This window comes from Dromiciops gliroides, chromosome 3, assembly GCF_019393635.1.
Source record: "Dromiciops gliroides isolate mDroGli1 chromosome 3, mDroGli1.pri, whole genome shotgun sequence".
NCBI classification, from domain to species: Eukaryota; Metazoa; Chordata; class Mammalia; order Microbiotheria; family Microbiotheriidae; genus Dromiciops; species Dromiciops gliroides.
Genome location: NC_057863.1, coordinates 10,752,308 through 10,895,042, shown reverse-complemented (window position 1 = coordinate 10,895,042; position 142,735 = coordinate 10,752,308). Strand labels below are relative to the sequence as shown.

The 142,735-nt window shown below is 46.7% G+C and overlaps 3 protein-coding genes across 4 annotated transcripts in view; 1 reads left to right on the top strand and 2 right to left on the bottom strand.

The window, feature by feature from the left end:
- Nucleotides 1-51,980, bottom strand: part of THAP4 (THAP domain containing 4) — a 62,572-nt gene extending 10,592 nt beyond the window's left edge. The window contains exons 1-5 of one of the 2 annotated variants that reach the window (XM_043996318.1): nt 51,715-51,980; nt 44,982-46,123; nt 6,976-7,135; nt 4,120-4,229; nt 2,831-2,934 (exon numbers count right to left, since the gene is read on the bottom strand). In XM_043996318.1, coding sequence (XP_043852253.1) covers nt 2,831-2,934; nt 4,120-4,229; nt 6,976-7,135; nt 44,982-46,123; nt 51,715-51,791 — 1,593 coding nt within the window. In that variant the 5' untranslated portion in view covers nt 51,792-51,980. Of the gene's footprint in view, nt 1-2,830; nt 2,935-4,119; nt 4,230-6,975; nt 7,136-20,002; nt 20,157-44,981; nt 46,124-51,714 lie in introns of those variants that run through there. The other variant, XM_043996319.1, reaches the window with a different exon arrangement.
- Nucleotides 51,981-55,439: 3,459 nt separating this feature from the next.
- ATG4B (autophagy related 4B cysteine peptidase) lies at nt 55,440-93,363 on the top strand. Its single transcript, XM_043996694.1, has 13 exons — nt 55,440-55,554; nt 66,213-66,314; nt 66,588-66,659; nt 70,913-71,011; nt 72,665-72,766; nt 73,972-74,044; nt 78,030-78,109; nt 80,342-80,535; nt 82,515-82,593; nt 83,145-83,290; nt 89,246-89,302; nt 89,706-89,799; nt 91,744-93,363. Exons 1-13 carry the CDS (start codon nt 55,545-55,547, stop codon nt 91,815-91,817), a joined length of 1,182 nt encoding a protein of 393 aa, XP_043852629.1. The 5' UTR covers nt 55,440-55,544; the 3' UTR covers nt 91,818-93,363.
- A 16,757-nt stretch (nt 93,364-110,120) lies between these two features.
- On the bottom strand, nt 110,121-117,725 carry DTYMK (deoxythymidylate kinase). The gene is made up of 5 exons (XM_043995244.1): nt 117,378-117,725; nt 114,744-114,852; nt 113,657-113,747; nt 111,894-112,091; nt 110,121-110,669 (listed from the first exon to the last, which is right to left on the bottom strand). Exons 1-5 carry the CDS (start codon nt 117,505-117,507, stop codon nt 110,559-110,561), a joined length of 639 nt encoding a protein of 212 aa, XP_043851179.1. The 5' UTR covers nt 117,508-117,725; the 3' UTR covers nt 110,121-110,558.
- Nucleotides 117,726-142,735: the final 25,010 nt, after the last annotated feature.

The window sequence follows — 142,735 nt, the reverse complement described above, 5'->3', positions numbered from 1 at the left end:
TGAAGTAGATCAGCTGGGGTAGAACCATGCAGGGGAAGGAGTCCTTGGGGCAGGGGAGGCCTCAGTGGAGCTGGGGCTGGGAAACAATGGAATAGAGGTGCTGAGTCACTCCCAAGGAGGGTGAGACCAAAGATGGCTGGTGCCCCAATCAAGAAGCCTGAAGAGGCCCGAGTGGCCAGGGAAGAGCAGAACCAAGGGAGACGGGAGCCGGAGCAGGCAAGAGAAGGAGAGCGTGGGCGGGGGCGGGGGGCAGAAAGCCCCAGAACAAGACCAGGGAGGAGTGTGACAATGTCCAACCACAACTGGGTGCTCCAGGCAGCGCCATTTTGGTCAAGTGGCGAGAGTGGGCAGGGGTGGACGGGGCTGAGGAGGGGGCCAGTGGTGAAAAAGACAGTCCATGGAAAAGTTCTTTCTAACGACTCGATAGCGTTAGACAGCACGCTCCGTGGGTGTTTGCAGGTGGCAGAGGACCCAGGAGGGAAGGAGAGAAATCAAGAGTGACCCCTGGGGAGGCAGCAGGGCCTCCGGAGCAGGCTGGCCTCCTCGGGGAGAAGCACAGGGAGGCCAGATGGGAGGATGGGAGGGACCCTGGGGGTGCATGGTGGGCCCACTGTTTTTTCCTGGATACACCATTCATTTCATCTTTTAGAGTCTCGGGTTCTCCATCAATAAAACAGAGACGAGGGGGCAGCTAGGTGGCACAGTGGATAGAGCACCGGCCCTGGATTCAGGAGGACCTGAGTTCAAATCCGGCCTCAGACACTTAACACTAGCTATGTGACCCTGGGCAAGTCACTTAACCCCAATTGCCTCACCAAAAATAAAACAAACAAACAAACAAACAAACAAAAAATAAAACAGAGACATTCACATTCACATTTCTCTGTATGGAGAAAACCAAAGGCGAGAAAGAGGCATCATTTCTAACTACAAATGAGATGTCCATGGGACTGTCTGAGCTGTGACCTCGGCTGCTTCTGTGCCACTGTCTGTGTGACCCCTTCCGGACGCAGAACAAAAGTGGGAGGCACCTGCAATGAGGAGGACACTGGCCCTGTGGGGAAGGGCCCAAAGAAATGGAGAGAACGACCCTTTACTGGCCAAACATGGAGCTGGGCCAATGACCCAAGGGGACGGCTAAGGAATCTCAGAGAGCTTGTCAGAGATGAACCCCATGGCCGGTGGTTCTGGGGCCAGGTCCATACCGAGAGCCGGGGGGACACAGGCCCAAAGGCAAGAACAGAACGACCTCGTGGTCTGACCGGAATCCGGGAAGGCAGGGACGGCGAGGGAGCGCTGCAGACCCGCCCGGTCCACACCACTCCCTGGCTCCTGCGGCTTCCCAGGGGACTCCCACAGAGCAGAGCCTCATCCCAGAAGCAGCAGTGCTCCCTCTGCGGCTCTGCCTTGAAGAGCCCAGGAGAGAATGCCTTGTATGGGCTCGGTCACCGGGGCCTGCCCCCCCCAGACACCCACAGAAATGCTGAGCTCGGCTGAGTCACTGGGAGCGAGCCTGCTGGGGCTGCCCCTCTTCTCACAGGGAGGCAGGGCTGTTTATTCTTCCTGTCACTCCCAGAAGCCATGGGAGGTAGAAATGGAGAGCAGGCCCCAAAGGAGAGGTCCTAGCCAGCAGGGAGGCCCCCTTCACGGCAGAGGCGACCTGCCGCTCCGCTCAGCTCCCTCTGACAAAGAGGCGGGACGCAGAGGATGCGAAAAGACAAAGCTGTTGACATGAGGTGTTCTAGCAAGTGAAGATGACGGATCTGGGAGAGCCCGATAGAATTCCTCATGTTCCCCCGGGAGCTTTATAGGAACTTACAAACAAAGGGGCCGCCACCCTGTCTGTGGTCCCATCCACACATCGCACCTTAGGGAAGAAGCCCGGAGCCTTGGCCGCGGGCTGGCTTTCAGACGCCTTCCACATCCCAGCACAGTCACAAACTCAAGGTCTCTAGCATCTCCATCGTCCTGGGGACTCTTGGGAGCATGAGAGCCCCAGGCTCCAGGAAGCACTCTGGGCCGTCTAGAGCCATGGAGGCCCCATGGTTGTCTCAGGCCCGGCCCAGCGGCTCTTCTACACTGGCTGCCACGACTGGGTGGGTCACAACCTCAGTCCCTGCAGAGAGTGTCTACACTAATGCTATCACTCCTCAAAATGTGCAAGTCCTAAAGATGGCACCTGCTCTCCAGAGACTGGGGGCCAAATCGACTCTGCCCAGATAGCACTGGTCGTTTGGAAATTAAGTGGAAAACATATATTAAGACTTTCAGGGAGGGGATGGTCCTGGAATGGGAAAGAGAAGAGGAAGGTCATCACCGCCGAAGTGGCCTCACTCCACCTCCCTTCTGAGCTGGGCGAAGTCTCCAAGCAAATCTTTTTTTTTTTTTTTTTTTTTGCGGGGCAGTGGGGGTTAAGTGACTTGCCCAAGGTCACACAATAAGTGTCAAGTTTCAGACTGAATTTGAACTCAGGTCCTCCTGAATCCAGAGCCGGTGCTCTATCCACTGCGCCCCCAGCTGCCCCCATCCAAGTAAATCTTGATAAAACATGACTCCTGTTTCTGGGCACTCATGCAGCCCTGGCTGCTGCCTGTTTGTAACAGCTCAGTAACTGTTAATGTCAGATATATTCAGAATCTTGGGGCAGGTTTGGTGTGAGGACAGAGAGAACCTCCTGGAGGAGAAGAGAAGGAACGTTACCCCTGGTATACAGAAAGAGGAGGCCCCAGCTCTGAGCCAAGGCTTAGGAAGGTGACCGCCTCTGGCCCAGTGCAGTGTGGGGGGGTGCAGTGCCAGAAAGGCTTCCCCAAAGGGACAGGTGGGCTCTCACCTGCTCCACGCGGGGCTCAGCAGCAAAGGAGATCCGGGCGATCGAGTGAGACGCTATACACAGCTCCTGCCCATTCACTTCACCCTCCTCCACTTCAACGATACCTAAAAGAACAAGAAGTCCCCTCCTTTAGTCTGGCACAGGAGTCTCTTGGCATGGCTGCCCTGCCTCGACTGTAGGCAATCCAAGCTGGGCACTCGACCGGCCTGTGCACACCCACTAAAGCTTGAGCTGTGGAGCCACCCACTTTCCCTCCTTTTCTGATACTGATATTCACGCCTTAGGTCAGTCACCCAGAGTCCATCCTCCATCCCACGCCCTGATGGCTGGTGACAGGTGGGTACAGGGGAAGGTGGTGGGGCAGACACTGCTTGGAGACGTTACCCTGAACAAGTCACTTTGTGTCTTGGGCAGTGAATGGGCAGGGTGGGCCCGGGAGCCTCCCCCAGATGTTTCCACGTAAGCATCACGGGGGCTGCACCCCTCCTTCCAGTTCTCCCTGAGGGTGCTAGGTTAGGCAGGAATGCTAGAAGGTTCGTGACTCTGTCCAACCGTTTGCCCCAGGCCTGCACACCCCGATAGGGCCTGTTCTTTACCCTCCTGAGCCTGAAGCTCCTGCCTGACCTGAGGGAAAGGGGCTACACCAGAACACGGCCCACTGGGTTCATTTCTGAGATTCTTTTGGCTGGGATGAGCGTTTCAGGCTAACCTGATCAATGATCAAAACTGCTCCAGGAAGCAGTTTTCTACCATCGGCAGAACGGGGAGATGCTGACCGAGGCACGGCCCTTTCCCTCCCGGGGATGTGGCCTGCAGACACGGTCACCCTCAGCCCCCTCCCAGAGGCATGAGAGAAGCTGCTGCCAGAGACTGCGCTGCCTGAAGTCTCTGCAGTCTGTTCCTGGGGACCCCCCACCCCCACCCCAATATACTGGAGGAGGGGAAGGGATTCCCTGAACACCGTCTGCCTGGAGGGCCCCACGGCTGAGCACCTGGATCCGGCCTTTCTCCCATGCTGGCGTCCATGGCAACCTTGGGTCACCCTGACCCATCTCCCTCCCCTCTGCGCCCCCTTCTCCTCCAGCAGCCTGGAAGGGACCCTCTCCCCAAGAGCCTCCCACCAAGCCCAGCAGGGTGGCAGCTTGGCCCGGCTAGCCCCCTGCACTGCCCACTCTCCAGCAGCGGCACAGCGCAGGAGTGAGCGGCAACGATGTAGGGGCCACGCTGAGGCCCGAGTTACCGCACTGAGGCCCGAGTTCCCGCGCTGGGTCCCGCACTGGGTCCTGTACCTGTGTTCTGGGCGCTAACAAAGGCCACCTTGTTAGAATTAGGTTTGAGACGGATGAACCCACACTCTCTGTGCATTGGCTTCTTAGTGTCTGGATGGAAGGCGTTGAACCTAGGCAAGGAAAAGCAGCGATCGTCAAAGTGAACATGCAGCCTGAGGGACTTGGCTGGGCACTGCGGAGACTACGTGTCGTTATAACCAAGCACATTCCCTTCCCCGGTAGGGAGAGAAGTGTGCTCAGCTCAGCGATGGCTGCCTGACGTGTCTGACTTTACTATCCCAAGCTTGACCACGCTCAGTGCCCCACACGAAGCCTCATTAAGGCAGCACGTGCCCTGTGACAGCCCGGACCCAGCCCACATCCTGGTGACATACTCAGGCCACAAGGAAGTCCCAATGGAACTGCTGTCCCCCAATAAGGTTTACTGATTGGCTGATTAATCAATGGAAGGTAACACAGCAAAGCTGGGTGATCGATCGGGGCAAATCCTGCAGCCTTTCTGAAGCCCCAAAGCCTCCTGGGTAATAAAGGGTAACAGTGTAGACCTGCCTGGCCATGAAGGGCTGCAGGGACCAAGTGGGAATATTCACAGAGGGTCTGAGCGAGGTTTTAAAACCAAAGTGCCCCATAAACACTCACAGCCATTAGCAGCTCTGGTCACCTCGGCGGGACTGAGCGGGAGGGAGCAGCCTACACTGCCCGCCGTGCTTGGCATGTTGTCTCCGTCGGCCGCACGAGGCACGACAGGGAGACCGAGCTCAGAGGAGTGAGTCGCTAGCCGCCCCGAGCAAAGATGGATGTCAGAGACCTTCTAGGATTTCTCTAGCAGTGGCCATCACCAGGCCACGCTTTACAACCTGTAATTGTAGTGCCCGTTGGCTTAAAGAACAACAAACCATATTGAACTCAAAATCAGGAGCTGGGGTACAAAGGCTGGAGGTGAGACTAACTAGAGGAAGAACAGAGGCCTCTAGGGACAGACAATTCAATTTCCAAGCCCAAACACCTATGAGAAGCTGACTTTCTTCCCCCCTTGCCTTTCATCCCTTTTCATGATCCTTGCCCACCCACTGACTCATCTACGTGCAGAGTACAAAACCTTTTCACTACCCAACTGCTAATTCTTTCCGGCCCCAGAGAGCTTCATGGGAAGGTCGCTCTGTGACCTTTCTGCTTGACATTTATCCCAATCCAGGCATGATCCTATTTGGTTAAATGAAAGCTGCCCCGTGTGGTGCTCATACCCCTTCCTGTCACGAGTCCAGTTCTAGTCACTGTGCCTGCGAAGGATCGCAAAGATCAAAGAGGGGCAGAATCGTGCCCTTCAGTTGGTCACAGAAACGGCCCAGCCACCAACAAATGGCTAAAGACAGCGGAGATAAGCCCTGCTTGAATGTCTATCCGCTTCCCTGGTATAGCTCGCAAGGCCAGTGCTTGGGTCAGTGGCCCAGAGTGAGGCTCTGGCTTCTCCCTGCTGCTCCCGGCACATGAGGAGCTGGCGGGGGAGGCAGCTCAGAGTTGGCCCCTGGAGGCACAGGGCACAGGGGGAGGGGTGGGGGAGAATGGCCACTAAGACCAGTGTGGAAAGGGGTCTGTGACCACGAGAATATGGAGTCATCAGTGACTCCTACACTCACTAGTCCTTAAAGACCCTGGAGGTCAAGACTCAAAAGGGGTCCTTCTACATCAGCGGTGGTGCTGCCCTCGAGGAGGGTCACTGGCTTCCAGCTCCAGGTCCAAAGGCTTTCTGGGCCTGGACCTCCTGGCAGACGCCTCTTCCGATGGGCCTGAGCAGACTTTTCAATGCACCGATTGGTTCTGCTCATTTTCCCCTCTTTGTCTATTCTATAAAACTCTCATTTGTTATATGGGCAGCTCTCTGGGAGAAGTGAGGCACAAAGATTCTATAAAAAGCAGCTTTATTCTAAGGCACTGCTCAGGGGACCTCTTCATGCTCAAAGAACCAACAAGCATTCATTAAGTGCTGGGCTGGGAACACTGCGATACCCAGGCTGCAGTCTCTGACCTAAGGGAACTTCTGTTCTAGCCACGGGCCTCTGGCCTTAGTGAACAGGCCCCTAGGCCTCCGGGTAGGCCAATCAGCTCCTGTTGGGGGGATGCAGGGCTCAGGCTCAGGAGATACCAAACCCCTGGCTCTCTGGGGACCAATGTATGCCACTGGGTAAGTTTCATCTGCATTAACACTGCCTCCATCACTTGCTTAAGTCTGGACCATCCACGAACAATCACTCAAGCCCTGACTCACAGGCTGACCCACTTCTGAGGCTCAAGTGCAGCCCTGGTTAGAGGCCTGGTTAAGCTAACTATGCCTATGGAATATTGGTTGGAGAAGGGGCTATAGCCCGAGCACTCCCATGGAGTTCTATGTTGACAAAATAGTCAATATATTTTTTTTTTGCAGGGCCATGGGGGTTAAGTGACTTGCCCAGGGTCACACAGCTAGTAGGTGTTAAGTATCTGAGGCCGGATGTGAACTCAGGTACTCCTGACTCCAGGGCTGGTGCTCTATCCACTGCGCCACCTAGCTGCCCCCCTGAGGCCAGATTTGAACTAAGGTACTCCTGAATCCAGGGCCGGTGCTTTATCCACTGCACCACCTAGCTGCCCCAATAGTCAATAATTTTGACCAGAGGTGACATCTATGTTGGCACTTGATAGACACACGTGGACCATTCTGTGAACATCTCAATCAGCCTCCTGCCTGAGAAGGGCATGAAAGAGGTGTTTCTCGCTCACATCACCATCCAGTTGGACTGCATTGTTCATTGTTAATGAGATACCACCAAGGGCTGCAGCATTCCTGAGAAGAAAAGACAAAGTGAATTCTCAACTTACGAAAAGTTCAGCATTGGCTGGCCCACGTGGGTGATGTGCACCTCCTCCAGGTAATTAAAAGGCTGCAGGGTCGGGTAGATGCCATCTCCCGGGGGTTCAGAGAGCCAGGTGCCCAGCATCCAGGAGAGAGGCTCGATGATGGGGTTCATCTTAGGGGTCTCTGGGGGACAAGGAAGGCAGGGTCAGAATGCGGCCGCGTCACCAGCTCGAACCCAGTCGTTTAACAGGAGGAAGTGAGGGTGAAGCCGGTGGCAAAGGGGCTCCAGGTCAGAGGGCTAGTCAATGGTGGAGCTGGGCCCAGGCCCAGATCTCCCCAGCACTAGCTGGGCTCTCCTGGAGTGTCAGTCGTGTACTAGCTTCCTCTTGTCCTAGAGAATCTGAACACCTGTTGCTTCCCAATTGTTTTGTGGTAGCCCACACCACTGGGAAGCTAAGGGAAACCCCAGGCCACCAGCCAAGGTCAGTCTCCTGGATCCAGCTCCTGCCCATGGCTGGGCAGACCCAGCCCCTTCCCACTGACAGCCTTTGAGGATGGCTGCAGTAAGACCAGCAGGAGTTCACTGTCAGGGCTAGACTTGGTCAGAATTGGACGGTGTGTGGGGACACAGGGATTGACAACAAAAGGGCCTTTAGGAGGGAGAGATTCAGATCCAGACTCCTGGGAAACTTTCACAAAGTAACAGGTCAAAGCTGGGGCCCACAGCACGACTCTTATCTTAGCTCCACTGCCCACCCAGAGGACTGTGGGGAAAGGGGCATGGGTGGGGAGAGAGAGTAAGGATTAGGGAACGGGCAGGGGGAAAGGCCGCCTATCATTCGCATGATTCTAAACAGTTCCCCAAGACCCCACCCCCAATCAGAGCGGCACCCAAAACTATTTTGGCACATCAAAAACCAATACGCTCCACTGTCCAGATTCAGCTGAAAACCTTGTGAGAAACCTCGTCTGCCGTCCATTCGATATTACAAAACACAATATCATTTTTGAATGTGAACATTTAAGGTATAAACTGATGAAAGGAAATCTCACCGAAAGGGGAAAACCAACGGAAAACGAATCCATTTAAAAGGCTGGATCTACTTGATGAGATAGAGGGTCCCTGACACCAACTCTTGCCAAGGGACTGGATCTCATCAAAGGAGCAATGAGCAAGCCTTTGGTGGTGAAGCACCATTGTGTTTATCTAAGTTTACTGTGACAAGCACACGGGAGCAAGCCGAATGAGTGCCTGGCCTCATTTCATAGTTCCAGGAGCTTCACAACAAGGCTTTGGCTGGAAATGAAATGCGGATTCAGGCAAGGCCAGTCTCTACTGCACAACGTATGGGACAGAAGATGCCCAGTTAAGATGCTGAATGGGCAGCATCCACGCCCACACCAAATAAGCCAAGATTCAGAGGAGCTCGAGTGAGAACTTCTAGAACCCTTATAATTGAGGACACGTATGTTAGCAGAAAGGCTGAGGCCCAAGAACATCCATGCGGCTTAGATAAACACTGGACAAGAGAGACTAAGGCACCAACACTCAGCAAGAATGGCCAGTGGAATGTTGAGACTAACGATGGCTGCTCTCCACCCCGCACCCCCCACCTCAAGAACACTTAAGCTTACAGAGTATGAAAGTTGGAGTAGACTCTGGAGATCCCACTTCCTTGTCTCCAAATGAGGACCCTCAGGTAGCAGAAGGTTAAAGTCAAGATGGCAGAACATGAGTTGGGACCGGCTGGTATTTATAGAGTGCTTGCAGGTTGACGAAGTGCTTTACAGGCCTTTTCTCTGAGAGGTGGGTACCACTATGTCCATTTTATAGATGAGGAAACTGAGGCAGACAGAGGTTCCTCAGCTCTCTCCACTGCATCAGCTTTCTACTCCACAAACAGCCAGGATTCCCCTGGCATGTGCACACCCTTCGCTGATAAAGATTGCGACCCCTCTATGCCTTAGTATGGGGTCTTTGAGGGTTCATGTGGCCACTCTGTAGTTGGTCTGATAGTGAAGCCTTTCCACATTCTGCTCGGCATGTCCTTTGACATCCCCAAAGCCCTTCCAACATGGGAGGGCCTCACAGAGCCTACCTGGGGCTGTCTTGAAGAACTGGCTGTTGCATCGATTTCAGGATGAGGCAAGACTGTTAGAGGGACTGCCGCAGCAGGGGCCTGGCTAGTAGGCATCTGTGTCTCTCATTGCATCCCTCTAAAATAGCCAATGAGCAAAGAGTGGAGGAGTGATTCGAACTGAGTGAAGAAATTTCCACCAAAGTTCTACCAGATTCATATGGTTCCACTGCTGAAAATTCTCCTTAAAATAATGCCGCTTATTATCTTTCAGCCTACCTGAGTCAGGCCATGATCTAAAGAGGTTTGCATGTGGCGCTCGCTAAGGTCTCTGCCTAAAAAGCCCACAGTGTGTGTGTCACCCCCGGATTCTCTAATGGACACCAGTGGGCTGGTGTTTCATTAATGGAAGAGAAAAGCATTTATTGAGTGCTTGCTGTGTACAGAGCCTGTACTAAATGCTGGGGATACCAATAGGGAACCAAGGGAGTCCCTGCTCCCCAGGGGCTCCTGCTCTGAATGGGCTTGGCTGATGGAAAGGCCAGGCAGTTCTTGGGCAGAGTCTGGGGGAGCGAGGGCAGGAGAGAGGGACATCTTCAAATTCTGACCCCGGGAGAGTTTTCAAGCTATCTGTTCCTATTATAACACAGGAGAGGGAAGGGGGCAGGGAGAAGCCTCATTGGGGGAGTCTGCCCCAGGGCAGCCAGTGCTACTGATTCCTAAGAAATGACCAGCAGCCGGGCAGAAGCAGGTCAGCAGAGCCCCAGGAAGCCCAAGGGTTCTGCCCCATCCCAAGGCCGCCTGCGGGCCCCAGGAGTCTGGCCCTGCTCTGGTCAGGCTTCTGCTGCACTGACCAAGGGTTCCCGAGCAGGCTCCAGATTTCGGGGCCACTGGGGAAGGCCACGTCATCGGGGCCGGGAGGGGAGAGAACAGTGGCACTTGGATGCTTCTTTAAGAGGGATCCCGTTTGATTTCCTTCAAAACCTTTTATTTACCCTTTGACACAAACCAAAATGTTCATGTGGAAAACAGATACTCCCTTAGTGACCCTGGTGAATCGCTCCCCCCTTGGGCCTTGGGGGAGGCCTTTCCAGCTCCCCAGCCAGGATGCTCTGCCCCCGCCGCCCCAGGCTCAGGACCAGCCTCTCTCTTCTCCACTAGCAGCTACATCCATGCAAGGATGCCTGGACCTCGCTTGCCCCCTAGTGGACATAGGGTGCCACAGCTAGACTCATCCATGGGCTCAGCCTCTCTGATCCCGCATCTCACCCAGGGCATTTACACAGGATTGCCCGTCCAAGTTGTTCACTTCTTTCAAGGCCCAGCTAAGGTACTGGAGCTTGCACCTCCCCCTACTCTGATCTCTCATGAAGAAGGAGCTCCAATCCTCCTCCTCTTCCTCCTTCCTGGCCATTTACCTCTTCCACAAGAACGGTCTGTGATTCTTCATGGTCAGAAGCTTGGATACGACTAGGCAAACAACACCTCTAGACAGGCAGCCCGGCTGCACAGCTGATAGAGCACCGAGCCTGGAGTCAGGAGGACCTGAGTTCAAATCCGGCTTACTTATTACCTGGGCAAGTCACTTTACTCTGTTTGCCTCAGTTTTCTCATCTGTAAAATGAGCTGGAGGACATGGGAAACCCCTTCGGTATCTTTGTCAAGAAAACCCTAGATGGGGCACAAAGAGTTGAACACAACTGAAAAACAACTGAACATTAAGGCACAATGGATAGGGCATTGGCTCTCAAGTCAGGAAGACATGAATTCCAATCCTGCGTCAGACACTGACTTACTAATTAACTGTGCCCCTGGGCAAGCTGGCTCACCTCTGCCTACTTTCTCCATGTGCCAGGGTTCTTGTGAGGATCAAATGAAGTGATATCTGCAAACTGCTTTGCAAACCTCAAGCGCTACAGAAATGTTAGCAATCGTTACCAGTCTCGGCATCACCCACGGCAGGCCTCCTTGCCTTTGCCCAGCACTTACTTAGAGCATTCATCAGATGCTCTGCTAACTCGGAGTTGTCCGGCTCTAGTAATCCTGCCTCCAAAGTCCACAAGGTTAGTCAGGCACAGCCCGTCGTTGAAGAGGCCGAGCCGGCTCCTCGGCAGCATCCCACCTTCCCCAGGCAGGATGAGCACCGGGCCAGGAGTGCAACTCCCCTTCCTCATGCTACTTCTGAGACTTCACCCTGGGGGACGATGGAGACACGTGCGTGCTCCTTCTCAGGCTTCGGCCGCTCCTGTCAATGACGGCACTGCCTATGTGCAGTTCTCATCAAGGTCATCTTGGTACTAACTATGGCCCTATTTATCTCAGGGAGAAAATGAACACCACGAGTTCCTCCTCTGTAAAATCAGGGGATTGGCTGGTGGTCTTTCAGTGCCCCTCTGGCTCTCCATTCACAGTCCAATGATACTGAACCTCTGGCCACCCACTGCCACAGGCCCAAGTGCAGCCTAGGACGTTCACTGGCTCCCATGTAGCTCTGCTGTCAGCTCTCATGCCTAAATGAGGGGAGCCTCGAAGGCTCTTCCAGCTCCCCACCTATAACCTACAGTCCTCACTCTCCAGAGGGTCAGAAGAGCAGCCAGGATGCCACACGGAGACCCGTGAAAGGAAAGGAGATCCTTTAGCTGGGAGATGGGACACAAAGACTGCCAAGCAGATGCAGACTCTTGGGCCACTGGGCCCCAGGGAGCAGAACAAGGGGCAAGGGGGGAAGCTGCACAAAGTCCAACTTAGACTCACCCCAAGGGCAAATGTCTCTGTCCAAGCGTGGGAAATGAGGTGGGCCCCTCTCCCAGGGGGTCTTCGGGACAGGAGGGCTGACCCCTTCGCCAGGTGTGTGGGAGAGGGAATTCAGTCCCTTCCAAGCTGGGGTTCTGCCAAATGATGTTCTCCACAGAAGGAGTGGAGTCGGATGAGTCCTGAATTTGAATCCGGGCCATCATTTGCTATCTGTGTGACCCCAGGCACTTCCCTTACTATCTCTGGGCCTACAGAATGAGGATGAGAACTCCTAACCTACACTTCCCCGGGCTGTTGTGAGAGGGGGCAACAGAGCATTTGGTAAACTTTAAAAGTGTCATATAAAACAGCCATTAGCTGTTAACATAGAACAGTTATTAACTGATATAACAGCTTCGAATGACTCAGGGTTTTCTGGGTTCACATCCTTTCTGAGATCAATATGAAGAGGACTCTGCTCACTGAGAAGGGAATCTCTGATCCCAAAGTCCTCTCCACTAGAAGATTAATTCCCCGTGATTGAACATTATCAACTGATCATGAAAAAAACATAGAAAATCAATTAAGTGTGTCTAATCGTAAACTCAAGAAGGAGTTGGCGAGGCCTGTCATGTACCAGCACAGTTAGGGTTACAAAGATCGAACAGTTTACATAATAAAGGCCATTTGTTGGAAGGGATTAAAGGAAATAAGAGACTTTAGACTGAATATCAGGAAAGATTAGCAAAGAGAAGCTCAGGAGCATCGAGTGACTAGGATGTCCAGTGTAAGAAAGGAGCTGGGAACCGAAATCCCATTTCTGAAACCCGTGATTAGGAACAATTCTACAGCTAAGTCAGAAACATTTAACTGAGTGGGGAATGACCAAGATGGGGGTGAGATCGTCTACCAACTCGATCAAGCTGAGCTTCCCCAAAATCCATTCACACCAAACCCTCTGAAGAGGTAATGTTTCCAGCAGAGACCTTGCCTGTCCCAAGGGCCTTTGATCTCCACAACCAACTTGCTCCAGACATCTATCACGCTACTGCGGCAAAGAAAGCAGGTGGAAGGAGGTCAAACTTTAAGGCTGTGGGAAATGTTTTACACATATATGTAGGTACACACATATGTATCGTATATAATATAGAATTCTGGAAAATATTATCTGTGTGTGTGTGTAATGCACATACATATGTGGAAGGGAAGGGAATAAGCATTTATATAGTGCCTACTGTGTGCCAGCCCCTGGGCTAATTACTCTACAATTATTATTTCATTTGGTCCTCATGAGAAGGAAACAGAGGCTATTATTATCCATATTTGGCAGATAAGGAAACTGAGGCAAACAAACGTGAAGTGACTTACCTAAAGTCACACGGTTAGTCAGTGTCTCGGGCTAGATTGAAACTCAGGTCTTCCTGACTTCAGGGCCAGAGTTCTATCCACTGTACCACCAGCTGCCTTCTATCTGTCTGCCTGTCGCTTTATCAAATAAATATGTATATATATATATATATATATATTGAGACAGGCAGCTAGGTGGCACAGTGGATAAAGCACCGGCCCTAGATTCAGGAGGACCTGAGTTCAAATATAGCCTCAGACACTTGACACTTACTAGCTGTATGACCCTGGGCAAGTCACTTAACCCTCATTTCCTGACCCCGCCAAAAAAGAAAAGAAAATCGTATATATAACATACATCTTTCTTTTTTGTGTGTGTATAACATACATCTTTAATTTTTAAATAGCCTTTTCTTTTTTTTTTTTTTTAGTGAGGCAATTGGGGTTAAGTGACTTGCCCAGGGTCACACAGCTAGTAAGTGTTAAGTGTCTGAGGCCAGATTTGAACTCAGGTACTCCTGACTCCAGGGCCGGTGCTCTATCCACTGCGCCACCTAGCTGCCCCCAGTACATCTTTAATTTTTAAGAATTGAAAGAAAAAAGTATGAGAAAATCCTAAAACTCTTTCAAAATACTGGAAATGACATTTTTTGAAAGAGAAGAGTTCTTGTGAAGAAAGACAGTTAATTTACTGAAAAGTAATGACCACGTGTTTAATTACTGTGACCTAAAACCTGTCTGATCGAGTCTCCCTGTTAAAGCAGAAAATGGCGGGTTTCACATATTTGTAAGTCCCAGCTTGAGAGCTGACTGTTCAGCGGGACCTTTGGAACAAACGCGTCACCTGCACATCTCCTTCAGAGGAGTCTCTTGGCTGCTTTGGCCAATGCTGCCCTCCTTTAACCTGGCTGCTGTCCTTTCCTCGGTGCAGTGACCCCTCACCTTTGCGGTCTTCTTACCTTCTTCCCTCGAGCTGCTCGCTCTCCGATCCAGTGACCCCCTGGCTGCTCCCCAAACGAGACCCTCCATCTCCCAACTGCAGGCGTTCCCTCTGGCCATGCCCAGGGCCTGGGACCCTCTCCCTCCTCATCCCAGCCTCCTTCAAGTCCCAGCCAAAATCCACCTTCTACCGGCCACCCTTCCTGACCCCTGACCCCTGCTGATCATCCCCAGGATATCCTCCACAAAGCTGGTTTACATGTTGTCTCCCCTGAGGGCAAGGGCTGCCTTTGTACCCCCCAGGGTCCACAGGATGCCTGGAGTGTGTGCAGTAAGTGCTCAATAAGTGCACTCTGATACCGAACACAGAAGAGGCTCCACAGGGTGACTGTGGTCCAGGTGAATCCATTCTGTTTTTGTCGTGTTCACCAGCCATTGCCTCCAAGGGATGGCTGATATTACCCAGAAGGCCCAGAGGCTCCCTTGGCTTGTGCGTCGTCTCCCCACCGCTTCTGGTTTAGAAGAGGATAGGGCTTCTGGGGTCTGCTGCCAACAGTCCAGAGCCAGCCGCTTCCCACCACTCTTCCCACTGCAGTACTGGGAGATGGGAAAAGCAGGCCTGAGTGACAGCCTTCTTTTTAAAAACAGTTGAGTGAAACACGGAGGCTCCTGACTACGGGCCGCTTGGAGGGCCCCCCAGGCACGAATGAGCGCGCCTTGTCATGGTGTCCCTTGGTGGAATCTCGCCCCGGTGCTGGAGGTAGAAATGGGCCACAGAACAGCACTCTCAGCTCTTGCAGAAGCTTTTGTCTGCGCTGCCTCAGAAAATGGTGGAGCCCGCCCAAGAAGGCAGAGGGAGGAAGAGGAGAGGGGGAAGAAAGCGAGGACGAAACACAACAAAACTTACGAGACGCGTCTGCCTGCCCGCTGCTGCCACTGCTGCTCCCAAGGTCAGGGCAGTAGCCCGCCCAGGTCCCTGCCACCTGCCTGGGATGGGGAGGGCTGCTGGCAAGAGGGAAAGCCTCCCTCCATGGGACCACGTGCTTCTTGGGAGAGGATGCCAGGAAGGAGGGGCAGCCATGGCTGCACAGGAGTGGAGGAAGAACAGAGAGAAGGCACTGAGTGCCTCTGCTCATGCCCAGGACCAGGGGGGAGAGGAAGGAAGAGAGCCAGGAGCAGCTTTGGCTGGCACTGCCCAGGACCAGGGGCTCAGAAGGGGGCGAGCCACCACTGCCACTGTGCCCCTCCAATGAGAGGGGAATGGATGGACACATTCCCCTGGGGGGGCTCCTCCAGCCACCCCTGGCCCCCGCCCCTGGTTCTCTCCCATGCTCCCACTCTGGGGTGGAGAGAGGCAGAGACAGAGCAGGAGTAAACACCGAGACTCCTGTCAAACAACGACCAAAACTGAGAGTCATCCAGCCCTTTGTGGGAGGCAAAGCTCTTTATGCACGGCAATCCTGGAGAACGTCACGGATGCTGACACCTCCACTTCACAGATGGGGACGCTGAGGCTAGCCTGCGGCCACAGACCTGGTACAAGAGCAGAACACGGGCCGGCCCCCAGAATCCAGCCCAGCTCTCAGCGTGCCGGGCCCAGCAACCTGGGCCCAAGGACCAAAGAGTGGAAGGAGTGACGTGAACAAGATGGAAACCTAGGGATTCCTTGAAACAACAGGCACTGGGGGTAGCAAGAAGCTCCCTGATCCCAAGCCTTAGACGTCTGGCAGTAACCACTAGAGACAACCAGATTTCTCTTCATTCTCCAACTCCCCTCCCCCAATCTTTCCTGCCCTCTCTCTTCTCTCTCTCCTGTCTCTCTCCCCCTTCTCTTTTCTTGTCTCTTCTCTCTCTCTGAGTCTCTGTGGCTCTCCCCCACCCATGTCTCTCTCTCGCTGTCTCTCATACACACAAACGTGTGCAAATAGGATAATACAGGACAGGCCCTTCTGTGTAGGAAGAGGAAGGAATCTTAACTCCAAGGTCATCTGACTTTTTAGATATGAAAGAAAAAGAAAGAAAAAGAATTTCTCTAGAAACAAGGGGGAGGGAAAGCTCATCTGAGAGATAATGGATGAGACAAAGAAAAATGCCGTGTTTTAAATCCTTCAGTATAAAAGAAACAGAAAAAAATCCATACAAAATTGCACACTGGGTCTGCACCAGAAGGAAAAGAAGAAAATGCCAAAAGATAAAAGAAATGCCTCAAGGGGCAGCTAGGTGGTGCAGTGGATAAAGCATTGGCCTAGATTCAGGAGGACTTGAGTTCAAATCCAACCTCAGACATTTAACACTTCCTAGCTGTGTGACCCTGGGCAAGTCACTTAACCCCAATTGCCTCACCAAAAAAAAAAAAAAAAAAGAAAGAAAGAAATGCCTCAAAGTGAATAAAGGTCCCAATTCAGCCAAAGTAAAACACAAAACAGCCCCAGATAAAAGAGGGCCAGCTCACTGAAATGGAAGGCAGCAGGGCAGGGGAAGGAACGTCAACAAAGAGCAGAAGCAAAAGTAGAGTAAGGAGGGAAGCAAAGACCACCAAAGGAAGACAGTAAAGTGGAGAGGAGGCTGGGAAGGCCAGGCTGGGAGAAGCCAGGCTGGCCAGAGGCCGGGCAGGCCCAGGCTAGACAGGCCTGCTTCTGGGCTGCTGCTTGTCCCCCCACCAGCAGGCTCCCGCCTCTCTCAGCCAGCTGTTTTCTGGCCTTGCTGCTGCAGAGCCTCCCAGTCTTTCTCTGAAGGCCTCCCCCATTTAGTTTCTCAAATGCAATTCTACAACTTTGCATTCCCATTAAGTTCAACCTAATGTTCTCAGATGTCAAGGTCTTGCATCCTGACTCCACCATCGATTTTGTTGGGGCCTCCTCCCAGCTCTGTGTCATCTGCAATTTGATAATGAAGCGTCTACACCTTTGTCCAAGGCCAAGCAGGGCTAACTGGGCACTCACTCACTGGAGCAGGGTCATCTCCCAGCGGCACACTGACCCTGAAGCAGGAGGCCTAAATCCTTCTCCTTGAAGTACTGCTGTGAGGCTCTCCTCTATGCAAGGCCTTGAAGCCCAGAGCGTTGGCCCAGCCACCTCATCAGCTTGTCTTGTGGGCTTTCTGAGACAGGCTGGGCCAGGCCACCCGGCAGCCCCTTCAGTCCCCCAGGATGGCTATATTACGGCTGGACCAGGGGAGGGCGCTCACCAGAGGCAGCCGGATGCTCTCCCAAAGCCTCCTGACTCGTCTTGGGCACCAGCCCCCACTGGCCATTTCGTCCTGTGCTTTCCGGGCCAAAGAGCCTTCTCCATAGCAGAAAGAAAAACCAAAAGACTCGGCAGCTCTGTCTGTCCCAGAAGGCAGGTCTGGTGCATCTGTGGCCCCCCACCTTGGACCCAATGCTGTTACAACACACCAGACCAACCTCAGACATCTGCCTTGATCACATACTCTGAGGTGCCACTCTTCCACTCACCTGTGCCCTGACCCGTCTGCCCCCCAAGTCTCCTAACAATCCTCAAGGCGGCCCCTCCTCCTCCCTGGGCCTCTTTCTTCTGACCTCTAACCTCTGGCTCTCCTGAGCTGACTGAATGACCCTCAGATGCACAGCTCTGGCCATGCCACCAAGGGGAGTCCCAACTCCTTGGAACTCACCAGTCTGGAGGTGCCCTGCCTTTCTTCCACAGCACTCGCCAAACCCGGGCACGCTCTACCTCTCCTCCAAAAGGCTCCTTTGCCCATCTCTGGGTCTTTGCTCCCCAGGCCAGGCAGACAAAATTACTACAAGAAGACACGAGCGAAGAGGAAATATGACAAGCTGAGGACTGACTCTTCAAAATCCATGGCTGGGTCAAAGAAATATGGTAAAAATGACAAAACTCCCAAATGAATTTACTTTTTTTAACATAATAGGACTTGATAAAATCATGACAAATTTATATGGAAAAATAAACTGGGAAAGATCACTTTAAGGGGTTAATTTAAAAACTAAAAAGCAGAAGGAAGATGACATGGAGGGAAAAAGGAAAAATGAAATACTGGAAAGGAATTCTATCAACAAGCACTCACTGAGCATCTCCAACATGCAGGGGCCAGAATACAAAACCAAATAAGTTAAAAAAAAAAACCCCTAAGCCAGGGTTTTGTTAACCTACAAGCAACAAAGACGGGGGAAATTATTCATTATCTAATAAATTTTGTTGGGAAAACTAGTCACAAATATGGCAAAACCACTTTACATTTTTACATCATACCATACCCAGAATAAATTCCAGCTCAATCACAAAGTTAAATTAAGGGGAAATAACTATTAAAATAATTAGATAAAAGGGAATAATATATTTCAGTTGTGTAGGACAGATCAATTCTTAACTAATAGAAGAAATTACTAGGCAAAAAGCTGAATGATTTGATCATAAGGAATAAAGTTCCTTGTACCAAAAACAATGTAATCAAGATAATAACCATAGACTGGGATAAGTATTTGCAATAAATAGCAAAAATATGAGTTTAGCATCTAGAATTTTAAAGAAATTGACACAAATATTCAACAGCAACATTCCTAAATAAAAAAATGCCCTAATACCCAAATGAATGGCAAATGGTCAAAGGCTAGTAACAATTTACAATGGAGGATACACATAACATAAAGAGTCTTACTGTGGGAAAAATGTTTGCCTCACTAATACAAAGCAATACAGATCAAAACAACTTAAAGGTCCCATTTCACACCCATCAAACTGGCAAAAAAGACAAAATTCTGTATTGGGAGGATTAGAGAAAAACAGGCTAATGCATACATTGCTGGTGGAATTGCGAATTGATAGAATAATTTTGGGAATTAATCTGGTGGTACACATCAACATTAACAGAAATGATTATGTCTTTGACCTAGAATGCCATAAAAAACCCATAATGAGACTATTATCATCAAGAAAAAATGAGATTTCTGTTAAATATGAGGGGGTGTATATGCCCATGGATGTGTAGAGAGGAAATGAGAAAGAGGCATGACTTACATTTTCAAGGAACCAGAAACAATTTAAATGTCCATCACCTAGTGAATAATTCAAACACTAAGAATATTTTTTTTGGTGAGTTTTCTGTCCATTCAGATCAGTTACTTTATTTTATTATTTTCCAGTTACATGTAGAAATAGTTTTCAACATTTGTTTTTCTAAGATTTCTAGTTTTAATTTTTTCTCTCTCCCCTCTCTCCCCCTCCCCAAGACAGTAAGCAATCTGATATAGGTTATATATGTACCATCACATTAAACATATTTCTGCATTAGTCATGCTGTGAAAGAAGAATCAGAGCAAAAAGGAAAAACCTCCAAAAAGAAAAACAACAACACAATAGAAATAGTATGGTTCAACCTGCATCTAGATTCCATAGTGAGTTTTTTTTTTTTCTGGACTTGGAGAGCATTTTCCATCATGAGTCCTTTGGAACTATCTTGGACCCTTGTATTGCTGAGAAGAGTCAAGTCCATCACAGTTGATCAACACACAATGTTGTTGATACTGCAAAGCCTAAGACTATTACAATAGTATGAGGAATAAAAAAAATATTGAGTTAAATGAAATAATGAAAGCCCAAAATAGCAACAAAAGTCAGAACCCAAAGAACAGCATGTGTGCACACACAATATACCACCCATGCATGCACGTACCACACCTGTGCGCACAGTTCTCTCTCTCACACACACACACACACACACACACACACACACACACCAGCATACGGAAGCACAAACACAGACACACACAAAAGAGGAGGCCGTCACACAGTAGGAGTCTCTAACATGCTCCTGGGGGTATCAGCGTGAAGAACTGCTGCTTCTTGTTATTGTTGCTTGTGTTGTTTCAAGTTAAAAAACCACAGTTGAATAAAACAGGCCCCTCCCTCTCCCTTTCTCCTTCCCTCTCTGTGCCTTCTAGGGAATGAGCACCTTCACCTGCCCCAGCGCTCACCTGTCCCCAAGCTCTCTGCGCTGCTCATCATCTCCCTCCCTGCCAAGGTTCTTCAAGGTTGTTTCTGAGCTTTCCCCGGGGACAAGCTTTGTACCTGGTGGTTAAGTGGTTGTACAGGAAGTGATTTCTAAGTCTGGAAAGTGCATCCTGGGAATTGTAGTGCCTTCTCTGAAAGCTCTTTCCCAAGGAGGGCCAACCACCAGAAAAGAAGGGGCGCCAGGGGAGGCCAGGGAGTGTGGAGAAGGGTCCTCCCAGCAGGCGCCTGGCATGAAGCCACTTCATGGGCCACAAGCTAGCCTGCCTTCTGCCCGGCCAGAGATTCGTGCAGGCTTTTCCCGTCTTTCCTTCCAAAAGCACCTGCACAGCCCTGCGAGCTGTGCCCAATAGCCCCGAGGAGAGATGGCGAGGAGGCTGGGGAGGGGTGGGCCGGGGAGTCCCCCAAGAATCTGCAGAGTTTCTCCATGCAGTCGTCAGTTCTTCTGGTTCTTCTATATGGTCGGATGATCGCTTGGTGCTATGTGACCAAATGAAGCAGCATGGAAAGCACTTTGTAAATCTTCAAACGCTGTCCAACTGCTGCTGCCGCCTTTTCTTTGGGGAGGGATGCATGGGACAATGTAGGCAAAAGCAGTTAAAACATTCGGAGGATTGCCTGGTTGTCTCAGCCTCCGAACAACGAGCCATTTTGTATTTAAAAAACACACGTCACTTAACACTTACTAGCTGTGTGACCCTGGGCAAGTCACTTAACCCCAATTGCCTCACTAAAAAACAAACCAAAAAAAAACACACGCCGGGGGCAGCTAGGTGGCGCAGTGGATAGAGCACGGGTCCTGGATTAAGAAGGACCTGAAGGGGCAGCTAGATGGCGCAGTGGATAGAGCACCGGCCCTGGAGTCAGGAGTACCTGAGTTCAAATCCGGCCTCAGACACTTAACTTACTAGCTGCGTGACCCTGCGCAAGTCACTTAACCCCAAGTGCCTCACTAAAAAAAAAAAAAAAAAGAAGGACCTGAGTTCAAATCCAGCCTCAGACACTTAACACTTAGTAGCTGTGTGACTCTGGGCAAGTCATTTAATCCCAATTGCCTCACCAAAAAAACCCCAAACCAACAAACAAAAAAACACGTGCACAAAACTGCCCTCCCCAGAAGGACACCAACAAGCCACACTTTCAGCTTCCTCTGCTGTTCGCTGATTTCTCAGCAGAACCCAGCGACCTCGGCTTCCTTTCGCATTCTGTTCCATCATCTCACTCTCTGGCCGTGGGGTTCTGACTGCCCAGGGGACATCCTGAGCCCAGTCAAGACACTGATAGCTGAGTGAGGTGTGGAGGGACAGACATGTGCACACTCCTCAGATCTCCAGGGGACCTGATTTCAGCCCTTCAGGCACTGGGGTTGGGACATGAGGGGGCAATGTCAGGGGAAGGGTCTGAACTGAGGCCCTCCAACTGGGCAGGACTGGCGCTTTTGCCCAGTTTCTTTGAGGGCTTTCCATCCCCCAAGAGAACCAAAGGAAATCTTCTAAGACAATTGCAAAGCCCCTTCCCATCAAGAATCTCTCCTCCTCCACAACCTCCTGCCCAATCACTATAAACAGGTTTACTCTACCCTGAAAAGGACAGGAGCTTGAACGTGCTCCCTACCCTCCCTCTTTAACATTCTCTTGCTCACCGTTCACTACCTGACTCCTTGAGCAAATAGCCCAGAGCTACTGCTCCCCCCACAAGCCCTTCCCGTGCCTCACAGGGGTCCTGCCACTCGAGCAGAAGCCCTGGAAGGCTCTAGATGCTGTAACAGATTGTTTCTGTTTCACAGTGGCCTGACAGTGCTGAGGCTTTGCACCCCTTTCCGGCCTCCAGTGATGGGGACAGAAAAGGCAGGAAAGGGAGGTGTTAAGAATCGACCCTAACACTAACCCAATTCCCTGCATGGAATCCTCCTGTGCTGACCAGGGAGTTGAACAACTGCTGAAGAACCTGAATCACATCGATATTGTCATTCTCACTAGAAGCTCAGCTGGGGGGAAGGAGGGGGGGGTCTCTCTGATCCCCCTGCCAGCGGCGCTCACAGCAAGAGGAGCCCAGGCTCTGGAACACACAGAAAAGATAAGTGGGGCCAGCTCCTTATCAGGAGACCCTGGCTCGTCTCTCATTGCCTGAACCCTCCTCACTTTCCCAGACTGTAATTCTGCATTGCCAGCTCTGGAGTTGACACCTCCACTTGTGTGACCCCCTGCATGGCAAACATCACTCCCTCCACTCACCCACCTCTTCCTGACTCCTCCTCCTTTTTGAAGGCACTGTCATCTTCCCAGCCCCCAGATCTGAAACCTTGGTATCATCCTTGGCTCCCAACCCAAACAGTCTCCAGTGCCTGCTGACTCTACCTCCACAACATCTCTGCCATTCTCACTGTCCTCATCTATCTCCTGGGCTAGTGCTTTTAACTGAGTGTTTTCTTGACGGACTTTTTCCTTTGTAACATTGCTTCCGCCTCCCAATGATCTGCCTCTCCCTAGGTCCCCACCCCTCAAAATCACTAAGTGTAACTACACAAGCCAACTCACTGATGATGGAGGACACACTGGACACCTTTAGTTCCCAGGTCTCGGCACGAAGCCTCCCCCACTATTCTGGGAAGTCCCAGCCAGTCAATGTTCCAATGCCTGTTGATGCTGCCTTCCTTGACATCACAGCCGTCACCACCCACAGCATTCTCTGCTGCCCTCAGTCAGGACCCATCATTTTGGTTTCCCTCAAGGTCTCTCCCACCTCCCTGCGTTCTTCCTGTCTGTCATTTCTCTATGGACATCCCATCCCATCCACGTACCACACTTTGTCCAACATTCCCTCACTCTCTTTCTAGATCTTAGGGACCATCAAAGATGCCATCGTCCATGTACATCTGGGACCTTTCCCGCTGTCTTTGATCCCCTTCAAATCTATCTATGTCTGGGCGGGGCATCACTGGTTCAAGGTGACCGGGACCATTCCAACAGCCTCCTGTATGGTCTTCCTGCCTCTCCCCTCTCCGAGAGCCTCAGAGTCACGTTCCTGGAGCACCTGGATCCACGTCATAGCCTTGGTCAGGAATTGTCAGCGGCACGCTGCTGCCTCTCAGAGAAAACATGTGCCGCTCTCTCCATCTGGCCTTCCCAATGCGCTTCTGACCGGCCTTGCCAGCTTCCCTTCACACTCCGGATGCTCCAGGCAGGATGCACCCTTCGGTGGCTGCCCCAACGTGTGACATTCCACCTCTTCTCAGGGCTCCCCCCAGATCCCTTCAAGCATCACCTCCACCTTCCAGGGCTGCTTTCCTCCCCCTACGATTACTTAGCACGACCCTTGGAGGCTTGGACTGCCTCAGCTGACTCCATGTCATCGTTAGAGTCTAAGCTCCTTGAGGACAGGTTCTGCTGGTTCACTCAGATTTCCAAGGAAGCAAAGTATCATGAGGATCAGGGGACCGAGGACCCAAAGTAAAGGGTTAGAAGGATGAGGAAACAATGCAGCGCCACAGAAGAGAAGTCAGGAGAGCCAGGATAGTTTAGTATCAAGAAAGCCAAGGAGGAGGGAGGAGGGGCCTTTTCCTTGGGGGAGGAGGGTTAAGTTTCACGGATTCCTTATGTTTTCACGGCACTGTCACTGCCAGTTATAGCGCCCTCTCCTGTCCCCACCTCTTCCCTCCTGGCACTGAACGTTCCCTTGTCATCAAGAAAAACAATTAAGCAAACACACCAATCTCCCCCTGCTCCCCTCTGCCAACAAGACAGGGTATATACAGTTCATCGCCTGTTCTCCCAAACCAAAATTGGTCACTATCATTACTCAGAATTTAGTATCGGTGAAGTATTTAGTATTCTCTGAAGTCGGTGTTCTTTTCCTTTCTATAGCTGTAGTTGTTGCACATATCGGACTAGTCTCGCTTCTCTGCATCAGCTCATACAAGTCTTCATGTTTCTATGAATTATCAGACTTCTCCTATTTTACTGGATGGGATGCATGGGACGACAGGATCATCTATTTAGGGCTGGAAGGGATCTCTGAATTCACTGGCCCAGCCCCTTTAGTTCACAGGAAACATGAGACCAGAGGCCTTGAATGACTGGCCCAGACTCACACAGCCAGGGAGTGTCTGGAGCAGGTTTCAAATCGACATCTTCTGCACTCCCAGTCCAGGGCTCTATCTGCCTCATATCTCTATACCTGAGTTGGTTCAGCCATTCTCCATCATTCCCCATTCCCCACCACCCCACCCCACCCCACTCCTGCTTTGTTTTTGGTTGCTGGGCTTAAAAGTGCTGCTGTGGATGATCTGCCACGCATTAGGGCTTTGATTTGATCCTTCACCTCCTTGGGATGCAAACCCACTGGGTCAGGGTTAGAGGGTATGAACAGTTTAGTTTCTCTTCCTACCTAATTCCAAGTTGTCTTCTACAATAGCTGGACCAACGAGGAGGAGATTTGAGGAAGAATGAGGTAGTTAAAAAGGATGAGCACAGGGGCAGCAGGTTGGCACAGTGGATAGAGCACTGGCCTCAGACACTTAACACTTACTAGCTGTGTGACCCTGGGCAAGTCACTTAACCCCAATTGCCTCACCCCCCCCTCAAAAAAAACCACCCTATCTTAAAAAGGATGAGCACAAGGGGCAGCTAGATGGCGCAGTGGATAGAACACCGGCCCTGGAGTCAGGAGTACCTGAGTTCAAATCCGGCCTCAGACACTTAACACTTACTAGCTGTGTGACCCTGGGCAAGTCACTTAACCCCAATTGCCTCACCAAAAAAAAAAAAAAAAAAAAAAAAAAGGATGAGCACAGAGGTGAAAAAAGCCAGTGAGTGGATTATCTGGGCTTTGGAAGTCCCAGTCCTTTTGAGACGGCAGGTTCAGTAACTTGGTGGGCAGAGAGCCCCAGTGGAAAGAGGTCCAGCCCTGAGTGGGTGAGTCCTTGCTCTTCTCCTCCCTCACTGTGAAATCCTGGATTTGCTCCATACATGGGAGCTCCCTTCAGAGGCTGCAGGCTGCTCAGCTTTCCAACATTTTTTGCCATTCTTTCCCCTTCCTACCTCAGCATTAAAGTCACCAGGTATGGTCTGAGCAAGTTTGCCCTAGAATTTCTCTGAAAGAGATGTTGGCACCTAATTCAATTCAGAAAACATTTGTGAAGTGCACCTACTTTGTGCTAGGCACTGAGCATACAAAACCCAAAATGGAAGGTCCCTGCCCTCATAGACCTTCCATTCTCTTTGGGGAAGCAATAACATTTATGAAGCGCCTGGAGAGTCAAAGAAACTATTACCTCCTTATGAATCCTTCTCAAATCAACACTTTCAGCTCCCTCCTAAGCTTCAGGTGCACAGCCCGTTCCCTGTTGGATATTTCCACTTTAATTTCATCCCATCATGTCAAAATCAACATGTCTAATACTAAAATCCTGATTTCCATCAGCACCCCACAAAACCAGTGCCTCCTCTTAATGACAATCCAGAGGTCTCTCACGAGCACCAGTGATGCCGCCATGCTCCTAGACACCTCGGCTCAAAACCGCAGTCATTTCCCGTTCCCTTATCCTCACCCTCCAGGTAGCCAGCCAGTAGGTCACAAGTCAGGCTGAGCTTTCTGTCACCAGCTTGTTGCATTGCCTTCCTTTCTGTTTGCACTGTCCCAACCCCAATTTATATTTTGATCTCTTTACTGCTGACTTCAAGAACTCAATTCAAACAAGCACCTATAACAGGGTACACAATGCTGTGCACTTTGTGGGCTCCAAGATCAGATAAGTAGTGCTAGCTTATCATCTGGGAATGGACTATGTCACATAAATAATATGTGGTACACAATACTCCAAGACAAAGCCACACCAGAGGTATTTCTAGGCTCTCACTCCATCCCTCAGTGACCCTACCTTTTTGGAGGTTCACTCAGTCTAGACCACCCAATCGAAATTCTGGTAGCTGTTGTCTACTAATCCCCAGGACACAACACTCCCCTTGCTTCCTCCCTGGGTTCAGTCTCAGTCATTCTCTCCTCCCCAACTCCCACCTTCATCCTAGGGGTTTTCTATATATACACGAATGCTTCTTCAAATACCCTAACCTACCAGTCCCTCAACTTGCTTGTTTCCCATGACCTATTCTTCCACCCACTTCAACTAGACACAGAGATGGTCACACCCCTGGATCTTACCATCACCCACAAGTGTTCCACTTCCATGTTCATGAACTCTGGAATTCCCTTATTTGATCACAGATCTGGTGTCATGCCATGTCTCCCTCTGCCTTGTAACCCCAAACCTTCTTCTTCCTCCTCAATGTTACTTCCTTCCACCCCTCAGTTCTCTCCCAGGTTATCACCACTGCACTGGTGAGATACTTCTTTCCCCATCTTCACCCTTTGGTGAACCAGTTCAATGCTGCACTGTCCACTTCTCTTGAGTACCTGCCACTTTATTCTGTCACTGACTTTGCCCTGTTGAACCTCAAACTTAGGTTTCTCCTACTTTCTGATGAACTCACACACTGATGAATGAAGCTGGGGAAAATCATGAAACCATGTTAACTGGATCCGCTACAAATTTGTCATCTAATCTCATCTGGGTCCTCACCACAGTAAGGCGACCTTTTTATAGCCCCCCCCCCCCATCCCACTCCCATGAGGTGAAGGGGAAAGAAGCAATAGGGGGTGTGGTAAAAAAGTGAAAATTTTTTAACAGTCAGTGATAACTGAAAGACACCAGTTTTTTGAAGGACCACCCTTTCGGGGAGGAGACCATGACAAACTGCTAGTGCGTCTGCTGTTAAGCACTCCGCTTCCAGGGTGCGAGCTTAAAGGCAAGGAGAGAACGGAAGTGATGTCTCTTTTTCGCTCTCCTGGCCCGCTGGCTTGCTCTGCACACACAGACGCTGACTCAGGTTCGACTCGGCCTGGTCCTCCGTAACAGCATGCACTTGACGTAGTTCTCAGCCTCAGAGGTGGCCTTGGGTTTTTGGTGAGTTCTATATGAAATATAGACTAAGCTTAGATCTAAGACTATTTGTATTTCTACTTTCCTATCTCTCTAATCAACATCACCTTGTAATTCCCAAACAATAAAAGCTCTAACTAAAGCTCAGAGGCTTTAACTTACTGGTCTGGAGGATATATTTAAGGGAAAGGTTAAAAGGGAATTTAATGCTCTTGTATCCAATTTTAAATCTCACAGGGGTTTGAGAAGGGATGAGAATGTCCAGAAAAGGTGCTGCTCCCCCCCCCAACTCCTTCAGCTCCTCGCCTTGCATTTCACTGAAAAATTGAGGTCATTCAAAAAGTCCCCTTTAATCCCTGTCTCCCAGTGTTCAGATGCTTTCCACAATCTCTTCCTTCTTCCTTCTCTTCCATAAGTAAGTGGCTCCTTTCCTTGTCAAGAGGAATCATTCCAAGTACACAAGTGATCCCATGCTGTTCCCCAGTGGATTGCCCCACTAGCCTTCCTACTTTCACTAAACTATTCAATCTTTGTCTACTAGCAGTTTCTCGACTGTGTAAAAATGTGTCCTTGTCTCCCCTTCTTCAAATAACTCTCACTGGCCATGCCCCCCTCCCCCCAAGTTAGGCTCTCCTACCTTTCTTTCCTCTTGTGGCTACATTCCTTGAGAAGGCCATTTATACCAACTGCCCTCCACTTCCTTTCTCAATTTCTTCATAACCGTCTGCACTTCTGGCTCAATGGAAACTGCTCTCTCCCAAAGTCCCCAGTCACCTCTCTCTGCAGCCTCCATCACCACCCTCTCCTCAATACTCCCTTTTAGGTTTTCGTGATGCTGCTCTTTCTTGGCTCTTTTCTTTTTCTTTTTTTTTTCCTGGCTCTTTTCTTACCTGTCTGACCTTTCCTTGGTTTCCTTTGCTGGAGCTCCATACAGCTAATCCTGGGTGTCCCATAGGCTCTTCCCTCATATTTTCTCCTTCTACATTATTTAACTTGCTGATCTCATCTGTTCCCATGGATTCCATTCTTATCCCAATGCAGATGATTCCTAGATCTACTCGCTGAGCCCTAACCTCCAGTCTCATCTCCAGCTACCCTTTTGTGTGTTTTGTTTTGTTTTGTTTTTTTTTTGCAGAGCAATGAGGGTTAAGTGACTTGCCCAGGGTCACACAGCTAGTAAGTGTCAAGTGTCTGAGGCCTGATTTGATCCTAGGTCCTCCTGAATCCAGGGCTGGTCCTTTATCTACTGCACCACCTAGCTGCCCCCTCCAACTACTTTTTCAACATTTCAAACTGGATGTCCCAAAGTCATATTAAATTCAACCTGCCAATAACTGAACTCATTCTCTTTCCCCCAAACACTCCCCTCTTCCTAACAACCCTAGTACTGTTGAGGTGGTCACCCAGGCTCATAATCTGGGCGTCATTCATTCTCAACTCACTCCCTCTGACTCCCCCCTCTAATAAGCTGCCAAGTCCTGTCAACCTTACTTTCATAATGTCTCCCACATATGCCTCATTCTCTCCTCAGGCCTTACCGTGATGCTGGTCCAGGGCCTCATCACCTGGGGTCTGAATTATAGCAATGGCCTGCTGGTGAGTGTCCCCACCTCCAGTACCTCCCCACTCCAACCATTCAGCATCAAAGGGATCCTCCTAAAGCGCAGGTCTGACCATGTCACCCCACTCCTCATTCGGTAAGCCAGCAGCTCCATGTCACACTCAGGCCTTTCTAATCTTCTTATACCTTACTCATCCCCATGGATTCTGGGATCCAAGGGCCTTGGCCTCCATTCTGCTCCTCCCATCTCCAGGCACCTCCAGGGGCTGCCCCCAGGTCTGGAGGGCTCTTCCTCCTTATCTCAATCTCTCCCAGTGCTAGCTAACATCGCAGCCCTCTCCATCTGTTTTGTATACACCTTGTCTGCACACTGTTGTCTGCGTGCTCTCTGCCCCTAGACCAAGAACTCCTTGACAGCAAGGACTTTCTTGGCCTTTCTTTCCATCCCCAGTGCCCAGCACAGTGCCTAGCCCAGAGCTGAGCTCTGGATTTCCTCAACTGTACCTCCAGCCTGAGAGCTCCAGTGACCCCTCTCTACACTTCCAACCCCAGCCCGCTTTGGCTTTCTTTTCTGAGTTGTTTCCCCACTTAGAACGTAAGCTCCTTAAGGGCAGGACCATCTTTCCATTTGTAGCTGTGTGCCTAGCAGAGTGCCTAGCACACGATAAGTGTTTAATAAAAGTTTGCCGACTGACCAATGAAATGCTAGATCAGGGCCAAGAGGAGGGGCCGGGGAAAGCTTCACAGAAGAGGCAGCATTTGGGTTGGGCTTTAAGGGATGGATAAGAATTCCACAGATTGGGGCAGCTAGGTGGTGCAGTGGATAGAGCACTGACCCTGAAGTCAGGAGGACCTGAGTTCAAATCAGGCCTCAGACACTTGACACTTACTAGCAGTGTGACCTTGGGCAAGTCACTTAACCCCAATTGCCTCACAAGGAAAGGGAAAAAAAAAAAAAGAATTCCACCAGTTAATAGGGAGAGAGCAATAGCTGAGGCAGAGGAAAAACATGAGTCAAAATGTGCTCGTGTTTGTGTGATGGGTACACATAAGGTCGGTATGGTATAGTCTGCTATGGCTGGGGCATGAGGTACATGGAGAGGAACAGAAGGGAATGAGGCTAGAGAAGGGAGGTAGTCCCAGGCTGTAGAGGGCCTGAAAGATCCATCAAAAGAGTGACACACGCAGATCTGCACGTGAAGATGACAACTCGGGCAGCAGCAAGAAAGAGGGACTTTGGGGGGGGGGGCTGGAGAGCTGCCGGGAAGCTCTTGAAACAGTTCACATGAAGGGCAATGATGGGCTACACTACAGTGGGGGTGGTGGAAACAGAAGGGCGGAGATGCCCAGACAGATCTCACAGAGGGAGAATCATTAGGACTCTCTAGGTGACCAGCTAAAGGAGGAGTCAGAGAAAATACGGAGGTCGCAGACATGGGAGATCATGTGACTTGAACTGCTCAGTCCGGAGGCAGATCACTATGACAGTCTGCTCAGAAGGTCTCCTTGCCTTTTAGGACCCCCAACAACCAGAATAATCTTTCTAAAAAATACCAATTTCACTCTGCTTCTCAAACTCCTTCAAGCCCTGCCCATACATAACATAATCAAGTCCACACCAGACATCCCCTGTACCAATCTAGCCTTATCTGCACCGCTATTCCATAGAGTTACTCTGCTCCAGTTAACTATCAGTCTACTCATAATCTTTTGTCCCCTTGTTTTATTTTTACCACAAGAAAATTATGGAGAAAATTAAGACTAAAGTTTAAAATGTTTCATACAATTTTTAAAAGAGCTGTTTGTTAAATGTTTTCCAACAGACTACTGCATATGTCCAACTATCTTTCTCTTCTCTATGGCATAAGGTCCTTGTGCTTAGTTCTAAAAATGAAGAAACTGGAGCCAAGAAATATGAAATGACTTGTCCAAAGCCAAGCCAATAATTCTAACCTTTCTACCACTACCTCCTAATATTTTCTTTCTTTTGTCATGCAAAACATCTCCATATTAGTCATGTTGTGAAAGAAAACAGACCCAAAAAATCAAGAAAAATCAAGAAAAAAGTGTACTGCAATCTGTATTCAGGCACCATTAGTTCTTTCTCTGGGGATCTTATCTATTCCTTAGTATTTTTTTTTTCCAAGGCTATGGGGGTTAAGTGACTTGCCCAGGGTCACACAGCTAGTAAGTGTCAAGTGTCTGAGGCCGGATTTGAACTCAGGTCCTCCTGAATCCAGGGCCGGTGCTCTATCCACTGCACCACCTAGCTTCCCCATAGCTGTGTGACCCTGGGCAAGTCACTTAACCCCATTGCCCTGCAAAAAACAAACAAAACAAACAAACAAAACCAAACAAACAAAAAAAGTGTTATTTTCTTCAGTATTTTTGTGTCTCCTTTACCAAGCTGTTGACTTTTTTTTTAAGTGAGGCAATTGGGGTTAAGTGACTTGCCCAGGGTCACAGAGCTAGTAAGTGTTAAGTGTCTGAGGCCAGATTTGAACTCAGGTACTCCTGACTCCAGGGCCGGTGCTCTATCCACTGTGCCACCTAGCTGCCCCACTGTTGACTTTTTAAACATGATTTTCCTGCATCACACTCATTTTTCTTCCCATTTTTTTCCTCTACCTCTCTTTATTTTCAAAGTGCTTTTTGAGCCTTTCTATGCCCTGGGACCAATTCATATTTTTCTTGGAAGCTTTGAATGTAGGAACTTTGACTTCTGTTATCTTCTTCTGAGCATGTATTTTGATCTTCCTTGTCACCACAGTAACTTTCTATTGTCAGAATTTTTTGTTACTCATTTTCTCAGCCTATTTCTTGACTTTTAACTCTTTCTTAAAGGAGGGCTCTGCTTCCTGGGTGGAGAGTGCACCATCCCAAGCTTCAGGGGATTTGCACAGCTGTTTTCAGAGATACTTCTAGAGACTTCTAAGTTTTCAGTTCTTCCAAGGTGATATGATCAAAGGAGAGGTGTGTTTACTACTCTCTTGGCCTGTGATGAGGCTCCCTGCTCCATTGTGGTCTCAAGCTCTGGTATGACAGTGCTCCTCCCCATCCTAGGACTGCCTCCCAAGCCTGCTACCTGGATCTGTATATGGGAAAAGCAACAGAATCCTGCCTTAGTGCTAGCAAACAGACCCCCTGTAATCTCCTTCTGACCAGTTGTTCGACCCTCTTACTGTCTGTGGACTGAGAGTTCCAGAAGTAGCTGCTGCCGCTACCGATTCAATAACTCCTGCTCCTGGTTTGCTGGGTCCAGTCTGCCCTGGTGTGGCTTCTGCTGGACTGCGCTACATTCTCATCCCAGTACCACAGACCTTTTAAGTTGTCACTGGCTGGAAAATTATTTCACCCTGTCCTTTTGTGGGTTCTGCTGCTCCAGGAATGATTTAAACATATCTGGAGGGGTTTGGGGGAGAGCTGAGGTGAGGCGCTGCCTTTCCTCTGCCATCTTGGTTCTGTCTCCCCATAATCTTTCTTTCAGAACATCCTCTCCTCCTCTTGGCCTCTCTGAATCCTGAGTTCCACAATGTGGACAATCCTTCTACTCATGTAAGTAGTAACCCCTCCAAATTTGGCTTCCTGAGCTTCCACCCTCCCCCCCAACCCCCGCCTTGACACACACATACCCCATCTAGTGGTCACTCTTTTGGACTAAATTTCTCTGTGCTTAGCTAAAACCATGGTCTTTGTACAACTGTCTATTTTGGGGACCATAATTGAAATCTTTCCAGTTTGGTAGGCCCTGCTAAAACTTAGATGACAGTAGCATAGTTTTTGAGAATACAGGAAAAGCTAAATGCTAGCCAGTGTTTACTCCAGAACAAACCAATGACTTCAGAGTTACAAATTAGGGCACAATATTACAGAACAAATATTGTGAAATAGCTAAGAAAAAGTAGAGAGTTAAAATATGTTCAAATGCATAAACATGATGTAATAAAGAATCAAGATGTGCTCACTTCTTCCTGAATGCACGTGAATCTAGAAACAAAGGCCAAATTAGAAGAAGTAACTCAGCCAGCATCCTTGTCTATTAGAGGGCTTTCAAGTAAAACTATACCATATTACCATAATTAGTAAAGCTATTGGTAATGAAGTTATTTTATGATAAAGTTAGCAAAGAAAAAACGTTTTTAAAAAACTGTAAGGGGCTAAAATTCTAGCTATACTGTCTAAAATATCTAATGAATGGTCACCTATAAATTATAAGCTTTAGCAAGAGTTTAGACTTTTAAGCATTTATTAAGGAGAATAAGAATTTGGTGAAGAGAGAGAAAGGCTGGATTCATCTATCTATCTTGGGGAGCTACTGTTCTCTTGCTCCACTCTCCACGAGAGTCCTGGAGAAAGAGAGAGAGCCAGTCTCGCCCTCTTTTCCTCCCACAAGCCTCCTGTGAAACTGGGAACATCCCATCTACACACACACACAGCTCCAAGCTAATTGACTGGTAGCTTTGATAGACAGTACCCACCAGCAAACATCACTTCCTGATGCCAAAGAAAAGCTGCATGGCCTTGCCCTCAGAGGACTTCTCCTCATGGTGGAACTTTCCTACAGCAAGTCTCCAGCACGTGGCGTCATTCCAATCGTTACAAAACCATTTTGACAAATCATTCAAAGAAACAGTAGCAAAAACTATGTAGTTCATTGAGGAAGGTCCATGGAACAAAAAAAAATCTATCTCCAACCACAGTAGGGGGAAGGAACAACAGGATCCCTAGCTCACATTATGTGGGTGTGGGTGGGTATGTGTGTGTGCCCATATATGTAGGCTTGCCATTTGCCGTCTAATATAGTCTTCTTTGGGAGTCTCAGAAGTAGGGGTGGGAAAAAAGGGTGCCTCTGAAGGGGTGGTCCTTGCTAGCTCTGTCCCAGGTATACTTCAGAGGCTGTCCTACCTTGGGTTTCTGAAGGCCCAAGATGGTCTGTCTTATTTTCAGATTTGCCCTCTTCCCCCAACTTTCCTGCCTAGGCATTAGCAAGATTTCTGTCCTTCCCTCCCTACTTTAATGTCTCTTCCTCTACCAAGACTTCTAAATGCCTATTTTATTTCCCACCATTCTTGATATTCTTTTAGTTACTATTTAGCAATGAATCTTGTATTAGTATCTATGGTATGTTCCGTCCCTGATTCCTGCTCTCGGCATCTGGTAACAATTTCTAATCCAGTATCAAGATAAAATATGTTTTCTTTATTATATCTAGAGTTGTACTTCTCACTGAGTTTTTAGGCTTGCACTTTTAAAAATATTTATCCAGTAGCCTTGAAACACTATCAGTAAAATGATAACATAGTATACAAAAATCTTTAAAAATACTGTTAACATTTTAAAACATTGTTTACCTTTTTCTTAGGACATTTCCTAATTTTATTTTGTATTATGTTCACTGTTAAATGCAGCCTTTAAAATATCCCTCCCCCAACTGTAGACATACATCAGAGCCTGTTGAGGCATTGGTTAGTTTTGCTGAACTTCTGTTTTTCCCTTTCTTTTCTGTTCTTTATTATAAGGAATGACTTGCTAGGTGGGAGAGGAACATGTTGGGAAGTGAAGCTGGAATGAAAATAAAAGATACCAATAAAAACTTAAACCACAGATCACTCATTATCACAAAAGCATTATCAACACAGCCCAAACTTTCATCCAGGTGAACATCACACTTTTTATCAGCTCTGGCATCCACATTTTGACCAACTCACCAAATTCATGAAAGACCTATAAAAGGCAGGTGACAAAAGGAAAATGGATAGTAAATACATTGAATAACAGACATTTAACAGCTATATACTACATGGGAAAATGAGTGTAGAGGGGTCTAGAAGCAAAGAACCCATTTTTCTTCTCCCAGGTGGTTCTATTTGGGTTGTTTTTTGTTTTGTTTTAGGGTTATGAGACTTCTAGGGAAAAGAGAAGAAAATACCCCACAAGAAAACCCCTCAATAAACACAGAAAATAGGTGAAGCTAGGGGGACTGCAGGTATAATAGAGCAAACGAGTCACCAAAGGTGCCAGAAGCACCAACAATGGAAACCAATCCAATCCAACATAGGTTATTTAGCATTTGTCACATGCAGGGCACTGAGTCAGGTGCTAGAGTTAGAAAGACAAAAGTCCCTGAGATAGCCAGATAAACAAATACAAGGTAATTTGAAAAAGGAGAGCAAGAACAACTAGGGGTAGAGGGGAGATGAAGAAAGGTTCAAAATCTAAGGGAACTCTTGGTTGAGTCTTGAAGAAAGCTTGGGATTCCAAGAGGCAAAGATGTGTGGTAAAAAGTTTTAACAGTCGGTTAGATAATGGAGAGACGCCAGTTTTTTTTTAGGACCACCCTTTTGGGGAGGAGACCAACAGATGAGCTATGCACACCAGTCCATCTGCAATGCACGCCAGATTGCCTGCTGAGCACTCGACTTCCGGGGTGCGAGCTTAAAAGGCAAGGAGAGAACAGAAGTGGGCCTTTTTTCCTGCTCTGCTGGTCTCCTGGCTGCACTGCACAGACAGACGGGGACTGGAGTTTGACTCTGTCCGGCTCTCGGTTAACAGCACGCGCTTGACTCGGTCTCTCGCCCCAAAGGTGGCCTTCCGCTTTTGGTGAGTTTTATATGGAATATAGACTAAGCCTAGACTTAAGATGATTTGTATTGTATTTCTACTTTCCTATCCTTCTAATCAACATCACCTTGTGACTACCATACAATAAAAGCTCTATCTAGAAAACCAGAAGCTTCTTCCATTTACTAGTCTGGGAGATAAATTAAGGGAAAGGTTAAGTAGGGTAGATTTATGATCTAATACCCAATTTTAATATCACAGATGAGAGAAGAGGGATCCCTATCAAAGGGACAGCCTTTTCAGAGACAAATTGGTAGGAAATGGGCTATGGAATTCAGGGCACAGTAAAGAGGTCAGCTGGGTTGGAATGGAGAGGCTGTGATGGGGAGTCATATGAAATTAGTCTTCAGAGGGACATGGGAGTCAGATTAGGAGAGTTTGCAGGCCAGCCTGAAGAATCTGTGTTTTATTCCATGGGCAAAAGGGAGCCTTAAGCAAGAGTGACACGATCAGACCTGTGTCTTTGAGGTATTGCTTAGTTTTGTTGAACTGCTGGAATATCACTTTGGCAGCTATGTGGAGAACGGATCAGAGAGCAAAGAGATTAGAGACAGAGAAAACAACTAGAAGGCTAGAGCAATGGTTCAAGCAAGAGGGAACTAGAGCCTGAATTAGGATAATGAACATGGGAGTGGAGAGGAGATGGATGGGGGACACAGTATGGCTGTAAAACCCCCGAGACTCGAGAGCTGAATAGACAGGGAAGGGGAAGAGAAGGAATAACCAAGTATGACTGGAAAGACGGCAGGCTTGGTTGACGGTGAGGCAGTGGCTTCCTTAATAGTATAAGGAGCTAAAATTCTAGCTAGTCTGTCTAAAATATCTAATGAGTGGTCGCCAATAAATTATAAGCTTTAGCAAGAGTTAGACTTTTGTTTGTTTGGTTTTTGGGGGGGGCAGTGAGGGTTAAGTGACTTGCCCAGGGTCACACAGCTAGTGTCAAGTGTCTGAAGAGTTAGACTTTTAAGCATTTATTAAGGAGAACAAGAATTTGGTGAAGAGAGAGAGAAAGGCCTAGATTCAGCTATCTCAGGGAGCCAATGTCTCCAGCTCTTCCCCCCCACCCCTACCCCCGCCGAGGTCCTCCAGAAAGAGACCAAGAAAGCAAGCATTGCCTCTTTTATAGACCGTACCCACGAACAAATGTCACTTCCTGATGCCAAAGAAAACCACATGGCTTGCCCTCAGACGCCTTCTCCTCAAGGCAGAGCTTTCCTACAGTAGCTCTCCAGCAGGTGGCATCATTCCAATCGTTACAACAGGAAGGGGGAGGTTTGGAGAAGGGACTGGTTTAGGAAAGAAAAGAATATGTTACATTTGTGACCTGTTGCACTTAAGACGCCCAGCTGGAGGTGGTCATCATATCCTGACCCTAACTTTGACTCTAATTCCAACTCTAACCCTAATGAGACCAGAGTTCACAAGAGATGAGGCCTGAAGAAAGAAATTTGGAAGTCATCAACATAGAGGTGATCACTGAATTTATAGGAGCAGATGAGAAGGGGGGAGAGAGGGGGGAGAGGGAAGGGAGAAAGAGAGCAAGAGAGTGAGAGTTGGGGGGAGGGGGGGGAGAACCCATAACAGAGCCTGGTGGGAAACACACTTGGAAGTCAGAGAGAAACAAGGCAATGTTTGCCTAGTGACATCTTCAAATGAATAAATGACACATTCATAGAAATTAGGGAAAAAATTAACACTGAAAAGAAATTATGGGAGAATTAAACTACAATTAAAATATGCAAAGAGCAAAGATTGATGGATCAATAGACTCGACCAACAAAAATCGATCCCGAGGAAGATGCTTCTACCCAGTACAAATCAACTAGAAGAAAAGGAGGTACCCAAACTCTGAATTATCCCCAAACTAAAAACAAGCAAACTCACAGGCTGTAGTTGAAAGAGAGTCCAGATGTCACAGTCTGAGGGTGGCTGACACTTCAGAAAATGTATTTTTTAAAAATGTGAATGCAATATTTCAGGAAACTATCAGATAAAACTTCCCAGAATAAGAAAAAAACAAGCTGCCAAATGAAAAGAATCTCCAGAGAAAACCCCAAGAATCAGGATTCCTAGACATGCTGTTGTTGTTATAATGTTTAAGGAAAAAATACTTCAATTTGTTGAGAATAAGGACAAGAATTACTTACCAGGAAACATTCATCAGGATCACAGTAGGCTTTATCAAAGAAGACAGTGGGTGAGGGGAGAATGTGAATTGTGATATATACAAAATTTAAAGAGCATGGATTATAACTTCAGAATGAGCTACACAGCAAAATGCCATATCCGATTTCAAAGGAAGAGATCACATCTGAAAGGCAATCGTACTTTTCAAAATGATCAAGACATCAGTTCTTCCAGGAAGTCTTAAAAGTACTTAAAACAATTCTCAAGGAAAGAGAAATCAATTGCCATCACCGTAAGAAGCCGCAGAGTATTGTATTATCAATGTTCCTAAGTGTTTTGGGAGGATGTCTGATAGAACTAGGAAGGAGAAGGGTGCGGAGCAGCATGAGAAGGAAGAGGGGATGAGAGCAAAGAAATCCCAGAGCAAAGCTCTGCAACCTCCAAGCCAAAGAAGCACCGAGCCCTGTTCATCTGAAACAATTTTGTTTAGAGGATCCTTTTAAACTTTTGAAATGGAAACAGAAATATGAAGAATAAGAAGTATGTATTCACTTCTAATAGGACAAGGGACAAAAAGGCAAACCTAGCAATTGTAAAGCTCAAAGTAAATAGGCCAGGGGGCAGCTACGTAGCACAGTGGATAGAGCACCGGCCCTGGAGTCAGGAGTACCTGAGTTCAAATCCGGCCTCACACACTTAACACTTACTAGCTGTGTGACCCTGGGTAAGTCACTTAATCCCAATTGCCTCACTAAAAAAAAAAAAGTAAATAGGCCAAAAGCTCTAATAAGCAACTGAAAGAAATAAAAGAAATAATCTGTCACAACTACAGAGAAGAGAAACATCTTTGTCAGTCAAGCAAATATATGAAATGATTACAGACAAATCATGGGTCTAATTACAAACAGAAAACAGGATTCTGCAAAGAAGCCATTCCCCTTGGATCACAAGAAATATGGGCTCCCCAATGAAACAATGGTCAAACAACAAGAACAACAAAAAGATCCATTTTCTTTTTCTTTTCTTTCTTTTTTTTTTTTGCGCAGCAATGGGGGTTAAGTGACTTGCCCAGGGTCACACAGCTAGTAAATGTCTGAGGCCGGATTTGAACCCGGGTACTCCAGAATCCAAGGCCGGTGCTTTATCCACTGCGCCACCTAGCTGCCCCAAGAAGATCCGTTTTCAAGGGAGAAAACCCTAACTAGCAATAAGCACATGAAGAAATGCTCAAATCCCCTAACAATCAGAGGAATACAAATGAAGGTGCACTCAAGATACCACATTGGGATGACTGGGATGGCAAGTGTCAAACATGATCCAAAGTAAAGTTATTGGTGGGAATGTAGGAGGAGGTCAACCTGGCAATTTCTTTACGACAAATTAATAAAACTCATTCCTTTCATACTCATTCATTCATTCATTCATAACCTTTTGACTGGGGCAGCTAGGTGGTGCACCCAGAGTTCAAATCTCACCTCAGACACTTACTAGCTATGTGACCCTGGGCAAGTTACTTAACCCCAAATGCCTTAAAGCATCCAGGGCCATCTCCAGTTGTCCTGGTGTATATCTTGCCACTGGACCAGATGGTTCTGGAGGAAAGAGTGAGGTTGGTGACCTGGCACAACCCTCCCTCACTTAAATGCAATTCACTGCAAGCTATGATATCACCCCAGTGTCACAGTCCTCTTCAAGAACGAAAGACAAAGAAGAACAAACTTCTGAATGACCGAATTACTGGGACTTTAACCTAAAGGTATTATGAAAATGAAAAAAGGCTCTGGTCGTACACAAACATTCAGAGTTGTTTAAAAATATTCATTTGCTAAATCTATCCATGATAAAAATTAATAGGTAAATAACCTATACATCATATGATTACAGAATGATTAAAGGAAATTAATTTACCAGCTCATGAAGCCATTAATGACCATAATGGCTGTAAAGAAACACGGTGGGACCTAAACAAAGTCACACAAAGCAAGACCGGCAGAATGAGAACTGATGCAGAAGTCCCAAAAGGCAACTTTAAGGAAGTAAAGAAGCCAAAGGGAGCCCAGCGTCAGCCTGACTTGCAAAGGGACGCAGAGCAAACACGTTTCTTGTTTGTTTTCTGTTGATCTGCTTGATTCCATTCTGTTAAATGCTAGTAATTTTATGTCAGATTTCAGGCTTTTTGTATGTTGGTTAGCTTGAGCACTGAAAACCCCCAGACTTTCTGAGTTGGAAGGCACCTCGGTAACTATCTTCTACAATCATTCCTGAAAAGGAATCCCTGATATCACATACCCAATGGGGGAGGGAAGGGAAGAACTGACTGCCTTCTCCCTAGGCACTCTATGCCACGTTGTTATATATTGTTAAGATATATTTTCTACACATTTAAATTGATCTTTTTTGCAACCTCGACCCAATCAATGCTCCTAGCTCTTCTCTCTGGGGACAAGCGGATTATTTGGTTTTATTGTTGGTGATTAAGTTCATAATTTTTAAAATTGTAAACATTAACAATTTTAAAATAGAAAAAACATCCTAATCATTATTGACTGAAAAGACAATTACCCAAGGGAAAGCTGGCATTAGGTTAAGTGATTGAAAAGAGCTGAAAATTAGTAGACTGTAAGTATACCAAGGAGGTTATATTTCTTTAAATCTTGACTTAACTGAGTGTCCTCTTTAAATTGATTAAAAACATCTAAGCAAAACTATTAAAGAATATGAAGAAAAAACAGTTAGGAGGTGGTTTTATTTGTTTGTTTGAGCAAAACTGAATAGGACTGCACTAATATCTCAGGAAATCGTGTTTAGAAGAATCTGGCTATTTGTCCCAGAAATACATCTTGGGGCAGTTACCTTTACTTATCAGTCAAGCATCCATGAAAAAGACAGTTTTCTTCATTTATATTCTCTTAGCTGTAATTACCAAACCTATAAAGGCAACAGCAAATCCTATGAAAACCAATTATTACATGGTTCTAAAGTTGTTTTTCCTCAACTTTTTCAACCACATTCTCTAAACATTCCAGACAAAGCCAAGACTTTTCAAGGCACAAGAATGAAGATGAGCCTTCTCAAATCTGATTATCCTCGGGAGAACAAAAACCACGTCATGCCACTTTCGTAACTAAAACGCCTATCAGAATGTCTTAAATATTGTATTAACTTAACGTCTATTTATGACAATGGTTAATTTCCTCATTTGTTTTTATTAGGGATCAAGAATACACATTTGTTTTGAATGCTGGCAGGTGTTAATTGGTAAATTTGTGAAAATCTCATCCTTGTCATAGTCTAAGAATTCATGAGGTACGTGAATTTTTACTCAAAAATTGGGTTACCATCTTCCTCTGTTAGTATTCTAGCATTGTAAATCTGACCTGATTGGTCTTTCAGCATCTGTGCTTGGAACATTCTACTATGTAGACCAAAATCAGTCAGTCCAACAGCATTTATCAGCCTAGAAAACCAAGTGTAAGGAAAATGTATAGTCTCCAGATACCGGCAGCTTGTTGAGTTTGTCCATCAAGACTTGTCAAGCTCTCGGACACAACCTGTAATTTGGCCAGGCTAAGACATAGACATGTGTCTTATATATATTATGTATATTGTGTGTGCCTATGTAAATATACAACACACATAAATACACAAGTACATATATGTATATACATCAATGGATAGATGATTGGATGGAGGGAGAGAGAGAGAGAGAATGAGAATATACCTGGGTACATAGACAGTCAATTTTGACAATGAGCTGTGTCCTGAAATGAATTATCAGGTGATCAGGACATACAACAGTTGGGAAACTGCAGTGTTTACAACTCCCCTAGACTGCTCGCTGCTACAGAAGTCCAACTTTAAAACCAATATTCGCCTGTGGTGCATGTAATGGCACAATCTCATAGGGGGCCATATAATAGGCTAACTCGTAAGAATCACAGCAAACCACAGAACAATGCAGAGTGGGGAGTCCCCAGGGAGAGCTTACTTGACCCTGAAGACTAGCCCTTTCTCTACCAGTTCTAGTCCTAGAGAGTTGCCCAGATGACTAACAAATACCTAGGATTCTAAGTGGCATAAAAAACCCATATGGGGGGGGGGCAGCTAGGTGGTGCAGTGGATAAAGCACCAGCCCTGGATTCAGGAGGACCTGAATTCAAATCCGGCCTCAGACACTTGACACGTACTAGCTGTGTGACCTTGGGCAAGTCACTTAACCCTCATTACCCTGCCCCCCCACCCAAAAAAAGCACATATGCATCATCTAAGACATATGGTGCCTGAGGAGGAGGTGGGCTCACTATGTAGCTATGGCCCTACACTGGTTACTGCTCCCCCTCGACCCACCTGGGGCATTGAAAGAGGCTCCTCTTTTACATAAACCTTCTGTCCTCAAGTCTGTCCTTTGAAGTTGAGCAGAATAAACGCATCTCCCTTTCCACCTGATGACCTTTCATGTCCCTCCCATGTCACCATCTCTTCTCTGAGCAAAGCTCTGCAGGTCCTTCACGTGGCACGGTCTCCATACTGGTCACCCTGACACTTGTCTATACAGTTCCCAATTTCCAGCATCAAGAGCTCAACACAATGCCCTCGACATGGTCTGATCTGAGCAGAGCAAAGTCCACTTCAATTCTCATCTACCTCCTTCTATGCCGTGCCTAAAGATGCTGCAGCTTTCTGGGATGTCATGTCACCCTCATACTGAAACTAGAGGCCACCACACCCCCAGATCATTCTCCCAGCCACTCTTGTCTAGCCCTACCTCCCCGATTTGGGACTCGGGAAGTGAATTTTTTGAACATTTCTCTCCATTAAGTTTCATCCAATCTGGTTTAGACCATCAAGATGTTTTTGGAAACCATCATCACATATTCCACCTATTCCTTCTGGCTTTAATCTGCAAACTTGACAAGGCCACCTTTGGCCAGGTCATGCATAAAGCTCCACTAGGCAGCAGAGGGTCAATAATGGATCCCTGGGGTGCTCTACCAGAAACTTCCTGCCAAGCTGACATCAACCGCTTAACGACTGCTTTGGGGGTCCAGTCATTCAACCTGTTCTGAATACAACTAACTGTACTAGGATCCAGGGCACATCGATCCATCTTGTCCACATGAGAAGCTCGAGAGACAAGGTCAAACCCACTGCTGAATTTTAAATATACTGTATCGACAGCATTCTTCTTCCCCCAAATTTAACTCCACCATCCTCTCACAACAAGACGTGGGCTTCACTGGAGATATCTATCATGTCAGCTACATCAGCCCTCTGCCCAGCCCTCCTCCTCTTACTTCATTCCTCAAAACAGCACCCTCACTATGATCACCTCTTCCTTCTTCCCTCTGGTCATAGATGAAGCAGGACCCTGCTCCCCACACGGGTAAATCCCTCAACGTCATGCTTGATCCTCATTCTCCAGAACCTTGCTGGAGCAACTGCCCAGTTTCCATCTTCCTCTCCACTGGATCATCCCCATCTACCCACAAATATGCCAAACTCTAGAAAAAGTCCCTTCAGCCTCTTTGCCCCCATTCAGCCAGTCTCATCCCTCTCTTACTACATTTCTCAGTAGTTGTCTGGGCTGATGCCTCTCCTTCTTCAGTGACCACATCTTCCACACCACCTTGTCCGGCTTCCTTTGACTTCTCTGTTCTCCTAAAGATGCTCTAAATTCACTGATTATTTCCTTATTATGAAATCCAGAGGCCTCTCTTGGTATCCATTCCCTCTGACCTTTCCAAGACCTAGTCAGGGGAGACTGCGGTCCCTGGCTCTGGAGTCAGAGGGATCAGGTTCAAATCCTGCCTGACATGTGCTCCCCATGTGACCTAGGGGAAGTCACGGGCAGTTCAGATGTCTCATCTATCAAGTGAGGAAACTGGGAGAGCTCTCCTGGGCCCCTTCTGCCTGGAGGTCTAGGATCCAATGGATCTCACCAGCCCAGCACCCTGCTGCTCTCCCCGCCGTGCAGACTCTCCGTGCCACCCTGCGCCATGACCCTGAGCTCACAGAAGTGCATCCTGCTTTCTCTCCACTGCAGCCACAAGAATTACGCTTATGCATAGATCCAGGGCCCAAAAGTCCTCCGGGGCTCTTGACTGCCCTCTGAGTAAAGTTCACTCTCCCTCTTGCAAAGCCCTCCCGGTGCCACCTGATTTTTTCAGCCTCCTATCTTCTTCTTACCCACAGTGAGTCAGCACAATGGGTCCCCTTCCTGCCCCACGCCTAGAATGCCATCCCAGCTTCTTTGCCCACGGATTCCTCGCCATCTGTGTGAGCCACTTCCTCCTGGAAGCCTCGCCTGATTCCCGGTGACAGTCTTCTCAGACTTGACAGGGGTTTGTGGTATGAATAACGGGTTAATTATAGAAGGCAACCCATTCCCATCATCTGAGGTTTTTGCCTTTTTGTCTCCTGCCCACACTCCTAAGTGTTCAGCTCTTTGTCCAAATCTGGGGTCCCCTGTGCTACCTAGCATGCAGCATAGTCCACAACGGAGTGAAGGTTGGAGCAGGAGCCGGGCCTCCAGGATGGGCTAGCCTGGATACCTGAGATCCCTTACGATGATGCCTGAAGCAAAGGAAACTGCTTTCCCTACTCAGAACTTACGGGGTTTTTTCTTTAGGCCCTCACTTGTCATATTAAGAAGCTAATGGCTATCCTAGATTCTCAACGTCCCATCTGCCTGCAGTCATCGGGATTGTATTGTGAGCACAGGTGACTTGGGAGCTCCGAAAATGGAAAGTATTTAGGGGCCTTCACATAAAAGTGACTGACAGCGGTTCTGTTGAATTAAACAAAGAACACAGTTGATGAAGAGAAGAACATCTGAAACCCAACTGGGAAGGGGCAGCTAGGGGGCGCAGTGGATAAAGCAGCAGCCCTGGATTCAGGAGGACCTGAGTTCAAATCCGGCTTCAGACACTTACTAGCTGTGTGACCCTGGGCAAGTCACTTAACCCCCATTGCCCCACCAAAAAAAAAAAAAAAATCAATGAAACCCAACTGGGTTCTCTTCCCCAGGCAGACAAACATGACAGTTTTCTATCCAAGAACAAAACAGAGGCATGGTCTCACCTTGTCTCACCAACTATCCTCACGCAATGAAATATTAGCCCCACCTTTAAAAGAAGGGAAAGCGTTCCCTCCAAATGACTGCTCCATAAAAAATGTCAACGCTAAGCCAGCCTTGGACCTTACCCTGCTCCTTATTCTGTTGTAACAGGTTTGTGACCGGTGCCCAGAATGAATCAGCCCTAAGGACAGGGAGGCAATTTGTTTCCCTGAAAGGTTCTCATGCTGAAAGCCAATGCCGTATTGGATTCGACAGAACCCCAGCTTCCTAATCAACAACCCCCCCCTTTTTTGATCAAGCACACCCCCTTAGCAGAATGCAAGATCTCCTGGCAGAATTGTGCGTAAATGAATCACAAATCCATTTTTGAAATGAATTGCAATCCATTTGCATGGCTTTGGACATGTTGTGATGAGCCTACTTTAAAATGGCGACTGTGAAATGGTTTCAACTTGGAAATGCCTTTGAGATACAAGCCCATTCACTTTTGACCAGCGGAAGCTATGCAGCTACTGGTCCAAGGACATGGGAAGAAGCCCTGTCTAAGACAGACAAGCCCTTGAAAGAAAGGAGCCCGAGGGCCACCCACTCCCAAAGCCCTGTGGGCGGCGGGATACTGACCACAGTCTGGGGCTATGAGGCCGTCCGGGTAGGGGAGAGTGAGCCTCCTGACTTCCTCCAGCTTTTCCCGTAGCTTCTTCACTTGGTTGTCTGAGCGGCTTATCCTCTGCCTCAGGAGTTTCAGTTCACCATTCTTCTTCTCCACCTGCTCCCGCAGGCAGCACACCTGGCTCTTGTTCTGCCTGGAGGAGAAGCAGTATGAGTGCAGCGAGTCGATGAGCTTGCATGCCCCAGATGCCGACATGATGACCTCGTTGATGGACATGGGGTTGGCATCCGTGTCTCCCTTCTGGCCAAGCACGGCTTCTGTGGCAGGCTTCGGCGTGACGTCTGGCGGGGGCGCCGATGAGCTCTGTGAGGGCTTCTGAGGCGTGGCGGTCAGGGAGGACGTCCGGGAGCCCTCTGCCAGGCACGTGCCAGGCCCCACGCTGCCTCGGCTGCAGCCCGCTTCCATGTCTCTCTTGAGCCTTTTCCTGTCCAGCGGCTCCTTTGGAAGCGAGGGCCTCTCTCGCGTGTGCCGAGAGGAGAAACTGTAAGAGTGCAGCGAGCCAATGAATTTACACGCCCCTGACCCAGGAGGAGTGAAGTCATCGATGGAGATGCCGCTCTTGTCTGTGTCCCAAGCCTCGGCTTGGGCACGTGTTTCAGTACAGCTGCCCAGAGAGGGTCTTGCGGGCTCTCTGGGGACTCTGGGCTCTGTGGCCAAACTGTCAGCGGAAGTTCTTGGGGACCCTTCAAGCAGGGTGGGCCTCTCTGCCTCTTGCTCAGACTGGGACGCTGCTCGTTCCATCTTGCCAACCTCTTCTTTTGCTATCGGCTCTTCATCCACAGCCAGCAGTGGACGTTTGTCGACTTCACCCTCGGCTTCCTCCTGCTGCTCCCTCACATCCCCGGGAGGTTGGTCGGCCTCCTTCCTCCTACTTCGGACATGACTGCGGGCACTTTTTTTCTTTTCTGCCAAGTGAAAGATGGACGGCACAGCGGTTGGTTTGAGAAGTCGGTGCTGGTCCTCCAGCCTTTTAGAGAAGCTGTCTTTGGTGAAGTGCTCACTGCAGAGGAAGGAATACTTGGTGGGAGTCCAGTTATCCCTCTGAACCGCTTTCAGCCACTGGATCAGGCGTTTGGAATCCTTAAGGGGGAACCTGTAAGACAATTCAAGTGATAAGTAAAAACTTCTTATATTCGTGGAAGAAACAACAAATTTCAATGATTAAAAACAAACGAACGGTTTTTACTAGGTTGAAACACTTAAAATAACATTTTCTTGCAGACTCTGGGCCACCTGAGTCTAACAACAATGACAAGCTGCATCATCTCATTTGGCATCACAGAGCAGCGTGGCTTTTGACATCTTAATAATCACATCAACCATCCAACAAATATTGCTTATTGTCGTTCAATGACCCTGCGGCTGGTGAAACAGACTGAGGCTTGTCATAGCTGTTGATCATTGTCGTGGAGGATGGAGATCCCTCAGAGAGAAAAGGGTTTTCCTCTAGATTAGGGGGTCTTTCCAAGGTGGGCACCTCTTTTACAGGTAATAGCCTTCTAACTGCATCAAGCACCAAAATGTCAGAGAACCTTTCAAATAGGACCTCAGTGACTCAAATCATCCTAATAATCTATAATGGAAAAACTCAACTGATGAACGCTCCCCATCACCCAGACTATGACACAAAACTGGAAGGCCACTCCTTTGAGTTAGCCTATGAATATATAAAGCTAGAACATGACAAGAACGAGTTGGGGTCGAGCAGGAATTGGAGGAAGACAGCCGACTGGATGGCACTTGCTCAGCATTTTAACTTCCTACTCCCAGGTCAATTTTTAATGTAAATGTTTTCTTGGGGATCTCATACTCATAAATCTTGGAGAAACAGAATTTCCAAAGAATCAGAATAGCTTTGATATAAAGGGGTCATGAAGAAATATATAATGAGTATGAAGCTGGCTGAAGCATATTTCTGATGATTATCTAAATCATGCCACACAAAGTGGCATAAAGAATATAACTGAGGGGCAGCTAGATGGCGCAGTGGATAGAGCACCAGCCCTGGAGTTGGGAGTACCTGAGTTCGGGTCTGGCCTCAGACACTTGACACTTACTAGCTGTGTGACCCTGGGCAAGTCACTTAACCCCAATTGCCTCACTAAAAAAAAAAAAAAGAATATAACTGAGGAGATGAGTGATCTGAAAAGAAGGCAGGCTGGTCATGTAACCAAGTCAAGTCAACAAGCATTTATTAAACACTCACCATGAGCCAGGCACTGGAGATGCAAAGACAGGCAAAAACCAGACCCCATCCTCAAGGGGCTCATGGCCCAGTGAGGGAGACAACATGCAAACAGCCATATACAAACAAGATACAGACAGGACAAAGTGGAGATGCAGTTATGTCCACTGAGTGTGAACAATGAGTCAGTGTGAAAAGGAATCTAGAAGGTCAAGTGGTCCCATGTATTTGAATTTGAACTAAGTAAAGCAATAATTATGAAAAATGAGGTAATTGACTCCAACTCTATGGAAAATTCGAATAATGTGACCAGTTCCTGGGATCTGTTACTCCAGCGAGCTGTAATCTCAGAGGGAAAGCGTTAGCATTAGGGAGTTTGGGAAAGGCTTCTCATAGAAGGTTAGACTTTAGCAGAGACTGGAATGAAGCCAGCGCAGCCAGAAGAGGAGATAAGGAGAGAGGCACTCCTGTAGATTTTGTAGAGGGGAGAAAGGCGTAAGATCACTGGGAAAGGGGGAAGGGGCCAGGTTAGGGCAGGATTTAAAAACCAAACAGGGTTTTATATTTGTTCCTGGAGGTAAGAGGAAGCTACCAGAGTTTCCTAAATTGGGGGTGGGGAGGCAGGGAGGGTTAGGTGGGTCAGACCTATGGACACTGACAGCTGAGCAGAGGATGTACTGGGGTGGAGAGATACCTGAGGCACAGAGACTACCTAGAAACCACTGAAACAGTCCAGGTATAAGATGAGGAAGGTATGGGGGGAAGGCCATCACAGACACTGAATAAGGCAGTGGTACCTATGAAATGCCAAAAGATCTACACTGGGCAGACTCCTTCCTGGAAAACATGTGGACAACGACTTCAAAGGAAGGAAAAGCACAGACAGATTGCATTCTACGAGGAGAGAAAGAAGATCCGCATCCTAACTTACTGAAGCAGGTGAAGGTATTGAGCTATGTCCTAGGGATACCACAATGTTCTCAAGGAGCCTACAAGCTACTAGGGTTGAAAAGTAACACATTTGTTAAATGAGGGTCAAACATAAAGTCAACCAATAAATAGGCATTTATTAAGTGCTTACTATGTGCTATGGACCAGGCAAATGCCATCCAACCCACCTAACTCTTTTATCACTGAAGATGAATGTGCATTTAGACTATATTTTAGAATAACAAGGAAATCATTGGAAATCAGTATTTTATCTGTTTCATGGGTCACATGAAGTTGCGTAAACTCTATCAAGGCTGGGTTTGGCTGGGAAAGGAGCCGGGCCAGTCCTGGAGTAAGTGAGGGATAACAGATACCTCAACTACTGCACTGGTACACAGGAAACTGGCAAAGAATGAGAAAGAAGACCTCTGGCATGGTGGGCCAGCACGTACTCAATAAATGCTTGTTGATTGATCGACTATATTGTTGCTGTTCAGTTGTGTCTGATCCTTTGTGATCCTATCTGGGGTTTTCTTGGCAAAGACACTGGAGGGTTTTGCCATGTTCTTCTCTAGTTCATTTTACAGATAGGGAAACTGAGGCAAACAGCGTTAAGTGACTTGTCCAGGGTCACACAGCCAGTAAGTATCCAAGGCCAGATTTGCACTCTGAAGATGAGCCTTCTTGACTCCAGGCCCAGCATTCTATCCATTGAGCCACCTAGCTGCCCCTACTGACTGGGTTACATTCAAGTAAAATTTAAACTCTGTGAAGGTAAGAAAAGTTATTTTTTTTGTCCTGGACTCCCTAGCACCTGGCTTTTTGTCTGGCCCATCATAAGCACAAAATAGACACATAATGAATTGAATTGGGTGGATCCCCTACTGAGGATTTATGGAAACTCATGGGTGAAAACCAAACAGGATAATCAAGGATTAAGAGTATATGATGGGGGGGCAGCTAGGTGGTGCAGTGGATAAAGCACTGGCCCTGGATTCAGGAGGACCTGAGTTCAAATCCAGCCTCCGACACTTGACACTTACTAGCTGTGTGACCCTGGGCAAGTCACTTAACCCTCATTGCCCCACCAAAAAAAAAAAAAGAGTATATGATGGAGGGGCAGCTAGGTAGCACAGTGGATGGAGCACTGACCCTGGATTCAGGAGGACCTGAGTTTGAATCCGACCTCAGACACTTAACACTTACTAGCTGTGTGACCCTGGGCAAGTCACTTAACCCCAATTGCCCCGCAAAAAAAAAAAAAAAAAAAGAAAGAGAGTATATGATGGGTCTTCATCAGTGAAAGGACTGACTGCATTATGGAAGTCAAAGATCCATTAGGGATCAAAGTAAAATAAATAATTCAATGTCAAGAAAATAAAATGCTCAATGGGTCTCAGTTTCCCATCTGTCAAATAAAGATGCTGGGCTTCGTGGGTGACCTCTGAGGTCCTTTCCAGTTCTATGGGTCTAATACAGCTATGAATTTTTCCAATTCTATTGGCAGTGTCCTTACCTCTTTTTAGGAAAAAAGTGAATTGGTATCAATGGGCTGAAAAAGTTGTTTGTGAAACTCAGTCATTTCTGTCACCCTCATTCAAAAACATGCAAACAGGGTTAAAGAACAGAAAAAAACCAAAGATGAACCAGAGTGTACATTTTCTAAGGACTTTCCAAAGGAATGCAGCAGAAGCCTTCTCTAACAAGTTCTAGTGTAACCAGTTCTACTACCAGGCTATAAGACCTTGAGAAAGAAACATATTAAATTGTTACTCATTTTCACTGGATAGTGTGGAGGGTTAATGAGCCCCTGGTATAGGACAGCTTGGGAGCTTAAAATTTAAGATAAACATTTTTGCACGAGACAACAGCTCAGTACAATATATTTCTTATGTACATATACATATGTGATTTTTAAGAGTTGTCATAAGTCAGCCTAGTATTGGGGGAAAAGCTTTAGATTTGGGTCACAGACATGGCTTCGAAACCCCAGCTCTGCTTTTTCCTATCGGTGTGACCTTGGGGAAATCACAATTTCTCCGGCCCTCAGTTTCTTTATCTGTAAAATAAGGTGATTGGTTGGTCTGGATCTCTTTTAGGCTCTAAATCCTGTAATCCTAGGTCCCAAGAGTTCATTGTGCCTTTAAGGCACTTCCCTGCAGTTTTAAGACCAAAGCAAGCAAATGAGAGCTCAGACAATTTAACTGAGAGGACTGGAAATAAATTGCTTATAAGATACATGAAAATGGATGTTTTAAATTAAAATAAATTATAACGTTAAATCAAGTTGATCTAAACCTCATGAAATTCACCTTAAAAGGATGCTAAAACCTTCTGACTTTTAGTAAGAAGAACTACAGACTAGCAGCATCACTTACCACAGGATGCTGTCAAAATGGCAGCTTCATTGCAGGGTTTATTGCTTCTCCTTATATCTTTCAGGCACTTCAGAAGTTGATTTACTCGCCGTCATAATTAGATGCACCGGCTGACTCCCTTTAACATCATACTAAAGTTTCCTTTTAACCCACTCTATTAAAATCACCTCAGCCGAGGAGGGTGTGTGAATTCAGGAAGTGCTAGTAAGTTATACACCCTCCTTTTCCTCCTCACAGAAACCAAGATGTGATCTTTGAGGAATCAAAAGCGAACATTAAAAGGAGGGCAGAGAACACAAAGGAAGAACCTGATTGAAAGGGGGGAAATGGGGAGGGGGAGAAGCATGCCCATCTTAGAAATCTGAGAAGCCAACTCCAAAAAATGCATTTCGCTGCAAAAGTTGTTGTTTCTAAGGACTGCGAGGCATTAGTGGGGCTTTTTTCATTGAGCTGGGGGGGGGGGGCATACCATGACTTGGTTGTATTGGCAGAAGTTATCATTTGCCTTTAGAAGGCTTTAACAGCGACTCAAGCGGGACCTCACCACCACAAGAACCTAAAAGGAAAGCCCAACAGCCTGGGAATTCTTTGTCTTGGAGGGGGTCCTGGCCCCCTCTCCAGCCGGCCCGAATCTTCCCCGGGGGAAGTCTCCGGGAGCTGCTGCTGAAATTGGCAAGATGAAAGAGACCAAGTACTAGCGGAGGGGACCCGGGCCGGGCTGGGGAGCGAGGAGGAGCTGGGGCTGGGAGCAAAGCTCGGGGTGGGGATGGGGATGGGGGGAGGACGAGGCTGGGGTGGGGGCCGGGGCCGGGATGGGGAGGCTGGGGATGGGGATGGGGCCGGGATGGGGATGGGGACCAGGACCCGAATAGGGATGAGGAGGGGGTTGAGGATGGGGATAGGGATGGGGATGGGGTCGAGGATGGGGACGGGGATGGGGGAGAGCTTCCCTCCCCTTGGGGAGGGAGCCCCTTCTCCTCCTCCGAGTCCCCCTCCCCCCTGCTCTTCCTCCTCCTCCTCCTTCTCTTGGTCCGCGGCCTCACAGAGCCAAATTAGGAGGTGTGGCCGGCTGGTCGGGACTGCGGCCGAAGGGCCCGGGTCCAGGGCGTGACCTTGAGCAGCCCCCCCGCCCCCGCCCGCCGGGGCCTCAGTTTCCCGGGCTGTCGGTCGGCCCGGGCGGCCCGGGGTTACCTGTGGAAGCTCACGGCCCGCTTCTCCCCCTTGCCTTGCCGGTTGGAGCAGTTCACCGCCGCGCAGCAGATCACCATCTCCGGCCGCCCCGGCCCGGCCCTGGCCTCCCCTGCCCCGCCCCGCCCCGGCAGGAGGGCGGACGGACGGACCGACAGACTGCTGGACCCGACACGGGCAGCGAGCGAGCGGCGAGCGAGCGGCTAGCCAGCCAGCCAGCCAGCCAGCAAGCCAGCGAGCGAGCGCGCGCGCGCCCGCGCCGGCCCCAAGGCGGAGGCGCGCGCGGGACGTGAGAGCCAGCCCCGCCCCCGCCGCTTCCTCGGGCCTCCGCCGTACGGAGACATGGCGGCGCCCGCTCCCGCGCCAACATGGCCGCCGTCGCTCGCGCGTCTCCGCCTCGGTCCCTGGAACCCGCTCAGGAGCCCTGACATCCCAGTTCGCTTCTCAGAGAGCTCCGGGGGCCGTCGAAGTCGCCGCCATTGTTGTCGCCGCCAGTCGGGGCAGGCCGGCCCCTACGGGCTCCCCTTTCCTCCACCGTACCGTACAACAGGATGGCTGCCTCCTCTCTAGGAACCCGCGGCTGGGCGAGGATGCTGGGCCCCGCCCCCGCCCCGCCCCGAACAATTAACCCCTTCGGCTGGAAGGCGCTGGGCTGCAGCTCATCAGCCAACAAGCATCGATGAAGCACCTACTAGGTGCCAGGCGAACTGCTGGGCTCTGGGGATGCAAAGGCGAAAGTGAAAGCGCCTCTAATCCACCCCTCACACCTGCGAAATCTGAGGCCTAGAGGTTCAGGGAAGACTGAGCCAGTGGAGTCAAAATTTGAGACACCCCCTAGGGGAACAACATGTAGCCATCAAAGTAGATACAATGTATACAAAACAAATACAATGTAATTTTCTTTTAAATGAATTGTGTGGATACTTTTTGGCTCAACATTACACTCACTTCATTCCTGGGCAAGCTCCCAACCCCACGCTGAACTCGACGTTCTATCCAGGAAAAATAAACATGTATGTGACACAGAGAACCCATCTGCATATACCTTGGGGTCCCCTGCCTCTCAGACAAGGGGGCCACTATTGGGGCTCAGGGTTCAGCTTTTCATTGACAGGGTAGCTGCTAGCAATGGCAAGAGAAAGCTCCCCCCACACACACTGGGTATCATCCCTGAGGTGAATTTACCAGAAGATGAACAGGTGCAGATGGCCAGTGATCTGCATCACCAAAGAGACCATCAAAGCTATAAAATCACATATCCCTCTGAGGATATGGTTGTGTAGGTTGTAGTTCAGGGCAAGAACATTTTTCCTTTTTGTCTCTGCTTTTGTAGTTCCCCAGCAGGGTGCCTGAACAGGCACTTAATGAATGCCCATCCTCACCAGTATGCTTCTAGCAAACATTGTACTGGAAGGGAAAGAGCTCTGATTTACAGCTAAAATCATAGTCTAAAGCTTTAAGGTACCCCAGTGGCCTAATCATAGCATCACAGAAGAGTTAGAAAGAATCTCAGTGGCCATCTTGTCCAACCTACCCACCCATTCATTATACATTGATTAAGAACCTATTATGTGTCAGGCTCTGTGCCAAGTGCTGAAGATACAAAAAGAGGCAAAAGACAGCCCCTGCCCTTAAGGAGTTTATAATCTAATGGGAGAAACAACAAATAAACAAATTTGTATAAAGCAGGCATTCAGGGGCAGCTAGGCAGTGCAGTGGATAAAGCACCAGCCCTGGATTCAGGAGGACCTGAGTTCAAACCCGGTCTCAGACACTTGACACCTCCTAGTTATGTGACCCTGAAAAGTCACTTAACCCTCATTGACCTGCCCCACCCCCCCAAAAAAGGGCAGGCTTTCACATACCTGTTAAGTGCTCCTTCAGTCTCTGGTTAAAGACCAACCTTGGCATTTTGCACAAGAGGAAACTTGAGCTACAGAAAATTGAGACTTGCTCCAGTATGCACAAATTGTCTGATCTCAAATCCAGCATTCTTTCAATGGACCATGCTACTAATGGGCAAGCTAGACAAAGCTCAAATTCAAATGAACAAATATCTATTAAATATCTACTACTGAGGGGCAGCTAGGTGGTGAAGTGGATAGAGCACTGGCCCCGGATTCTGGAGGTCCTGAGTTCAAATCCTGACTCAGACACTTGACACTTACTAGCTGTGTGACCCTGGGCAAGTTGCTTAACCCCAATTGCCCCACAAAAAAACAAACAAACAAAATATATATACTACTGAGCCCAGACTATGAGATGTTACTCAAGGTACAAAGACAAAATCCTCTTCAGGAGATTACATTCTCCTGGGCATGCACAGTATAACAGAGATAAATAAAAAGTATATACAAGAGAATACAAAGTAATTTTAAGCTCTGTTTCCTCATTCTCAAATGAAGACATTGGGATTTGTTGGTCTCTCTAGCTTTTATGAACTTGTGGGCTAACTCCATTTTCCTGGTTAGGAAACCAAGGCACAGTTAATCAACCAGTGAGTATTTATTAAGCATTTACCATGTGCAAGGTGTTAGGGACACAGAGAAGAAGCAAAAACAATCCCTGCTCCCAAGAAGGTCAAATTCTCATAGGAAACAATGTGTACATAACAGGAAGAGGGAATGGAAATAAATTACATTTATTTAGAGAATTCCTGGATGGAGCATCCTTCTCTCCCCCCCACCCCGACATGAGGATGGGTACTTTCTTTGTCGTTTATAATCTTAGGCAGCTACCTGGAGCTCTTAGTGGTTGAGTGACTCTGAAGCAGGCTCGAGGCAGCTACTGATCTGGAGTCTTGCAGGCTCAGAGGCCAGCTCTCTAGCCAAGGTTAAGCCATGTCCCTTTCATCAAATACATGTGGAGGTATATACAGGACACATACAAAGTAGATTCCACGGAACTTTAGAGAGGAAGACATTAGCAGCTGGGGGTGAGGTGGGGAAAACCCTCAGGAGAAGGGGGCTCTGAGGCTTGCAGGGAGCCTGGGATGGTGTTAGGAGTTAGACAATTCCAGGTGCGGGGCCGGCCAGGCAAAGGTATAAAAACAAGAGATGGGTAGTTCTGTGAGAAGAAAAACAAGTAGTCCAGTCTACATAGCTTCGACCTTATCCAACATCGATTAAGCGCCTACACTGTGCAAGGAACTGTGCTAAATAATAGTACAAAGACAAAACTAAGAGCAGTCAAGAGCCTCGAGGAGCCAGTCTCCAACCCAACATTCACTAGATTGCTGATTCCTTCAGGGCAGGGGCTGCTTTTGCCTTGTCCTTATATCCCTAGCGTTTAGGGACCAGACGCATAGCAGGCACTTTAAAACGCTGGCCGACTCGAAAGCATGCATTTATTAACCACCAGCTATGAGCTACCGCAGGAGATCCAGAGAGAAAAGGATCATCAGTCCCTGCCCTCAGGGAGGTTATATTCTCCCGAGAGATGCCAGTCGGGTACGCCTTTGCTAGAGATCCGAGAGGGAAGTCCTGAGGTCGGTTCGTTTCCCAGCCTTGCCCAGCGCTTCCCCGCTTTCCTTCCACCTGCTGCAATCGACGTAAGACCACGCCCCTCCAGCCGTGCGCTGGAGCCGCCCTCCGGCCGTAGTGCCGTACACCAAGATGGCGGCTCCCAGCAGTCCCTCCACGGGCTCCGCGCTCCCTACTTCCTTACCCCGACTCCCTCTCTGACTCCGCCCCTTCCCCCGCGCTTCCTGCTCACGTGCTACTGGGCGCGAGGCCGCGTCCTGATTGGCCCGTCTCCGCGTGACGTCACTCCGCGTCGCATCACGGTGCCTGTGGTAGCGACGCCGCCGGTTAGTCGGTGGATGAAGAGGGAAGATGGATGCAGGTGAGGAGGCGTCGTCCCCCCCCCCCCCGCCCGCAGCTCCGAGAGCGGGGGAGGGGTCCAAGACCAGGGAGGGGGTGTGGGGGGGACGGCCGGGGCGTGCCCGGCTGGGCGGTGGGGAGACCCCGCGGAGCCGCCGCCTCGGCCCGGGCCTCCCTCCCGCCCCCTCCGGGTCGTAACTCGGACGGGTCGGGCGTCCTGGGGAGACGCCTCGGACGGGTGGGTCGGCCTTGAAGGCCGAGAAAGGGCCCCGTCCCGCACCCTGCTCCCGGCGCCTCCTCGCCCCGCGTCCCCGAGGTCAGGCCGCCAGGCGCCGGGCCCGAGGCCCCTCCGGGCAGGGGGCGGCGGGCATCGCCGGGGGAGGCCCGGAGCCGGGCCGCCTGGATGCCGGAGCTCGGGCCCCGGGGCGGCCGTCCAAGGTTACCTGGTGTCCGCGCGTGTCCGAGAAGCCCGCCCGATGGCGTGGGGAGGCTTGCACTTAGTGTGTCCGACGGCCCGGGGGCTAGGCGGGAGCCGAGGGGAAGGGCGCCGGTCTCCTGAGCGGGAAGGTCAGCGTCTGCCTATCGAGGCTTTCCTAAAGGTGGTCACACACCCACATGTGCCCGGGGTCCCAGGCATCTTTAAGAGTCAAACGGAAGGGCCTGGGTTCGAACTCTGACTGCTGCTTAGTCACCTGTGCGAGCTCGGGCACGTCCCTTAACCTCTGTGGACCTGCTCCTCTCCAGGCCCTTCCAGTTCTGAATGGGTGGGCCTCCGTCTGCAGGCGAAGAGACCGGAAAAGGCAAATCCTCGGTCTGATGGCTCCGGACTCAAGTTTTCCCAAAGGCGTTTGTTTTATCCGGTGCTCAGGAAGTGGAAGCCCTTGAATCCTTGTTTTCCATCAGCTCTCTTCACCCTCAGTGCTAAACTCCTTGCTGTAACAGCTTCTTAGTGTTGCTTTCCCCTGTGCAAAGAAAGTAAAGTCACAAGATTCTGTAACATTTTTGTACCTAACTAATCATTCCTCTAGTGGGGCAGCTAGGTGGCACAGTGGATAAGAGTCAGAAAGACCTGAGTTCAAATCCTTCCTCGGACACTAGCCATGTGACCCTGGGCAAGTCACTTAACCCCTTTGCCCATGTTTCTTCAACTGTAAAATGAGCTGGACAAGGAAATGGTAAACCACTCCAGCATCTCTGCAAAGAAAGCCCCATATGGGGTCACTCTAAATTACAGCAGCCACAGAAAGCCACTCCCCACTCTGCTTTCCTCCCCTCCCTTTTGGTATCTCCAGAGACAGTTACAATGAATGTTAAGCATATCTTCCGAGTTCCATCTTGTCTCTCCCCTTCATAGCCCGGTTAGTGTATCTTTACCTTTGCTGTTTTTGTGTTTTGGACTCTGTACAAAATTCTCTTGGGTACAGTTTTATCTGTTATTATATGATATTACTTTGGGTTTTTCCCCTGTCGTTTTTAGCTTAAATTCGTTGAAAAGTATGCTGTTTTAACTTAGAAATGGTACTCTGAAGGTTTTTGATGGGAGGGAGCCTATTACTTAAACGAATAAATATGATGGACATTGGAAAAACAGAATTCCTGGAATTATATTATCATTTGAATTCTAAACAAGTATACTGAACAAATTTAGTTTTAAATTTAGGGGGAGGGTTATTGATTTTTTAAAATATCATTAACTTCCCAACCCTTCCTTCTCCTGAAATTAAACATTCTCTTGTAACAAAGTATACTTTAGCAAAACAAATCAGCACATGTCCTGTTCTGTATCTGTAATCCATCACATCTCTGCCAGTTGTGAAGCATACTTCACTGTCCTCTGCAGTCAAAGTTGGTCATTGTGTTGATCAGAGTTTTGATGTTATTCAGTGATTTCCTAAACATTATTGTCATTCTGCAAGTTATTTTCTTAGACCTGCTTCTCTGAGTTGAGTTCATGTAAGTCTCCCTAAATTTCCCTGAATTTATCTTCATTATTCTTTATGAGTCAGTAATATTCCATTTCATGCATATACAATAGCTATTTCAACCATTCCCCAATTGTTGAGCATCCACTTTGTTAAAAGTGCTGCTATAAATATTTTTTCCTTTGTTTTTGACTTCTTTGGGTATATGATTCCTTTTGTGGATGGGTTGAACTAATAATGACTCTAGAGGCACCCCTTCCAGCTCCCAGACTCTGATTTGAACAGTGGTGATATCACTGGGGCAAAGAGAATGTACCATTTGGTGATTTCTCTACTGGAGTTTGAAATGATTGTGATTAGGGTTAGGAACATCAGTATCAGTTGTAGTGAATGCAGACAAGAAAATATTGTTTCCTTTGACCAATATTTTCGTTGTTTTGAGACTTCCATAATAAGATTTTTTATTTTTAAAAACGGTCACTAAATTTGACTGCGTTAAGGATATTCACGAGAAGGCGATGTGCTGGTGTATAGAGAGGGCTGGCCTTGCAGTCAGATCTGAGTTTAAGTCCTGACCCTGGCACATATGGGCTCTGTGACTTAAGTTACAGAGGAGTTGTCCAATCAGCAATGATTGCATCAGTGACTAGAATTTCCAAGACCAAGAGTTTCCCCAACACTGGTGAGATCATGGGTACAGACCCTCCAGCTCCTCTCCCCCGAAAAAGACTTTCATAGAAGAAATGTGATAACAGTAGAAAATAGATGTAAAAACAGGTTTTCTTGAGAGTGGAAGAGTTGTGGCTGGTGAGACGTTGAACTGCTTCCTTGGTAGAGTGCTGGGCTTTGTGTAACCTAGTTGTTAGACAATTAGAAAGTATATTTCTACCTTATAAGTTTCACATCTTGGGAACAAAGATTTATTATAGATCATTTGGACTTAGAAAGGGATCATTTATTTTTTACAAGGTTATGTACTAGAAGTTAAATCAAATGTGCTGAACCCTGCACATCAAGCAACATTTTAAACAGCTACCTGTTACAATCCAAGGGGAATGCTACATATGTAGGGCTCTTTTTGAGGCCATGGGTTTGTTTAAACAGGATGGGGTTTTAGCTCTTCTTGCTAAAATTACATAATTGTTTAGCAAGTACTAATATAGCCTTCTCCAGGCTGCCCTAGCTCAAGTCCTGGATTCCATTAGCATTTGTATACTGCACATGATTACATAGTTCAATGCTACGTAGTTATTTTTGCATGTGCTACTTGTAAATTTCAGAAGGTCTGGGTCTTTAAGATTCATTTGTCTCTTAAGATTTGTGTTAGTCCCATTCAACAAGCATGTGACTTACAACAGCCATGGAAATGTCATAGATAATTAATAAAATATTTAATGACTCACTGATAGACTTCTTTCCTATTGTCTGGACTCCCAGAATTTTGTTTTTGGCATTTTGTACATGACATTAATCTAGTATTTTGACAGAACATAGATAAATGAAATATAAAGGACAAAATCAAGAGATATAGTAGCATGGATTAGAGAGATGTCATTGAAAAGGCCCTGTATAGTTTTTCCATTGCTTATTAAACTGACTGGAGTGCATTCAGAACCTAATCCCCAGCATTTCAATGTAAATTATTTCGGAGTTCATTAAAGGAAATCCATTTCACACCAAATATTTTTTAAATGTTTAAAAAAAATAATAAACTTAGAAAATTTTGCAAATTTCAATTACACTGTAATCTTTCAGAAGGTTTTTGAAGATGCTTATGGTGAAAATGCTTTTGAAGTGGAAATGTACGGTCGTTTATAAACACCATCAGTGTACATTCTTTTTGTGTGGTTTTAAGATTGGGACTAAAGAGAGAAATCAGAGTTAAGTAAGCCCTGATGCTTTATTGTTTTCCCACAAAATCAAGCAGTTTTAGAGATAGAAATGATCTGACAGATCATCTAGTACAAGCCTTAATTTCTACAGACCAGGAATCTGAGGCCCAGAGAAGTGAGATGATTTGTCCAAGGTCACACAGCTAGTTCCTTTTGTAGACTGGATGAGAACCCAGGTCTTCCAATCTTCAACCAGTGTTTCCTCTGCAGCATTCTCATTTTAAGAGAGGTACAACGGATGGATTCTGCAAGCTTGACGTTGAAACCCAGAAAAGGTTTAGACTGGATTAATAAACAGATGATTTATGAGAAATTAGAATAGGTTGATCACTTAGAACCAGCAGTATTGGTTCACCTAAGGTAGTCCAAACTAATCTCATTTCCATCTGTGATCATTTTTTAATGATTAAATTTAAACAGACTCACTCTTCCTTTGTTTATTAAGAGAAACTTCTGTAACTTTTATTTTAGCTTTTTAGTCTGATGTTAGGAGCACAGTTACAGGGTCATGACATGCTGACTGTAGCTAGAATATAGTTTTTAAAAAATGAAACTTGATAGTATTTCTTACATTCTCCTTCAGTTTATATTAGCAAAACCTTCCCCTCCCCGTGTTGATATTTTACTGTAGTGCTTTCTGTATTTGTCATTTTTCAAACTATAAAATAATTTCATAAGAATTCAGGCTGCTATTCCTTTTCTTTCTTCCTTCTCTCCCTCCCTTCCTCTTTCCATCCTTCTAAATTTGGCTATGTCAGAATGCAGAGATTATGAACACCACTTCATATAAAGGTCATGGAATTCTAGTAGAAGACTGAATCGTGATCAAAGAGATTTTGCCGTGTAAATAAATGAATACTTATTGGGGGGAGCTAATATAAGAAGTTAGAGAATAAAGATAAGCTGGAAATTTTAATACTTTTCTTTAAGTTGTTGTTCAGGTTGACTTTATTGTTTAATTTCTATTGTTGGGGCAGCTAGGTGGTGCAGTGGATAGAGCACCGGCCCTGGAGTCAGGAGGACCTGAGTTCAAATCCAGCCTCAGACACTTAACACAAGCTGTGTGACCCTGGGCAAGTCCAGTTGCCTCACCAAAAAAAAAAAATTCTATTGTTGTGTGAACTGATACTTCTTGAAGTACTGTTCTAGAGCTAAATAAAGTAAAAATGGTGTGTTGATATAGATCATTTGTTTGAATGAATACCAGAGTTAACATTATTAGAAATCTTGCTTAAGCTGTAAAAGGAAGCTTCAAGCTCACCATTTCAGTGTTAGAGATGAGGAGCAGAAAAGGATGTGTCAGGGCCACTGGCTAGCGATGTAACTCAGCCGAGAAGCTGAGACTTCTGACTCCCTCCAAGTACTATTGCTGCTGTGTTGCAGTATCCTCTCCATCCACCAGAGGGCATTGTTTGTACTTTCAGACAGTGACATGTGAGCATCAGCATGTGTCTACTTTACATTAATCTGGAGTCAGATCCTAGGCTTTCCTATGTCACTGAGTTGAATTCACCTGAATTTTTTCCAAGATGTTCCCAGTAAAATGTCTTAAGCCTGAAATTGGATTAGATTTTTCCTGAGTCAGAAACCTCGTACAGTTGTGCATATCAGGAAAGTCCTTATCTCTTAATTATGTTCACATTGTTTTTTTCACCTTTTAAAATTTAAGTTGAATCATAGAGCTAGTTGGATTCACATGTAAATAATAAAAATTCACTCATATAAGGAAAGTAGAAATTGGGTGAAAAATTAGATGACCGAGAAAGGTATAATAATTTCACAAGTGAAAACCTGCACGAAGATAACGTAACAAAGATGGTATTTTAAAGTGCAGTATTAAATCTCTCTATTCCCAGTTGGATAATAGTTAGGACCTACAATGCATGAATGAAAGGCATCCCCACGATAACACATATTGAGTATATATATTTTGTGTGTGTGTGTGTATATATATATATACATATATATATTAATATATATTAACATGAGTAAGATCTGGTCCCGTTTTCGCTAATATCATGTGTTCATTCTCTTCCCTTGGATTCTTTCTTGTAATTTTTTTTTATTGTTCATCCAACCTGTTTTTAAATCTAAGCTCAGTGTTGTCACTTTTCTTTGAAAACAGCAAGTCTCCACTACAGCCACAAGTCTGGACTTTCCTAAGCTTTATTCAGGTTTTCCTTTTTAGACCTTGTGTCACTCCAAGTATTTGTAATTTCCCAGATATTATTAGCATGACTTTATACCACTACTTAACATATCTTGGTGATCATGGCAATGGTTTTCACAGAGCTTACTTTTGTAAGCTTTAAATTATAGAAATTTAAAGAATTTTCATCTTGAGTTTTTATTTTTTATTCCAACTTAGAGAAAGGGCTGTCTAGTGTTGCTGGGAGGACAGAATATAGATTGGTCACAAGAGTGCAAGCAAAAGTTGGTTTTTGGAAATGTCTAGACTGCTAGTGCTGCACATGGAAGTTAGGATGAAAAGTTTCTTTGACTCCGAAATCTAGGGGGTGAAGTATAGAGCCCTTGAGGTTTCAGGGGAGCCTGGTCTTTCAGGACTATAAGAGATGGGGAAATCACGCTCATGGAACTTTGCCCGCCACCATCTGTCTTCTGTTTACCTTACGATCATTATAGATCATTGAGACGCTTTGGACTGTGGCCTTTGCCAAGAGTTCATAAGAAATTCTGACTGGTACTAGAGGTGAAGAGAAGGAGACAGCTAGTGCCCACCATGGTTAAGGCTTTCTGTGAAGTGAGATCGAGCAAGTTAGGAATGACTCTATTTCATTTTCTGTTGACAGTTCTCATTTGTTGTCACATTCTGACCTTGGTTTACAGTCAGTGCTTATGGGCACAAATTTGTCTTCTCTTCCCAGTTTCTTTAGTGACTCTGATTTTAATGATTCACCAGAATATTAGATTTGTCATTTTAACACCATGATAAGCTGGTGAGAGTTTGACCTTCACGAGTTTAATTGGTTTGTTTTGGTGCCTTTTCTCACATCTAGGTTGTCTTTGGAGTCTTTTGTACTGTCTATTTAAGTAGTTAAGGAGGAGGTTTCAGTAACCCATAAATTTCTTAGTTACAGCTGAAGACAGGGTGTGATGTATTTGAACCTATTTAATAAGGCTGACGAACCTGTACTATATTGGCTATAAAGATGGCTTCCTGACCTATAAACCTCGATAATAAATACAAGAAATATGTCTGCTCTGCATTTCTCTACTCCATTAATTTAAGTAAGTTTACTTCAAAATAATTTTAAAGGAATAACACAGTTGGGGCTTAGTTTAAAAATGAAATTCTCTTTGATCCGATGGTCATGTACCTTTTACTTTTCTCTGACATTTTTCTTAAATGGAAAGCGAAGCCATTTTCTTACTGATTTACAGTTTGTCATCATTCCATGCTAATGAACCAAAGAAGATGTTCTCCTTCAAACAAAGCCTGTTGTCGGCTAGACCAATGGTTATCGTGTTTCCTAGGCTCCTAAATAACTTCTCATATAAGTCCCTGGTCACTTTGTATAAAGTATTTCTGAGGAAAAGAGGCTGACTGAGAGTAGAGTCTTGTTGATAATGGGATTAAATATCCAGAAGTCAGAAATGATTATATTACAATATTCCATAACCAAGGTTGAGGTAGTTTTTCTCCTTTCAATGACAAACTTTGAATTCTAGGTCAGTCAGCATACTGAATGACTTGCAGCTGAATCACTTCCGAAATTCACATCGTTTTCATGGTGGCATGAAGTGACAGGTACTATTACTATCCTGTGAAAACGGCAGCCGAGGCTTATGATTGAAATGCCTTGTTCCTGGGTCACGTGGCAAGTTGGTGGAGATAAAAGAAAGCATTTAAGTGTGTGATGATTCTTTGATCTTTTCCTTCCAGAATGTTCTTCAGGAAATATAGAATTTCAAAGCTGGAAGGGACCTTAGGAATCACCTGGTTCAACCCTGTCATTTCACAGATAAGGAAGCTACCTAGAGCAGGGAAGTGGCTTGGCCCAAGTCATGCAGCTAGTTGGTAGCTAGGCTTGGACTGGAACTCTGCTTTCTCCCACCTATGCAATTGTTCAAGAAAGGAGGGAGCTTATTAAGCACCTACCATGTTCCAGGCACTGTGAAGTGCTTTTACAAATACTCTCATTTGGTCCTCACTGCAACCCCAGCAGGTGAGCACTATTATTTTTCCCATTTTATGGTTGAAGAAACTAAAGCAGACAGAGATGACGTGACTTGTCCAGGGTCACACAGCTAGTATCTGAGGCTGGATTTGAACTCAGGTCCTCCTGTCTCCAGGGCCAGTGCTCTATCCACTTCACCACCTAGCTGCCCCGTGTACATTGTTTCTTAAGTATTTCTTAACCCATTTTAGAAACACATTGGGGAACAACTTGCATGTTTGACTAGACCGTGTAATTTGTAAATAACTAGAAAAAGATGGAGCTGGTGACCACAAAATGTTGGCTTAATGTCAGGGCTGAGACCTTGTTGATATGTTCATTGAAAAAGACTTCAGGGGGCGGCTAGGTGGCGCAATGGATAAGCACCGGCCCTGGATTCAGGAGTACCTGAGTTCAAATCCGGCCTCAGACACTTGACAATTACTAGCTGTGTGACCCTAGGCAAGTCACTTAACCCCCATTGCCCCGCCAAAAAACAAAAAAGAAAAAGACTTCAGACATTCAGTGCAGTGCCCACGTGTTAAGCATGTACAAGGATTATGCTGCACTGGTTAGAGTGAAAACCTACATGTCACTTCATTGTATCGTGAGATTAATGTGAAGTAGGGAGACAAGGACACGGTATCATTAGGTGTCATTGAAGGTTTTCTAAGGAAGGAAGCCCGTCCAGCTTCTCTGTGGCTGATGTTTTCTAGAAAGGCAGCTGGTGAGCTTATCTTTTCCTCTGGGAAAGAGCTGGAGTCACTTTGTGATCACGTCAAGAGAGCCTGCCCTGCTGTCTTTCCTTTCAAGGGACTTTGCTGGGTTTAGTTTTCGTCTCTGTTTTTGGCCAGTGGCTGCTGGGTAAAGCGTGTGGAGAAGCTGCTAGAGCCACTTTTCTTTTTCTGTCTTCTGATAAATGGTCTCCCTTTAGGGCTGGTTACAAGTGAGCAGGTTCTTGAGAGTGGACGTTTTAACCTTCCCCCGAAGCTTCATTCCCTTTGGGCCCTGCTTGAACATCACCAAGAGCCACGTCTTGACCTTTCTGCTTGAGATGAGGGAATGAGGGCTAGTTGGGACTTTGGCGAGCAGTGCCTGATGCCAGTGGAGAGCCGCTCTCCCCAGATGAGAAGCCCATCATCCTGGTGTGTGTTTGCTCTTCGTGTAGGCTGTTAGCCCTGAGGCTTCGAGATGGTCTGCCTTAGCTGAGCACTGCTGGAGGATGGGATGGGGAAGAGCGGATTGAGGCTTTCTCCTTTTCTGTGGAGCCACAGCAGACTCTCAGGACTGAGGGCAGAGGAGTTCTCAGCCTGCCAGGCGGTCTCTTTGCTAGGATGGCGTATCATGTGAAAAGGTGGGAGGACAAGGGGGTGGGGCACAGCCCTGCTGCACTCTGCATGACCAGGGAGGGCACCTTGGAGCGAAGTCAGCTGGCCATCTTTGGAGTGCTCTGGCTCCGTCCTGGTAGGGCAGCCTTGGGGAGAAGAGAGAGAAGAAACCTTCCAAGTGGTAGCCGGCCCTCCTACCCCTCAGCAGACATTTCTCTTTTAAGGACTGCACTGCCAGTCTCCATTCTGTATCTCGCTGTTCCTCAGGATGTATTGGAGTGGAGGGAAAACCAGCTTTAGCATTTCCTGTCCTGCTCTGGCGCATACTGGTTTTGACCCACACGAGTGCCTCGGTTTTCCTCTCTCTGCCCTCGGCACCTCCAAGGCAGCATTGGTACAGGGAATGTCCTTAGCCATGTGTCCGGCGCCTAGTAGGAGCTTAATACGAGTCAGTGGAGTCCTAAGTCTAGTGCTGGTGTCCTAGCTATTACCCTGAAGGATAAGATTCCTCTTTGTCCAAAAATGGGTAAAGTTTCCATCCAGGATGATTCCATCTGTCCCTGTAGTGCGACGGTGCTAACTCCAGAATTAGGAATTCCCTATTGGGGCAGCTTCAGCATGAGGGGAAGAGCCTTGGATTGGCAGATTGAGGTCCTAGGAGCTCCTCCCAGATCCCTGGAACCTTCTTTCTCTGGGCTTGGAGAAAAGGGCCCTTATGGTCTGTCCCCCCCCTAAATCCTTGGAGCCTTTTCATTTCAAACTAGGACTTATAGGTGAGGGTTTAGATGAAGATTTCCTCTGAGGCAGTCTATTAAACCTTTTACTGTATCAGTAGTAAGATGTGAGTAAGCCTTTTTAGGGAAAGGAATTGACCATATAACAGCTTTTATATGTAGTTTTTTCTGTGTTTATATTATTGAAGCCCAGAGGGTAACATTGGATGGGGGGAGGGTGCAGAAAGACAGTACCTTTTAAATTGAAAAGTCAGCTAAGCAGAGCAACATCTGTTTTTTGGGGTTGTTTTTTTTTTTTTTTGGCGGGGCAATGAGGGTTAAGTGACAGCTAGTAAGTGATTTGAACTCTGGTCCTCCTTAGTCCTGGGCTGGTGCTTTATCCACTGCGCCACCTAGCTGCCCAAGACATTCTGGGTTTTAAGCAAGGAGAAGGGAAGACTGTTTCCAGTGATATTAGTGTTGGTGGTCAACCAGATGGACTTTTCTCCCAGATTTTCTTAAATACATTTTGTCATACTATATATCACGCCATGGAAGTGTTATAAGCTGATTATATTGTTCACTTCATGTACTTCAAAGATTTAAAAATATATGTATCATATAATTGATGTCTTTGATTTCAACAGCAACTCTTACCTACGATACTCTCAGGTTTGCGGAATTTGAAGATTTCCCCGAGACTACAGAGCCGGTCTGGATCCTGGGTAGAAAATACACCATCTTCACAGGTAACAAATTGTTCTGGAGTCTTGTCTGTCTTTGATAATACATATTTTGTAGAATAGTTTCCAGCTAATTAGTTTTTAATATCAATATAGTAAAAATGTTCACAAGCTGGATAGATTAATTGTGGAAGCTTTGTATGTAACATAGTTATAGTTCAGTGGATGCATTCAACATCATTTGAGTCCAGGACAAACCTTGTTACTTATGAAGCTTTGTAAGGGACTTTGTTTTGTGATTATTTTGTTTTTTATTAAGAAGTTACAAACTTCTTTCAGAAAAAGAAGAGATCCTTTCAGATGTGACTTCTCGGCTTTGGTTCACATATAGGAAAAATTTTCCAGCCATTGGTAAGCAAAGCAATTTAATGTACGGACAGTAATATTGTTCATGCAACCTCTATCCAAATGTGTGTGCTATAGATCCCACCTCTGCCACATGCTATCCAAGTGAGCCTTGCCAAGCCAGTTAACGTCTCAGAGACCTAGATCACCCGCTAAGTACTGATGGCATTGCTTCTCGGAGTTTCCTCATTGTAGGTTCCCTACCTAATTCAATGAAATCTCAGGTGCAGTCCAAAAAGAAAAAAGTTGCGTGTTCTTGGGTTAGTCTTATTACCCCCATTCCTTTCCTAAAAAAAAAGATATTTTAAATACATGTAAAATGTAAAAAATGGTAGTTTTTAAGAACAAACACTTGTGTGTGTGAATTTCAGAAAACAATTATTTTCTGCTTCTTGTGAACAAGTCCTGGGTGGGATGTTAAGTCAGACTCATAGCCAGGTTAGGGATGTAGTTCATGGCTCCTCCCAAACCATGGAGTTTCCCATCTCAGAGATGTAGTTTCTTGGATGCCAAATCATGGAACTTAAATCTTCTAAAACTGATCTCCAGATTTCAACTGGAAGGTACTTGAAAGATAATCTAGGCCAATCCTTTCCTTTGTTTTTGTTTTTGTTTTTTTTTTTTTTTTTTGCAGGGCAATGGGGGTTAAGTGACTTGCCCAGGGTCACACAGCTAGTAAGTGTCAAGTGACTGAGGCCGGATTTGAACTCAGGTACTCCTGAATCCAGGGCCGGTGCTTTATCCACTGAGCCACCTAGCTGCCCCCAATCCTTTCCTTTGTAACAGATGCTGACGACCAGAGGCATTGGCTGTACACAGGGACCACATAACTTTCTTTCTAAAATCTCATAGCCCATTAATGGTTCCATTAGATTCCTTCATTAAGTTCTTGATTCTGTTAAAGTTTAAAGACTTCTCTTTGCCACAGCCAAGAAAGTGGGTGGAAAGGTATGGGCTCCCAGTGGGTCCAGTTTGTGTCTTGCTGCAGGGAGAGGCAGTTGGGATGGTAGCATAAACAGAACAACCAGCTTTTTGACCTTCTTGTACTCTTCTTCCCCCCTGCCTCAGTCTCTGTCATCCAGTGACACTGACCCCCTTGCCCACACAAACCCATACAAGAGGGTTTTCATGGACTGTCCTCCACGGCTGTTCATGTTTGTTTCTACCTCCCAGCTTCCTTCAAGTCTCACCTTCGATGCCTTTCAGGGTCCTCCTTGGTGCTAGGGCCTTCCCTCTGCAGATGAGCTCCCATTTATCAGGAATGTGTCTTGTTCACACAGTTATAAGCACACCAGAATGGGAGCTCCCACAGAGCAAGGACTGGCTTCCTGCATGTCCCCAAGGCTGAGCCCAGAGCCACCACAGTGCTAGTCCCTTAATGAATTGTCTGGTTAATTAACTAGTTACTAGTCTAGTTGACTGCTAGATAAAAGATGGACAAGCTTTTGATACATGTGCATAATGATCCACTTCACGGTGGTCTTACCCAGGTCATAGTTTAGAGCTGGGAAGGGACTTTACAGGTCATGTAGCCCAACCCCTGATTTTGCCGGTAAGGAGAGTGAGATCCAGAGAATCGAAGACGCTTAGGTCAGTAAGTCCTTTGCACTTCTGGATCGTGCAAGCCCCAAAATGGCCTTTTGGTAACTTGTACCCATTACTTTGAGACCAAGCAGGACAAGCTGAGCTCTGACAAGCCCTTCAGGTGCTTGCAGTCCTCCCCAGGCCACCAGAGCTTCCTGGGGCATGCCCTGGTGGCAGTGATAATGATGATAGCAGCTGTTGATCTCCACATCACAAAACAAGGGAATAATAGTGCTTTACCAACCACCCCAGGAAGTAGGTGCGATTGTTATTCCTGTTTTACAAAAGAGGAAATTGAGGCAGACCCCCAGAGTCACATGACTAGTAAGTATCTGAGGCCAGATTTGAACTCTAGCTCCAGCCATCTATCCACTGCTGCTTATGGGGGGGTACTTTCCAGCTTCTCAGTGCACTGTGACACCCTGATGGTCTTTCTTGTCTGCCTGTTTGGAAAGCTGGTCTTTGCTGCAGTATGGCTGTATCTCTTTAAAGTGTGTGTGTGTGGGGGGGGGGGATCAATATTGTTGCATCTACTCTGCTCAGTAGCAGATGCGTCTTTAAAGGATGAAGATTTACCACTCTTGGTTCTCTTATGTTAACAGTCTTGGAAGTTTTGATGATTTTAGAGTTACAGCACCATCGTGGGGTAAAGCCCTCTCAAGGGTACTATGCCCTTTGAAGGAGATTGGCATTTATTTCACCTGCATTTTAAGTTCTGTTGTGTTTGAAAAATTCGTCTCTTGAATTTACAGCCCCATCTTTTACAGTTAGATTGGCACCGAGATGCTAGACAGGACTTAAAGAGGAGGTGAATTCAGTTGGTAGAGGGCCTTTGAGGGCATCGATGAAGACTTAGGATCACTTATCTTTGGCACATCAGGTAGTGATAGCTATTTTATTTTCATTTCGTCCTTTGATCTCCTTTATTGTGGAAAGGTCATTTCTTGATAATGGGAGTGATTTGTTCACACTTTAAGACAGATAACTGACACAATGTTGGCCTTAATGGGAGAAATAAAGATAAGACTGTTTCGAGTAGAGGGCACACCAGGCTAGAAAGGAGAATCCAGGACTTCTTAGTGTAAGGGAAAAAATCCCTAACCAGTTTATCCCAAAGCCATCCTAACATGGCAGACATGCACAGACCATTTAGGTTGGGATTGGAGGGGGCCAGGAGTTTCTACCCCCTGATTGAGGGCTTTTCAACTCAGAGAATTGGCCTTTGAGTAGAACTTCATGGGCTAGTTTTTTCTTTCTTTCTTTCTGGTGGGGCAATGAGGGTTAAGTGACTTGCCCAGGGTCACACAGCTAATGTCAAGTGTTTGAGGCTGGATTTGAACTCAGGTCTTCCTGAATTCAAGGTCGGGTGCTTTATCCACTGTACCACCTAGCTGTGGGCTTTTTTTAAACTACAGTAGCAATGCAAACTGAATTCAGCTGGCCAATTTGGAATCTTTGACATACAGAGGAGGCATATAACGAGTGTTGACACTGAGTTTCGTGTTACTCTTGGTGAGGAAGCAGCTTTGACTGTAATCTTACTGCCTTTGCTCCCAAGAAGTTCCTCAGTGCTCTTGATCCCTGTCCATTAAGTAGGTTACCCATGGTTCCTGGTAGCTTTTGCCACTGGATGCAGAATCCATGTTGTATTTTTGTTTAGATTGGTATTTGTAAACAAAACATTGATCCTTCCTTCAGCAAACTCAGTTCATATTGAAATTGTTGTACTTATTTCAACACCTGATATTACTTTGACTTATTGCAGTATATTCTCTGGGATGAATGAGCACAGTTCCTTAGAACTGGGGACTTGTGAAGCACAAGTTAGGACTACAATCCTCTGAAGCCAGAGAGTTCTGGCCAAACATTTTAAAAATCCATGCTGGTGGGTACCGTACTTTGGAGACAAGGGAGAAGCAAATGGCTCTTTGGACAGAATTCCAACTGTTACTAAAAAAGCTCAAACCACGTGCCCTGTGATTAGTCTTACTCATCTATATAGCTATGCACCTCTTCAATTGATTGATACTTTTTCATAAATAGAATGTATTTTGGTCCTTCTTGGCTCTTTCAGGTAATTGATCCTAAGATTACCTAGGGAGCCTCTTCCAGTTCCTGTAGGCCAAGAGTAGTCATCATCGGCATGTTAGTTCCTGTGTGTGCATGTATTAATGTTTACAGTAACAGTTCTCAAACTTTTTGGTCTCAGGACCCTTTTACACTATTAAAAACCATCAAGGGGGGCAGCTAGGTGGCGCAGTGGATAGAGCACTGGCCCTGGAGTCAGGAGTACCTGAGTTCAAATCCAGCCTCAGACACTTAACACTTACTAGCTGTGTGACCCTGGGCAAGTCACTTAACCCCAATTGCCTCACTAAAAAAAACCCCAAAAAACAAAACAAAACCAAAAAAACCATCAAGGACCCTCCAAAGAATCTTCATCATATTAGAAATGAAAGTGCTTTAGTAGTTTTATTAAAATAGTTTTAACCTTGCAGACCTTCAGAAAGTCTCCTCGGGGTACCCACGCCACCCTAGGAGAACTGTTAGTATGGTATCCAACTGGACAGAATATGCAAAAGGAGCAAAGACTCGTTTGCCCTTGTAATCTCTTGGTTTCCATCCTGCTTCTTGGCCGAGTCTTAAATGCTATTTCTCTTTCTTCATGATTACAGGAGGAACGGGCCCAACCTCGGACACTGGCTGGGGCTGCATGCTTCGATGTGGCCAGATGATCTTTGCTCAGGCCCTGGTCTGCAGGCACTTAGGCAGAGGTGAGCCACCAAACTAGTTTATGTCTTTGGAAAGAGATACAGGTCTATGTACTAGAGTGCTGAAAGAGAAGCCTTTGCAAAGAGAACAAATAACCCTTGGCACTATTTTTCTTAGTAAGAAGTGTAGCCCAGAGTAAAGAGTAGGGCTTGGTGTCAATAAAGATTTTAAATTATCAGCATTTTAAAATTAAATTGATAATTATACATTTGTTTTTAAGAAATTCTAAGCGAGTAAAATTGAACATGCACCTTTGGGTTTACTTTTATTCTTATCTGGTAGTATCAGTTTTGAAATATTTTCATGTATATGTATCTTTTTTCTCCTGCCTGTTGGAATATAGTCTGAATTTATATTAAAATTAGCCTATTTTTAGGTACTTAATACTTTTTTTTTTACCAGAAATCAAATGTAGGAGTTTTCTAAGTTTTTTCTAATATCTGTCTCACTTTAATGAAACAAAAACCATTCTCCATAAATGCTTGTTTAAAAGAAAGCCTTTCAATATATCAGACATCAACTGTCATGTATTATGAAGTATTTGAAATAGAGGTGTGAGTGTACGTATGCTTGTCTGTGTGCCTGTGTAAGAGACAGCTTGAAGAGTCTGCACTTGGCTTCAGAAAAAAGCTCAGGGGACTGTTAGTGCCAAACAGAAAACTACAACCCAGTGGTACAGTGATGTTTGATTTCCTTTTTTTTTTTTTTTTTTTTTGGCGGGGCAATGGCGGTTAAGTGACTTGCCCAGGGTCACACAGCTAGTAAGTGTCAAGTGTCTGAGACCAGATTTGAACTCAGGTACTCCTGAATCCAGGGCTGGCGCTTTATCCACTGTGCCACCTAGCCGCCCCCTTGATTTGCTTTTAAGCTCCCTTCTCAGAGACCATTGGTTACATCCCTTGCATGGCCCCAGAAACAGGTTAGGTACTTAGGTATTTCTGTACTCTGGGCCCTCAGCAGATTTCAGAGAACCATGAGTCAGGTGCAGGTGAGTGGCTCTTTATGATTAATAGAAGCCATCAGGTTGTTTAACTTGTGTGATCTTCTACCTCATTGTCTCTCCAGCCACTGATGATTGTTTTTAAACATGGATATGGGAAAGAATTGGGAAAGTGCTGTGACATTTGTCTTTGCTTAACCCAACTCGCTTTTCTCATGAAAAGTGCTTATTCTATAGCCCCACAGGCTTTTTTCCTTTCTGCCTCTTCCTCTCCATAACCTGCATTTAAGTTCTGGGCCCTGTTTGTCACCCCATAGAAATGTCATGTTCTCACCATTTGCCTCAGCTAAGTCCCCTCCTTTGGGCACCTGAAGACTATGAGGGGGACTTAGGCATCAATTAAACCCATAGGAATGAAGTCATCCCTGTTACTGGTGTCCATATACTGACCTTCCGGGATTCTGATCAGCAATGACCAACAAGAACTGCTCTTTATGGACTGACTGCCCAGTTTGCCTCCCTTTGTCCATCTTTCTCCTATGCTCTTCTGGTCACTTCACTGCTTGCTGGTATCTTTGAGGAGAGTGGGTTAAAATGTTCATTGTCTCCTTGTTCTTTGTTCTGTTACAGTTGCAGTTGGTTAGTATCACAACATCCAAAGGAAGATTTTCAGTCAGTCCCTAGTAACCCTGACCTTTGTGTGTGTTTCCAATAGATTGGAGATGGAAGCAAGGGAGGAGGCAGACAGACAACTACTTCAATGTTCTCAATGCCTTCATTGACAAGAAGGACAGCTATTACTCCATCCACCAAATAGGTAGGAAAGGCGTCCGGCTGGGGGGGGGGGGTCGGCAACACTTTGGGGCACGCCAGCAGGCTTCTCTGGCTCTTCAAGCGGCGGCTTTCACTTCCTGGGCCACCTAAAGGGGTTGTTGAGGTCGAGTTGTTAGAGGCCTGTGGGGTTTGGAGTCAGGCTCCATCTCTGTGTGCCTCTGTGCCTCAGTCTCTGGTGCTTCCATCTCATAGAGGAAGGGGCTTCTGCTCTAGGAGCTCTCTGTGAACATCCCCCCAGACGACTGAACCTTCCTGACTGCCAGTGGGTAGTGTCCTAGCTAAGTGTAAACAGAACATTGAGATGTACTTGCATTGGCAGGAATGGTGCCATTGAAAGGAAACCATTTAGGGATGAGAATGATCTAGTTACATGGCTTTATTTTATATGGGGAGCTAGCGTTTTCTCATATATAGTGTGAGAAATGATTATTTGTAACCAATATCTTGGAGAGATTCTACTCCTAGTCCCCCCTTCTTTCAAAGTCCTGACTCAAGCTTGGGTGGAGACATCTTTTTGTCTAGCTAGGGAGGGGTCACTCAGCCCATCCATTGAATAGGGTGTGCATTCTTTGAATGGATAGCCCCAAGGCTCAGGGTGATCTGGTATAGCCCTTCATTTTAATATAACTTGCCTCCAGATTAAGTTAACCAACTAGATGTGACTGCTATTTGATGAACCACCCACTGTTTCAAGGGCATAAAAGCTGTGAACCATGGTGGGGACATGATGGTCTTTGCTCAGAGGGAGAGATGGCCAGTGACCATCCTTTTATTAATAACCTATTGATCTTATTCAGAAAATGATTAAATTACCCAGCAACTGTCTCAATTTTAATCACAATAGATATCTCATTTCATCCTGACTAGTCCTGAGAGGTCAGTGATGTTATTGTGACCCCCATCTCATTCCCTTATCAGGGTTAAGAAATTGTTAGATGGACAAAGTCCCTAGGATATCCTGCTTTGCCTCTGCCTCCTGACAGGACAGGGCAGCCCTTCTCTGAATGGAAATAGTGCAGCCCCTTTCTGTCCCTTTCCTTTGACTAAGCTGGTTTCTTTTCTTAATGCTTGTTGGACAAGTTTCTGTGGTTTTCTAAAACACCTCACTCTAAGACTCGGATGTGTTCTTAAGGGATGAAATAAATAAGAAGGTTCTAAATGTGAATAACTTGATTCTTTTTGATACAGCTCAAATGGGAGTCGGAGAGGGCAAATCTATAGGCCAGTGGTACGGACCAAACACAGTTGCACAAGTACTCAAGTATGTACTGAACTTTTATTTTATTTTTTCATTTCTTTTAGGAAAAGCAGTAGTGTAACTCAGAATTGAAAAATTCTTTCAAGCTTTTCTCTAGACCATAAGAGCATCAGAAAACATGCCCAACTTAGTATTTGAAAGTAACTAAAAACAAAACATTATTACCCTTAACATTTTTTTTGGAAAGTTCCCTTTCCATGCTTTCCCAAGTGATTAAGAACTCATTCCTGGAGTATTTCCCAGTGGAAAATGATAACAAAAGTGAGTGCAATTCTATAATATTCTGTCTTCCTAATGGGCTCTCAGTACCATGATTTTAGGGGAGGTAGGAAAACCTTGGTTCTCTTCTTTCTCCTCTCAACACAAATACCCCCATCTGCTGGTTAATGCCTAACATTTCACTATTAAAGCTGCATCCCAACAATGTGAAACCGTATTTTCAAGTTAACTTGGTCATGAATCACTTGGGCTTGAGCTGTGTTGAAATGACCAACAAATACTGGTTGGTGGCAGGAAGTCTAAGTGAAGGGTGGGAACTATAGGTGTCATTATCAGACTGGTCCATAAATGTTCAGTGAAGTTGATAAAATGATCTTTGTGTTTGTGGCATTTTGGACAAAATGACTTGAGGCAGAGAGAGTCTGTGCGCAGAGTGTGGGTACTGGTAAAAGTTTGCTTGGTTTCTGTGGGAATTAGCCTCTGATTGATTGTGGGAAACGAGAGTGTAAGGGAGGTCAGGCTGGTCTCCATCCCTTTCTCTGGAATTGAATGGCAAGTAAGAAGGAGAGGGAAGGAGGACATTGGACTCACAGACTCGTGAGGAAGCAAAGGAATTCTCAGATGAAGTCAAGAAGTTCCCTGTACTATCAGTACCTGTTCTATCACCTCCCCTCACCCAGCTTTGGCTATTCATCCTGACCTGGCCCTGCCTCTGAAGCTGACTCACTCCTTCTCCACCAAGCCCTGCCTTCTTTTAGAGCCTCTCTGTCTCCAGGTGCTGTCTTGGGCTTCTCTGCCTTCTGTTTCTCCTATTTTTCTCCCCACCAATAAAAAACCCATAAAATTGTAGAAGGCCAAGTAATGCTAGTATTGCAGTTTCTCATAGATCCACAGTTTACTCAGAACATCAGAGCACAATTTGGGCAACTTTGGCTTTAATGCTGTTGAGATACTTGATATCCCTAGGGTCTAGTAAGGCTTTTTTCTTTAAGTCTTCCTTCACTCTTTCCCAACTTCCCTTCTCCCTCCCTTACACTGAGAAAACAAGAAAAACAAAGCTTGTAAAAATAAAACAAACAAAACCCCCTGTTTGGTCAAGCAAAACAAATGACTACATTGTCCATGTGCCCCCAAAGTGTCTCAGAGTGCCTCTTCATCCATCACCTCTGTCCAGAGGTGGCAGCAGATTTCATCATGAGTTCTGGAATTATGTCTGGTCATTGTATTGATCAGAGTTTCCAGGTTTTTCAAGGTTATTTGTCCATATAGTATTGTTGTTGCAATGTGTTGATGCAAAACTTCACTTTGCATCAGTTGATGTCTTCCTGGGATTCTCTGAAGCCATCCCCTATTTTTACAGCCTAATAGTATTCCATCACGTGCATATATTGTAAATTGTTCAACCATTCTCCAGTTGATGGACGTGCCCTTAGTTTCCAGTTCTTCCCCATTTCAAAAAAAAAAAAAAACTGCTGGGGGCAGCTAGGTGGCACAGTGGATAAAGCTAACCAACCCTGGATTCAGGAGGACCTGAGTTCAAATCTGGCCTCAGACACTTGACACTTACTAGGTGTGTGATCCTGGGCAAGTCACTTAACCTTCATTGCCCTGTGTGTAATTTAACTTTCTAAATGTAGGTTCTAATCTGCCCCCAGTTTTGGGGGGAAACTGATTAAAATCACTGATAAACAAATTCAGGTTTTTAAGAGTTTATTGAAAGATAGTCAAAGAAAGAGAAAGACTGAGAACAGAATTCCTATAACCTGGCAATCCTAGCTTTCCTAACTCTCCTTTGAAGTCCTCTGCCACCATGCCGATCTCTCCAGCCAAAAGAGAGAGAGCTCTCTGCACAGCTTCCTCCTTCCTGTTCCCCTTCCAGAAATGGGAGGTTCTTCAAGCTGATTGGTTGACTGGGCCCGAAGGTGGTCAAAGTTCAAAGTTGTTAGCTTCTGAGAACCATGCTTTCTTAAGTACCAGCCAGATGTGCTTAGAATCTAGTTAACTAGAAGTCAGCCAGTAATCCAGTCAGCAGTCAGTTGCCTTATCCAATTCAATCAGTTTAAATTAATCAGCAGGTGGGCTCCTGAGTATCTGCTAAATCTCATCTATCACATTCCATTATCTTGACCCACCTGCAAAAACAAAAACAAAAACTGCTACAAATATTTTTATGTTATGTGGGTCCAGTTCCACTTCTTTTTGATCTCTTTGAATTACAGAGTTAGTAGCTTTATCATTGGCCCAAAGGAGATGTGAAGTTTAATAGCTTTTTGGGCAGAATGGCAAGATTAATTTACACTTCTGCTAAGAGTGGATTAGTGTACCGTTTCCCCATAGCCCCTCCAACCTGGTTATATTTGGTGGTGCTGGCCAAGGAAATGAAAGCCTTTCTTCACAGATGGACTGAGAATTGAAGGAGAGGAAGGTGAAGGGCCTTTTAGCTTTTCTTTCTCTCCTTTGTGGCATCATTTCCTTCAAGGCTCCCAGTGCTAATTAAGGTTCTGATATCATTATTTAAGTAAGGTGAGACTAAATCTTACATTTAATGTGTTATTTCCTTTCCTGTTTGTTTTTGTTTTTAAAGCCTCTTCTCTTTTTTTTATTGTGAGATGAAAGGCTTTGTCTCCTATTAAAGAAATTTTCTTTCACAATGCCCCTGAAGTCCTGAGGCAGACAGACCCATCCCTGGAGGTTAACTGGATCCTCTTACCAGTGATTTTATCGTGTTCCGTACCTGGATAACCTGTGTTCCGTTTCAGTCACTTCTTCCCATTTCCCTGGTCTCTAGCTGCTGAGGGCACATTAGTAATTTCTGGATATGTCTTGCTGTCATCATCACATTCTTAGGGCTGCAGATTGGAAACCTGGAGCCTCCCCTGCCTGATCACAGGTTCCTCCTTCCCTCTTCATCTGATACTTCCTTAAATCCATAATCTTCCCCTTCCAATTCTTCAGCACTTCCAGAGGGCAGACCTCTCAGGATGTACTGTCTACATCCCTGTTCCTGGATTTCTATTCTTCTCCCCTAACTCCCTTTCAGATCTTGGGGATGGGGGGAAAGGAGCACTTGTCTTTTAAGGGTGTGTTAAAGAAAGAAATCGCTGATACTTCAAGACCCTGGAGGAATAGTTACCAGGAGAAAGTAAATAAAACATTTCTTGGCTTTAAAAAAAAAAACAAAACACAATTGAAGAGGTAGGGGTGTGTATGTGTGTGTGTGTGTGTGTCTGAGAAAACTGCTAATCATTTATGCCTGGTTACGATACAGTTGTACAGTAATGATTTTCCATGTTGTTGAAATATGTCTAATTTTAAAATAAAAGTAAACCAGTGAACCTGACTTGGGTGCATGACTTAGGGGCTCAGTCTCATTCCTCAGTAGCCAACCTTGACTGTTCATTTTTCACAGTTTTGCTTATGTGGCTTGGCCATCTCATGACTTGAACGAAGTCGGAGGCCACCAATCACTCTTCCAGTAGTAATGGGAATGGAGACAGGCTTGTGAGTTTTTTTAGGAAGCTGGAGCCCAAAGCCAGCAGGGGCTTGAGAGGGCTGGTGGTGAGGGTGCAATGGCTGGGACTTGGGGCTCTCAGGAGTGAGTCATTTCTTGGTGCTGTTTTTGTCCTGTCCTTGCCATGGTTGTGCTGCTGTCTTCTATAGTTGGTCCCAGCTTCTCCCCTCTAGAATCTTAAGGGAAGAGACCAAGTACACTTGTGTCCTTTCAGGAGCCCACTAGCCTGCTCATCGCTCTCCCCCTCTTTATTTTTAGGAAACTTGCTGTTTTTGATACATGGAGTTCCCTGGCTGTTCACATAGCGATGGACAACACTGTGGTGATGGAGGAGATAAGTAAGTCATTGAAATGTTGGGAGAGCCAGCAGAGGCACAGTTAGAACTGTGGGAAGCCTCAGATAAATCAGAACAAAGTCCCGGTGTTTGACGAAGCTGGATTGTAAACTTGGGACCAAATGGATTGCAGAACACTCAGTACAGGGTGTGGACTTTGAGGAGAGAGGGAAAGAAGAAAATTATTTTGGATTAAAATAGCCTTCAAGAAGTTTAGAACCAGAATAGGGTTGTGTGGGTGGCTGACTAGTGTCCTGCAGTGTTGGGGTAAGGAGCGGGGGCGGCCAGTGGCCTGTACTCAGACAAACAGAAGTGCCTAGTATGAAAGAGAAATAGCATAGGCTCAGCAAAAGGATAGAAAATGAATTGGAAATCCAGAGGGCTCCTGGGAGAGCACTAGAGAGCTAAAATTATCATTGCAGATTGAGGAAGAAAGAGTAAAAGGGCAGTGTCGTGTGGCCTATGCTCTGCTGTATCCTCAACACAGATATAACCCACTCAGATACTCTCAGATGCTTGCTCCAATGTTAGGTCACATTTCATCTGGTAGATGTTGGGGTATCAGGTTCTCAGTGCTCCTCTTACCTAAGCAGCTCCTCCTTCAAGAATATGATGGCCTGAAGTATGTGATGATGATGGAATATTATTGTGCTATAAGAAATGACAAGCAGGATGACTTCAGAAAGACTTGGAAAGACTTGTATGAACTGATGTAGAGTGAAGTGAGCAGAACCAAGAGAATGTTGTGCACAGAGACAGCAATACTGTTTGATAAAGAACTGTGAAAGACTTAACCGTTCTCAGCAATACAATGATCCAAGACAATCCCAAAGGACTCATGATGAAGCAGACTATCCACCTCCAGAGAAAGAGCTGATGTTGATGGAACACAGACTGAAGCAGGCTCTTTGTCACTTTCTTTCATTTTTTTCTTTTGAGTCTTCTACAAAATGACTAATATGGATTGCATGATTGCACATGTATAACCCATATCTGATTGCTTACCCTTTTGGGGCTGGGGTGGGGGAAGGAGGAATAGACATTGGAACTCAAAACTTTAAATAAATGCTCACCACCCAAAAATTAACTAATTAACGAAGAGGACTAAGGACTTTAAAAACCCAAAGAATAGGATGGCTGTGGGCGTCCATCTTTAGGCTTCTTCAGCCATTCACCATCCGCCCATTGTTTCCCAAAGAGGGTCCTAAGGGCAGATTTCATAAAAAATAGTTTGAAAATACAGGCTGCCATTTTGGAAGAATTTAAAGCTTGGTTGTTAACTCTTTAAAAGGGCTGAAATGAGTGTTTTTAATAGTCACCCAAATACTGGACTTTTTCTATTAGTGCTTTAGACTCCACAGTCTCACAGAATCACCAGATAGGAGCTGGAAGTGACTTCAGAGGCAATTTTGTGCGGCTGCTGCCTCGACAAGAATTCATGACCCAACCAGTGGTCACCTGACCTTGGCTCAAAGACTTTGAGTGAGGAGGGACCCAGTATTTCTGAAAACAACTCACTTCTCTTTTGCACAGCTCTTAAATTGTTGTTGCTTACATCAGGCCAAGTTTATATGATGGTAAGGAAGAAAAACAAGTGTGTTTGGGCAGGAGGAGACGTCCACACTGATACCTTGTCTTGGGGGCCATTGAACGTTGGCCCCAGAAAGATGATTTTGGCAGATAACGGAGTGGGAGAGACTAGAGTCAGGCAGAGCAGTCCTGTCATCTTCTCTGCTGGGGCCGTGCGAAGAAGGGAGAGCCCTTAAGGATGTCCTGGATTCAACAGGCTCTGGTGACAGTCGGGTTGTAGGGAATGGAAGGAGAAGGGAGCTGAGGTGATCCTGGGGGGATGGTGCCCTGCACTGAGGCCAGGTCAGTGAGTGATGCTGTCTGCTGGAGGCCCTAGAAGCCCACCCATCTTGGAGGGGATCCTACCCAGCAGGTGGGGTCAGAGCTGTAGACTGGAGCTCAGGAAGGAATTGTGATTGAAGGACTTACTTAGCATGTGCCAGGCCCTGTGCTGGGGCTACCGCTGAGCCCCCAAGGGTAGGCACCCGCAGGAGAGGGCAGTGGCCAGGAAGCAAGGCTGGGAGAAGTCCCCTGTAGTTGCCCTCCTGAGCTCATCAGCAGATGTGAACTGGGTTCATTCGTTACCAAAAATGTGTCCAGGAGTTCCACAGTGATTGTTTGGAGCTTAGCCTCTCACTACTCGTGTGCTATTTTTTCCCTTTTTAGGGAAGTTGTGCAAGGCGGCTTTTCCACACTCAGATGCTGCTGCGTTTCCTCCAGACTCAGAACTGCTCTCCAACGGGTACCCCCCAGGAGCTGAGGTCACTGACAGGTCGTCACAGTGGAAACCACTGGTGTTGCTGATCCCTCTCCGCCTGGGTCTCACAGATATCAATGAAGCTTACACTGAAACCCTGAAGGTAGGCTTTGGGGAGCAGTAGTCAGTCTGCTGGCTTCTTCCCCAACCTGAAGCAAGTCTGGATTTCACTTGTTTTCTTTTCAAAGATGAAGAGCGTCGAGGTGTTGTCAGATTCTCGGGGGCGGGCTTTCCTTCAGCCTCCAAACCAGTACTTGAAGTAGCAGGCGTTTGGGGCCGGGTGCGTGGCAGTTCTGAATACCCACGCCGCTTGGTCAGACAGCTGTTTTGGGGGTGTCACAGAGGCTGTATGGGGAGAGTTTGTAAGCTGACAGGGCTAGGTTTGGGCACGGTGTCTCATCTGGCTCAGTTTGCTGGGATGACTGAATATTATGGTTAAATGGTGAATAGCAATTTTAGGGGTCATCTCTTCTACTCCCCACCCCCACTTTTTTTTTTTTTAAGGGTGAGGAAATAGCAGTGAAGTGACTCCAAAGCAAACTTAAGATCAGTAATGGGTCACACAGTTAATGATGACTTTGGCCTGGAGCCAAGGCCTCTGGGTCCTATGGCTACCAGAACTGCCTAAAGTCCCATGTACATCGATTTGGAGAGTCTTGTAGTGCCTGGGGTTGTGATACATAACAGAGGAGTTGGAGCATGTTGGGGCAGATGAAGTGTTTGCTCTTACTCGGCCAATGTACAGGGCTGTGTTTCCTGGAGGGCCAGGCAGCAGCTCGGGGCTGGGGTGGGCGGTTAGAACCTGTATCTCCCAGCACAAGGCCCCAGGCAGTGGCCCTCACTGACCTGACAGATCCACAGAACTTATAGACAATCTCTTCCCATTCCCCAGAACCAGAGCGTTCTTACTTGGTGACGGGGCTTGAAATATGAAGCCCTTGTCCTCTGGGAGCTTCCTGTTGGAGGCTCGTCACTCTTGCTCTCTCTTCTCCATCCTTGTCACCATTCTTCCGTTCCCAAACATGAAGCTCATCTTGACCTCCTGGTTCTCACGAGTGCCTTACAGTCAAGAATCACCGGGCTCATCCACGCTCCTCTCAGGAGGGCTCCGTCCTTCCTGTTCCCCTCACCTTTTGGAAGTCAGTGGCACTTTGCGCCTGATCTCTGTGGGTGCTTCCCAATAAGTCATAAGGTCCAACCCCCTCATTTTGCAAATTAGGAAACAGTCCCACAGAGGGTGAGGGACTTGCCTGTGGTCTCTGGTTTGAATTGCTGACAGTTCCAAGGCATCACACACGTCCTTGTCGGGTGAGGGTTCCTCAAATGCTGCTTTTATCTTATCATGGCTGTGCTCCAGCACCTGCTTCCCCTGAGCCCATCGGAGATCTGTGCTTCTCAATCAGGCATTCAGGGCCTTCCATCGACTGGTTCATTGGACTTGATTCCCTCTCCCCCCCACTCCAGTCTCAGGGCTTGAGTCAAACCAGGCCCTTGGCTCTCCTTGTGCCATGCTGGTTTTGCCTTTCTCATGCTAGTTCCCACCCCATGATGTCTTTTCCTCCATTTCTCAATCCTGTCCTTTCTCTAGGGCCTCCCTTCTCTATGAAGCCTTCCCCAAGCTTGCCCTTCCCGAGCTCTCTCCCTGATAGGCCGTCCCTTACCCTCTACCCTTGTGGCACTCTCCAGGTGGGTGTGTATGGGTGTGGGTGTGTGTGGGTGTGGGTGTGTATATGTCTCTTTCCTCTCTCTGTCTCTCGTGTGTGTGTGTGTGTGTGTGTGTGTGTGTGTGTGTGTGTGTGTGTGTGTGTGTGTGTGTGTGTGTGAGAGAGAGAGAGAGAGATGTGTGAGATATTTTCCTTGCATGGGCCCTTCATAGCTGTTCTTTTCAAACGTGTGTGTGTGTGTGTGTGTGTGTGTGTGTGTGTGTCTCCTCCTCAGAGTGAGCCCCCTGGCAGCACCATCCCCACCCCTCCTGATGGCGCCATCTTGGTTTTCTTGTGTTGTGTTTTTCTTCACTGGCCCTCATCATGTATTATGTCTCAGTGGTTCTCTTTCTCTTTCTTCCCCCTGTTTCTTCTGCAGCACTGTTTTATGATGCCCCAGTCCCTGGGAGTAATTGGAGGGAAGCCCAACAGTGCTCACTACTTCATTGGATATGTAGGTGAGTCGCCCACAGCTCTGGATTACTGTGGTATCCAAATTGCCTTGAAATTTAAAAAAGGAGAAAAAGAAGAGTGCTCAGTGTATCCCAGTGACGTGAAATTCATGCCATGGAGCAATGCTGCAGTCTTTTCCCTTTCCTCCCCCACCCCACACTCCTCTGTTGTGTTTATGTTAGCACACTGAGTTGGAGGAGATCTGGCGTGCCACCCTTTTCCAAGGGATCATCCCTCACTGAGGAGGTACTTTCTTCTGTGTTTCTCCTTCCTTAGTTTGGGCCTCATCACCCTAAGCCCAACTTTGTTTGTGTGTGGCCTTACATGAGCCTTCTTTTTTCCCATCCCAAAGCTGCCCACTCGCCCATCAAGCAGTCTGTAGTTTTAAGGACTCGAACATTCTTGCCCCCATTCAGTTTTCACTTTCTTTATTCTCTCACCTTTTTCCCTTGAGTTGATTTTTATGTAAGGAGAGCAGGACCACTGCCTGCTCACTTCCCTCCTTGTCCAGGATGTTTGCTTACTCTCTCTCATTTTCCCCTCTCTGCTCACCCAGGGGAGGAGCTGATTTACCTGGACCCACATACAACTCAGCCTGCCGTGGAGCTGGCCGAAGGCGGCATTTTCCCCGATGAGACCTTCCACTGCCAGCACCCTCCGTGCCGCATGAACATCGGGGAGCTTGACCCCTCCATCGCCGTGGTTCGTATCCAGTGCTACCCCGTCTGTGTGTTTAGTCTTTATATGTCACGGCCGTTACTACCTATCCTCATCCCCTTTTGAGCCAAAGAAAAACACTTAAGCAAAAGCTTGCTGTGCTGAAATTTTGTCTGGCAGTGGTGGACTCCCTGCTGTGAAGTGGGAAGTATGTTTGTTTGTGGGCCTTCTGTGTTTCCTGCATTGCCCAGGAGGCTCTTTTCCTTTGGGGATCTCATTTTCATTGTTGGAGTCCTCATCTACATCATTGCCTATGAATCTTCGTCCCTGAATCCTTCCTAATACACAATATTCCCATTTTCAATAATCCTCGAATCAATGGGTACCTATTTGGTTTTGTTTGTTTGTTTTGGGGGGGGGTGTTTGAGTACTGCTAGGAGTAATTCTTGGTTTCCTTTGGGCCTTTTTCTTTGTCTTTGACCTCCTTAGAGGCGTCTGCCTGATGGGAGCATACTCACCACCTTGCTTCTTTTGAATGTAGCTGTGAGCTGAAAAGGTGGTTCTTCCCCTTTCACATATATTTTTATTTCTGGGACCATCTTCTTTGTCAGCAGGGTCCTCAGATCACTTTGGGGGAGAGCACAGTTTTTTGCCAAGGCATCTTAAAAGTAAAAGGAACCCTTGGAATTGAAATGAAGCTACCCAACCAATAATGAACATCTTCCCATTGCCTTGAGTCTGACTCTAATACCTTAGAGTGTGGAGGTAACCCCTGGGTTCAGCAGGGCTAAGGCCTTTCAGAGCTGAAAAGCCCTGGCCGGTCTTGCTCTGCCTGGGTACTGGGGCAAACTCCTTACAGGCTGTTCTCTGGGCTCACCCCAAAAGGATGACTGCTTCTCAGCCTCGGCAGCCCTCAGAGGCTCAAAGACTTTTCATTGCTGTTGGGAAAGAAGGTTCTAAATCCTCAAATCACAGACCCAGATTTGTTTTTCTCTCCTTTCTTTGGAAACTCTTTTCACTTAAATTGTACTGAAGTACCAAGAGGGCTCTTTTCTCAGCTCATGTTAATTTCTTAACCCATAGGTCTACCTTGCTCCCACACCCAACAAACTCCCTTATAACAAAGATTTAAATGACAAAAACAAAACTTAGCAAAGCCAGACATAGTGTCCTTTTCTGGCCACATGTGAAACATTTTGCACCTGTCATCCTCACCTTTTCAATTGAAGGAGGAAGGACATTTTCTGATCTCTTTTCTGCAGCCAAGCTTGGTCATTTTGATTACAGTGTTCAATTTTGTTTCATTCATCTTTCTTTATACATTATTGAAGTCATGTATATTATGAAATTTCTTTTTCTTAAATCTGCTTGCTTCTTACCATTTTTGCATAGAGATTATCAGAAAAACTCTTGGTCTTTGTAGCTCCCTCACATTTAATTGACTCTCCAGAAAGTGCTGAAGCTTGCATTAATTCAGATATTGGATCTTTAACAAGACAGAACCTGTCGGCCTCTAGCATACCCCAATCCGGTCCTTCCCTCAGTCAGGAGCAGTGGACTGAGGCCAAATGAGGTTGCTGTCAGGAGAAACTTCCCTCCCCTGAGAGGGGGCAGGTCCTCATCCAAGGAGCAGGGTGTTGTCTTGTGGCATGGCCTGAACTGCAGGTCTGAAGGGTTCTGAGAGCAGAGACCCTGCCAGCCTAAAAATGCTGCAGGTCGGCCACCAGGGTACAAGAGACACTTCCGGCCTCTGCATCTCCCGGAGGCCTCCGTGTGTGGCTCTCTGCCTTACTGGAGGAAGCGTCCTCAGACACAAGCATGACTCGGAAGCATGAAGGGTTACAGCCCCTCTCAGATCTTTTAGAAATGCCTGCAAGCCTTGGCAGCACAGAGTGACCAGGGAGGGGGCTCCGGGAGACTCACCTCTGGGGAGGTCCACTAAAATTGCTCTTTGTACAGGCGCCCAAGGCTTCCCAGATTAAACCGGCCATTCTGACACTCCTTGGTTTTCCCAGATGCAGCAGCTTCTCAGCTCCTGCCTCCAGGTCCTTGCCCACCTCTTGGGAGTCCCAGCTCCCTTCCCCTGTCGAGGCCTTGACTGATGCCCCGAGTGGTTGCTGCTAGTCTAGAGTAATGGCTTTTACTTTGCATGCCATGCTTAGCTTTCGTGCGGGTGCTGTGTCCCATCTGGAGAGAGCAGCCTTTTGAAGGCAGTGACTGTATCCCTCAGGTCTGGGGCAGTGCCTGACACAGTACTTCAGAAATGCCAGCTGTTTGGTGCCCATCAGGCCCAGGAGCACCACAGACATTTTTAACTTTCTTGGGGATGAATTGGGAAAACTTGGGCTTTAGTGCTTTGATTCTTCTTCCAAATTCCAGAAAGGCCCCTCGAAGGGAGCTGGTTTTATCCCTCTGCATTATGATTGATCCTGCTTTTTTTCTTGCTAAGATTTTATGTCTGTCCAGTATGACTCAACAACTGTTTGTTACAGAGCTGAGTGAAATACGGAGAACTACCGGCATGCATGTGGGATGTCCCCACACTCAGCCTGCTCCCCTTTCCCCAGGAGTAAAATTATGGGGAGTGGGCCATAGAGAAGTTAGGGATGTGCTTGAGGTTCCAGCTAGTGAGTGTCCTGGAGTGGTTTTGAAACCACTGTCTTCCTAGTTGCCAAATGTGACATTCAAAAAGTTGGGGAGGTGTAATTTCTGGGTGATGAGTCATTTTATTAATAAAAGAGGTCAGTGGCACTGTGGAATGCCAAAGATGAATTGCAGGGGCGGACCCAATTTATCTGCCCTTGGAAGAGTGGATGTTCCTGAGGGTGGCAATCAGCTCCGGTTAGTTAGCAGTTAACGAGGGAATGAATGTTACAGTGCTAAGTAGGTCCTTTCCAAAGGGGCTGAGAGAGTGACATCTCTACGGCCACACCACCCCCAGCTTGGGGCAATCTGATCATCTCCCCACCTAGCCCGGAGTAGAACATAGTGGCCTTCCCTACCTTAGATTACATTGGAAGGTCAGACGGTGTCCGACCCTAAATTGAGGAGAGCTCAAGAGACACAACTTTGAAACGAGGACTGTCGAAAGTCAGGGGCTCTAAATCTCTCCAGGTCATCGGTTATCAATGATCATTTCTCTTGGGTGCCCTCTTACTGCACTGTGCTACCACAGGTGGCCAGGTAGGACATTTACCCAAAATACGGAGCAAACAAACAGGAGGTGGTGGGTGAGGAGAGGCCTCATGGAGGAGTTGGGGATAGATACAAGACAGAAGAAGAACAGCCTCTGCCCTTGTCTGGTTTCTGTTGTAGGGGGAGAGACCACACGGACACAGCCAAAGTAACCTTGGGCTAGGTGGTGGCACTGACAACTAGGGGGACCAGGATGGTGGTCCTGGAGCTGAGTTTGCAGGGAGCACCCAACCAGACTCCCAGCAGCCAAGTTGGGGAGGAAGGGCGTCCCAAGGACGGGCACAGGGAGAGAGCATCTGGTGTGAGTAGTGACGAGGCCATGGGGTACCGGGAGGGAAGCAACGTCAACAAAGGCTGCAAAGGCAGGAGGTGGTGCCTGCACTAGAGAATCCTCTCCATTTCCTCTAGTGGGGGGTGGGAGAGCCTGCTTCTCTTTTGCTTAGGCTGGTCAAGGATTCCCTTCCCTCAGCCCCAAACCTTACTCCTGCCTTGTATGTTGGGGCCAAGCCTGCCTTGTATGAAGGGTCCCTCTTGGCTGAGATAGTCTACAAACGCTGGCCAGCTCTCCTGCGGCTCTGGAGTGTGCTTTTCTCCACTGCTAATGTCTCTTGCCTGGTCCTAGACAATTGTACGCCTCTTCATGTAGCCTGAGGATGCATTAGCTTGGGAGGGGGGGGTGCTGTCATATCTCACTGTTCACTGACATTGAACTGAGGTTCACAAGAATCCCTCTTTTTTGGTCAAGTGCTTATCAGTCTGTGCCTCCCCAGTCTTATACTTGGAGAGGTTGAATTTCAAAATTCATCCCTCATTTCATTAGGAGGACCTTTTCCCCACATCTCTTTTAAGATCTAAGTTTGTCATCGAATACCTTGTATATCCGTAGAGACGATTCTCCCTTTTCCTTCTCAGGATTGTTCATCTTTCTGTCTTCAGAATTTCATTCTTGAGTTTCTTATACTTCTTTAGGCCACAGAGTTGTCCCCTGTCCTTTAAACCTGTACAAATCTGGCGTCCCAAAATCTAGGGACATACCACTTTTCTGCTGATTTTCTCTCCTCTATCACTTATTCTCTGATGGAATGACCCCTGTTTTTTCACACACACTTTATCACACACCTGCTCTGTGTGATACATGTCAAAGAGCTGTAGTTACAAAAGCTAAAAGTTCCTGCCCTTTTAGAAGGTTCTGTTTTACTTCAGGGGACACCGCCCCCCCACAAATTTGTCCAGAGATGAGTGAGTGGTGGGGATCCCCAAGCGATGAGCTCCTATGTGCTGCCGATTTGGAATGAAGAAGTGTGAGATCAAGGTTGGATGGTGAAAGGGCCTTGTGCATTGAGCTAATAAGTCTTGGGATTGAACCAGATGCTCAAGGAAGGGCCCAAGGTCAGGCTCCTGGGGGGACTCCCTGCCTGAAGGAGTTTGAGAAGGACCAGAGAGCCAGCAGAGGAGACCAGGAAAGGAGAAAGATGGGAGGGAGGTGAGACAGAGGACAAGAGAGTGCCCTGAAGGGGCTGTGATCCAGCAGGGCTCAGCACTTGGAACAGAGCGGGGATTAGTGGGTCCCTGGCAACTGCTCTTTCTTGTTAGGGCAGAGCTGCACCCCCTCCAGGACAGACGGTTCCCCACTGGCGTCTCCACGTTCTGTTCTGGCTGCTGTCCTTTTGGCAGAGAAAAAGCTCACGGCCTGGCTAGGTAATTGAAGGTTTCCCACACTCCTCCATCAGGCCTCAGGGTCAAGTTTGTGATCTGTTTGTTATGAGGTAGATTAAGGGCTGAGTTGACTTTGCTCAAATGTGAGGATTATTTCAAATATCTTGTCATTTAAAAGCAGTGTGTGTTCTAGTAATACTAGCGAAGTCTAGATTCATCAAATAATCCCTATGGTCAGTCAACATGGGTTTTGTTTTGTTTTTTTTCTCTTTAAAAATTTAATTTTTTCCAAAGACATGTAAAAACAAATTTTTTTAAATAAAATTTTGAGTTCCACATTTTTCCCCTCCCTCCCTAAAATGGTGAACAATTTGAGACAGGTTATATGTGTGCTATCATCAACATCTGTTTATTAAACGTTTACTATGGTTCTCATGCTCAGCACTGAGTTTAGTTTTTATTAATAATGTTTTCTAATATTTGGAATAATTTTTTATTCTGATTTTAAATTTTGCTTGATTTTTCTTTTCTTTTTCTAGTTTTCTCTTTGGGTACTGTTTCAACTGTATGTGTTAACTAAAATATTTTTAGGGTTTAAAGTTTTGATTTTATTGTTAGTAGATTTGAAAAAACCTTTATTAGGGGGGCAGCTAGGTGGTACAGTGGATAAAGCACCGGCCCTGGATTCAGGAGTACCTGAGTTCAAATCCAGCCTCAAACACTTGTCACTTACTAGCTGTGTGACCCTGGGCAAATCACTTAACCCCCATTGCCCCGCAAAAAAGAAAAAACCTTTACCATTCATAGGTAGCACTCAGTTGTTGAAGGGAAAAAGTTACTAAACTCTTATTTTTGTGACTTTTTCCTTAAAGCATTTCAATAAACACAGTTACTGGAACCAAAAATCTTGTGCCTCCATAGCTATTTCAGTTAAGGCCTGCAGTCAGATCAGAATGGGAAGGGAGAAGAGTCTGAAGTTGTAAGGAGGAGGAGGGGAGACAAGGGAGCAGAGTGTGCCAAAGCTGTTCCCACTGCTCCTTTTGCTAGATCGGCTGATTGGAGCCACTGCCGTGCCTGGGCTGGATGTTTTTCGGTTTCTATCTTGGTTGGTGTTTCCACATTTCCACTTAAACTAGATTTCTATTTTAGGGGTTTTTCTGCAAGACTGAGGAAGACTTCAATGATTGGTGCCAACAAGTCAAAAAGGTTTGTCTTAATTCTTTTTCCTTTCAGTCTTTATGAAATCAGAATCTATATTTTTTAAGTAACAGGTAATACTGGGAACTGTTCTATGTTATATATTAAAGGGAGCTTAAAGGTGGTTTTGAATTTACTGAATCATATTTGTATCGTATCTGTACCTCAATTGATAGTATATTTTTCTTTGTACCTTCAGTTATGTAAGTTATAAACAACTGAAGAGATCTGACAAAAGATTATCTTTGTGGAAAATAATATTGAAATTTTCCAACGGGGACCGCCTCATTGGAAACTTTCCTTCCAAGTGTCAGGTCTCTGGTATACCTTCGGCTCTGGAACATTATGGAAAGGATCGTTAAATAATACACCAAGTTTATGCTCAAGCTTCTTTGTGTGGTTTTCCTCACAGTTATCTCGAATCCCAGGAGCCCTGCCGATGTTTGAGCTGGTCGAGCGTCAGCCTTCACATTTCTCGTGCCCAGACGTTCTGAATCTCTCACTAGGTAACATCCATCTTGTCCTTATAGTAGACAGTGTGGGAGCCTGTGGGATTTGTAGGGATTTTGCTTTAGGGTATTAATTGTTCACACTTGAGGGTTTTTTTTAGATGCCACAGCCAAGGAGAAACAAGACGATTTAAAATATTGGGCCTACATTCTGTCCTAGATTTCTCCCTGTACATTTTTTCTTTTGAATGTTCATCTGTATTTTTGGCCCAGAGAAACAAGCAGCAACTGTTTTTTCTTTACTTTGGTCTTCACTTCTGTGAATATTGAAGTTGTGGATCTCTAGCAAATTTGTGTGGGGTTTTTTGTTTTGTTTTAATATGAGCCCTCCTGTGGACTTAGTAATCTGTGTTGTGATCCATGATTCTTGTTTCATTTTAGTTTTTAACCTATCCAAACACTTGGATTAATTGGCTAATTTGTATATGGCCTTGACATGTGTTTGTGTGTGCAGTTGTTGACCCTAAGCTACCTCTGATGCTTTGACATGAATCAGTGATGTCTATGAGCATCTAGCCCTGGGTCTAGTCGATCACCCTCAATGTTAAAATTCATCACATCCCATTGTTCTCGATTGGGTCAGTGACGAGGTTAACATCAAGCATCATGATTAGGGTGACATCGGGTCAACAACTTTGAGTTTGCCTTTGATTCTTTAATTTAAAAAAAGAGATTTGCTGCGTCATCGCTCTGACCCCCCTCAGATAGAGGCAGCACGGCCTGGTGGGAAGAGGTCTTGATTTAGTCAGAGGAACACGTCGGCTTCGGCCTCCACAGCTCATTGAGGGGTCTCCCCAGGGTCCTCCCCTAGAAAACTTGGGGTCGGACACACTGACCTTGGAGGGCCTTCCTGTTCCTGTCTCAGCCCTTACCTCACTCGGAAGCCTTTCCTGGCCGCACCATTGGGAAAACCCTTTCCTATTTTTTCATTTAATTTTTTTCCCCAAATACATGTAAAGATATCTTTTTGAGTTCCAAATTTTTCTCTCTCCCCCCCACCTCGGTAGCATGCAATTTGATATAGGTTATACATTACAATCATGTTAAACATATTTCCACATTAATCATGTTGTAAGAGAAGAGTCAGAACAAAAGGGAAAAAAACACCCACAAAAAAGAATAAGCAAGAACAATAACAAAAAAGCAACAACAAAAGGGAAAATAGTATGCTTCAGTTTGCATTCAGACTCCATTGTTCTTTTTCTGAGTATGGAGAGCATTTTCCATCATGAGTCCTTTGGCATTGTCTTGGATCATGGTATTGCTGAGAGTTAAGTTTATCACAGTTGATCATCGCACAGTGTTGTTGATACTGTATAGAATGTTCTCTTGGTTCTGCTCATTTCACTCAGCATCAATTCATGTAAGTCTTTCCAGGTTTTTCTGAAATCCATCTGCTTATTTCTTACAGCACAATAGTGTTGCATTACATTCATATACCACAGCTTGTTTAGCCATTCCCCAATGGACGGGCATTCCCTCAATTTCCAATTCTTTACCACCACAAAAAGAGCAGCTATATTTTTGTACAAATGGGTCCTTTTCTCTTTTCTATGATCTCTTTGGGATATAGACCTAGTAGTGGTATTGCTGGGTCAAAGGGTACGCACAGTTTTATAGCCTTTGGGGCATGGAACCCTTTCGATTTAAATTTTCTCTACTGGTTCCTTCAGTTAGTACGTGTGCGCAGGCTGGCACCAGTAATGATCTTTTCATGTCCATGAGATCTTTCCTCTCCCCAGTTAGAATATGAGCTCCTTAAAAGCAAGGAGCTGACCTTATGCTTTAGAGCCCCCACAGCCCCTAGGTTAGCACTTTGCCCCAGCAAGTACTCAGTGAAGACCTTGTGGTTCTACTAGGACTCTTCCCCTCTCTTCTACCCCATCCCCACCCAACCCAAACACTCCACTGACCTGAAATGATTTATTTTCTCTCCCCTAGATTCTTCCGATGTAGAGAGACTGGAAAGATTCTTTGATTCAGAAGACGAAGACTTTGAAATTTTGTCTCTTTGAGAAGGCTAGGAAACTGACTTGCCCGACCTGTGTTGCGTGGGGGGTGGGGGGGTGGGGAGGGAAGCCCCTCTGAGAGCCCGGCTCACCGGTTTTCACAGGCGCTTGATGACATCCCAGTGTTCCATCCATCCCAACGCAGAGTGTGCATCGTCTGCATTCTGTCCTCGGATCAAGAATATGTTTTCATGGAAGCCTTAATGCTCGGAGTCCGGATCCTTTTTCAGGAGATGGAGATGATGGTGCCTGGCTGTGTGGGAGGAGCAGAGCCAAGACTAACGGACGTCGTCATAATCGCCGTTGAGGAGTGGGGAAGGGCTCTCTCCCCACTGGCCAGGCTGGGGCAGAGGAGCTCACGGTCCGACTCCTCAAGTTCTTGGCTTCAGTCGGCTTTGGGTGTCAGCTCCTCTTTAGTTACGCTGCAGGAACAGAGACACACTGGGGCTGCACAGCCTTCAAGTGGAAGTCTCTGAAGCCACCTGCAGCGGACCGGACTCTCACACCGACTTTGACCTAGTGTTCCACAGAGTGATGCTGCTCTTGCTTCATATGCAGTGCTTTCTTGCAGACACTTACTGTCTGTCTTTGTCTTCTTTAAGCTCTATCCTACTCCTTCATTATTTTTAAGGGCTACCCTTGGGGGCACAGGGGTGGGAATTGAACTGACTGAATTTTATTATACCAAGATTTCTCATTTTAAAAAAAAAGTTAAAATTGGCAATTTGAGACCACTAAACACACACACACACACACACACACACACACACGCTCTTTCTCCAAAACAAATCCGCCCCTTCCTCCCCCCCCCCCCAAGTTGTTGACAGTATATTTAAAACAAGAGAAAGCAAAAGAGAATGATTTCTCCCCTTGGTGAGGTCGGCGTGCCCCTAAGGTCATAGATCTCTAGTGGGTAAATTCTCTGAGTGGTTGATGCTGTTCTGGAGAGTCTGCAGCATATAAAACAAGGGGTGTCCATGTCATCAGCAATACCGCATTACCATCAGAAGCTAGGGCAGCAGAACAGGCTGCTTTCCTAGGAGGGAAAAGAGATGAAGAAAAGAAACATTTCTCCCATTGAAACAAGAATCAAACTTTGGCCTCTGTTGGCAAGAGCATGAGCAGAAACTGAGAAGATGTGTCCTACCACAGGCAGGATTCTGCCATTGGTGGTTGTGGAAAGGAATGAAGGAGGAGGCAGGCTACAGAGGATGAAGTTGTGTGAGTTGCCCACTTATCACTTCTGGTAACAGCCAACAAGCAGGAATTGCTCCATGTTTTCCGTGCTTTGTGAAATGTTACCTAGGATGGTATTGGCTTTATGCGGTTTTCAACTAACAGTTTTGAGCTTAGCTGGCCAGTGCAGTGATAATCTTAGAAACCAATGGCAAGTCACTGTCATAGTTAAACACTAATCAACCCAACCTGGGATCTTCTCTAGTTCCTCATCAAAAGTGGTCGGTCCTTTTGGTTTTTCTTTTGCCCTTGGATTCTATAGTTGGGTTATTCTCATCTGCACTGCTATAAAAATTAAAACCATTTTAGTCCTTAACCGATTGGATCTTCAGCCGCATTTCAGTATAAAGCTGCCATTTTTCTGAGTGTTGTCAGTTCTTTAGGAAATGTTTAAAGAAAGGGGGAGGGATCTTTGTGGGCCATCTGTTAATCATGTGTATAGGGAATGTGGGTGAAGTGGGTTCTGTGAGGACAAAAATCACTTTGACTATACTTTGTTCCTTAGGAAAGAAAAATCAGTATTTTCAAAAATACTAAGTGCCCAAGTTTGCCACTTTCTGACTCCTGCTTCTGTCCTCAGCAAGTAAAGGGGAGTAAATTGTTAGGAAACACCTGAATATTCCGCTCTATATGGCAAGTGAAATGGATTCAGTGGTTTGACTCCAGTGCCGTGGGTTGTACAGAAGAGACTTGAGGCACCCTACTGAAGTCTAGAAGAAACAAACACCATTTCCCTTTTTCCATTCCTTGTCTTTCACATATATTCAGGGGTGGGTAAAGAGAGTGGGGATTAATTCTCCATTTAGTGCTTTATGTTTTTATCTGAATAAATAACTGACAAGCTTCTTAAAAGCTCTTTGGTTTCTGAAACATCACTGAATTCCAACTGAGATTGGTTTTGTCTGCCTAAAGTTGATGTCATGGGTTGAAGATAGTTCATTTGAGATCAAAACCCTAGAAGGATTGTAACTTTTTCCCAAGATTCTCTTAACAAAATAGGCCTCGTCTCCACCCTTCCTCTGTGGATTCTAGTGTGGAGTGTGGCAGCAAATCCTGAAATGGTAACTGGGGCCTGAGGTGCTCTTGGGCCATTAATACTGTCCATAGGTGGGAATGTTCCTCCTGCCACCAAAGTCTGATGCACCCGACAGATCGAGAACGTTTGCTGGAGCAAGGTCAAAATGTCATGACACAGTGTCCCTGCATGGCAACTTTTTCCCCACAATGTTCTTCACATTTTTTTGCCCTATTATATACTGTTGTTTTCTCTGTATCTGTGATATTTTCTCTCCCTGGGATCACAAGATCATCAGATAGTAGTCAAGACTTGTGCCAATCCAAGGTTGGGCACTGACCTTATTCACAATCTTTGGTCAGTGGTGCCAGTTATTGCCACTGTATGGATGCTATAAATGTGTTAAATCTCTAACTTGCTGATACTGCACTGAAGTATTGGAAACTTCTCCCACAAATTCATGGAATAGGTCACAACATGTTTTTTATAATGATGTCACTGAAGGTGCAGAGAAAATGCTGCTTGTTCCCTGCAGGATGATGGTTTGTAGTTCATTCTGTTCCCTGATTTTGTGTCCACAATACTGCTCATCATTGGGACACAGTGATTGATGCGATGAATATTAGTCCAGGGCTGTTCAGATGGAAGAATTCCCTCCATTCCAAATCAGTGAAAGCTCTTGAACTTTTCATTGGGTTCTCAGGTTTTCCAATCAATCCCTGGTCTCTATATCTGATGGGATCGGAAGGGTCCAAAAGAACAACCCAACTAGTACAGAAATGCATATGACATCTTGGGTGGAACTTTTTCAAATGGAAAAGTCTAAGTAGGAGATAGTTGAAGTATGTGTTCTTTTGAGTTCATTGTGCCTGAGCCCTTGTCTGGCAGAATAATAGAGTGAAGAACAAAACTGGCCTTTTACCTGTCACTATTTGGGTGGGGTTTTTCTGGGGAAATTTAGTTGTTTTGTTTTGGGGGAGGGGCTAAGTTTTCAAATGACAGATTAGCTAATAGCATGAAGGAGCAACAACATAGTTTATCCTGAAGTGAGCCCATATTCTGTCTTGCCTTCTGTGTGCTTGATGAGAACTTTAGCCTAGGAAAAGGTAAGAAAAGTTGTTTTAGGAAAACTGATCAATCTATTTTCTACAATAAGACTACACAGCTCATCTGCGTGAAGACCTTAAAGGTTGCTAGAGAAAGCTTCCCAACTTCCAAATCTGTGAGATGTGTGGCTGCCCTCATTTAAATTAGTCAAGTGCTGATAGGTGTAAGTCAGCCGGTAGGGTGAGTTGGTCTGAGCCTACCTTTGGATCTGGAGGTAGAAGAGAATTCTGCTCATGAAACATCCACGTTCTTGTTGATTACACTCCCTCTGAGAGAACCAAAGAAGGGCATGTTTTGCTAGCAACCTATTTCTTTGCCTTTCCATGAAGTTTCTTCCACAGTATGAGAATAATGAGAGTTTGAAGCAGCCACGGTGCTGGACAAAGGGAGCTTAGTGAAATTAACGTGATCCAAAGTCAGTTTTGCTACTAAAGTAGAGCCTTGTTCTATTTTCTGCTTTATTATTGAATTTGGTATCTGGTAAATCCGTCTTGAACTATCAGAATGGCTTCAGTAAAACTTTCATACCCAATATGGACAGTGAGAGCAGGATTACAATGAGGCTTCAGTGAACTAGACTGGTCACCATTTCCCCACTGGACCTCTTGGGCTGATCTGGTTTGTTTTGGTGGGTTTTTTGGAGTCCTTTTGCTGTTAAAGGTACATGTAAAGGATGAGAAAGCCCAAGGGAACAGACAAAATAATGGAAGACCTAAGATTATCCGGAGGTTAGATAGTTTTCACCCTGAAGTGGCCAGTTGGTTTCTCAAAAGTATGGAAGAGACTTCATGGTGAAGGCAAGGAAATAGGTAGCTAGCAAAAGAATATGCCCTTCTTTGGTGCAGTGTATTTACTGTGTTAGCCGTAATGGTGTTGGTGGTAGTTAGGTTCACTGGAGAGACTAATGTGAATGATTTCTAGCCGACTTTTGTTTGCCCTACCTTTGTACTCCGACAAGAGCATTTGACTATGACTGGAGCATCTTGGGTAGCACTTAGTTCTACGCCTGTGCTTCACGGTACATCAGTGCTATTCTCCAGGCTTGGGTGGAATTGCCCTTTCCCATCTTGTGCAGTAGCGGTTTGGTTTCCTGTGGCTGCTCTCCCCAGCCCAGTGTGCTGAGTGTTAGTGGCAGATTTCAGGACTTCATTGGCTAAATTGGATAACTGTCATTGATAAAGTTGGGTCCTTAAGCTTGTAGCAGGGCCATCTCTTGTAACTTTGTCCTTTGTCACGAAAGGCACAAGCATTCTGTAGAGCAAGGGTTGCAGAATAGCAGCTTACTGGATCTAGCCCTTGGCTTGGTCATTGGTGCCCAAGACCAGAGAATAATGCTTTCCCAGGTGGGATATCATCGCTTATGCAGGCATGTAGTGTAGAGCCTCTGACATTGGAGAACAGCGTGGCACAGTGGAAAGAGCACTGGTTCTGGGGTCAGAGGACCTGGGTTCATATCCCATCTCTGATTCATTACCTGTGTCACCTTGGGCAAGTTACTTATTAACTTCCCTATGCCAGTTTCCTCATCTGTAAAATGATTCTGCCTCAAGTCTTTTTTAGCTCTAGGTCTATTGTGAGCCTATGACTTTTTTTTTTTTTTAGTGAGGCAATTGGGGTTCAGTGACTTGCCCAGGGTCACACAGCTAGTAAGTGTTAAGTGTCTGAGGCTGGATTTGAACTCAGGTCCTCCTGACTCCAGGGCCGGTGCTCTATCCACTGCTCCACCTAGCTGCCCCTGCCTATGACTATTTTCAAAATAAAGCCCTATGAGGAGGCAGCTAGGTGGCACAGTGGATAAAGCACTGGTCCTGGATTCAGGAGGACCTGAGTTCAAATCCTGACCCAGACACATGACACTAGCTGCATGACCCTGGGCAAGTCACTTAACACTGCCCCACAAAAACAAACAAACAAAAAAGCCCTATGAACAAGTATATCCTGTAATGAACATTTTTAAAAGTGGGGATCACATCTCAAAAGCCCATTCTAAAAGATTTTGGCTAGCCTAGTATTCTTTCCATATCTTGGCCCCTGTGGTTCTTGTCCATACTTTCTCCTATGTCTTCCATAGTGAGTTTACCTAAGCTGCTATATAGTCTTTATTAACTTGGGGACATACGTGAATGTGCCCGTACGTGACCAGGCTGCCTTTCACAGCCGATGGTAGGTAGGTGCCTTCCTTCTGTGCCACTTGCTATGGGCATGTTGGCGAAGTGGTTTTGCCTATTCTGTGTCCTTGTATCTCTTGAATTGTTGATAATTTTTATTCTTCTGAGAGCTTGTGCTGGGATCTGCAGGGCCAGGGCTCTGCTACAGGAAGCTTCCAGTTAGAGACGGGCTTTTGGATCAGAATGTAATTTGGGGTCCAGTGGACGGCACCACTTAGAGTCTTCCTTCTCCTGGATGGCCCTTAAGAGGCAGGGGTGGAAGCTGAGAGCCTTTATCTTGGTCTCAGTTATTAGACTGGCTGGCAGCTATCTATAGCCAAACTGACCGTACTGAATAACTTCTTGTTTGGGTTTGTCAGTGTGCTCTTGGACAATGAATTCCTGAGACAGCTGCTGCTGGAGAATTGTTTGTAGCTCTGGTCAGTGTGATTGGGTTGCCTAATCTGGACTGATTGAGAAAAGCAATTGGCGGTTTAGTGAATGTCTTCTGGGTATGCTCCTAAGCCTGAGCAATCTGCTTACAGGCATTCTCAGTAGCTTTTGGGGAGCACAAAACTCGTTTAGCGGGGGGTCCTAGAGCCCCAGGTTCCTTTAAGTACATATTAAAGAGTTGCTTTCTAATGCAGGTTCTAGCCACGAGATTTGCCTTCTGCTATTCCCTTAGTAATCACAGGAAAGCAGACAGGCTGTTGGCCCCCTCAGTAGGGAGTTACCTCCTAAGAGCAAAGCCATTAGTGCATGCCTCTAGGTATCTAATGCTACCAAAAGTTGGGCTAAGAGGGCAGGATAGAACGTTCTGGTTTCCTTTCCAGCACGTAACTCTTGGTACCTGGTGAACAGAGTTTAATCTGTTTTTTGACTGACTGATTTTTGCCTCTGGCGAATACCACATCAAAGCAAAACCCAAGTTTCTTCCAGCAGCTTTTTGCTTTTCCTCAGGTTCTTAAAACCTCAGGCATTTCTCTGCATTTCAGAAGGAAGACGTCCAATCTTTTTTTTTTTTTTAAGTGAGGCAATTGGGGTTCAGTGACTTGCCCAGGGTCACACAGCTAGTAAGTGTTAAGTGTCTGAGGCCGGATTTGAACTCAGGTACTCCTGAATCCAGGGCCGGTGCTCTATCCACTGCGCCATCTAGCTGCCCCTGTGCCAGTCACTTTTTAGGCCAGGACAGAACCAGGCCCAGGGGGCCCTGATGGATGCCTCCTCTTTGGGAATCCCTAGAAAAGGAGGGTCCCAACCGTCCTTAGGCGCTGTATCCAGGGTGATTGATTCTCGACATTTACAAAAGGAAAGATTGGGACTTTTTCCCCAGTGTCTCTTGCGAAGCCCCGCCCCCTGCCACTCCAGCCCATTTCCTCTTGCCCAAGGCCAGCCCCCTCCCCGAGTGGAATGACCCCAGCTGCCCCAGCGTCCAATCTTTTAGTTGCTTTTCACTTCCCTTCTTAAACATCTTACTCATTTCATCCAATAGAAATCTTCAGTTTTCGCTTCAGTCCTGACTGTCTTGAGCCATGAAATCTTAGAGCCATAGGTTCAGAGATGCAAAGGACCAAGGAAGGAGTTCAACCCAGTCATCTCATTTTTCAGTTGTGGACACAGAAGTAGAGTGGCTTGTCCTAGGAGACACAGGGAGAGTAGGACTGGGGTGCCCCAGTGACGCTGGTTGTGCTAAGATTGCTGGTGGTGTTTGTGGCGCAGGGAATTTTTAAGTTCCCTTTTTAATTCTCCAGTGCTGGTGTGACTGTGGGGAGTATTTGGAAGGGGTTCCCTTCAACTCAAGAAGGGTCCTATGTAAGCTCTCAGGTGAAGCACCTAGCTTACCTCTAGGGAGTTGTGAGGTTCCAAGCAGTTCACGGATGCCAATCAGTTTGCACACTTTAAAGTGTTGTATATGCCAATTCATAGTTGCCATTCTTTCGATACCACAGACTCAGGTGTAACCAATCATGCAGATCTTAGCAATTTTGTTTGTGGATTTGGCTTTTAAAGGACTATTTCTTGAGCATTACTCTTTATGATGGTATTCTCCTAAGGCAGGCAAAATCAAGGGCATTGTCTTTCTGCTAAGAGGGTAGAACAAGTGGCTAGGTTATTTAGCTTTATTTCTATTTATAATTACATTCTGGGACCATGGGAGTTGGGAGAATGGTAATAGTTTGCTTACATTTATATTGCAAGACACATGATAAATGTTTTAAATTGATTCTCAAATTCTTACCCCCTTGTGCAGATGAGGAGAGAAAGCAATGGGCATCAGATCAGCCGGGTGCTAACCAGTGGCAAATCCAGAATTGAACCCTGACCAACTCCAAGCCTAACGTTCTTTCTAACTCCCTCATCTTAAGTCATTTCTTATATGCCTTTGTCCAGACTTACCCAGTGATGCACAATGCCTTTTAGAAATCCTTTCTGGTCAGTACTAACCCTAGTGGAATATTTGGATTCTTACTGGGCAGGGCAGATGATTATGATTTTCTTGACTGAATTATGCTAATACAATATCAATATTTGTGGAAATGAAAGATTACTGACATAATGCCTTGTGTTGAGAGTGCAGCTGTTGGCACGAATATGCTGCTTGCATATTTGTTTTAAAGTAATGCTTTTGGAGAATAGGACATTTCTTTTAAGGACATCCTTTGGGGCACTTGCCTGAAGGCAAGGTCAGTGTCAGTGAACTCATGTTGGCCAGTCCATGGTGACATGCTTTCCCATAGACAGAACTTGACCGGCTTCTCTGCACTGCACTGTTTGGTTTCCAAGGAAAAGTGAGCTCCCCACTGAGGAGGACTGATGCATTCCCCCCTAGCCCTGCTGCCCAATACTTACCCTGCTTTCAGTCCTTTGTAGCTGTCATGGAAAGCAGATGTTTACTTAGGTTCTTCATAGAGATAGAATGGCGTTTGGGAGGAAATAAGCGGGGAAAGGGATGCAAATACCCATTATAGCCTCAATATTCCACATCAAAGGGATGCTTTCATATTCGGCCATGGATTTCAGTTTTCACATGAAGAGGCTTTGGATTGGAGTGACCTCTCTCAGGTTTTTTTGCTTTGTTTTGTTTCGAAATCACTCCTATAACCAAGGAAGGGCATGAGTTTGTGAGGTGGTTGAGGGTGGGATGGGATGTCTGGGAGATCATGCTTCATGCAGTGATCAGAACCCTAACTTTGGCTCTTTTGTGCCAGGATCTGATTGAGCCAACTGCCTGTTCATAAGTGTCAAGGTGAGGTTCTGAGGCTTGTACACTCAGAAAGGTTGGGGAAGGGGGAAGGCTTCCCAGAATTATGAGCCAGCAACCATAGTGAGTTGGTGTTGCAGCCCTCCACCACATCCCTGATTTCACCATTTCTGTCCCCAAATCCTGTTGCTCTTGTATGGGCAAGAAATGGCTAATCTAGATTGATTCATAGTTGTCAAACTAGAAGGAATCTTAGATTGCATTTAGCCCAAAAGAGGGTTCACCTTTTTTTGTACCATGAACCCCTGTGCAGTCTGGTGAAACAGCTTGGTTCTCAGAATGTTTTGGGGGGGGGTTGCAGGGCAATGAGGGTTAAGTGACTTGCCCAGGGTCACACAACTAGTAAGTGTCAAGTGTCTGAGGTAGGATTTGAACTCAGGTCCTCCTGAATCCAGGGCCAGTGCTCTATCCCCAGTGCCACCTAGCTGCTCCAGAATGTTTTTAAATACATAAAAATAAAATAAAACACATAGGATTACAAAGGAAACTAAAACCTAAAATCCATAGACCCCCTGATCTAGCCCAGCACTCTAGCTCTAGCCCTGAGAGCTTCCATAAACATAACTTCCTTGGTGCACTCTGTTTGCCTGTACTACAAACTCACCATATCCGTTTCTATCGCTTTACCTTCACTGTCAGAGCATCTCCACATCACCCTGCCTGCACTCTGACCACCATCCTCCCAGAACCTTGGACAGCCTTGAGGGTTTATGACCCGACTTGAGCCTTACCTCCCTCAAAAGTGGTCTTCTTTACACTCCCCTTTCAATGTTATCTTCTGTTAGAGTGTAAGCTCCATGAGGGCACAGATTTGAATGGTACAGTGTCTAGAACATAGTAAACAAGTGCTTTATCTAAATCTCTAGCTTCTAGCCCAGTTCCTGGCATAAAGTAGGCATTTATTTCATTTGTGTTCATTAAGATTGGCAGTTCAGGGATTATCCCCATTTTTTATGGGTACAACAACTCAAGTGTTACTTGAGCTTGATCTGTTCTGTTGACCCTTAACCGGTCCCAGAGAGGGATTATGTCATTTTTTTTTTTTTGCGGGCAATGGGGGTTAAGTGACTTGCCCAGGGTCACACAGCTAGTAAGTGTGTGTCAGGCACACTTGTTTCTGAGGTCAAATTTGAACTCAGGTCCTCCTGAATCCAGGGCTGGTGCTTTATCCACTGCGCCACCTAGCTGCCCCTGACTGTCATTTTAAGAGCAAGTAAAGCTAAAGTTTTTCAAAGTAATCCCATTATAACAATTAAGTCAAGAACCTAGGTCTATGTTCCTATCACCAAAATTACACATGCTGGGAACAAACTCTTCACAGGCACCAAAATCTGCTTCCACTTCCTGCCTCCAAGTGTAAAGCAGTTTTCAGTGAGGTAGGGTAGAAAGGGGGCAGGAATGAAAATCGGGATGGGCCCCAGTGTTGGCTCTTCTGCCAGCATTCGGTGTGAGCTTGGCTAGCTCACCTCTCCGAGTCTGCTTTCTCCTTGTCACCTCCTCCTCAGGACCTTTCAGTGGCTGACTGCTGAGAGCAAATGGGATTTCCTTAGCTAAGTGTTGGAGGCCTAACCACAGCTCCCCATCTGAGGATGGCCCAGTCCACTTCAATAAGCCCCCTGTTAGGGACGATAATGACGCACGGTTATCCTAGGAAGGACGTTATTTCTAAGGTCCCAGCTCTAAAAGAAGCTTATGCATATGGTCATTAACATCGGACTCCCAAGTCAGATCAGCTGATCATTTGGATGCCTGAGTGCGTTGTGGGCCAACCACAACCCCACGGTATCTAAACTTTTCTGGGGCCGGATAAACATCCCATGTAGTTAGTCCATCCACATCACAATTTCAGCCATCTTGGGGCAGTTAGGTGGTGCAGCGGATAAAGCACCGGCCCTAGATTCAGGAGTACCTGAGTTCAAATCCGGCCTCAGACACTTGACACTTCCTAGCTGTGTGAACCTGGGCAAGTCACTTAACCCCCATTGCCCTGCCAAAAAAAAGAAGTAACTAGAAAACATTTAACAAAACAAATAAAAATACAATTTCAGCCATCTTGGAGGGTCAGCACAGGAAATGAAATGGGACTTTGGGGGGAGTTTTGCAGAAGGCACAGATGACATGCAAAGTCCAACAGATGACACAGAGCCTGTGACCAAACAACCCAAATGAGGGGCTGGAAACACCCCATATAAAAAAGAGAAAAAATCCAGACTTCTCTGGCGCGAAGGGGGGGGTCAACAACGGGGTGCAGTGCCTCTAAGCCCAAGATGTGAAAGGGATCACAACACCTGCTCAAAAGGCAACAACGGGGAGGATTAGAGAAGTCTGACCAACGGGCTTATTTCTAGTCTAAGGAAATGTTCACCCAGGTGAGTGAAATGCTTCATTTTGCCTTCACAGCTTATTTCTGGACGGAAGGTTTTCCTTGACCGATTTCCCCCAGGAAGTTGTTTTTGGAAAGGGGTCCAGACACTTGGAGCTCAGATAAGAATCTCGTATTCCCCCATTACTCATTCCAGTGGTGGTCTTGCCTAAGGGCAGAGGCAGAGAAAAGGGAACCAAATCAATGGTTCTCTCGAGGCCTGGAGCTCCAACAGCCAGTCAGTGTGATTGCCAGGCATCTTCTACCCAACCAGATTAAGAATTGGCAGGAGTGCAGTCTTCTGGTGCTCAGGCAGTGTTGGGCAGCATATCAACTACATGTGACAGAGACATAGCACCTGTGTATCTAGTGTCTCGCAGGCATCCCTGCTGGGGTTGTGAAGGACCAGGAGATGAGGTCTCCATTCCCACGTCTATATCTGTGTGTGGTGTAGACCCTCAGAACTGGAAAAGCCTAGTTTTTAAAAGGTGCCTTTTCTTGTTAAAGTAGCGTTTAATCATTCTGCGTTTACTTGGAAATTTCTCTGTACAAAATGAAAATGCAATTACTGGGGGGTGGCTAGGTATCGCAGTGGATAGAGCCCCAGCCCTGGATTCAGGAGGACCTGAGTTCAAATCCGGCCTCAGACACTTGACACTAGCTGTGCGACCCTGGGCAAGTCACTTAACCCTCATTGCCCTGTGCCCCCCCCCAAAAAAAACTATTTATAGTGGGAGCCTGAAGTCTTTATTTCAGTTACATGAAGGTCTCTGTCCAGTCTGAAAGTACATCTGAGGCAGCTCAGTAGATAGAGCTGTTGGACTCGGAATCAGGAAGACCCTAGTTAAAATGCGGCCCAAGATACTCATGTGAACCTGGCTGAATCCCTAAGCCTCTTTCAGTCTCAGTTTTGTTAAGTCAAGTAGGAATAATAGCCCCTACCTTATGGTGTTATTGTGATGATCATTATTATCCCAGCTCCACAAAGTGGCTGGGGCTAATCCCCAGTTTGGCAAGTCCAACCTGTGTAACCACTGGACTGACGTCCCACTGCCCCCTCATGCAGTCAATTCTTACTCCACCCGAGGGCCTCATTGTTCAGTGTTTCAGTGGTCATGACCCCATTTGGGGTTTTCTTGGCAGAGACACTGGAGTGTTTCCCCATTTCCTTCTCCAGCTCATTTTATAGATGAGAGAATTGAGGCAAACAAGATTAAATGACTTGCTCAGTCACAGCTGGTGTCTGAGGTTAGATTTGAACTCAGGAAGATGACTCAAGGCCTTGCACTCTTCCTTGTGCCACCACCTAGCTGCCCCTTGGCTCCATTAAATCTCACCAAAAAAAAGATTGATGAATGACCCACTATTTCCACTACCAACATCAAAAAACCTCAACTCCAAAGGGCCTTCTAAGGAACAATTCCAATTTTGTGAGTAAAGCTTGACTCACTATTAGAGTTGACTCCAATGAAAGCTTTACTGAATCTTGAGCTAAAAGTTGGTTTGGTTACACTGAGAGGTAGAAAGAACCAAGAGAACTTGAGCATAGTTTTTATTAATAAGAAGTAAGGGGCAGCTAGGTGGCGCAGTGGATAGAGCACCGGCCCTGAAGTCAAGAGGACCTGAGTTCAAATCTGGCCTCAGACACTTAACATTTACTAGCTGTGTGACCCTAGGCAAGTTACTTAACCCCAATTGCCTCAAAAAAGAAGAAGAAGAAGAAGTAGTAAGCCCACAGCCATGAGGATCCTTGAGGGATAATCTGGACAAAAGGTGACCAGTGTGATCTGCAAGTGCAAACCATGGCTATCTGCAGATCTGAAGAGGAAAGTCCAATTTTAAATGCTGTTTTCTGGAGAGGTGAGTATTTTGGACTTAGGTGACAAAAATTCCTAAGGACAAGGAGGATCTCCTACTGAAATACCTTCCAGAAGAGCATGACATGAAACTGAACTCTTTACCAGGCGTTGGTGGGGAAGTGCCTGTAGCTAGACATGTATGGATCAGATAATGGTATCGATTCAAATGCACTCCACACCAGAACTAGCCCAAAACAATGTTTCCTTTTATCCACAAAGCATTAATCTTTTCCCTCGTGGGTCAAGGTCATCGACGGAGTCAGAAACTATATTTTCTTTTTTTTTTTTGGTGGGGGGGGTGGGGCAATTGGGGTTAAGTGACTTGCCCAGGGTCACACAGCTAGTAAGTGTCAAGTGTCTGAGGCCAAATTTGAACTCAGGTCCTCCTGAATCCAAGGCTGGTGACCGCCTAGCTGCCCCAGAAACTATATTTTCAAAGCACAGAAAGGTGAATAGAAATTTGCAGGTGACTTAGCCAGCATTCATTGTTCTTTGTTTGTTTGTTTGTTTTGCAAGCCAGTGGGGGTTAAGTGACTTGCCTAGGGTCACACAGCTAGTAAGTGTCAAGTGTCTGAGGCCGGATTTGAACTCAGGTACTCCTGTATCCAGGGCCGGTGCTTTATCCACTCTGCCACCTAGCTGCCCCCATTCATTGTTCAACAAGCTTACTCTACACATGCTTCCATAAACATGAATGACATATCACTGTGACATTACAAGGCACTAGCTAAAGTAGTTAACATGAGTTATTTCATGTATATAAGGCATTTGTTAAGCATATACTGAGCTCGAGGCACTGTGCTAAGTAAACAATATATTGGGGGGCAGCTAGAGCACCAGCCCTGGAGTCAGGAGGATCTGACTTCAAATCTGGCCTCAGACACTTGACATGTACTAGCTGTGTGACCCTGGGCAGGTCACTTAACCCCAATTGCCTCACAAAACAAAAAAACCCCAATATATTGGGTTTTGATTCTTAGAAAAGTTCTGGCTATTCCTAACATTCTCAACTCTGACCTTTGTGTGTTTTTGTGGGTTTTTTTAGTGAGGCAATTGGGGTTAAGTGACTTGCCCAGGGTCACACAGCTAGTAAGTGTTAAGTGTGTGAGGCCAGATTTGAACTCAGGTACTCCTGACTCCAGGGCTGGTGCTCTATCCACTGCGCCATCTAGCTGCCCCTGACCTTTGTGTTTTAATAAAGGTGTTTGGAAATTGGTTTCTTTGCTTTAAGTTTTCTTAACTGAGTCTAATTTAGTTCCCAGGAACATCAGTCTTGTCCTACAATATTCCAAGTTAGCCCTTATACCAAAAAAGCAAAAACAAACTATTTAAAATTTTGAGTCATGGATATACAAATTTATTTTCTTTTTAAAGACATCCTAATTCATGGAACTCCCTAATCTTTCAGATGATGGTGGTAGTCACTTGCAAAGCCTTATTTTTTTTAGGTAGGTGATAGTCATCCTGGATAAGGATTCTTTAAATGTTGTCTAAGACATAAGCCCAAGAAAGGTCTGTGACATGGTGTCACTACCAAATTGGGTGATTTCAGTGCCAGTGGGCATCCCATTGCAAGTGTTTGGAAGTGATCCTTTCCAACAAGGACGTCACATCTACCTGGGCACTCTGAGTAGATAGTACTGTGGGACAATGGGGCACACTGGTTAAGCAAGGAAGCAGAACAAGGCTCATTGGAAATGGGCTAGCAGAAATAGCCCCAAAGTACTTGTAACCTGTGGTCGTGGATCCAGTCACCATAACCAAGAGTTCTGCTGAACAAGGGAAGCAAAAATGAATGCTCACATCTGTGTTTCTGGGTGGGTAACGGGAGAGAACACTTGTAAGGCCAAGGGTTTGTTGATACACTTGTGCCCACTTCCTTAGAAACCATATTCTTGTTCGTCTCCTCAGGGCCTTGTCCCCCCCCCCCCCAGGAATTACTCCCATAATTGAGCTATCAATCACACAGGCACAGACATTAGAAGCATTGATGTCCAGGTTAAGTTCCCTTGAAGACAAGTCCACAGATGGAGACCAGCTTTCCTTCAGTCTCAGCAACTAATGGGTCTTGGCTGGGGTGGCCAACAAGGCCTCACCTTGCTCTACAATACTTTAAGAGGTTAGTAATGACTGAAACACACAGATTAGTGTAACCCTGGTACAACTTGGACATCTGTGTCTTTTAGACATTTGTCTCAAAGGAAGACTATCTGTTCTCTGTTCCTTCTGACATGGAAAAAGAGAATTACCATTCAGCTATCAAAAAACTAATCAGATGATTTCTTTCTTTTTTTTTTTTGTAGGCATTGAGGGTTAAGTGACTTGTCCAGGGTCACACAGCTAGTAAGTGTCAAAGTGTCTGAGGCCAGATTTGAACTCAGATACTCCTGAATCCACTGTGCCACCTAGCTGCCCCTATCAGATGATTTCAAAGAAGCTCCCCCTCCCTCCATATGTCTGTCTTACTGACCACACCAAGGAGACAGGCTTCGCTGGGCCATGACTTTGCCCCCAGGACTGGGCTCCCTTGGGCCTTTTATTTCAGTAACCTTCTGAAGTTCTTTACCATAACCCAATTACTGTAGTGAAGCCAAACCTCTACATGTGCTGACATCTTCCGGCTTAACTGATGCATTCCCTTTCTGAAAAGAGCCATCAATTCACTCTGAATTCAGAGTATTTAGAACCAGGCTGTGTGAGGCGCTATGCACGGACACATCTCAGAACATCCGGGGTCTGCAGCTGGTACCAGCCACTTTACCGGTGGTGCCTTTGTTATTCCTGCTGCCAAGACCTATTCTTTCTTTCTTTCTTTCTTTCTTTCTTTCTTTCTTTCTTTCTTTCTTTCTTTCTTTCTTTCTTTCTTTTTGCGGGGCAATGGGGGTTAAGTGACTTGCCCAGGGTCACACAGCTAGTAAGTGTTAAGTGTCTGAGGCTGGATTTGAACTCAGATACTCCTGAATCTAGGGCCAGTGCTTTATCCACTGCACCACCTAGCCGCCCCCGAGACCTATACTTTCAATGTGAACTTAAGGGAAAGCTTAACCCATAACCCAGAAGCAGGTATGGCCAGGGTTTCTTTGGCCACTGCCCTTCCAGAGGTGGGTACTGTCTTAGAAGTTGGCCTCCTGTTCTCAGAGCAAAGTGGCAGACAGCCTACCTTTCTGTAGCCTGACCCCAGCAGTGGTCAGAGCTCAAGCCTAAGAGCCAATGCTTTATCACAGAAAGACCTGCAGCAGTTTAAGGACTTGTGAGTGCACTAGCTGTGTTTGGTCGTTGCCGAACCCCGTTTGGGATCTTTTTAATAAATGAGCTATGAGCACTCAAGCTGCTGGAGGCATGGGTGGGGGAAGGCAGCTGGTGAAGGGAATACAAAAGGGAAGTTCTTATAATCGGTGATTAAGACAGCAGAGGTGAACACCCACACAAGGGTGTGTGAGTGGCTGTGGCACAGTGACCCTGACTACTTTGAAGCTACTGTAGTTCTCCATTCTACTTCAAAAACGCGAGGGGGCAAAAAAGGTAAAAGCCGCATTTTGGCTTGTTTCATCCTGAATTTAGTTGCAGCATAATGCAGAGTTCAGACTTGTGGGACCAAACTCCTTCTCACCCGAACATAAGCCTACCGTGGACATTGGGAGCTTTGCCCCGGTGCCGGCCGGCCGGCCACTTGGTCCCTCCCTCATGTTCCGGGCTTGTAGGTGCCTAAGATGACACCCAGCATCTGAATGAAGACGTGCACCTGCTAGCAGACTGCAGACTGGGTCAGCTCACTTCCACATTCACTTTACATTTAACAAATGCATGAGGTTTGTACACCAACCGAGGGAGATTTTCCCTCAGCTTGGCTAGGCCTAGGATTAGCATAATTGCCCCGGGGACATTGATTCAGAGGCTCTTTCTGGGGTAGTAGTAGCCCAACTGCAGGCCAACTTCTAAAATCTATAAATATGCTGAGACCATTACCTAGATCATCAAGCTCCTCCCCCCTGCCCCAGCAGAGTGTGGGCTAACCACTGCCCATCTCAGGCAACGTCCGATTCTCCAATTCTGCCATCAGTCTGTTTTCATCTCCACCAAAGGGAGACCTTGACAGTTCCTTAAGTGTGCATGTCATCAACTGTCACAAGTGGATGGTTGAAAAGGGGGTCCCACCTGATCCTTCCCATGGGACTTGATTTCCTCATGTGCAAACTAAGATTTGGAACAGAGAGCCTCTGGGCTTGCTCCCTCTGATCACGTCCACCCACTCTAGCCAATCTCTTCCTCCTTTTCCAATAGCTATTCCTAGGGGTCTTCTCAGAATAAGCCAATGCCAACCTTAGTTTAGGGGATGAGCAAATGACAATCAGAAGCCTCAGGGGCAGAAGAGGGGAGGACCCATTATCCTCCCTCAAAAACAGCCATTTGGCATCATCTACCCCTAAACGGCCCCTTTAAGATGTAGCCACTGGTGTTGATGACCGCTAGTGGGCAGAATCGAATGCTGAATGCCAGTCACAGCATCTCTTAAGAAAAGGCAACAGAAAAAAAAAAAAGGCAACAGAACATGACTCAGAAAGAGAACTTACTGCTGGTTCCAGCTCCGATTTCTCTTCTCTGCTCCTGCACAGAGAAACAGGAGCACATGATCTCCACCAGATACGAAGCCCAGTTATGGGCTATTCAGGCTATCTGTCCCCAACAATCAACAGGCATTTCTAACAGGAGCCCACATTTCTTGGTTTGCTTATTGGCCTGTAAGCCAAGTGGTGCGGGTTTTATCTTCATTCTCAGGCACACAAGCCAAGGTGAGCGGAGGTGACCTGGTGCTACTTACAGCCCAAGGTCAGGGGTGGGATTCAAACCCAGCTTTCCCACCACTGGCTGCTCCCCCCACCTCGTCCCCCATCTGGGGAGAAGGCACCTTTCCAGTCCCTAGGGTTACAGCCCAGCAGGTGTATTAAGAGGGCACACCCACCCTGAGGCAAAGCCCAAAGCAAGAACTGACTTCTGGGAGATGGGAGGCCACCAGTAATACTATAACAGTGCTTCTCGTTTGAAGCCAAATTTAGGGTGAAGATTCCACATTTTGAATCCAGAGAAAAGGGGTAGGAAACATTAAGCTTTCCACTGCTATGCATTTCCATTGAAGAGAATTATTTGTGGGTATTCCCACTGCTCGTTCATCCCCAAAGGATGGCTGGTATTTTAGAGGACATCAGGACGCAACATTAAGACAAGTGGAACTTTTCAAACAGAATACCATCAATCACATAGTTCAGGTTAACACTGGGGCTGAAGTCAGCCTAGACTATCCAAGATTATTCAAATTTAGCATCGACCCTAAAATAGAGGAAACCAGACCAAACGATTCATTTATTTCACTAATACTTCTATGATCTCAATTGAAAACAAGGATGCAAAAGGAGCTGAACAGGGCTAACGAGAAAGGAGAATGAGTTTTCTCTAGTTCTAGATTTGGAAGAAATCTTAAACCACTTTTTTGGCTCAGCAAAAAACAAATGTCCCATCCGCGGCCCTGAAAGGCGATTCTGGGCCACCATCTTCTTCATGCCTTGTTCTGGTCCTCACAAGGATGGCCGTGGTCTCAGCTCGGATGAAGAACCTCCAGGTTAGGCCTTCTGATATCACGTACGGCCACACAACGGCCACGGCGGTCTTTTTAAGCTCTCAGACATCAGCATTTTCTTCTGGGAGGCCGTGCTGGAGCAAGCTCCCTCCTTCCTGCTGAGCAGAGAGAGCAGGTGGCCCCATCTCTATTTCCATAACTCTCCCACGGGCGTCTCTCGGGCTGTTTCAATCGTCTCTTCAGAGAGGGAGTAAATCTCTGTGTGTAAGTCTTCTATGCTCTGAGAAGCATCGATGGTCTGTTTCACCAAGAGGAAAGAACAAAAGGGATTAGATTTTCCAAGATAAGAATGGGTTCGGTGGTTTGGGATGGGGACTGGGAAAGGAGCCCAAAGTAACTCCCCGAGTCTGAGGACTCTATCCCACCACACTAGGCCCACTGATCCTTGGGCAGAAGAATCCTCCTTGGACTGGAGGAGGGCAAACCCATCCACCCAATCTCTGGCATCGAGCACACTCTCTGGTGCAGATTCCCCACAGGCTATTTCTAACCCACCTGTGGGTGAAAGAAGACCCAAGCGCCTAAATGCAGACACGCCACCCAGGGCCACTGGCCACTATGCCGAGCCAGGAAGCCCAGCCAGAAGGAACCAGAAAATGTTAGCCCCTGCACAAAAGAAACCTGATCCTGGGAATAAGATGCTACTCAATTTTTCCTACGCTAACACAAGAGCGAGTCTATAGTTTACACAGTCACATAATAACAATGACAGCTAGCATTTATATGGAGCTATAAGGTGTGGGCCTGGAGAGAGGTGAGGGCTTGATATAGAGATCCAAGGGGCATATGCATGGAAATCACTGAACCCAAAGGAGCTAATGATATGGCCAAGAAGGCAGCTGTAGAGAAAAGTGGTCCCAGCACTGACGCAGCAAAGGAGACTAAGAAGGATGATCTGAAAGACGGAAGACACAGGAGAGACGGCATGAACAACAGTGTCAAAGGCTGCAAAGGCTTGGGATTCAACAATTAAGAGCCATTTCAGCCGAGTTGTGCAGCAAGGGGGAGGGGAGGGCAGAAGGTTGATGCTAAGGGCTCAGCTGTAACAGGGAGCAAGGATGGAGCAGGTAGGGTCGAGGGAAGGGCTTTTTGCTTGTTTTTTAAACATGAGGAATCAATGTAGACATTTACATGTTTGTAGGAGTGGGCTGATGCCCCAGATGAGAGGCAGGGAAAGCTGCTCGGAGACAAGAGGGGACCAGAGGCACAATGAAAAGGGGCACCTCTGTGGAGATTGGAGGGAGAGAGAACAGGCCATGACGCTCAGGGCTCACAACATGCAGAAGGGGAGAGAAGAGAGGACTCACAAGAGCAAAGAGAGAGGCAAAGGAGCTTCCCTTCTGGGAAGGAGACACGGAAATCCCCCCAATTAATCTCTCTTGGTCCCGGGCTGACCCGCCCTCCCCAGTCACTGGGCCTTGCTGGCCTACTGTGCGCCTGCTGGCTAGCTGTTTCCTCTCACCTTCCAGTTTAATGTATCATCTTTCATGAGCTGGTAGAAACGCTGCAGAGCTTTCTCCTGGAAAGCGTTGTTTTCGTAGCGCTCCTTGCCAAAGTCTCCCCGCTTCGCCGCTTCCCCAGAGCTCAGCTTAAGGAAGAAGATGAGGTCTGGCTTTGGGAGCCCCACATCAGGCTGCTTACACCACTCTAGCGAAAAATTCTGACCAGAAAGAAGGTGAAACAATGTGAAAGGACAGAGACAAAGGGCCCCGTGTTTTTCACCCAAGAGAACTGGGGGAGGGGAGCAGGGATGCCTAGAGTGGGCTTAGCCGGCAGGTCACATTTCTTTTATACGACTGATCTACAGAAGCCCTCCTTGACGCCTGATGCTTTTCAGTGTGGCATTCAGCCATCCCAGGCCCATGTGAGGATACCATCCTCCCAGTAACCGTTATCTGGTAAGTTCCTGAGGTGAGGAAGGCTGAGAAACTAGGCCTTGTTAGAAAGGCTCCCAGAGCTTCCCTTCCACAAGCTTCAGGCTATGGTCAAAGGAGGCCGGGGGCCGACTTCGGAGTTGGTACAAAAGGAGTAAATGACTGAGAGGAGTGTGCTGAGGACCATTGGCCCCTGGAGTTTTATTAATTCTGTGACGTCAGGTATTTTAAATGTTGTCTGTTGTCACACGGCGCTATTCCACGTCTAAGTACTTCTGCTGCCCACTCTTGGCCTGGACTCGGGGCCCCTCTGGGGTCATGAGGACCAAACCTGACAGTGGGTTTTCAGGCCTCTGCCTAGCCTCCTTCCCCTCCTGCCCCCAGAACTGCTGGTGTCTGGGGCTCTTTCCTGGCCCTCTCACAGGTGCATTCCCCAAGAGTCCACTTTTGGCCGCCTTCTCCTCTCTCTTGCCCGCCCAGCTCCACCCAGCAGTTTGTGGAGATGACTTAGACCCTTCTCACCCAGCGGCTGTGCCTCGATGCCTGGCAGTCCCTCGAACCCAGCACTCCTGCCTTCCCCCTCGGCCTGGCCATGTACTTGCAGCTGCAATTTCCCAGACGGGCGACTCTCTTCCTATCCCATCGTCCAGCCATTCTTTTCGATCCCCCCCCCCCCCCTTCCCAGCCCATTCCTTCTCTGACCCATCCTGTATGGGGCTGCACACACGGCTGATCCTGGCTCTGTCCACTGGCCAGCCTGCAATGCCAAGGAAGCCTCTTCACCCCTCCTTCCCGTAAACAAGGACGCCGATAGGAAAGGTGCCTTCCCACACTGCGGCCGTGTTTTCCCCTCTTGTCCAGGCATCCTCGGGGCTGCTTATGGAGGACAATTCAAACTCCTTGACCTGGCACTCAAGGCCTCCCACCCTCAGAAAGTCTGCTACCCCAGCCACACCTCTGAATTCTCACTTGCAGACTCCACACTGCTGACTGCAGACATGCCTGGCAAACTCACCCCCTGAACTCAACCTTTTCCCTAAGTCTGGATTCCCTCCCTCTTCCCCTTCCCATGTGGTGAACTCCTCCCCACTCTTCAGACTCCAATTCAAAAGCCAAGTCCTCCAGGGAGCCTTTCCAGGTTGTCCACCGGCCTGGGGACAGCCTGGCCACAGCCTGGCTCTTGGGCCTCCCGGGGCACCCATTCCTTCTCCTTCTTGGGCACTGATGACATCGTCTTGTCCCTGGACGTCAGCAGGAGCTACTTAGGGGCAAAGCTATGTCTCATCTACGCTGAGTGCTCTGGACGCCTCAGGGACCAGAGTGATGGTCAGCGCTCTTATTGATCACTCACCTCTTTGGCGCTTGTGAAGGCGACGCCAGAAAAGGCATACCTGTCCACAACCAGCGTGATGCCTTGGCTTAGCTTTTCTTTAATCAGCGGTCTAGACAACAAAGACAGATGAGAAGGCTCATTCTCTAATCCAAATGCCCTCAAAGCCATTTTTAATTGTCTGCTGCCCAGAGGAGGGCCCCCAGAGAGGCAGGGACACCCTGAAGGGAGAATGGGCAACAGCAGGGTCAAGAAGCGCCCAGGAGAGGCCGAGAGTGCATCGGCCCAGGGTCAGCCCGCCCCGCCAAAACCGTAGACCTTACAAAGTGACCAAATCTGGACTAATAATACACAGAACGGGACGTGGGCTTTACAGAGTGAATGCAGTCTCAGAACCGAAGCCTCGCTAGATTATGGCCCGAGCAGGCACAGACCAGGGAGGCCCAGCACACAGAGGTGGGCTGAGACTTGGCCGAAGGCTCTCTGTGAAAAGAAGCGGGGAGAAGCCACGCCAAGAGGCTTAGAGGAGCGAGTGAAAAACAAAGGTGTGGGTGAAGAGCGTGCTAGAGAACCCTGGAGGAAGAGGAGGCTCCTTTGTTTGCTCTGGACAGAAGCCTGGAGTGGCTGGCAGGCGGGTCAAGGGGAGCGGCGGGCCCAGAGAATGCGGCTGGAGGAGCGGGAGGACTCAGCGGGGTTCCCCCAGCTTCCCAGGAGGCAGCTCAGACAGGGAGGGAGGGTCTCAGGGGAGGCGCCCTCCAGTTGCCACCACTGGAAAAGTGACACTTCTGAGCAAAGGAAGCCCTGACATCAGTGACCTTTTAGGGAAAGCACGCTGGTCGCTACACCTTGTAAATGAAGCAACTGCCCGTGACATCTCTTTTCTAGGAAGTCACAAACAGCAGCAAGCCCCACCTCCGGGCAGATGTTCTAAATTAAATTCTATGGAAGAGGCCTGGCCTTGCTTTTATGGGAGCCTCTTTTACCTGACTTCCAGATTCAGGCAAAACTGGTATCCCTAAAAGCGGAGCGGGGGAGGGGAGGGTGTCTAATAGGGCCAAGGTGGGTCTGGCCAAACCGTCCCCTGGGAGAGCCGACATCTTTGCCTTACACCTGTTCCCAGCGGTTTGCAGAGAAAAGGAGATGCACCGTGTGGTCTTCCATGTTGCTCTTCTTCTCCAGGTAAGAGCTCAGAAGTTTGCCGATTTCTGTGGATCTCTCTGTGGAAAAAAGAATCCAAAATGGATGATAAGACAAGCTTGGCCCAAGGAAACGCTGCAGGTCCCACTTGCTGCCCACAATCTGCGCTTTGCCTCCCAGGGGCATTTCTCAAATAGCACCAAATTTAACACCAGCAAAATAACAGCATGTGAGCTATGAGAAGAGAGACCAATGCAAATGACAACATTTAACTCAGTCACTGAAAAAGAATTATGGCATGAATCACCATCTCATTGAGCAGGCATTCACTGAGTGCCTGGCCAAATGCGAGGTATTGAAAAGAAACACAAGCCCTGATGTTTCATTCCAGAATCTTCCATTCTGTTTGGGGACACAACACACACACACACACACCCATTTGTAATTGTCAAGTGTGGCTCCAAAGAAGGAATATGAGAAGAGACCTTTCTCCAGCTTCTTGGTCTACAAAGTGAGATTATTTCATGATGTTGATTAGTTTTACGAGACATCTTTTTCTTCTTTTTGGTTCTTCATTACAAGGGACGGCTCCCTAGGAGGGACTGTTGCGATGGGTGGGATACGTGTGATGTAAAAACAAAAGAGGGATCTCTGGGAGATCTGTGTGGCCAGTCCCAGGGAGCATGCAGAGGCTGAATCTCAGCACTTTGACTCTAATCCAGCCTCTTTCCAAAACACTCAAGTATTTTTGAACGGAGGTGAAATGCTAAACTCTCTCCATGTGGAAGCTTAGTTTGACAGGGTGTAGACGGATCAAAGCCCTCCAACTGTTAAGAGGCTGTTGTAACCATCCGAGCAGCAACAATGGGAACAGAGAATGGGCTCAGAAGGAAGTCCTCAGGCCTTCTTAACTGTCTGAAGGTTGAAGGTGGAGGAGAGGGAAGGGTCCAAGGTAACACCAAGGTTCATAGTGCCTGGTGGTGCCCTGAAGTGCTTAATGAGGGGGGAGGGGATGACATTAGGCTGGAGAAAGTCTTTGACACTGGAGAAAGCAACCACCTTTCAACCAGAGTGAGAAGCGCACCCCAACATGTGTGTGTTCTCTCCCTCATCGACCCTCCCCTCATCCCTGACTTATTCTAGACTCCTCAGGTTCTCAAAGCGCGTCTGAGCCAGGCCTGGTGAGTCATTCTGTTCATGGTCTGAGGACAAGCCTAGAAAGGTTCATTCTGTGGGAGATTTTTTTTTGCCTTAGAGAGACTGTAATTTATGTTCCTGTCCAGAGGATGCCCACACTAATACCTCATAATTGCTTGAAGGATTAATGTAAATGTGTGTGCACATATTAATTAGATAAGCTCCTATTTGGTACAGTCCTTTGATCACAGACTGAACTCCTGCCAAGCTTGGCTGCTTCTACACAAGTGGGGGGGACGGAAAGGATGGGAATCGTCCAGGGGGCACAGAGGTCATGCTAGCAATGCACCTGCCTCAGCACATCAGCCTAGAAAGGGCTGGGAAGTCGGCATTGACAGGGTCCCTGGGGATCATCCAGTGCAACCTCTCCTGCTGGGGAGAGGGGTAAGCTTTGCCCTGGGGTCCAGCAGCTGTGACGTAACAGCTGTGATGTAATGGAGCAGCTGTGACGTAATGGAGCAGCTGTGACGTAACAGGACATCACAACCTCTCAGCCAATCCCAGGCTGCAGAGAGGAGGGTCCCCAGTAGTAGCTGAGCCCTCCAGGGATGGAGAACTCACTCCCTGCTGAGGTGCCCCGTCTACACTGGCAGAGTTCTCACTGCGTGGGAGTTCTTCCTTCCATGGAAATTCACCGGACTCTCTGCAAGGGTCATTGCCACTGTCACTCGTGGGTGCTGCCCTACCGGGCAGAAGCCTGGATTGGAACTGTAGAGGTGGGGGAGGGAGAGAAGGGTGGGCCCGGGGGAGGCCACACCTCCCTCCTCCCATCGAAGCTCTGGCTCATTGCCCACCCCACTCTGGGAAGGGACCAACCCACAGGGAGCCGAAAAACCCCTTAAGATCGGGGCCGGCATTCAGAAGGAAGGTGGGTGCAAACCTATCGGGGGGCTGGAAGCAGGGGCTATGGTGGGACGGCGCCTTCCGGGGCCTTAGTTTCTCCCGCAGTAAGAAGCGGCTCCAAGGGTCGGAGGTCTCAGCCCCCCACGCCCGTGAGTGCCCGGAGGGGGCGGGTGCCCCAAGACCACGCGGCCGGCTTACTGGGGGGGAGGGGCACCACCGGGTACACCCGCCGTTTCGAGGTTTGCAAAGCGCTTGGTCTACATCAGCCCCCTCGCGCCTCCAGACAACCCTGCGAGGCAGGTGTCATGACCGACCGAGAGGGTCGGAGAGGCCCAGCCCCGAACGCCACGCAGCTAAGAAAAGGCTAAGGAGGGAACTTGAACCTGGTTCTCCCGCCTCCCCACGTGACGAAGATCTCTCCCTCGCCTAAGCGTCTCGGACCAATCAGGGCTCTGGTGGGTGTGGCCATAGCCACGGACTGCGCGCGCTCCCTTTCGTCACCGCCTACTGCGCACGCGCACACCTCCCGGCCCCGCCCCTCTCCCGGCCTGGCTCTGCCTCCCACCTGGGAACCTGAGCAGCTCGGCCGGGTGTCCGGACGCCAGCAGGGCCGCCACAAGTTTCCGGCACTGGGTAGTCTTCCCTGCGCGATCCATGCCCTCCAACACGATGAGCGCTCCGCGCCGCCCCGCCATGGCCGCACAACTACTCCTTTAGCCTAGCTACGTCTCTTCTTCCCGCCAAATGGCTCCACATTTGACTTTATAGCCTCACGCTCGGCTGGGGGGGAGGGAGGGCGGAGCGCGGGCGGGGGCTGCGCACGCTCAGTGCCCTGCTCCTGCTGGCGCACGTGGGTGTCCGGGAGGGGGAAGAGAGACTCCCGCAAGCTTCAGGCATGCTCCCGACTCCTCGCTCCTCCCCCTCCCTCCGCCTCTTCACGGGTGGGCGGGGAGAAAACGCTGGTTTTGCGCATGTTCATTCTCTCCTTTGGCGCTTAGGGTCCGGGAGATGGGGGACGGGAAAGGACAGGTAGCCGTGCGCATGCTCACTGAGCCCAAGGCAGATCAAGAGGGAAATTTCGAAAGTGGTTCCTGGTCTCTAGGGTGCGAATCCCAGCGCTGACGTTGCGCGGGTCACTCCTCACTGGACATCACTGCCCCTAATTGTAAAACGGAGATAAAAATACTGTCCTTATGTCGAGGTAAATAGTACAGATGTGCCCCGGGCCCTGCGAGGCTGAGATCAGTCAGTCCAAGAATGTTTATTTAGCTGCTTTCTGGGAGACAGGCACGGTGCCAAGCGGCAGGATACCAGGAAAGGAAAAAAAAAAAGGCCAGCCCTGGAGGAGCTTCCAATCTACTGAGGGAAGGACATGCGCAGAAGGAAGCCGAAGGGTGGGGTGTGATGGAGCTGCGCAGAGGGTGGGCTGGCTTCCTATTCCCCCTCCTCTGCCCCAATGGTCTCCACCTTCCCCACCCACTCTGAGCCACCTCAGAACCGAAACCTCCCCCCACCATGTGGCTGGTCCTGAAGACATTGAGTGGAAGAGGAACCTGCCCATTCCTGGACGTGTGGTCCACTTCAGATGCCTCTGATGGTCAGAAGGCTCATCCTGACGTCCAGGCTAAATCTGCCCCCTTGCTTCTGCCCCCCCACTGTCCCCTGGGCCCCCCCCCCCTTCCAGATGGCAGGCCTACACATGCTTGAGAGAGCTATGATGAGTCTCCTCTAACCTAAACACTTCTGGTTTGCTTGGAAGAGGGGGCAGAAACTGTTAACAGCACAGGGCTATTGCTACCATTGCTGGCGTGACATTCCCATTGACTCACTCCTGGGGTGATTGGCATGGACCATGATTGGTCGGCATCTTGGAAATTCTCCGTAGTCCAATATCAGACTGAGCTCAGGAAGTAGTAGGTTGGGCAGTCAGTCAACAAGCATTTAAAAAACACTGTGCTATGAGCTGAGGATGTTGTTTGTTGTTGAATTTTCCAAGAGACTCTGTTGTGCAACTCTGCTTCGCTTAAACCCAATTCATGAGCAAAGAGCTGAGGAAGACAGTCCTTGCCCTCAGGTAGCTTATAGTTTGATGGAAGAGTCTCCACAACATAGTGTAGTAGCTTATACCAGGTCAAATTCAAATAGAAACTGGGGCCACTAATCCCTATGCAAGGTTCCGGGGAAGAGCCAAGATGGCAGAGGAAAGGCAGTGAGCTCTCGAACTCATAACATGATTGCTCAAAAAAATATCCAAATAACACCATAGAAAAATGCCCGGAGCAGCAAAACCCACAGAAGAATGTGCTGAAATCATCTTCTAACCAAGAACAGCTTGGAAGGTCAGAAGGAGGGAGCTGCTGTGCTGATACAGGAGTAGAGCCCAACCCCACAGTCACCCTGACACAGATCCAGTCCCAGGAAGGCCTCACCAGAAAAACAGACCCCCTAGAGCCTCTGAATCAGCTGAAGCTCCAGTGTCATCTGGAACTAAGCTCACAGGCTGGTGAGAGGGCTGAGCCCTGGGCAGGGGGGAGACTACAGGGGTCTATGCTGGTGCTGAGGCAGAACTTGGATTTTTCACCCCTGCCAAGAACCAGGAGGTAGGCTTAAGTAGCAATGGCCCAGGTTGGGGAGGGGCACAGGCTCATCAGAGCTGACAACCATAACGCACAAAGCTGGTTGATTAGCAAGTTGGTCTGGGGTCATCTATGGACCAGGGAACAGGCCAGGCGAATGAAGAACCTGATCTTCCTTAAATCATACCACCTGGGACTTCTTAAGCTTGGGATACTGCAGCCTGGAAACAGTTCCCCACTTTAAGGAGCTAAAAGTCAAGTAAAAGGAAGGCAAAATGAGCAGACAGAGAAAGGTGAAGACCATAGAAAGTTTCTTCAGTGACAAGGAAGATCGAGGTGCACCCTCAGAGGAAGGTGTCAATATCAGGGCCCCTATATCTAAAGCTTCCAAGAAAATTATGAATTGGTCTCAGGCCATAGAGGTGCTCAAAAAAGACTTTGAAGATAAAGTTAGAGAGGTAGAGGAAAAAATGGAAAGAGAAATGAGGGTGATGCAGGAAAGACATGAGAAAAAAGTCAACAGCTTGAAAAGCCAAATGGAAAAGCTCTCTGATGAAAATAATTGCCTAAGAATTAGGATTGAAGAAATCCCTATGTAAGGATCCTCCTGGCCTCATATTGCTGGTTTTAAAACATAAATTATCTTTGTATTTTCAGTTCTGTCAAATATTTCCCAGCCACGTTTTAATCTGGCTTGGCATACTTGGGAGTGTCTCCTTGACCAGTGGGCCTCACATTTGGCACCTCTGGCTAACTAACATCCTTTGGAAGGAGTTGAGAAGGGAATGATCGCAATGACTTTGGTTCTGTTTCCTTTCATGGCCTTTTAATAGTTGTGATACAAAGCTATGGTTTGGCCAGAATACACTCAGGCTCTACTACATGAAGCAGACAAGCCGGTACTTAGATATACATCGGCTGTGAGGAAAATGACTCCTACAATAATTTTCTGCAACTCAGCGGTGGTGATGTGTCAAAGGCTCATTTATTCTCATTTTCTCAAGAATGATACCCCATGTGCTGCTGCTGGGTGACCAAAAAATGGAGGTTCCGCAGGCCCCTTTTATCCCCTAGTCCCTAATGCAAATGGACCCTCCCCTTTTTCATCATTGGTCTGATTCCTCAAGGCTTACAATCTACACGCAAAAACTAGCTAATCAGAACGCAGTATTTCTTAACCAATGGGGCAGGTGATACAGGGACAATTCTTCAATTCCTCCCTTATATGGACACAGCTCAGGAGTGGACCTAATTTCAACTAGCTCAGGGTTTCCCTGAACCATGTGATTTTGTTTGCAGCAGGTGGGGGGAGGAGAAGGAGACCTTTTTCCTCAGACAGGTCCAGAGGAGTGTCATTTGAATGGTGACTTATATTCTTATTGAGAGGAGACCAATCCCTAAGCACTAGCTTTGGGGGGATGGGAAGGACCACTTGTAGAAGGTAGGAGTGGAGCTGAATCCAAGGAGACTCCACAGAGTAGAAAGACCTTGGAGCCTTACAGAGGGCTGGAGAATCCTGGAGTTTGAGTCACAAAAGAATGAAATAGCCCCAGAACCCAGAGCTAAAAGAGATGAGAAACATTTCCCTCCTTCCGTTTCTGCCAGCCTAAGGCTGGGGGTGGACTGGAGGAAAGGAGAGAGAGGCTACATAGCAGCTGAGATCCAGCAGATGGCAGCAGAGAGGGGTCCAGCCAAAGAGGATCTCAAGCCACCAAGAGAATGGACAGGAGAGCCCAGCAGTGCATACACTGCTTCCTGCAAAGGCCCAAGACACTCCCTCTCCCAACTCTGGGCAGCTAGGTGGTGCAGTGGATAAAGCACCAGCCCTGGATTCAGGAGGACCTGAGTTCAAATGTGATTTCTGACACTTGATACTAGCTGTGTGACCCTAGGCAAGTCACTTAACACTCATTGCCCTGCCCCCCCCCCCAAAAAAAAGTCTATTGCATGGAAAAGAACTGGAAATTGAGAGGATGCCCTTCTGTTGGGGATTCCGTTGGAATACTATGGTACTGTAAGAAATGATAGGGGGCAGCTAAGTGGCACAGTGGATAAAGCACCAGCCCTAGATTCAGGAGGACCTGAGTTCAAATTCAGCCTCTGACACTTAACACTTACTAGCTGTGTGACCCTGGGCAAATCACTTAACCCCCATTGCCCTGCAAAAAAAAAAAAATGATAGACAGATGGATTTCAGAAAAACCTGGAAAGACATGAATTGATGCTAAGTGAAATGAGCAGAACCAAGAGAATATTATACACTGTATGAACAACATTGTATGATGATCAACTATGACAGACTTAGCTCTTCTGAGCAATACAATGATCCAAGACAATGCCAAAAGACTCATGGTGGAACGTGCTCTCCACATTCAGAAAAAGAACTATGGAGTCTGAATACAGATTGAAGCAGACTATTTTCACTTTTGTTGTTGCTTTTTTTGTTATTATTCTTGTTTATTCTTGGTTTTTTTCCCTTTTGTTCTGACTCTTCTCTTACAACATGACTAATGTGGAAATATTTTTAATATGATTGTAATTAGATTGCTTGCTGGCTTTGGGAGGTGAGAGTGAAGGAAGGGTGGGAGAACAATTTGAAACTCAAAAAAAAATCTTTACATGTAATTGGAAAAAGATTTAAAAATAAAATAACACATTAAAAAAGAGGCTATTGCAGTATTACAGGTGAGATGTTATGAGAGTGGAGTAGGGGGCTTGCTCTGGGAGTAGAGAGAAGGGACCAAATATAAGATGTTTTAAAGAAAAAGTGACCAAGACTCAGCAACTAATTAGGTATGGGGGATGAGAGAGAGTGAAGAGTTCTAGAAGGAGGAGTGAGGTGATGTGAGAAAAATATGGGCCTCCCTCAAAAGCTGATTGAAGTTGTCTGGGAGGTAAATTTCAGCTGGGAGAAGGGTGCTTACTAATGGCTCCTTTCCTCCCCCTCCCCAGCAATCAGGATCACATGATGAGAGAGAGCCCTACATGGGGGAGGAGTTTAATGGGCTGCCCCTTTTACTATGAAGGGAGGAGTTTAAAGGGCTGCCCCTTTGACTATACTGCATTTCAATTGGCTAGCGTTTGTCGCCAGTGTCTTGGCGCAAAGATTGTAACTGAGGAAGAAGGGTGGAGCCAGCCTGTTAAGAGATAAAAGGGTCCCAAGTCCCATGATAGCCACCATTTCCATTAGGGAGGTGGCCCATTCACACTGGAATGTATAAATAAAAGCCTTTGATACTTCTTTAACACTGCGCCCCAGAAATTTTTAAATGGGGTTTCTCACAATTTGTTCCTCACAGGTGACAAACCTGGGTGATTGGAAGGATGATGGTGTCCTTTGCAGAAAGGGAAGATAGGAAGAGGTGGATTGGGGGTGGGAGGGGTGGGGAGAGGAGTTCTGTTTTGGACAAGTTGTGTTTAAGATGCTTATGGGACAGCTAGTTGGGAATGCCTAGTAGGCAATGCTTCCTGATGAAAGATTGAAGTTCAGGAGAGAGAGAGGGTCTGAATGGCTAGCTCTGGAAGTCATCTACAAAGATAGTAATTGAACTTATGGGAACCAAGTAGATCATTGAGAGAGTATGCAGAGAGAGAGAAGGGAAGTGAAATCTGTGCTCCCTTTTCCCCTAGTGGCATGAGAATCTGGGAGAGTGTCCATCATCGTATACCAACACAGTTGCTTTGTAAATCTAGCTTGCTAGGTTGGGGAATGTTTCTCTACTTTGAATGACTATGTCTTCTGGATGGTCTGATAAAAATAGTAGTGGTCTGGACTCATTAGCTATGATTTTGAGTAAATCAAGTCAATAAGTTTATTAATGTGCCAGGCACTGTACTGAGTGCTGGGAATGCAAATATAAGCAAAAAGAAAGACAGTCCTTGTCCTTGAGGGGGTTAAGTTCTAATGGGAGAAGGAGAAAAGGGAGTAGGGGAAGGAAGGTAGCAGAGCAGAGCCATTTGTAGGGAAAGTCAGGAGGGCTAGGAATGGACCATCGCAGTCAGGTAGTTGTGTTCCAGCTGATCCCAGACGGACCTTTGACTGGGATGGCTTTTCAGAGGTCCCCTCATCAGAGGGTCACTGGACCATATTCCAACTGGTCCTGGTGCATATATAAAGAACATACGTAGCACAACTCAGGGTTATTGGAAGTCCCTTTGTAGGATCCTCATGAAGGATTTTACACCCTTGGGTGTAGCTTTCTGTTGGCCTCTGAAGATCAATGCCTTGGTAGAGTCTGTAGCTGGTGCTTCTCTCCACCAATAAAAGATCCTGGAAGCTATGCACCTTTCTTCAGGTGAGTCACTCCCAACTGCATGTGTTGTCTGTTAGATTCTCAAATACCAGGTTGATGCATTTTGTGTCACTGGTCCAGTTGTCCCAATGACACAGTCCATGGTGGGGGAGGGGAGAGACAGAGGCATAGACACAGACAGCTATCAGAGACAGATTCCCACTCAGGGGCTTGGCTCAAATTGGAATTCTCCAAATTGGAATTCTTCCACCACTAGACTGGCTCACTGCTTGACTGACACATTCATGAAGTCAGCCTATCTTTATGCCCATACTGATTGGCATGGAGGGAGAGGGAAAGAACTCACCGGAATTGGGGCTGGAGCCAAGAGCAATTAACATAAGCAGTTAACCAACTGATATCTTCTATAAGCAATTAACATCAATTAGCTTCTACAATGGGATATTTACTAAGATATCTTAGAGCCAAAGTACAAAACCATCCCCCACTCTCCCTTCCACCAACTCCATCTCTGTTTCTACTAATCTTTGAATTCCCAGTGCTTAGATCAGTGATTGGAAAATAGTTGTTTGCCCTTCATTCTGAAAGAGAACCATGACATGGGGTGATGCCATGACTTGCACTGAATTGGATTTAAGTGAGGGAGGGCTGTGCAAGGTCGCCAACCTCACTCTCTCCTCCAGAGCCATCTGGGTCATCGAAGTGGCAAGATATGCATCAGCATGATGCCCTGGATGTTTAAGGCAATTGGGGTTAAGCGACTTGCCCAAGGTCACACAACTAGTAAGTGTCAAGTGTCTGAGGCTGCATTTGAACTCGGGTCCTCCTAATCCAGGGCTGGTGCTTTCTCCACTGTGCCACCTGGCTGCCCCCGAATGTGCTCAAATTTAAAGTAGCTTCTACCAACACTCCTCCCACTCCAAGCTGGTGGCCATTTCCAAGGGAGCAATGGTTTCCTTTTTTGCTTTGAGGACACGGCATCCAGGCTGCCAAGTGGGATTCCTGATGGACCTGGTAAAGCAGGCCACTCCTCTGAGGTGTGGCAGCTATGGTTGCTGGCACCCTCTTCTGGCTTCTGTGTCCTTTCACAGCTCAGAAAGTCATTCCATCTCCAATCTTCCTTTACTCAAGAATAGCGAAGAAAAGACATGATACCGTCCAAAGTCTTTCACGAGGTCCTTCCTGGTCTAACTCAGTGTTAGTCCCTTCCTTCCTTCCGTTTTTTGTAGGTTTGTTTTTTACTTTGAACCTTTAGAGACTGGGATCTGTGACATCTTTCAGATTCTGTGTAGGGGTCCTGAATGTAGTCTTCTGCACAACCAATAACACTCTTCCCTTTTTATTTAAAACACTGTGGAGGCATTTGGAGCCACGGTGGCAGAACAGAAGGAAGCAATGCAGCTGGGGTCTCCTGGACAGTTCCTCCCAACAAATCTATAAAACGTACCACACCAAATCCTAAGGGAGAAATCCCGAAAAAGTCCCCGTGGTCGGCACAGGAACAGAGGAGCCTGCATACTGGGGACCTGGTTTGGGTAAGAGTACCTGAGGCAGGAAGCCCTGCACCACCCAGGGACAGGTTGTACGCTGGCACAAAAGGCGGTCCCCAAACCACGATGGCACCCCCACTCCCACACTGGGATACCCTGACAGGGACAACTGCCAACTCATGGCTTGCAGATCCTGGGCAGAGGGAGCCTGTGCTTGGCACAGTGCAGTGGGCTGCCTTTCCCATGTAGGAAGACCTTAGGTGGTATACCAAGAAAGGAGGAAGTTTAGAAGGTTCCAGAGAGAGGGACATGGCTTAGACTCCAAGCTCAGAACAGGGTCTCATTTCCAGCATCTAGTTCAGCCTTCAGAGGAATAACCAAGGCAGGAAACCCACACCAAAGAGAAAGCTATAATTCTGCCACTTTGAGGTGATAGAGCTTTCCATCTGACTGACAGGGGTGGAGTTTATAATTGCACAGACTCAGGAGCTTCCAGAGCTCAGACCAGGGAGCAGCAATCAGACTTTGCCCTGGATCAGACAACTCTGGGAGCACTGAAAGTTTGCAAGTTTCCATCCTGTGCCTGAGATCCTGGAATAACTACCACAAGAAAGTAGCAACGGGACAAGCCCAAACCTTCCCTCCAGAAGTACCACAGAAAACAGCCCTCACATGAAGCCCAGGGTCTGAAGGAATTGGCAAACAAAACAAGAAGCCCACCATACAGAGCTATGAGCTAATGGTGGCAGGGATGCTCAAGATGTAAGTGTAGAAGAAAATAACTCCAAAAACATCTACAAACAATGCCTCCTGTGAGGGCCAAATTTAATATATGGAGAGTTAATCGAGTGGTTCACTGTAATATTGGGGTCTTGGAAATAATGAGGGACCTCTAGATCCAAAGCTCCTTCTCCTCTGAACTGCCTTTTTAGATATTTCTCCCAGGCCAATAAGAAAGGAGGCTAACAGCCTCTTTTCCACAAACGAATCAGGTTTTATTAATGAGAATAAAATAAACAGCAAAGGTGAAATTAATAAAATCAAAGACAAGGGAATAGGGAAAAAGAAATACGGATAATCCTCCTAACTCTAACCTAAGTCTATACAACCCCCAAACTCTTTCCCAGTTCAGCTAATTCAAAAGAGCAGGGCTCGTATGTTAACTCACCACCTGGGGTCCGTAGGTTCAGTGGAAAACCAGCTTTGCAGCCAGGGCCTGCAGGAATCGTCTGCTCCTGCTGCTCAATCCACTGGAAGAGAGAGTCACTCTGGAAGAGACTGAGCTCCCCTCGGCAAGCGTTTACTCTTCCTCCCCCAAAAGGGGAGGTCCTTCAAAACTGCCTGTGGAGAGTATGGGTTTCTCCTGCTGACATCAGCAGCATATGTCACTCAGGGCAGACCAGGTGTGGCCCATCCCAATCAGTCTGCCAAATTCCAATAATCTTACCACACTCAGAAGAAAACAGCTTGGGCACAAACTCAGATAGCATACATGGAAGAGATGAAGCATGAGTTTTTTAAAAAAAAGAATTTAAAAATGATTTTACAAATGGAATGAAGGCATTTGAGGGAAAAAAAAGAAATGAGAGCTATGGAAGAAAGAATGAGAAAGGAAGTTAACAGCTTGGCCAAGAGATACAAAACTTTGCCTAAGCAACAAACAAATGAAAATTTGTCCAGGAGTCCATTCAGGTCATTTAATCCATGAGGAAACAAGGCATGTTAAAACAAAGTAGAAAGGCTGAGAAATAAAAGAAAATGTATGGTATCTCAGTGTAAAAACCACTGACCTAGAGAACAGATTGAGGAGAAAAAAAATTAAGAAACATGGACTGAACACCATGGCCCTAAAAAGAGCCTAGATATAATATTTCAAGAAATTCTAAAAGACAATTATGCATCTTTTAGAAGCAGAGGGCAAAGTAGAAATAGAAAGAATCTACCATTCAGCTCCTGAAAGAAACCCCAAAATGAAATTTCCCAGGAATATCACAGCCAAAATAAATACTGCAAGCAGCCAGAAAGAAAGAATTTGAACACCAAGGAGCATAGTCAGGAACACACACAATTTGGCAGCCACCACTATGAAGGAGCAGAGAGCTTGGGATATGATATTCCAGAAGGCAAAGGATATGGACTTACAGCCAAGAATAATTTAACCAGCAAAGCTGAGTATAATGCTACAGAGGAAAAAATAGATTTTTAATGAAATAGAGAACTTCCAAGTATTTTGGATGAAAAGTTCAGTGCTGCTGACAAACTTTGAAGTTCAAACACAGGAGTCTTCACTCAGAAGCATTAAGAGATAAATATGAATGAATAATGATAAAGAACTAAAAGATAAGGGGCAGCTAGGTAGCTCAGTGAATAGGGCACTGGCCCTGGAGTCAGGAAGACCTGAGTTCAAATCTGACCTTAGACACTTGACACTTACTAGCTGTGTGACTTTGGGCAAGTCACTTAACCCTTGTTGCCCCCCACACAAAAAAAGAACTGAAGGATAAACTGCTTACATTCATATATGGTGACATAATACATGTATCCCCCTTCCCAGATCCCTATCTTAATCATCAGGGCCAATAGGGGGAGTCGAAATATGTAAAAACTAGGAGTGGTTCTATTATATCTGGATGATGAGAAAAAATAGAAAGGAGAAGAGGAATAGACTCAGGAGGAAGGGAAAGGAAAGTTAGGGAAATTTCTTTGACATAATCAGGGTGCACGAGTGGATATCTATATAAAGAATTTAGAGGAGGTTGGGGGTAGTGGCTAAAACTTGAACCTCATTCTCATCTGAACTAGACAAAAGAAATACACACAGCTGGGTACAGAAACACCTTTCACTCAACAGGAAAATAGAAATGAAGGAGGGAATGGGGGGGGGCCGGGAATGAGAAAGAGGTTAGAATAAGGAAGGGACCCCGGAGGGATGAGTTCTGAGCAAACAAGTTCTAAGAGTCTACAAAACCAGCTTTTTTTGAGGTAGCAAATGATGGAATCTAAGGGGGGGGTAACCACAAATTGGGGAATGGATGAACAGCTTATGATGTATAACTAAATGTGATGGAATACTATTGTGCTAAACTCTTATCAACACAATGACCAAATGAGACTAGTGAGGAAATGTACTATCCACCTCCTGATAGAAAGGGGAAGGACTCAGAATCTAGAATGAGGCAATCTTTTTTAGGACACAGCCAGTGTGGCAAGGTGTTCTCATTGACTATACATCTTTGTAATGGGTTCTTTTTTTCTTGTGTTCCCAACTCGGGGGGAGGGTAAGGTAGTAGATCTTTGATGATTAAAACAAATAAAATATTTAAACCCCAGAACACCAAACAAAATAATATTGGAAGGAAAGGTTTAGGTTTTCAGTCAGTCTGACCACTATTTTGAGCATCCCTTTGACACGGCCTTGACAGCTATTCTGAAGAAAGAGTTCTGCAAGAATGACTCTCTGGGGGCCACTTATTGGACATGTGGACAGCCAAAGCATCAAATCCCATCAGCCCTGAGGCCTCCAAGAGCTGGATCTGTCAGTTAATTATCACAAACCTTTTATGATGCCCCTCCAGGACTGAAAGATGATCCTGTTAGCCAAGGAGTGTTGCAATGGGAAGAGCATCCTCTGGTCCAACCAAACTCAGTCTCAGGAGATGACATAAATTGGCCAAGTTTACACAGTAGTGTGAAAATAATTCTGTCCTTCCCCTCCCTTCCCTTCTAGGTTACTTGCTATGTAATTGTAAATAACAGATGATTTATACCTTGAATCCCAATTCTTGTTTCCTATTTCTCCTTTACTGAACTGTGGTGGACCAACAGTGAAGAAAGCTACATACAATGATACGCTTTTTGGACATGTTGGCTAGTTTTGCTAAACTACTTTTTCCTCTTTCTTATTCTTTGTCAAAAGAGATTGCAGAATTAAAACAACTCTGAGGTGCTACCTCACACCTGTCAGAATGGCAAATATAATAAAAAAGGAAAATGTTGAATGCTGGGGGGGATGTGGGAAAACTGGGATGCTAATCAGCTGTTGGTGGAGTTGTGAACTGATCCAACCATTCTGGAGAGCAATTTGGAACTGTGAGAATTGGAATGATGCCCCTGCTGGAGAGATACTGTAGGGAAGCTCCGCCATGAGGAGAAGCCGTGTGAGGACAAGCTATGTGGTGGTAGTATCCAGAAGCTGGCCGGAATGCAGCTGTAGAGCCACCTGTTAGTTCTGTCAATTAAAGCTACCAGCCAATTAGCTTGGAGCTCTGTGTGTGTGGACAGCCCTGTTTCCGGTTTCTCGGGAGGCTTCTGGGAGGAGGAAGGGGTGAGGGGACTCTCTTTTTGCTGGGGCCTTGGCTTGGCTGGAGCAGAGATGCTGGCTCCCTTAGATAGATAGATGAAGGCATCTTGGCCTCTTTCTCTCTGATCACTAGATTCTGATTGTACCTTAATAAATACTTAAAAGTCTAAACTCTTGCTAAAGCTTCTAATTTATGGTGACCACTCAATAGATTCTTAGACAGTTTAGCTAGAATTTTAACCCCTTACAGATGGCAATATTACAGAACTATGCTCAAAAGGCTTCAAAACTGTGCATACCCTTTGATTCAGCAAAACCACTGCTAGATCTATATCGCAAAGACATCCCCCAAAAGAGAAAAAGACTTATTTGTACAAAAATATTGATAGCACCTCTTTTTGTGGTGGTTAATAATTAGAAATCAAGGGGCAGCTAGGTGGCGCAGTGGATAGAGCACCAGCCCTGGAGTCAGGAGTACCTGAGTTCAAATCCGGCCTCAGACACTTAACACTTACTAGCTGTGTGACCCTGGGCAAGTCACTTAACCCCAATTGCCTCACTAAAAAAAAACACACACACACAAAAAAATAATTAGAAATCAAAGGAATGCCTATGAAGTGGGGAAATGGCTAGAAAAGATGTGGTGTATGATGGTGATGGAATATTCTTGTGCTCTAAGAAATGACAAGCAGGATGATTACAGAAAGGCCTGGAGTGATCTGTATGAACTGATGTATATAGTGAAGTGAGCAGAACCAGGAGAACTTTATGCATAGTGACAGCAATATCGTTTGATGAAGAACTGTGAATGATTTAACTATTCCCAGCAATGCAATGATCCAGGACAATCCCAAAGGACTAATTGTGAAGCATACTCTCCACCTCCAAAGAAAGAACTGATATTGACTGAACACAGACTGAAGGGTGCGATTTTTCACTTTCTTTCATTTTTTTCTTTTACCTGAGTTTTCTTATACAAAATGACTATGGTAATATTTTATATAATTGCACATGTATATCTTATTGCTTATTGCCTTAGGGAGGGTTTAGGGGAGGGAGAGGAGGGATAAAATATGCAACTTAAAACTTTAAATAAAAATGTTTATTTTTAAAAAAGGATTGCAGGTGATACATTGGGAAGTATAGGTGATATATAAAGAAAAGATGCTAATAACATTTATTTATTTATTTTTAGTGAGGCAATTGGGGTTAAGTGACTTGCCCAGGGTCACACAGCTAGTATAACATTTATTTTTAAAAACATTTAAAAATCTCACTTAAAAGAAAACTGAGAGACGTGTGGTACCCCAGCCCAGAAAGACCTAACACAGACACCAGGAGCTGGACATGTAGGCAGGTCTAATTATTAAGGGGGGCAGTCAGGTGCAGTGTTGGACTTTGAATCAGGAAACTCATCTTCATGAGATTTGTCCCACAGGAATTCTCTCTCATGGTGAAAACGTCAATTATCCAGAGACAGCTGGCCTTGAAGTCAAGAATTGGATTCCTTTTATATGTGTGGACAAGGTGCTTAGCCTCTCAGTTCTCTAAGAAACTCTCTATGATTATAAGTTTCAGAGAAGGCGACAACCTGCATTAGCAAAGGGAATCCCCTCACCTGGGAGTCCCTTTTAGCAATGAAATTACAGATCCATGAAATCCCTATCTGCATCCAAAAAATAAGACTCAGAGATGTTGAGTGACTTGACCATAACTATGCAACTTATAAATGACTGAGACTGGGCCTAGATGATGATTATAATGATGATCGATGATGATGAGAAACAACTAGTACTTGTTAAATGCCTACTCCATGCCAGGCACTGTGCTAAGTGCTTTACAAATATCCTGTTTGATTTTCACAACAATTCTAGGAGGTAACATACATTATTATCCCATTTTACAGATGAGGAAACTGAGACAGAAGATTAAGTGGCTTACCCAGTTTCACACAAGTTTTAAATGTCTAAATTCAGATTTAAACTGAGATATTCCTGACTCCAGGCCTAGAGATCTATCCAATGAACCCCATAGGTGGCTAAGTGCCTAAATGGAAGACTTTTACATCAAATCTTCTCTCTTTCTTTTTACTCTAATATACTGAAGTTACAAAAATTTGGGAATCAAGGTCTTTAGTAGAACCATAGTTGGAAAAAGACAGTTGCTTCATTTTTCATAAGCCAAAGAAACATAGTCCCCCAAACTTTAGAGATCCCAAAATGGAGAAGAAAAGCAATAGTAGGCTTGCTTTAATTTAAGGTACTGTCTTACTTTTTTAGGCAACTCCTTTTTACCTATCAAGGAGGAAAAGTAAATCAAACTCCTTCAGGCCTTTTTGTCAAATGATTAAACCAAAAACATTCATCCTTAGGAAGAATGGCAATAGTTACTTTACTTTCATTTTTGAATTAATGGGGTTGAAAGAGAGAAAAGGAGAAAGAAGATTGTTATGAAATTTGGGATTGAGAATATGTAAAACAATGGCTGGGAATGTGTTTAGGAGGGTTTGTGGGGGGGATGTTATGGTTGTTGGTGGTGATTTTTTTGTTTTTTTACATTTGTGTATTCATTTTTACACTGTTATGCATTCCATTTGGTTGTGTGTTCCCAAAATACTAAGCAAAAAATGTGACAATTACAAGCCTCAAAGAACTCCTTAGCACCCTAGTATTCATTAATATTTAGCCAGTTTGAGTAGAAAACACCTTTCCACTAATCCTAAACCAAAAAATATCATCTGTGTAATTAATCTAAAATAAAGGTACCATTTCGAAAAAAAAAAAAGAAAAGAAAACTGAATTGGGGCAGGTAGGTGGCAGAGTGGATAGAGCACTGGCCCTGGAGTCAGGAGGATGTGAGTTTAAACCTGGCCTCAGACACTTGATACTTACTAGCTGTGTGACCCTGGGCAAGTCACTTAACCCCAATTGCCTCACAAAACAACAACAACAACAACAACAAAAGAAAACTGAATTAAGTGAGGCCTTCTAAAAATGGGTTATCAGAGGTTTCCTGGTATAAAGTTAAGTAAACATGACCCTTATATAAGACAAGCAAACAAAAGGTATATCATCTGTAATTATCTGCTTTTATCACTGGTGAAATTAGATGAGGTGTTTGCATAATGGCTTTTAGATGTAGAACCAAGATAATTCAACTTGACCCAGCTAGGATAATCACCCAACACATATACACATACATGCATGCATGCATGTGTATATACATACATATATCTTCTCTTAGTCTATATTCCTCCATAATTAAAAAAGTTAATGAATGTATGCACTTTTTTTTTTTTAGTGAGGCAATTGGGGTTAAGTGACTTGCCCAGGGTCACACAGCTAGTAAGTGTTAAGTGTCTGAGGCTGGATTTGAACTCAGGTACTCCTGACTCCAGGGCCGGTGCTCTATCCACTGCACCACCTTGCTGCCCCAGAATGTATGCAATCTTGTGAACATAGATGTTAAATGATACAGAGTACAATGTGTCTCTCACAGAAAGTGCAAATGAAATATATGCTACTTGTTGGGGGAAATGAACAATTTCAACTCTTGTTTTCCTGTAAATGATGAAAGAGAATATGGATTTTTTAAACTTTTCATATTTAGATCAATCATTTGCCTGCCTTTAGAGTTCTTCAGTACGAAAGATCTGAGGTGATCTACAGCAGAACAGAAGAGACAGGATCAAGACGTACTAAAACAACCACAACAAAAACCAATTCAGCTGCAAAAACTGGGCCAGAATTGGGTAAAAGATGTCAGTCATATTTTATTGATGAAATCCCGCCCTCTTAGTAATCTCCCCACAGAAGGTAGTGAGACTCCAGGAGAAGGACAGGCAGGTAACTAGGTGAGCTTCCACCCGAAATCCTGGCTGCCTTTTCCTTTTTGTTTCCTTTGCTAAGTAGATGAATGAATGAATATTAGCCACAAGTAGAAAGCCAGGCTTGGAGGTATTGTTCATCCTTCTTTCTCGAAGAGACCCAATGACATCAGGAGGGTGAGCATATGGCTCCAGAAACAGTGATTCTGGAGGCTTCTCTTGAACTCGCAAGGTCACGTCCAAGCGTGAACATGCCCACCTCAAGGCTGATGCTTGGATACCTCCTCGCGAAGAAAATAGAAAGAGGAAAGGGCAGTCAAGGGGCAGCCTTGACTAGTTGAGTCTGTGCTCCACGTGGGAAGAGCAGTGGAGGAGGGGTGGGAGGGAGCACAGCCCACTCCTCCTATCCCTTTCACCAGGAATCCAGAGGCAGAATACATGAATTCTATGTATGAGTCCAAGGAAGAGACTGAGTGGGAAGCTCATTAATGACTCGGATTAGTTTGAATATATGTTATAGTAGAAAGAGTTCTGATTCAGGGGTCAGGACCACATTTAGAGGCTATGCCACCTTGGACAAGTGATTTGACTCCCCCAGCCTCAGTTTCTTCATCTGTAAAATGTGTGTGTGGAGAGAGAAAAAGAGAGAGGGGGGATTAGATACAATCAGTACAATTAGAGCAAGAAGACTTTGGTTCAGATCTTGTCTCTGATGCTTTTACTGCTTATGTGATCTTGGACTTAACCTCTCTCAGCCTCAGTTTCCTCATATGTGACAAGAGGGGGTTGGTGTAGATGGCCTCTGAGGTCCCTTTTGGCTCTAAATCTATGATCCTGCTACTCTCCATTATCCCAGATGCTCCATCTCTTGACTGTGGGCATTTTCTCTGTGCCCCATACCTGGAACACTCTCCCTCCTTATCTCAGCCAGTTACTGCTTTCCCCGGCTTCCTTCAAGTCCCAACTAAAATCCTGTATTCTACAGGAAGCCTTGCCAAAGCCCTCTTAATTCTGGTGCTTCCCTGTCCTTGATTACTTCCTAGTTTCTTCTGTATAGCTTGTTTGTGTCTGCTTGCTGTCTCACCCATTTGGTTATTGCTGCATGTCCTTCCTTCTCAAAGAGGACATCAGGGTGATGTCATGACTTGCAGTGAATTGGGTTTAAGTAAGGGAGGGCTGTACAAGGTCACCAACTTCACTCTTTCCTCCAGAGCCATCTGGGTCCAGTGGCAAGACACACACCAGGACAACTGGAGATGTATCCAGATGTTTTATGGCAACTGGGGGCTAAGTGACTTGCCCAGGATCACACAGCTAGTAAGTGTCTGAGTGAGATTTGAACTCAGGTCCTTTTTTTCCCCATAAAAGTATTTTATTATTTTCCAGTTACATGTAGAGATAGTTTTCAACATTTGTTTTTTTTTTCTTTTTTGTGGGGCAATGAGGGTTAAGTGACTTGCCCAGGGTCACACAGCTAGAAAGTGTCAAGTGTCTGAGGCTGGATTTGAACTCAGGTCCTCCTGAATCCAGGGTCAGTGCTTTATCTACTGTGCCATCTAGCTGCCCCCCAACATTTTTTACATGGAAAAATATATTCTAGGTTTTTTGTTTTTTGCAAGGCAATGAGGGTTAAGTGACTTGCCCAGGGTCACACAGCCAATAAGTGTTAAGTGACAGGCCGGATTTGAACTCAGGGCCTCCTGAATCCAGGGTTGGTGCTTTATTCACTGCACCACCTAGCTGCCCCTCAACATTTCTTTTTGTTTGTTTTTTTAGTGAGGCAATAGGGGTTAAGTGACTTGCCCAGGGTCACACAGCTAGTAAGTGTTAAGTGTCTGAGGCCAGATTTGAACTCAGGTACTCCTGGCTCCAGGGCCGGTGCTCTATCCACTGTACCATCTAGTTGCCCCAAACATTTGTTTTTAAAAGATTTCTAGTTTCAAATTTTTCTCCCTCCCTCCCCTTCCTCCAAGACAGCAAGCAATCTGATATAGGTTATATATGTACCATCACATTAAACATATTTCTGCATAAGTCATGCTGTGAAAGAAGAATCAGAGCAAAAATGAAAAACCTCCAAAAAGAAAAAAAAAAGCTATAGTATGGTTCAATCTGCATCTAGATTCCATAGTTCTTTTTTTCTGGATTTGGAGAGGATTTTCCATCATGAGTCCTTTGGAACTATCTTGGACCATTGTATTGCTGAGAAGAGTCAAGTCTATTAGAGTTGATCGACACACAATGTTGTTGATACTGTGTACAATGTTCTCCTGGTTCTGCTCCTCTCAGTCAGCATCAGTTCATGTAAATCCTTCCAGGTTTCTCTGAAATCTGCCTGCTCATGGTTTCTTACAGCACAATAGTATTCTATTACATTCATATATCACAACTTGTTCAGTCATTCCCCAATTGATAGGCATCCCCTCAATTTCCAATGCCTTGCCACCACAAAAAGAAGAGCTATAAATATTTTTGTACATGTGGGTCCTTTTCCCTTTTTTTAATGATCTCTTTGGGAAAAAGACTTAATAGTATTGCTTGGTCAAAGGGTATGGACAACTTTATAGCCCTTTGGGCATAAGAACTCAGGTCCTCTTGACTCCAGAGCCAAAGCTCTATCCCCTGTGCCACCTAGTGCCCCCTCCCCCATTCGATAGGGAACTCCTTGAGGGTAGGGACTGTCTTTTGCTTTTTTTCTTTAATCCCTAGTCTTTCCTCAATGCCTGGCCCACAACAAGTACTTATTAAATGCTTATTGCCTTATTTATGATCCTATGACTGAGCAAACTCAAAGAGTAGTGATAATTTGAGAACAGTTTGGAAAGCAAGGCTCAGCAGCCCTCAGATCTCTGCTTAACTCCTAGGGTTGTGGGTGGTATAATGCTTTTGTCAAGGACTTCAATGAAAGCATGGATGGCTTGCTTCATAAATTTGCAGAGAAAACAAAGGAGAAAGAGTAAGAGAGGGCAAGGGAGGGGGGGAGAGAGAGAGAGAGAGAGAGAGAGAGAGAGAGAGTCAGAGAGTCGCTGGGGAACCAAATCAGAATACCAAATGGTCTCAGCAGATTAAAACACTGGGCAAAATGAATAAAACAAAATTTCATAAGGGTAAATGTAAAGTCTTCAGTTTCAAAAATTGGGCAAGAGTGGAATAAAAAAAAAGTCAATTGTATAATATTGATTAGGTCCCCAGAACCTTGTTAGGAATCGACCTGCAGGTGTGTACAGGAAAAACAAATCTCTCTAAGTGGGTTTTACAGAGCATATGGACAGTCCCTGTCTGGTTCTGGCTGAGCACGTGTGAGCCTTGGGAAACTTCAGAGATGAGCTGCCTGGCCACTTCTGGACACGTGGTGATTGAGGCAGTGCCCCAGTGGTCCCCTGGCTCTTCCCCTGACCCAGGAATGGAAGAAGAAGGTGGGGGTGCTTTGCCAGTGAAAAGAAGAGAAAGCTTCTGGCATGTTCTCTCGTCTCAGCTCTTCTGTGTATGTAGCAGGGAGCAGTGGGACTCCAGATGACCTGTGTACCTGTCTGAGGTTGCTCCAAACCTTAGTGGGTGGGGACACGATAGCATCTTTTGGCACCTGAGTGGAAGAGGGATCATTTTCTTTCTGGCCCATGAGGGTAGAGCCAGGAGACCTGGCTGGTGTTTACAAGAGGCAGATTTCAGCTTGATAAAAGACAAAACAAAATGACGAGCCGGCCCCAAACATCCTACCAATGAGAGCTGTGGAAAGGCGGGATGGCTGGGCTAGTTGGATGCTGCCGTGGGGTTTGTTGTTTGGGGGGGGGTGGTGTAGGGAAGGAGTGAGTCCCTTCAATAATTTAGCGTCACCCAAGACCTCACCGCGTGCCCTCCTGGCAACCTCTAAGTCACGCTGCCTGCTTTTCAGCTACCCCCCAACCCCTCTGCCTCCCCCCACCAGAAATCCCTCCCGGAACCACTTTGGTCTTTGAGAGACGCTTTCCCCCATTTTCTTGCTGGGATCCAGGCCTCACCTCACTTCCTGGCCAGTGCCAAACCATACGGAGCATGTGTCTTATCCCTCTCTGCTTGGCCCCTTGTTGGTCAGCTGATGGGACTGAGGTTTTTGCTCATCTCTGCAGGCATTGACATATTGCCTGGTTTGGGATTGGGGTGTGATGAAAAGGGGAGCCCTGAGAAAAAGGAGAAAGGCCATCTCAGAGATCTGGCCCCTTGGACCTTCCCCGAATAACGTGGAGTAGCGGTCCACGGCCTGGGACATCAGCAGATCTGCTCCTCAAAGCTTGGCCTCCTGGGAGCCTGGAGAGGCAGGAGAGGCAAAAGAGGCAAACGCAAGGTGGAGACTGAAGCTTCTTTTTTAAGATTGTGGGCTCTTGATGATCAGGCGGATGGAACATTGAGGAAAAAATAGCTCTGGAGAGACTGAAGGTCCTCATGTCCTTCCCCTTTCACAGGGTGTGACCAGTCCTCATTTCCAAGCATGAGCTTTATTCATTTTATCTTGTTTCTAATACACACCTGTGGTCGACCCTGCCCTGCCCCTTCCTGTGTGTCCCTTTGTTCAAGCCACGAGGGGGCCAGCAAGCAAGAGGGTGACTTTTCCCAGCACAGGGCTAGCATCTCAGCCCATTGTCAGAGAATTGTCTCTTTCCAACTGGGAGAATAATCACGCATCCTGACTATACTATAATGATACACCTGGGCCTTTTCTGGGTTAACACTAATGACACCTAGTGGTGTGCTTCTTTCTATTTGTATTCCCAGGACTTAGCACAGTGTTGGCCCAGAGTAAGGACTTAATAAATGTTGTTCCATCCATCCATCCATCCATCCATCCATCCATCATCCATCCATCCATCCATCCATCCATCCATCCATCCATCCATCCATCCATCCATCCATCCATCCATCCATCCATCCATCCATCCTGTCTTTGAGGCTGCTCTACTAAAGAAATGAACAGGGGGGCAGCTAGGTGGCACAGTGGATAAAGCACCGGCCCTGGATTCAGGAGGACCTGCGTTCAAATCCAGCCTCAGATACTTGACATTTACTAGCTGTATGACCCTGGGAAAGTCACTTAACCCTCATTGCCTCTCAAAAAAAAAAAGATTAACTTTATTTGAAATTTCTTTGATAAATATTGATCCTCATAGTTATGGTAAAAAAGAATACTTAAGATAGAAAAAGAAAGAACAGTTTCAGGCATCAGCCCTCTACACCCCACTCATTTCCAAGTGGTGCCTCAAATTTTCTTCTCAGGTCTTTGTGGCCAGGCTAGGAGAGTAGAAAGTTAGAAGGCTTTAATGAAAAAAAGGAGGCTAGACTCATCCTACATTCAATCTGCCTTTCTGAGCCTCATCCCCTGGATCTCTCTTCTTAGCCTTCAAAAATTAAATTAAGGATGGAGCTGAGCTAAAAGTAGCTGAACTGGGCCACTGCACTAAACTTGGGAAATATAATAGTAATAATAATAACAACAACAATAATCAACATTTCTATGGCATTGTAAGGAAAGCAAAGTGCTTTAAAGGCCTCTGATCTCAGTCATCAAGTATTTATGATGCACCTACTATGGGTCAGACACTATGCTAAGTGCTTTACAAATATTATCTGATTTGCTTATCTCAACAATCCTGTGGGGCAGGTGCCGTTATTATCATCCCCCCTTTATGGTTGAGTTAGCTGAGGCAGAAGTTAAGTGACTTGCCCCAGGGTCACATAGCGAGTTAGTACTGGAGGCTAGATTTAAACTTTGTTCTTCCTGACTTCGGGCTCAGTACTCTATCCACTGCACCACTTAGCTGCCTGTGCCTGTGTGAGCTTGGCAAAGTCGCTGAGCCTCAATTTTCTCATCTGTAAAATGAGAAAGTTGGTCTAGATAGCTGCTAACCTTTCAGCTTGAAATCTGTGATCCTAAGGACAGTCCTTCAGGGTTCTTGGGAGCAAAATTGGTTAGTTATTAGTAGAGGAGTAGGCCCCTGGACTATGGGGATGAAGGTTTGTATCCTTAGCCCTTAGCACAGTGCTTAGTGCTGAATGAATGTTTGTTGACTGACTGACTGACTGTCTGACTGATAGTGGTGGTATGAAAGGAAGTAGCCAGGAATAACCTTCCTCCTCTAGCCTTTGTTGCATTTTTGATTCAATTCAATAAACATTAAGCATCTACTATGTGCCAGACACTGTGCTAAGCACTGGGGATACAAGTAAGAAAAAGATAGTTCCTGCTCTCAAGGAGCTTACAATCTAATGGTGAAAGGAAGCTGAAAAAGATGGGGAGGGGGAGCCAGAGGGTACCCTTTGTGGGGGCATGATGTTCTGTGTAGAGGAAACCAAGCAGAGCCCCAGATGGAAACCTCCAAAGTTCTGAGTCCTCTACAGAGGCAGGTTCCGGAAGAGATTATTATTCTACCCTTGGGCCCCCCAGTCAGAGGGGAGGGGCAGCTGAGGGCCTTGAAGTCCCAGAAGACCCTCTTAGCTTTATATTGCATTCACATTTGTCTTGGGGTGGCTAAGTGGTACAGTGGATAGAGCACCAGGCTTGGAGTCAGGAAGATCTGAGTTCAAATCCAGCCGGAGACATGAGCAGTGTGACCCTGGGTAATTCTCTTAACCCCGTTTGCCTCCGTTCCTCATTTGTAAAAAGGGGACACACTGGAGAAGAAAATGGCAAACCACTCCAGTATCCGACAGACATAGAGTTGGACACAACTGACCAAGGCTTGTCTGTCTGCGATGACCTTGTGGTGCCTCAAGTCTCCGTTCATGAGTAGATAGAATCTTTCCTCATGAGCTGACAGTTTATTAGCTTCCATCCTCCAAGTGGGAATGTGTGAATCCCAAAGAGGGCCAGGGGAGCTTGTCATCCTCCATCTATCTTGACTTCTCTGCTGACAAAAGAGACTTACTACCCGGCATACAAGCAAACCTAAGGGAAACTGATGAATTACGTCAGAAACGCTCCGATTCCTATTGATTTTTCCAGCGTCCCTCTCGGAATGCTTCTGCAGATACGCTATTGCTTGCTCTCCTGCTGTTCTTTCACTTCTCAGTTGGTGAGGGGGCTCCGTCCAGCCTCCCAAAGGGCTGTAACCCTAGAGACAACAACCATGTGGGCAGGGGAGGGGGTCAGACATTCCGATCCTATGCCAGAAAAGAGCATCGAGGTTACAAGTACAGGGCTGTGGCCTGAGCAAGAAGGGCCAACTCTATGAGGTTGAAGCAAGAGGAGAGAAGGGAGGGAGCCAGCCTTCCGGGGGGGTCTTCACAGTGCATGCCTTCTCAGTAAGCAGGAGCCAAGGTCTGCCGAGGAGGACTTAGGAAGGCTGGCAGAGGAGGTCTGAGGAGAGAGGACGGAGCTGCTGTGGAGACAATGGCAGACAATCTGGGAAGAAACAAAGGTCCAGGGTGGCAGCAGAGGTCTTGCTGATGGTATTAGAAAACACATTTTTGGGGAACCCAGAAGCCCCTGCCATCTGCCCTTCTCTAGCCGTGTTCAGTGGTGCCCGAGTAAGCTTGGCTGCCATGAATCAAGGGGGCTGGGGCCACTGAGGTTGGATTGACCAACCTTGGCCTCGTCCGTGAAGGGAGGCCAAGGCAGGGGTGAGGGACTGGGAGAACAGAGAAAGAGGAAGGGCTTGGAGGGGGGTCATTGGAGCCGCAGACAGGTGAGCCTTCTGAATCCTGATCTCGGCACCTCTACCCCCACCCCAGTTGCCGATCAACAGCCACCAATAGGCAGATAAGCCCATTCCCATAAGGAATGGCAGGACCACCCTAACCCACCAGTTCTGTTTGTAGCTCAGCTCCTGTAGACCCTGCTAACTGATGCTACAGATGCTATACTCGAGCTCCTACAGCTACTGAAGACCCAGAAAAGGACCCGTAACACCCAAATCCTTGGCATCATCAACCAGTTCAATACCAGAAACAGATACATATTTATCAATAGATAGAAAGGATACTATAAGGAGGCATGAACAGACTTTGTTTTGATGCTGTCCCCTAAGGAGCATGGGACTTTTCCATGTGACTTGGAGCTCAACCCCGCTACCTATGTGATGTCATTCCCCCCTAGAATGAGAGCAGGGATGGTGGAGCTCTTTTCTCTCCATCCCTAGTAACCACTTCCTAAAGGCTCATTCATTCATGCATGAAAGTTGTGTTTGGGGTGATAGAGATGAGCATCCTCGTGTATCAGGGAGAGAGAGGAGCTGGTAACTCACATAATGCTCTAAAATTTGCAAAGCATATTGTATACATCATTTCATTTGATCCTCACAATTCCCTTGTGAGGTAGATGCTACTACCACTGCCCCCATTTTTACAGATGAAGTGGTTAAGTGACTTGCCCAAGGTCACCTAGCTATTAAGTATTTGAGGCAGGACTGGAACCCAGAGCCCTCATGTCCACTGCTCTGACCACCACACCACACTGCCTCTCATCATGACATTTAGAGAGATCAAGGAGGCCAGGTTGTCAGAGGTCACAGTGACCTGCATATTGCAAGTTCCCAAATACAGGGGTTGAGATGGGTGAGGAGGAAGACTAGGAGGGGCAAGGCACTGAATTTCCTTGAGAAAGGTGGAAGAATGACCAGAAACCTGTAGATGAGTGAGCTACAGCTTTGGGCCGGGGGTTTAGTCAACCACTAAGCATTTCTTAAGCAGCTTTGTGCCAAGCACTGTGCTGGTGCTGGGCATCCCAATAACACAGAATGAAGCAATCTCTGATGCTAAGAAGCCCAAATATATGCACAGCGGGCACACGTGGGAGGGAGAGAGGACAAGGGAAGGCTGCTTGCAGAAGAGGGGTTCGAGCATCCTGGAGGAGACAAGAGGCCGAGGGGGGCGGGGTGTCCGCAGCATCTTCTCAGTTGCCCACGCAGAACCACACTCTCCAAAGGCTCCTCCTCCTTCGCCCGGGTTTGGGAGGCATGCCACAGTATGCCCAGCGCTGGAGAGGGGGCATCCGGAACCCGGGCAGGCGGGCCTGAGTCTCCGGGGTAGTGCCACACTGCTCGATCAGGGCGACCCTCAGTAGGGGTTCAGCTGGTGTGTACTGCCCGCCTCGGTCTCAACAGGATGCAAAGGGGCCACTTCCCGGGATTTTCCCTCTTCTTGGTGGGGAGAGTGAGGCTGGCCAGGCCTGACTCCAGGGGCTTAAAAAGGAGCTGACCCTTCCTGCTCGCCAGTCTTGGACAAGTGGCTTCAACTCCTCACAATTCAGTTCGAGTCAACAAATCTCGAAGCTCCTACTGTGTGCAAAGCACTAGGTCCTGACCCACCAGGTGGGTCGGGGCTCAGGTGAAATTGTAGTAAACCGGGGTCTGGCTTCAGGAAAAGGAAGGGGGAGGTCTCGGAACCCAGTCCGGGCCTCAGTTTCCCTTTCTGTGCCCGGAGGGGGCAGCCCCTGCAGCCCCCCCTCTCCCAGCCCGTGCCTCAGTTTCCCCTTCAGTACTCGGAGGGAGCAGCCTCTGCCGACCCCTCC

Excerpts from the sequence above, each read along its gene's own strand:
- DTYMK (XM_043995244.1), bottom strand. The coding sequence starts at position 117,507 with ATGGCGGGGCGGCGCGGAGCGCTCATCGTGTTGGAGGGCATGGATCGC. Across the intron at positions 114,853-117,377 it reads CGAGCTGCTCAGGTTCCCAG|AGAGATCCACAGAAATCGGC; the intron begins GTGGGAGGCAGA and ends TTTTTTCCACAG. Across the intron at positions 113,748-114,743 it reads GCAAACCGCTGGGAACAGGT|ACCGCTGATTAAAGAAAAGC; the intron begins GTAAGGCAAAGA and ends TTTGTTGTCTAG.
- ATG4B (XM_043996694.1), top strand. Across the intron at positions 72,767-73,971 it reads TTACTCCATCCACCAAATAG|CTCAAATGGGAGTCGGAGAG; the intron begins GTAGGAAAGGCG and ends TTTTTGATACAG. Across the intron at positions 80,536-82,514 it reads CTTACACTGAAACCCTGAAG|CACTGTTTTATGATGCCCCA; the intron begins GTAGGCTTTGGG and ends TTTCTTCTGCAG.